Source organism: Motacilla alba, chromosome Z (assembly GCF_015832195.1).
Source record: "Motacilla alba alba isolate MOTALB_02 chromosome Z, Motacilla_alba_V1.0_pri, whole genome shotgun sequence".
Classification (NCBI taxonomy): domain Eukaryota; kingdom Metazoa; phylum Chordata; class Aves; order Passeriformes; family Motacillidae; genus Motacilla; species Motacilla alba.
In genome coordinates this window covers 49,263,774-49,395,439 of record NC_052046.1, presented here as the reverse complement: position 1 = coordinate 49,395,439, position 131,666 = coordinate 49,263,774, and the positions used below count along the sequence as shown (strand labels likewise).

The 131,666-nt window shown below is 39.5% G+C and overlaps 3 protein-coding genes and 1 long non-coding RNA gene across 6 annotated transcripts; 1 reads left to right on the top strand and 3 right to left on the bottom strand.

Moving 5' to 3' along the window:
• Positions 1–60,458: 60,458 nt before the first annotated feature.
• On the bottom strand, positions 60,459–122,389 carry SLC35D2 (solute carrier family 35 member D2). Of its 3 annotated transcripts, XR_005255105.1 has the most exons (13): positions 120,695–122,389; positions 117,925–117,958; positions 116,257–116,343; positions 113,392–113,459; positions 110,926–110,997; positions 108,889–108,957; positions 107,748–107,850; positions 105,748–105,840; positions 102,641–102,708; positions 101,831–101,909; positions 99,963–100,045; positions 64,143–64,553; positions 60,459–62,004 (listed from the first exon to the last, which is right to left on the bottom strand). XR_005255105.1 is itself a non-coding variant. In XM_038123248.1 (12 exons), exons 1-12 carry the CDS (start codon positions 120,835–120,837, stop codon positions 99,258–99,260), a joined length of 1,002 nt encoding a protein of 333 aa, XP_037979176.1. In that variant the 5' UTR covers positions 120,838–122,389; the 3' UTR covers positions 96,871–99,257. The 3 variants fall into 3 exon arrangements, 2 of the variants coding, with proteins under 2 accessions (XP_037979176.1, XP_037979177.1); XM_038123248.1 differs by lacking the exons at positions 60,459–62,004; positions 64,143–64,553 and adding an exon at positions 96,871–99,360; XM_038123249.1 differs by lacking the exons at positions 60,459–62,004; positions 64,143–64,553 and adding an exon at positions 99,381–99,871.
• On the bottom strand, positions 69,934–95,279 carry HSD17B3 (hydroxysteroid 17-beta dehydrogenase 3). Its single transcript, XM_038124177.1, is given in 11 exon segments — positions 69,934–75,282; positions 75,285–75,351; positions 75,668–75,720; positions 77,114–77,126; positions 77,406–77,487; positions 80,570–80,573; positions 81,358–81,438; positions 81,909–82,016; positions 87,622–87,683; positions 93,006–93,051; positions 95,123–95,279. Coding segments are annotated over 11 exon segments (771 nt in total). The 5' UTR covers positions 95,277–95,279; the 3' UTR covers positions 69,934–75,181.
• On the top strand, positions 117,970–126,936 carry LOC119695233. Its single transcript, XR_005255106.1, has 3 exons — positions 117,970–120,730; positions 122,396–122,473; positions 125,808–126,936. It is a non-coding gene; the product is annotated as an uncharacterized LOC119695233 (long non-coding RNA).
• On the bottom strand, positions 122,411–128,459 carry ZNF367 (zinc finger protein 367). Its single transcript, XM_038123246.1, has 5 exons — positions 128,073–128,459; positions 126,961–127,111; positions 125,177–125,296; positions 124,675–124,813; positions 122,411–124,076 (listed from the first exon to the last, which is right to left on the bottom strand). The coding sequence occupies exons 1-5, from the start codon at positions 128,430–128,432 to the stop codon at positions 123,836–123,838; spliced, it is 1,011 nt and encodes a 336-aa protein (XP_037979174.1). The 5' UTR covers positions 128,433–128,459; the 3' UTR covers positions 122,411–123,835.
• Positions 128,460–131,666: the final 3,207 nt, after the last annotated feature.

The window sequence follows — 131,666 nt, the reverse complement described above, 5'->3', positions numbered from 1 at the left end:
ACCAGTGGCAGAAGAGCCAAGAACAGGGGAGGGACCAGGGTATATAATTGGGGGAAGATAGGCGGGGTAAGGATACAAACTGTCCAGTGGGAGAGGGAGTCAGAGGAGGAATTGAAGAGGAGTGACATGAGTCACACCAATGGGGGAATAGAGTGGGAGTGGTCTCTCCAAGAGGGCAAATGGGGGAACGGGAAACACAGAACTTTCTAGAACTGGGGATGAACAGGAACTGATTGACAGTAGCACATTTACATTAACAAAGGAACGACGGGGAGTTGTGCCAGTTTCTCGCCCTAACTTTAACAATGGTGTCCTCTCATGGCATCCCACCTCTGTCCACCCCATGACGGTCTCCCACATCCCTGTTCTGTTTCTGATGCCTCAATCTGCACTATTTAGAAAAAACAGAACCTGTGTTCCTTGTAATGGACATTTCCTTTACATTATTATGTGCCCTAATCATTAGAGGTAGATAATATATATTTAATATACTTAATTATGTACTGTCTTTATATTGTATACTATACATACCTATGTATATATAAATTAGAATTATACAATATAATCAACTTCTAGCATACAGTTCAAGAAGTTATGACTATGAAATAATTAATTTATGCCTGAGGCCAAAGAAATATTAGGTATTTTATCTTAATATTTGACATACTGCTGTTTGAACCTTGGGAACATAGAAGAATTTAGTGGTTTAGAATTTCGTAGTTCTGTCAAATTGTAACTAGGTAATTTGCCATTTGAGAGTCTTCTATGTCAAACCTTAGGCAGATGAGAAACCAGTGAAAAAGGGTAACATCAGAAATAGCTGAATAATCTGTCTGATTCTTTGTAAACTGCACAGAAGAGAATGTGCAGTCTCTTACTTTGTTCTTAGACTGTGCAGTCTATTTTTAGTTTGGGCTAAACAGTGGCATTTCTCTTGAAACATTTCTGGATATATTAGGGAATTCTCTTTGTAAATTCCATTTCACTAGAAGAAATAGAAGCAGTAGGAAACCACTTAAAACTGAAAGTTGGACTTACTATTGCTTATGTAATGAAAAAGTTAAAATAAGAATTTATGACTTATTAAATAATCCTCTTTAGTAATGAGAAAAGCTGTTTATAGTGGGAGTTTGTTTTAATGTTTTCATTTACCCTTTGGTTCAAGCATTCTATGCATTAATGTTTATGAATGCCAGTGAAAGGAATCATCTGATGAATGACTGAAAAAGCCAAAGACATGGGCCTTGTTTGCATCTGGAGACCCTGATATCCAGTGTCAAGACTGCCACCCTTACCCTAAGAAAGGTAAAGGTCTAGGCCTTTTTGCAGAGTTTACTCTGCATGGTTACGTATTTAGGCTACGATGATAGGTTGAGCATGGTTACAGTTTTTCATCTCATACATGAAGTCTTTGCTTCTACCATCAGAAGAGACATTTGTAACCTGGCAGTCTGGTAGGTAGTAGGATGATATCTCTGAAAATAAGAAATCCTGATAAGAAAATTATTTAGGAAATTTTCGGGGGGTTTAAAAAATGGAACAAGACACTTTTAAGTTTACTTACCTCACCATCAAAATCTCAACATCTTAGAAGATAGTGTGTTTAAGATGAAGAGTGAGCAATAAAACCCTCTGTAATTGAGTTGCTATACTTTAAGCATGTCACTTTTTAAGCAAAAGTTTATGTTTTGTTGTTTTATTCCTTCAGGAATGAGAAGTGGGTATTCAAAACCTCTAGGAAGCCTCAGTGAATTTGCTCTTCCTGGCAGCAGAGAACTTTTATTTTTAGCCTTGAAAGATTACAGCATAACAGATTGAAGTCTGTGATCTGTGCCTGGCTTTATCTTTTGATTTTCAGGCAGTGAACTGGGAACTAACTAGAAGAGATTATAACTACCCAGTAGCTTGGTTTGGATGCACTGAGATGGTAGCCCACAGTGCAGCTGTGCTTCATAGCTGCAGAGGCTGCAGCTGATCTGTGAAGCAGCCTGGGATTTCTTCATCCTTGGCTTTGTGCTCAGAGGGCAAAAACTATAAATGTTAAAGGGAAAGAGATAAAGGTATCTCTTTAGAAATGTGGTGATCTGCAGAGAGGGAGGGTGATGTCTCTGTGAAAAGTTAGTATTGCTAAGCATACAGTAGAAGACCACCACATGATGCATGAGCAGTTATAATGGTGTCATTTTCTAGCTTCTGAGTGTTTTTATAACTTTATTATTTCTCGTGCAGTTCTGAAAAGGTGATTTTTGAAAACTTTCAAACAAAACTGTAAAGAGAATGATATTCCTTTACTCAGAAGTGATTGATTCCCATGTGGATCATTATGAAAATTTGGAATCACAGTTCCAATTACTTGACCAGTTGGAGTTGCTGATAGCACTGGATTACAGTCTCTTTTGTAGACTTAGCCAGTAAGGGGAAGAAAGGATGTAGTTGTTAGTAGATGTCACAGAAACTGGTTGAAAACAAAAAAGTGCTGTGAAATCTTGGTTCTATTCTACAGTTTACAGTGTTTGTGTGTTTAACACAATGGATCATTATGCCCTGCCTATGTTGCACCTGTCTCTGCTCTGCTTTCTATTTCTTTCTTGTTAGCCCAAGCTCTCTGCCCTGTTTCCAAGCTAATGAGCTTCCTCAGTGTCCTTCATGGCACCATCAATGAGTACTGATGGAACAACAGGCAGGATTTCTCAGCTCTCAGTTCTGGTGCCGCAGCAGCTTCTGGGGGCCAATACCATAAATTGCATGAAAAGACCCAAAATGCTCTATAAATCCTTTTGTAATTGTGGAGTCACTCAGTTCATCTGTGGGAAGGACATGCATTTAGTCTGGTGATGGAGGAAGTGTATGAGGCAAGGTAATAATCTATTTTAGTAGAATGTTCAGAAAATAATGTTCCTTCTCTCTAGGAGATTTGTATGGTGCGTGGGTAAACACAGTGTTTAGAATCTGGCCAAAATCTGGCATGTTTTCAGAAGACTGTTACTGGGCATGATTGCTTGCAGTATGGTAACCCCTCTTGCCACCCACAGTTATCTCTCCCCAAACATGCAAACAAAACAGATTCTCAGTGAAATGGCTATAGAAAAAACATGAAGGAAAGTGAGATTGATCCCCTTCTTTCCCCTCTACAGAACAGCTGTTTCAGTTGAAACTTACAAGAAAAAATTTAGCCTGATGGAGACATGCAGCAGGAAGAATTTCAACTTGAGCACTTAGTTTGACAAAGTTATGGACAACTGAATTAGGGTCCTGTAACAGAAAGTGTTTTGCAGACTTCATTGGTGGAAGTATCACCAATGTGTATGATATGAGTATGGCTGTACATTTGTATGCATAAGCAGATAGTATCAATAGCTCAGTTGTGTGATGGTACTACTGATCAGGTACAAGGCAATACAAGAGGCACAGGAGTCAGCCTGTAAGCACCTTTGCTTGTCCTATTTAAGCTTTGCAGGGGCAGTTCAATAGTGGTGCTACAATTGTTACGTACTCCTTACATGTTGAAGACAGTAAAGCTACTTCTTTTAGTCCAGCATAAAGGAAATATTTAAGGAGAGCTGAGCAGGAGTTTGTCTGCTGTCTCATTGTCTCATTTGGTGTCAGGCTGTGAAGAATTAAGCTTAGGAGAGGATATTGAAGCTGTGGAGTAACAGCTGTGGAAAAGTTTGCTCTTTGCCTCTTCTGTGTGCAGTTTGTTCCCAACAGCCATACAATATCGATCCTCTGCTTAGGAGAGGAAAGAGTGTTAGTTTTTATTATGCAATAAACTTATCTTCCTGCTTTACTTATTATTATAATTATAATGTAAAATAATATTTGAAACACTCAGTGATTTTAGCTTAACTAAACAAGTAGTGACAGAACCAACATTAGTCTCTAGGAAAATTGTGGGAAGGACTTCTCATCTCCCTGTGCAGTAAAAGTAGCTTTAATATGTTTGCATCAGCAGTTTCTCCTCTTGAAAGTATTTAGATGGCACAGGCTTTTTGCTATTTCTCTTTGGCATGGTATGCACATACTGTAGTAATCCATTTTTTTCATCAGTGTGTTACTAATAATGAGCCACCTAAGCTCTGAAAACCTCCCTCTGCTCTTAGCTGTAAAAGAATGCTTAAAGGATTTAGGGATGTCAGTCATCATCTGGTTTTTTAGCAGGGGTATGTGTATGTGTGCACAGGGACAAGGGGAAGAGAGCCCAAGCCAGAGTTCAGGAATTACACTGTGTGTGTGGTCTGAGGTTATTTCTCATTTCATGAAATGCACGCTTCATTCCTGGCTCAGACAAACTTGCACGTCACTGAATAAGTCCCTTATCCAGTTTCCAAAACACTGAAGAGATTTGAAAGGGCTCTGTGGGTGGACTGCTACTATCAGCAAAAGCAAATAAGCTAGCCTATTTAGTTAAGCATTTTTTAATACTTAAGCAGAATAACTGATAGCAACACTTGAACAGTGTTGGCCAGCCAAGGGAAGAGAAGGAAGGGAAAAAACCACAAGTTTAAGCAGTCATATATTAATTAACATTAAAGGCTGCATTATACTTCCTGCTATATGAAGGTGCTGTCTGATCAGTCCAGGAAGAACACTAGGGAATTATTAAATGAACTGCCTGTGCCTCTAACAATCCCCTGTGGTCTGCTGGTAACAGTTTATTCAGCATTTCACCTTCCTTTAATCAAAAGTGGTGTAAAATTATTATTGAAAGCCCCAGAACGATCAATCTAAAAAATCCTTGTATCAAGCTGGTTTACTGTCCAAAATACGTAAATGGCTCTACCCTGGAATACTACAAATGTCTAGCAACAAAGCATCATTGTAGCAAATTTTAGCTCTGTAATAAATCTCAGTATCCAAAATAAATGATGGTTCATTTCATGGCAGAAAGAAAATACAACAAACAACAAAATATTACTATTCATTCAATTTGAAATTGTTTGGCCAGAATGTGGTTGAGTACTCCAAATCCTGTTTTCAATCCAGTATTCAGTGATCAGAATATCTCTAATCTTGATACACTGACTCCAAACAAGCAGTGTAGCTAGCTCTGCAATTGCCAGATCCATGTATTTAAAGATTAACTTCATTATAGCTCTGAACTATAGCAAAAGCTCTGAAATCATAACAAAAAAATCTCTTTTAAAGTGACTCTCAGACAGAAATCTTGTGTCCTGGGAGATCAGGATCTATGAAAGCCTAGGCAGGGCAAAATGTGGTAACATAATTTGATGAAAGCATCTTGTGACAGATATGCAACAATGGTCTCCTTGCCCTGGGTAGCACGGCCTGTGTCCACACCTCTCAGAAATATAGCAGAGTGCATGGCTAGAGTCCTTTGCCCAAGGAGTGAGATTCTTGCTTCCTTGTGGCATGAGAGAGGAAATCATCAGGTTGTGGATAGGGGGTTTTGCTGAAACCTTTGCAACCCAGAATGCCACTTCAAATACTTCTCACCTCCCAGTACCAATGTTAAATAAGGAGCCAAGAGTCTCATGCTCTGAATAAACAGTTGAGAAATGAATGTTGTCAAGAGGCTGTTGAATCATAGGGAAGAGGCAAGAGGTATTTGATGGTTTTGTTTCCTTTGTAACATTAGCAATTCTTACTTGCCTAGTGTGAGCCAAAGACAGATGAATTGCCAAGTCATGTTGCATGTTGTCTTTTCAGGATGCATGGATGTAGAAAGAACTGTGTAGCTCTTGTCTGTGTTCACAGGCTACTGCCAGAGGTTGTCTCCATCACAACTTCAGTGTGGGAAAGATGGGGCAGGCTTACCCTTTCCTTTGATGGCATATTTGCCTCTGTGCCTCATTTCCCTCCCCACAGGGTAAGCGAAGCACAAGGAAGGCAAACTGCATGTGCAAAAACTCTGTGATGCACCCAGGTTGACATAGGTATTACCTGTGAAACTGTTCTTCCTTTCTTAGATTGTGTAAGGTGTGATCTGCCTGCTTGACAGATCTGATGAACAGTAGGCACTGGAGGGAGTTGTGACATGGACCACATTCAAGGATGAATGGCATGAAAATCCCTAAAGCATGTGCAGTTACTCTCTGGACAGGTTAGACAATATAGACCCTAAAAAGAAATTTTTTAGGGCATCCACAGTGAAGGTTAAGGGTAAACAAATCTGGACAGTGAAACAAGTTAGTGATGGGGAAAGGTGGCATTGGAAGAAATTTTTAGGGTGTACTAGGGATCTATCACAAAAGGTTCACAGAGATTTGAATAATAAAATACTAATTTACTACAAGTAATTTTATGTTTTCCCTGCCTTTGAATGACAGCAATTTATGCTGAATATTTTCACATTTTCACCAGCCCCAAAGCTGAAAATTGTTGTATTGTTGTTTATTTAGTCTGACTTGCTCTGGGCAAGGTTACTCTTTCATTCCTTTGTGCTTAAAGCACACCGGTCTGTCCAGCTGCTGAATATAGGGCTTTTCTCAGCAGTTGTCTGCATTAGCGTCTGGCTACCAAGACCAAGCTGTGCTGCCAGACTTCAACAACACTGTCCAGACAAGGCTTTCCCAGAGCTGGATGAACCTAGGAAATAAACCCACCAAACCCAAAACCAGATTAGAGAAATCTATGCCAATTTCAAATACCATACTTTAAAGAGCTTTGCTTGTGAAGCTAGGAATCAGAAAACCTCTCTCTCTCTGAAAAAGGGCTCTGAACCAACCCCTATTATAGGACCTGACGCTGAGTTCTTGGTGGTAAATGACCACATTACTCTTTGGGGCTTGTGGGTGTCAGAGAAAAGATGCATGTGAGAAAACTTGCCAGCTGAAAGCATGGATATGTTTTTAACACTGGAGGTAGTTTAGTAGCCTGAGCCTGTTTCTGATTAAAATAAGAGTCCTTCAGATGAATGGAATGTAAACCACATACCAATTATTGGAATCCCATAAAGGAAACTCCCTTTTCCGTCTGTCTATTCATCCATCCGCCCACCCACAAAAGTACCGTGTCTCAGAAATATCCCTCGGCAGAAATGATGGAAAAATTCAGTGCTTGTTTCCTTTTTCCTTACCTCCCAGGTGCTGGATGACAACTAAAGAGATGAAATTGCAGTGAAGCCACTTAAACAGTTATCAAAGAAATGGACCTGCTAATTAAAAGGATAGTATTTCCTGGCACAAGAGAAAACACACAAAGTCAAATCTTGAGGCTTTCCTCAAGCAAACTTCTGTGGGAATGTGACTGTGTGAGGGCTGCAGGAACAGGTCTTAGAGTAAGACCCGCTCTAAGTGAAAGCATTAGATCAGTGCACTCATCAGAACAAAGTACTAAGGCATGCATATACCTGTTTAATTTGGCAAATCTCTCGCTCCTTTGTGTCCCCATAGCACTTTTCATTAAGGCTTTTCCATGTAATTGACTGCAGTAATTAATGTTCCCATTACTTACTTCTGTGAGGCGGAAGGCATTTCTCCCAGGTCAGCTTTGCATTTTAAGTGTTACAGTATCTGTTTTACAGATGGTAAAACTAAGACAGAAAGTTCAGAAACAGCAAATCAGTGCTGGAGTATGTTAGAGTCCCATTCCCGTCTCTGACCACAATAAATACTACTTCTCCTAAGTATGCTCTAATCTCAAACCCACTGCTTAAATTAGATCTTCCCTATTTGAGTGAAGGCAATAGATCTGTTATCATGAGCACTCTCTAACATCCCTGACACCACATTAGGGAATCTAGATCTGTGGAAGAGGTAGTGCTATGAAATGCTTTTTCCATTGCTACTGTAATTGCAGGACAGTTCAGTCTCATTGCAAAAGGCAGCCCTTGGACAGCTGGAAGAAGTTTTAAATGTTAATAGTTTGAGCAAGATTTGGGTCTACAGTAGTATTATGGTCTAGTTCATGGTAATTGGTTTTTGATACTCTGCTGGCCTCTAGAGGGATAATTTATACAGGCTGAAGCAGTAACCAAGAGATTTTAAGCAATACTGCCTGCTCTTCAATCTTCTTGCCAGGTAGTTCTTTCATATTTGGCAAGGCCTTTAAGTAATGAGGCTTTGTAGCTCTTTGGAAACACTTTCTCTTTTAACCTCCATGATTTTTCTTCTCTCTGGGCAATACATATAAGGTATGTTTCCTCTGCTTGAATAAATAAGGGTAGAAGATCCTGGTAATAAACACCACTCAACCACTGAAGTGAGAAGCTCTGAGGAAAATGTGCCAAAGCCAAGTGAGAGAGAAAAATACAGAAAAGCCAAGACAGCATTTTGTGCATAAGATTTATCCATAATTTAAAAGCTCCTAAATGCTAGGAATTCTTCTCATGAATCCTGTCCTATTTACTGAAAATAATGACTGCATTGTAAAAAAAATAAGATCATGACTTTGAAATTCCCAAAAGCCAGTAGGTCTTCCTTGGCTTTTTCTGCTTCTTTACACTCTGTAAGGATTTTCTGTATTCTCCAGCTCATTCCCAGACTATATCTTCATGTTTTTCAGGATATGTGCATTAAATCTGAAACAAACATTAAACAGAAAAGGTGACAGTTTACTGCTGAGAGCAAATAATGGTCTGTAAGCAGTGACTGCTTTCAGGAAATGTTGTTAACATTACGCTCATATATTCTTTATGCTTAAAGTGTACCTCTCTGTAACTTCAGAGGATAATAGGCATCTTGGTGCATCTATGTGAAGGCCTGAGTTACTGTTTCAAAGTCATTTACACCCTTTATCCAACAGCATAGATCCTTCAGGTCCTCAGCTCTGTCCTGGCCCTTTGCCTTCAGTTGCTATGGGCACTCTCACCCAGCTGAAGTGTTTCTTGCCATCCTCAGGATGTTCCCATTACCAGCTTATTGGCAGTTGTCCACTTGGAGTGAGGTTGGCTTGCTGGACCCCAATGCAAAGAAATTTTTAACTCATCTGTGCCTAGTGATATTATAATTGAAGGATATATTTCTGCTAACTTCTCCTTTTCTCTTTCAAGTGACTATCATAAACTTTCAGCGTAGAACCTTGTCCAGAGATCATCCTGATGTCAAAAGCTATTTTAATGTTTAGGCTAACATAGGTGTTGACCAGTTTCCCTCACAAAGTCCTTTGCAACATTAAAACATGTGTGTCAAATATCACTGGCAGCAAAATGTTGAGTAACGTCTTGGTGGCCTTACTCTGGTAGGATACATATCTGTCATGGGATTTACTTCTTGCCATATTCTAATAAAATAGTGAAGGAAGCAAAATGCTGTAATAACCAAGATCTATGGCTGTAATCTACAACAAAACTAATTCTGCCTTCCAGTCTTGTGTGGAAAAACAAAGATTCTACACCAGTGTACCTGTTCTCTCTAGCAAGATTTCTACTAATTCCTTCCTGGAGTTGTTGCTCTGCAGCTATGTCATCAAAGTTCAACAAATTGAGTTAGTTATCATAGTTTACATATACTCTTCAATGTATACAGAAGCTAATATGTCAAAAGACTGCAGTGTACTGGAGTGACAGGTAAACATTTGGTGGAAAGTTGTAAAATTATCTGAGTAAGTACTGATGGTTGCTGTGTGCCACTTGAGAAGACAGTCAAGACTAGTTAGTCATTATAAATCTGATCTTCATATGGCTTTGTATTAAGTAAGAACTATTGTCAAAGTTTATGGTGAATCTGGGTAGTTCACATGTGCTGTTAGTAAAAATGTGTTTTCAAATGCAGAACAAAAGAAACAAAGGAAATTCTGGCTGTTTGATCCAATTAAGAATGTCAAGAGCTGTGTAGAGCTGCAGAGTTTCAACGTCTTGTACCCTTAGTTAGTGTGTGGTATATGAAAGAAGGCAACCATAAAACAGTGATTGGCTGAAGTGGCCCTAAAATGTATACTAGAAATTACTGGATTAGTGGCGATGGTAACTACAGGCAGGGAAGTGCAGCAGTGACATTTCATCTATGCAGCAAATAAATGGGGCCAAAGAGAAAGCACAAAGACCACATTCAGAAACTCTGTTCTTTGTTGTGGGAAACAGCCTCAAATGCAAATGCTTATTGGTTCAAACAAACCTTGAAGAAAATGCTGGAAATTTAAACATATTCAAAAAATACACAGATCTGTGTGAGCCTTTCAGAAATAAAATGCCAGGGTATTCTGGATTCATAAGATTACGGATAACAGCACAGAACTGGTTGAAAATGTTGCAATTCTCCAGCTGCTGTGTGACATAACAATAATCAACATGTTAAATGGGAATTAAAACAGAGCTTGACAGAACTTCCATGCTTCCTCCAGCTTCACAGCAAGACTGTGAAGGGTGACCTAAAGGGGTGAATATGCAAAAAATCTAGATGCTATGAGGAACTTAAACAGAAGAAATCCCTCACTTTCTCTTGGGTGTGCAGTGAAGTTCTCATGTAGTTGTAAGAAGCTGACACTAAAAGTCTGTCTTGTGAAGTACAGGAGTGTTGAGTTCTTTGGCAGAGAGTAGAAAAAGAATATTCATCTGATCTGCAGAAGTGCAGAATATCCAGGCAGCTTACAATGAAACCTGTATTATGTGTTGAATATTACCACCTTCCCTCACTCAAGCTTTGGTCTGAATGATTCATTATGCTCTTGAATTCATAGGCTGTAGCAGGCATGTAGTGTTAGTGAATATGGCCAAAGTGTCTGAGGACACAGAAAGAAGGAGCTTCAGTTTCATTTGTGTCAGTGTTGGATCAAAACTTCTGGGGAGTCCAAAACTGCTGAGAAGCCCATTGTAGGTTTATCCACATGAATTCAATTCATATCATGTGCGGGAAGGTCCTTCCATTCCTTTTATTTCAGTCTTCCATATTAGGAAAATGTCACAGTGCTTGACAGAGGAACTTAGCAGTTATTAACGGCTGCTGGGTAGGAAATTATTTTCTTGTATTGCAAATAACCAATTTTTAAACCTTGCTCTAGGATTACATGTGAAGGTCTTATGGGAATGACAGAAAAATGTGGTCATTTATGGTACCAGCTATTAGGATAGTAATTTCAAGCTGTCAGTCAAGTTGGTTGTTTGCCAGTGGAAGAAGGAAGTAGCAGTGATGATGAGGAACTGGCAACAATTATTTTGTGTCATAGTCTGATATGATGGGGTGAGATCTAATACAGTCCCACAATGTCTAAACAGCTATGGCAAAAGGATTGACTCATATTGGAACGACTACTTGTAGCATTCTTTAGTTGAAAGCAAGTTAGAGTAGTTAATTTTTTTTTTTTTCAGGTGGTTGTTGCAATGAATTGTGGGTCTTCTCTGCTTCAAGTAAATCAGGTTCTCGGGGAGCTGCTGAATCAGAACTCTCTGAAAGATGTAACCCAATACTCATATACAACTGGGAGCGAAAATACCCCTGTAACTTTTTAGTATCTTCTTATAGATTTGTAAGAGTTTAAAACCAGAAGGGACTACTAACTTCTTTCACAACCATTGAATTTAATTTGTTCTTAATTTGGTCATTAAGCATACTACAGTACAGGTATGTTAAACAACCTTCACTGTGCTTTACACAGTGTATAAATATATAGTATGTATGAAGATCAGCCAGAACAGTATGTTGTGACAGCAGTCTGCGGCTACAGGGTGGAGGTCTGCCGGCAAGCAACACCCTCAGTGGCTGGAGGGCACACACAAGGATAGCTGCCCCTGATCTCTGCTGAGATCGTCCCGGGTGGCAGTGATTGCAGTGGCGTGGGTGACGCTGCCGAGGCTCTGCACGACGAACTCGAACGTGCCTTAGTCTCCAAAGAAAGTTCATTTTCCCTAGTCTCCAAAGAAAGTTCATTTTCCCAAAGGGGGTCAGGAGCAAATGCAAAAGAAAAAGAGGTTCGGTGTGTGTTTTTAAAGAGGGGAGGGTACAAGGGATGGATACAACTCTTAACCAATGGGAGAATCTTCGGGGAAGATAATGTCGCATAACTTAACCAATCGGGAACACTCAGGGGCGGGAAGAAGCCTTTTAAACCAATAAGTCACTGAAACAGAGCTAACTGACAGGGGACTTCCTGGAACACAAGGGGAATGGTAACATTAATTGACAGGAGCAAGGGGCAGGGCGACCGGGATTGGCAGGGACATTTAAGGGAATGAGGGGAGGGACAAGGGGACTGACAGTGAGGGACAGACAAGTGGCGGGAAAATCTTGTGGTAAACAACTAATGGCTGAACCATTTGAAGGAACAGAGTGGGGTACATGGGAGAAACCATTGCAACCAATTAACATAAAACCTCTAGCTTTTATATTAAAACAGCAGCCGAACGTCAAACTACCACAGTATGTGCATAAATGGCCTTCAGATGTTCATTATAATCAGCAAATCTTAGTATTTGAAAGCCAACCAATATTTCCACATTATTGTGCTGAATCAAGAACACAAGATATGTGTAGAGCCATCCCATCAGTCATTTTTACTCATCAGTCTACAGTGTCAAAACCAAAAAAACTGACTTCCTGTAAACCAGTAAACTTTTAGCTGTTTTGTTTTTGGAAAACAGGAGTAGAGGAATCCATTGTATTTTCCAGACTCTGTACCTCTGCCTTGCTTGGGTTTGAAATTGCCAAATAGCATTTCCAATGGGAACTCTAACACAAAGTACACCTTTCATATCTGGATACTTTTTTCTCAGTGAGATTTTAGACATTTTTCAAGAAGGGGAAGAAACTTGTTGGACTATTAGGAGAAAACTGCTACTTTCAGTTTGCATTGGAGACTTTTTCTGGCTACCATCTGAGTGGGCCAGTTCAGCACACTGAATGCAATGCACAAGGGGCTGGAGTCATTCACAGAATACTTTGTTATCTGGAGGGGGTTTTTAACCCTTTGAGGAAACTGGAAGATGTTTACTGACTCAGGGAGAGTCAGATGATAAAATTATGTCACTGACAACTGAATTCTCTCTCTTAACACCTTTTATGTGCATCATCCTGTCAAGAATTTAGCAGCTTATTGCTTTCTGCAGAACTGCAGAGCACTCAAAAGTGCTGTGAAAGTCAATGGAAGGGTCATCTGGAAAATGTAAAATATCTGCTAATTAAAAAAAATTGGAAAAAAAATAAATATAGGAACCTCATTTTAGACACCCTCTTTAGACCCTGATCCTCTTGGACGTTAATCTGCTGTGCTTCAATTTCCATGTTATTATAGTGCTCCCTCACTTCAGAAGCTTGGTATAAATGCAGTTTGTGAAGTACTCAAGAATTATAATGAGAAGAAAACAGAGAGACATGCAAGAAACTCAGTGCTTATGTCTTCAAAGTTGTCTCTGAATTATGCAGAAGACACATGCTGAACACTGGGAATGGGACACAGTGATGACTAGCAGCCCTCGCTGTATCTTAAGGCACATACACAAGTGATCCCATGTTCTGGTATTCTTTATTTTAAAGAATTGAATCTGTGACTTCATTGTGGATTTTAGCCCTGTATGTGTGCACCACACGCACAAAATAATGTCTCCCTAACAGCTTTTCTTTTCATCATCCTTGTAATCCTAACTCTAATCTGAGTTTCCTAAAGTATTCTTTATATTTCTATACTTCTCTTTTACTAGAAAACTGCTTGTGGGTTTTTTTTACATCATGACATCTTTTGTGTCTAAATCAGAGGAACAAGTATTTGTTTGTCCACAACATACTCTCCCTCCCTCCAGAATAGAAAAGGAAATCTAGGTCATTGCATCCCATAGTATTATCCTGTCCTTACCTGCTCTGGTTCTCACTTCTGTGAGCCTTTATGGAAAAAGGCTTTTCACCTATAGGGTGGTTGAGCACTGGAACAGGCTCCCCAGAGAAGTGAGGTTACCAGCCTGACAGTGCTCAAGAAGAGCTTGGACAGTACTGTCATGCACATGATGTGACCCTTGGGGATGGTGCTCTGCAGGGCCAGGAGCTGGACTCAGTGATCCTTGTGGGTCCCTTCCAGTGCAGCTTATTCTGTGGTCCAGCTGACAATTATTTGGCATTTGCTTTGGTTCTACTTCCTTACTTCATGCACTATCCTTCTTTCTGAGGATGTCCTTTCTGGTGTTTCAGTGAAGAGATTTCTCTGATAATATTAGCATGCACAAAAATTGCCTCATACAAAGCATGGGGCAGTACATTCTTTTCCCAATCCAGTGTGACTTGCATTCTCTTTTTTTTTTTCATGTAGGTGGTACTTAAATTTGCCTTGTGTCTCACTTTAGGTATATAAAATACTACAGGTCTTTGTCTTATAGTAAAGAAAACCTCATAAAATTTTAATGGCTATATTTCAGTATATTTCTTGCTTCAAAGACACCATAATGACCTTATTGGAATTTCCCTTCTTGAAGATATATCTATCAAAATTTTCGTTACATATAATCATCATGGCAAAAGATAAGAGGTTGTCTAGATACAGTATGCATTTACAGTGACTGTAGGGACATGGCTGAAAGATCACACTTACCCAGGTAAGCCTCAGGGTGTGAGATCCTCTTCCAAACATCTCTTCATGAAACAAAGGAATTTTGCAGTGTGCTGCTCTCAAAGCCCAAGTCACTAGTCTACATAGAAAATAGATTAATTTGTAATGAAGCCAACAAATAGCTAGCTCACATATGTGCTATATTTGACATTCTATGCTTTGGTTTGTACCTGTTCTTTAATTAGTTAATAGAAACCAAATATGGTGTCCTTGGGTGAAACATTAGACCAGGGTACTGCTGGGCTCTTCAGGATTTGCAGCTTCCAGATATTTTACACAACTGTTCAAAACTGAGATGTTGAATGTATGGCTTTCATTTTGTTTTCCTACATTATGCTCTATTGCTCTTTTGTCTCCTTTCCTTTGTGTGGTATTTAAGATGGTTTAAGGTAAGGATGTATATTGGCAATCCATTTTTATTAGGGCTCTGGATCCAATCAGTGCTGCTAGTCATTGAATGAACTTCTCAATTTACTAGTTTTTTATAAGCTTCTTTACACTGTCTGAGTAGCTGTGTCTTTTTTTCACAAAAATATTTGACACTTGCTAGATTGAATGAAACTGAAATTTTAAAATTAATTTGTGAACTCTGCTAATGAAAAGAAGTAATGTGAAAAAATAAATCATTGCTTTGAAAAGACCTCTGTGTTGTGTCTTGTAAAAAAACCTTTAGATGTTCTTTAGTACAAACTCTATTCATTTTTATTTCTCTTCCTAATACCTAATAATGAAGCCTTCTATTTATGTGCCTCATCTTCAAAGTGCTTTGAAAACATTTGTTATCTGAACATCTGCAGGATGGGATGTCCATCTGCTATACAAAGTAATCTTAAATGAGTGCAGCACAACTTTACCACATGCCAGATTTTGGGAGGATGATTTTGCTTTAACCTTATCAACCATTTGCCCAAAGGTTTACAGCATATTTTAGACATTCTTGTCTGTAGATTCAAACATGCTATAGCAAAATAATATATCTCTCTATGACACAAAAATTGAATTTGTTTCTTTTGCGTCTGGAGTTTTCCAATATGTGCTACTTGGTTGCCTTAATTTCAGAATTCTGTGAAATTCTAATGCAACACAAATATGTTCCATTCCATCTGAGTTTATTTATCATATTCTTCCTTCACTATGACAAATTTGCATTTTTACTGTTGTTTTAATTTTTCCATCACACTCCAGTTTACAATAATTTATTGAGTTTTTTGTTGTGTGACCTGGTCAAATTCATGTCTTCTACAAGAGTCATACTTTGTCTTTATGGTGTTGAAGAGGAATTTCAAGCAAGATAAGTGAGCACAACTGGTTGACTTTGTTGTAAAATGCTCCCTCCCTGGACCAAGACTTCGGTGCCTACAGTTACGGTGGAAATGTTTAGTATCTAACAGGGCTACTCCCTGCTGCCATTGTGATTAGCCTGTGATTATCACCTCCCAGCCCCAGAGACAGAATGGTAACAGAGTTCTCCTCGATTCCCTGCCAACAGAGCTGGCTATAACCTTGCAGTGACTTTGGGTGATTTTCTGTGATTGGCAGCTAATAGGAGAATATTGTCAGGAAGCAAAGCAGCTCAAGAAGTCCATGGCCTTCTCCATAGCATCTCCCATAGATCCCTGTGCAACAGTGGAGCTCAGGAGAAGCCTTCTGTATCAATGAGATCACACTGCTAAAAAAAAAAAAAAAAAAAAAAATTAATTGAACTGGTAATCAAGTGAGCACTTGCTCTTGGACTTTGTATTCATTGGGATCTCATGTTAATCTTATATGGGTGTGAGTCTAGTTTGTTCAGGGAAACTAATAAAGAAAAAACCCTTCAAAACCTCAATTTTACACAGACTTTTCAAAAAAGAACATAATAATTCATCAAACTGAAATTTGGAGCTGAACTTTTATCTTCTGTCACTAAACAGTCATTTAGGACCTGTTTGCCCGGCTTGAACCTATTTAATTTTTCTTCTTTCACTCCAATACTTTGGTAGTTGAGATTGGGAAATGGCAGATGAATGTGTTTTATGGGAAAGTTTAAAGGAAGGGGTTAATGTACAGCATGTTATCAATCATGTCCTGTAAATATGATTACAGCATTTACACTGCTTCACGTCAAAAGCCAAATGTTTTGTGATGTCTCCACCATTGTAAACTTTAGGGAAACACCTTTTAATTGTAGTGATCCCTCTCTGAAACTGGATGCCTGCTGTCAGCAGTGAAAGCAGTAGCACTCTGATCTGAGAAAACTGGTAGTAGAGGGTGCAAATGCCAAGCTGTTGGTTGGTGCTGTGGCTGCCTAGGGAAGAACAGAGATTTGCCATCATCTGCTCCAGCTGCAGTGAGGAAGTTGGCATCTTTCCACCTGTGCTTGTAATGGAATCAATATGGGTGTCTTGCATCTGTAGAGCCATCTGTCTTTAACCACTGATCCCCATTATCCTAGTGGGGCTAACTTTGATTATTCTCCTTGGGTGTTTTGTTTACAGAACCTGATTTCATTGTACTAAAATTAATTTTTTTTTTTTTTTTTTTTTTTTTTTTTTTTTTTTTTTTTTTTTGTATCAGAACAGAGCAAAAGTAAGTTTTTTCACATTGTGCCTGGGGACAGAATGGATGTGAACAGAAAGACTGGCTCTGAATTTTTCACTTGTTATTGAGGTGAATTTAAGTGCAAGTATTTCTGGTTTACATTTTTATCTAGTGTCACTATCACCCATTGTGTGCACCTGGCCAGAAGTTTTCATGCAAGAAAAAGATCCTGCGGAGCATAGGGACTGAGCATGATTTATTTTTCCCTCATTAACCTACTCATCAACTCCCCTATCTAGGGTCCTGGGTAACGTAGTCCACATGGACTCTCCTTGGGATAAATGGTTCTAGATGGTTAATGCTTGTGCTGCAAGAGATTATTTGAAGAACGCCCTAGGCACAGGAACCTTACACAATACAATTGCTCTCCAAAGAGTGGGCTGTGGGCCCATGCTGTCTGCAGAGGCTATTTCTCAAAATGAGAGCCTCCAAGACCCTACATAGAAGGACTTGTGAGGATGGGGAGGTGGAACAAGGACATCCACTGGAAAAGAAGTTTAGCCTCTGGGTGCTGGGATCTGGGATGCAGAAACAATGGGAACAAAAAGGGTTGGTAACTAGGATTTCTGTTCTAAAGGAAATTCCAATGGTTTCAGACAAAGCTTATTCCAAAACAGAATAAAATGCTAGCATGTTCCCATTAAACAAAAGCCTGACAGGGTTTGATTACTGTGGTAGTATTTTAAAAATTGTTTCAATATTAGTGTTGTAGTTCTGTGGAACTTTGAAAATTAAATTAGCCTATATTATACATAATGTTCATAGTATGTTACAATTTAGCATTTTCTCTAGTAGATTACAGTGTTACATAAACTTTGTCACAGTCTGTGCAACTAAATCTTAAGCAAAGTGGAGAAAATAAGCTGTTTATTTCAAACGCTTCCTGAAGAATTTGTGGAAGCCAACTTATTCCTGTAAAGCTTTCTCATAATAACAAACTGGATATTTTTAACTCATCTAAGAGGACACATCACCAGTTACGCTACAGTTGTGACCTAATGGAAGCAGTTCCTTTGCCCCCATCTGTAGTAGGTCAAGAGCTGTTCCAACCACCTCATCCACCACTGTTGTGCTAAGTCTAGATATTCAAATCTATAGATCAGGATTTAGAATATTAGCAGGTTTTATATTAATTTCTTTCTTCAGTTTGCAAAACCAAAGTAATGACTTTCTGTGGTATTGCTGGCTGATCAGACATCTGCTTCAGCCCTTCATCGCCTCAGGGAGCAGGGGTCTTTTCTATTCTGCCTGTTCCTCTGTACAACCTGTATTAAACTTGTATGTAGTGCCAACATTGTCACAGGTAAAACAAAGCTATTGTAGCTGTTAAATTTTGAAAAATCTCTGGAATAGCAAATTTTGTTGTACAATTCACAATGAGAATTTCCTGTAAAGCATAGTTCTTTCTTGATTTGCTCTGGGGCACCTTGTTGCATCTCTTTGGGAACCAGCACACTTGAATCCAGCAATTAGAAAACTGTGCAAACTCATGGTTGTGGGGCCAGGATGCTTTGGCCTCCTGACTTTTAGCAAAGCAAATATTTTGCACTCCTAGCGGGCAATAGTGAGAGATCAATGTGTCTGTCCTAATCTTTGGTTAGAACTAAACAGAAAGGGCAGAGATGGGGATAAACAATTGAAATTGCTTTTAGCTTAGTCTCTGTAACAAATTAAGATAGTAAATGAGGACAACAGTGATTTTATCCACCACATGTTGATGAAGAAAAGGGAAGGTAGCCTGGATCTGCAATCGAAGCTCGTGTTTGTGCTGGTAATTGCAAACTTGATGTCTTTTTATAAAGGGGTATATGCTAAAAGTAGCTGTGATCTCGCACAAAAGGTCAAAAGATATCATTGAAATCTGTGCATCTGAAAAAGTTGTCCAATGTGTCTTTCTCCATAGAAGTAAACTCTGCATTTGTATGTATCCACCAACAAGCATAGAACCCTTTACATGCATATTCCAACCTGGAGCATTTTATCAGGTCAGCAGGAGCAATGACTGTGTCTTGCCATCACGAAGGGCAAGTGTCTCCCCTACTACAAGCACACCTGACCCACCATACAATCTGACAGCAGTGAACAGCTGTCCTCCTGGGAAGAATTTGGGGAGCTTTGACGTAGCTGACAGCCTATGAAATGCAATCCAACAGAAGAGGCAAAGATTTCTCTATTGACAAAATGTATCAATTGCTAGAGTGTTTTACACCATGTCTTACCATGTATCCTGCTCCATGTCTGTCCAGCACCGCTGAGACACATCAGACCACCAAGGGTCAGACTTTCTATCTCTCTCATCGCTCAACTACTCAATATATTGCCGATGACCAACAAAATGAGGCTAAAGCTGAGGTAGGGATAATGGCAGAAGAAACTTTTTCAAAAGGCTCAGAAACTTTAGCTGCTAGAAGATACAGAGGGCATTTTGTAGCTTGAGAATTCATCTAGATTTGTCACTGCTTCATTGTAGTCAGGAACAATGGCTGAAGTAAAGTATTATTCCAGTTCCTTGGATTATAGTGGGTTGTGTTTTTTTTGTTTAAACCCTCTTTTTGATTTTGTTTGACACCGTATGAGAAGTTCAGCTGCTCAAATATGGATGTCTAGAGTAATTTCATGTGCTATGGTGAACCATGCCTAACCATCAGCTGTGGTCTTTGAGGCCTACAGAGCTCCCACATGCACTTCATGAGGGTTTCAGGAGTCCAGAGTAGCCTCCTGCCTCAATGCAACTGCAGTTGGTGCTGCAGTTGGTCAATGTCTCCCATGAGGTACCTCAGTTACAACACTGCTACTGTGCTGTGGAGTAATAGCTCTGCCTTTTTACCAGTTCCAAGCTACTAAGAAAAGGAAATTGCACAGGGTGAAAAGACCAACAAAGACAAGTCATATAGTTCCTTGTGCTTTTAGCTGATATTTTGGGAAGAAATTACTTCAAAGCATTTCACATGAAGTTCGTTCAGCCTTGAGCTCCAAGTATTTATTGTTCACCTTTATGAGGTCCAGAGTGCTTAATCCCACTGCAAACTTTATCTGCTGCCTGACTGAAAGGCCCCTCTACTCCTCAGTGGAGAAGGGGCCCATGGAAGAAGGGGCCCGGAAGCCCTCTGCAGATCCGTTGAGGTCTACAGGGCTGTCCCAGCCTACAGCACACCCACACTGCCCAGCCCTGATCTTCTGCTAGCCAGAAATTGCCATGAATCAGATTTGGGAGGCTGCCACCAGCCAGGTTCCTGTGTAGCCAGATTTGTAGATATGCTGTTGACCCTCTCCATACTTCCTGTGAATCAGCTCTGCACCGTGGTCATGATTCCTCTCTGTGCTTGGCACAGGCTCTCCTGGTTGAGAAACAAAGCAAAACAAAGCAAAACCCTCTGCCGCCCCTGGCTGAGCTTTTTAACTTTGTTACTACACCAAAAGCTGTCACATGTAAATTCAGTGTCCTTCTGTAAGTCTACTTAGAAGAATAATCTATTAACCATCAAAACATAAACGGGTTTCAATCAAACTTTCAAAACTCTGCAAGAGAACTTATCAGTAAGCATGTAAATGAAGACCTCCAGAGAAGTATTTTGCCCTTCATTGGGAATTAAAACTCTCCTGCACCTGAAAGGAGACCTTTATTTCACATTCTTTCTCTAGTCCCTTTATACCCATTGCTTCAGACAGTGTTTACCCTTTTCTCACCATATCTGTCTTGAAACATTGTTCTCTGCCATAACTTCGGTTTTTCATGCCTGATTTAGACCTAAATTTTTTGGGACAGGAAAAATATCTGTATTTGTAAAATGCCCAGTAAATTTATGGTGCTCTATAATTTATGATTGTAAATGCAGGACATATTTCAGTTTGACATTCCAACTTGTGTTTTCAAAGCCATAAATAAAGTATTTATGAGCAAGATCTTAACATTTTATTTTTAACATGTTATACTTGAATGGTTAATTCAAGGATGGATAAATATTGAAGTTATGTGGACAGGACATAGTCCTTACTTTCTCCTTCTTCAGGCAATATTGAAGGGCCAATGCCCCCTTCATTGCCAGAAAAGGGATATTATACTCTGCTTATGAGGATGCAGTGTACTATGTGTCACGAGGAAAAGTCAGCAATGATGGCTCCAGTTAAAAATGGCTTTGGAAAGGACAAACAATGATCCCCTTTCAAAAGCACTTGTGAACTAAGCTGATATACAGAAATGTTATTTTGATATAGCAGAGTGAGTATGAATGTCCATTTCTTAAGAAAATATTTGAGTGCTGCTGTTGCTCTCTCATCCCATATGGTTGTGCTTTTCAGCATGGCTTGAACTTGAAGCATTTTCCATTTATAAAAAATAATCCCTTAACAAATTTTTTTTTCAAAAAATATTTAATGCTTTTTGTAATTCACATGTAAGTCTCTGCTTCTGATATTTTTCTAATCATTTAATCTCTTGTTCTCAGTTCCCTTGCCCCCTTCCTGTGTTCTATGTGCATTTTATATCCATTGCTCTGAAATCTTCCTAACTGGTTTGAGAGTGTGGAAAGGTTAGACTGCCTTGCTGTTGCTCCAGAGGATCTTGAGTTACCTGCTATCACAGTGTGTGAATTCTCATAGACCAGAGTTAATGTGCTCACTGACAGTTTCTTGCTGCTTTTGCATCTATGAGACTGTCCTAAGTGCAGTCCTGGGCTGAGGATGGACATTGAGGCTACGTATAACATAATTATGAGAAAGAAAGACCCCTTTAAGCATCGGAATGTGTTCATGCAAGGTTCTCTGCGCCACCTGGTGAGGTAGCTGAGGTTGGACGCTGGAAGCTCGGCTCACTCCTGCACCAACACTGGAAGCACAGCTGTAGACAGATCACCTTCTTCTGGAGGTGACATCCTGCAGGGCAGGTTAAACAGACACCCTTTCCAGCAGCCACGCAGATGGAGGCAAAAATGTGCTGAGCCTTCTGGAAAGACAGGTAGACTTTAAGTCTCACTGTCACAGCCATAGACTAGAATGTTTTTTTATTAAATGTCTTTTTTGAGCATCACATTATTTTAATCATAGTCATGAAAATAAAAGCAGTTTGTCTTTCCACATATGTAATCTATTACTGGCTGAACCATAAAGATGCATTCTCATTGTACATCTACTTCTCTGGTGAATTTTTATGAGGTAGATCAGAACATAACAATCTATTAATCTGTTTCCTGTTACTGAGAAAATTACATGGCCATGCTACATGGCTGATAAATGAATATATATTCTGAATTGGCCAATTTCTGCTGAGCAAGCGGTACATCCATGCTGTAATTAGTTACTAGATTCTGTTGTCCCCTGAACATCCTGTATGGATTATGTGTGGTGGTTTAATAAACCCAAATTAGTGCATCTGTAGCCTGTCACCATCCACTCTTAACCTTTGCATTCCATGTATGACCTTGAGAGATAGTGGCACTTGGAGTGTCACTCCAAGTGAGAAATGATAACATTTCTCCTTTACAGCACTTCAGCATAAAATGGCTGGCTAATGCAAATTACTGGGGGGTTTTGTTTGGAGTTTTGTTTTGGGTTAAATTTTGTTGTTGTTTTTTGTGTAAGGGGGCTGGTTTTTTGTTTGCTTGGGGTTTTGGTTGTTTTGGGTTTTTTTCCTTTTGTAAGTGCTTACTACATTGGTTAACACTGGTTAATTCGGTATTGTATGTGTATTAATACATCATCTTTTCACCTATAGCTTCTATTGCTCACTTGACAGAGGTAGGAGATGGCATTCAGTGCCCAGGTTGAAAGCCACCTTGAGAACAAGTGCTTAATATCAGCAAAAAAGACTCTATGTGATGTTTTTTTAGAATGATTAGTTAGGGAGTACTTCAGACTAATATTTCTGAGGACTAGGCAACAGCAGTGTAAGGAAAAAAATATGGGTTTTGCCAGTTCCGAAAATCAAATTATAATGGATCACACCTTGTAAGTTTGTGAAACTACCATGAATCACCAGTTTGAAATTATATGAAAATGAAAGTCACATTCTTTTTCTTTCTTTAAGATTTGTGGCTGCACCTCAGTTTTCAAAGTCTTCTTTAAGTAGTCTAGGCACAAATCATATGAGTTGATTAAGCAACTTAGCTTCTCAATGCTTTAAGAAAGAGGTTCCATACATGCTGAGGATCTGGATAAAATAATGCAACATTCAATAATGCAATCAACAACTCTAAAAAAATTAAAAAGCAAGCTTTAAAATACCTGAAAATACATCAGTAATCCAATTGATTTGATAAAAATCATGCAGTCTTCGCATAATTATCTTGAAAAAAGGACAAAGTTTCTGTTCTTACCAGTCTTTATGTTCCAGCACCTTCTGGAATCATTGGAACAATAGGAGATGGATTTCCCTCAACCTCACAACAGCTTTCAATAAAGTTTTCAACAAGGAAGATGAGAAGGCTAGAGCACAGCCAGGGAAGTTGCAGAATCTGAAGGAAATACAGGGCACTTAGAATAATTTCTGTGTATGTATTTTCTATTCTTATTCATCCTGCAACTGATTAACAGGTGTTGTTGAGCTAGGGAAGTGAGCTCTTGTTTCAAATCTGGGACCATTTAGAAGTTGCCCTTTCACCATGCTTTATTCAGAGGGAGAGTAAATGTTTGAAGGATTTAGTATTAATTTGCCTTCGAACACTAAGTACAAAATAAAGGCATGTGAAGTACATCTCCAGCTGAAAAACAATATCATTTGAGGCTGAAAATAAGTGTTAGCTAGATTTATAACAGTAAAGATTCAGAAACAATACATGGCTGAAAAATAAAATAATACAAAATAGATATGAATGTGAACATCCAGCATTCAATTCTGCATAATAAAGGTCCAGTGACAGGGTTTTTATCCTAGAAATTCCACTCTCACTGGTTAACAGCAGACTTCCGTGCGTACTTTAAGCTCCCAAATGGTTCCTTCAGCTTCCTTGGGACAAACCAGGTGTTCAAGTTTCTTCATTTGCTTGAGGACTTTTCTGAGTTTACACCAAGACAGGCTGTTTCCTGCCACTGTCAGACGGATTAAGACCCCACTGAACTTGTCTAAGCCCTGCTCACTCTGTAGATTACCAATATCTGCTTCTCACCTCTGCACAAGTTTTTTTGCTTGACTAGCTGGCAGGACAAATATTGGCCAGAGTGTTCAGACTGTTTCAGATGCAGCCCACACATATTCCAATCTCATCTAAGTGGACATTTTTTTTCTGGCCAGTTGTCATGAGAAGGCAGCTCATGAAATTCATGTTTTGCTCCTGGTCTTGAAATTTCTAAATTTCTGAAATCCAAATCACAGCAAACCTGTGATAAAATCCTGTGGGTATTATTAAAATTTCTGTAAGAGCTAGGGCTATTTAATCATGGTCTACAGACCACCAGAAGTTTCTTTAGCTTTCCAAACACCGTGGTCCAATATTATACTGGTATAGCTTCCTGCTAATCCTAATTTTGATCAGTGTTGGGAGCAGTGATTACATATACCTTCAAATCTGTTAAGAAAGTCTCAGAGTTGCTTCATAGTCAACAGAAATCAAAGGTATTTAGTGCCTTGATGTTGAGCATAGAAATGTGTGTGAGTGAAGACCTGCCCAACGTTGCCATCACTTTGGTCCCTGTAAATGCCTGTGCAGAGACACCAGGGCTATGTGAACACAGACCACAACTCTGTCCACAAAAGCTTTACAAAGAGCACTGGAAGAACCAAGAAGCGTAGGCAAAGTCATCAGGGACTCCCTCAACCCCACTTCCCTCCCTCTCTCTGTGATTCCTTACAGGCCTTCCAGGTATAACAGCAACCATAAAAAATTAGGCTTCTTAAATGAGAGGAAAGATCACAGACTTGGATTCTTTTTTGTGTTTGCTCAACAACAGACATCGTCTGGCTAAACATCACCATGCCATAACTTAGATCAAAAAGAGAGTTTTATTTGCTGTCCTCTCACATAAAGGCAGACTAAGAATGAGCTATTTATGTACCACTAAAGCTGAAGCAGTACAAAGATAATTTAATCTAACATCAGAAAAAAAATTTCCACTCTCGGGAAAGGCTTATTATAAATTTTCCTAGTTCAAAGTCCAGGAATCCAAATGTATTTCAGCAGCTAATAAAATTACTCTTTGGGGTTTTTAAAATTTTCAATTCATTGTGCTTATACATTCCAGGGATTAAAAGGACAAATGCATCAATGCTTTGAAAAAATGCTGTCTAAAATAGCATCATTCCACCTGAAAACAAATTGAGTGTAATATTACCAATACCTAGCTGTGATACAGTAGACACTAAGGTGGTTCATAAAGAAGTCAATATACAGGTGTGGCAATTGCAGCACAGTCTTGGTGAACGTCACCGAGCACAAACCAGCTTTAAGAGCGGCGGGGAAGTGTGCTCAGCAATGCACACAGTTACAAGACTAGTTTATGTGTGCAAATCTGCTTTGTTGCACAAAGAGATTAACAGAAAGCAACACCTTAGCATCTGGGTGTTGCTTTGTGACTGGGCTCCTAAGACTGGCAGTGATAGGCTAATGAAAAATACAAGATTAAATCCAAGTGTCCTGAGCCCATCATGTCCATCAGCATATAATCTGCACCCCTCTTCTCAGTAAATCCACTGATCATGTAGGGGAAAAGAGCACATGTTATTTACTTTGCAAGAAAAATGTGATTGAAGTTCTGAGATAACACGTGATCTTCTGGTGTGAAACTCTTGCTAAAATGGTAAATTAACTTTGCAGGCTAGGGATAGAAGAGGAAGAGGCATACTGAAACAGAGGAAGGCAGGACACCAAGGTACGCTTTCTGGAATTATGATCTAAAAACACCAGTGGTTCTAGAGCATGCCTAGAACCTAGGTGTACTGCTTGCTAAGCTGCCCAAAGTAGGAAGGTGACAATTTGTGGGATGCTGCTTGGATCAGAGGAGGGCCGGTGGTCCTTCATTTTTTGTTTATTTTTTGTGCGCCTTGTTTGAGATGTACAGATGGCATGGCTCAGGGATCTCAGTAGCTGCTGTGTGGAAGTGATGGGCAGTCTCCAATTTCTTTTTAACTGCTGTCTTGGTAGCGTGGCCTCTGTTTTCTACCTAATTCTGGTTTGCCCTTGGTTTTTACTCCTTCATTCATTCATGTTGAGCCAATGTAGGATATCTAGAGATAGGGACTCACCTCTCAGAAACTCTGTTTCACCTCAACACATGACTATTACTCTTGCAGTTGTTATTGCCTCCCCTTTTTGCTGTACTGAACAACAAATAATAAACACCAGGGAGTAGAAAGGGCCTTCTTACAGCTACATGTTTTGGTCACACTGTAATGAGATGAGCAGGAGAAATGTCTGATTACTGACCACACTTGCAGGTGTTATGCAGGAAGGTGTATGCTGTTGTTTCTCTTAGTGTTGCTACAGCTGTTGTTCCCCAACAGGGCTATGTTGCCAATTTTTTAGCGCCATCTGTTACACTGTAAAATATACATTAGTGTATATACAGACATAATTATACAGTTCCCACAGTTTGCCTTTCTTCCTGCCCCTCCTCAAACCCTGTGATACTTTACCTGGCTAAAGCTTGCTTCGTTGGTCCCCAGCTTTACAATAGCATTTGCAGAGGGCGGATTTCTGGTTGGCCTGGGGAGAAGCTGCCAGTCTTATGGTGGATAAACTGGTTGTGCTGCCCTCCGTCTGTGCCCACCCGCTGGACTTGAGCTCCAGTTCCTCCGCAAAGGGGAGATGAAACTGCTTAGGCGAAGGAGGACAATGAGCAGCACAGCTTTTATGTCTAGTTAACTTGTGAAATACAGCTGTGTGCAATGAACACTAAAGAAACACTGAGATTCAAAACTCAGCAGCGGCAATGCAAATGTAGCACAACTGGAGAACAAATCAAGAGGAAAACACATTACCAAGACTTCCTTCACACCCCAAATATTTTTTGTTGTTGTTGCTTAATTACATTGTGGTTTACAATTTTTTGCAGAGACCTATATTATGGAGTCTCAACATGGATTATTGTTAGCGTGAGAATAACAGCACTTTGTTAGTTACTAAGATTGGTTGCAGTAATGCTTCTTTTACTTGCTATTTTTTAAGACTTTTAGAGTTTTGCTACCTATTATGTTTTGGTTTTTTTGTATGAATAGCACCACATAAATATACCACAGCCAGCCTGGCAAGAGCTGTAATTTGCTAATTGAATGTAAAATCATATTCAAATTTATAGCAGTCTCCCTCCCTTTAGCTTGCCTCTGCATGCTCATTGGAATTTTGCTTTGACTGTGAACCAGAATTTGATGAAAAAATCTTCACTTCTCATGTTTGCATCCTGCAAATGTTATGTCTTAAATCCCTCTTTTTTTCCTCATGACTTCATGTGCTAGCAATTTGACTTAATGAGCAGCTACAATAAATGTACAGTATGGAAATATTGTTGTAAGTCAGCTAGAACATTCCCATGCTTAAACAAAGTGTTGCGTTGAAAGAGATGTAAAATATATAATTACACTGAAGCTTTGCACAAAATCCTTCTTCTTATTTCATTCTTACCCTTTTTTGGACAATGTGAGTAGTCCTTGTTTCTGCCTTTTTTTTGAACAATATTGCTGGGCTTTTAAGCATCAGAGCTTTGCTTTCCCTATCATCATCGTCATCTGTAGATGCTACTAAAATGAATAGGTTTCCTTGTGTATTTGTTTTATTTGAAGGTCTGCCAGATTCCTTATGTACTGAAGTTATTTTAAAAAGTCTCAGATATGCCCATTGGTAATTTTATCTGGGAATTTAATTTTCTAGAGGCATCAAACAAGCAGAGCCTAGAATTAAATCAATATAGTTACAAATATTAAAAAGTTGAACCTGCCTTCTTGTCTGCTTCAGTACCTTGCTGCTCTGTTTTTCTTGCCTACAAACACGCAAGTCATGGATGCAAGTGTACATTTTATGTATAAGGATTGATATTTGGTTTTTAATATGTTTTAGCTCCTTTGCAGGCCACATCTTTCAAAGATTAAGGAAATAAGTTAGTGTTGACTTATAAACTAAAAAGATTCAGTCTGTCTGGTTCCCAGCCTCCAGGCTGTGGAGAAGTGTGTGTGTGTTTGCTGCATTTCAGGGAGTACCTGAGTGTCATTTGCAGATCTCTACCTGAGGTTTGGTGAGCTGCCATACTTATGCTCTACATTGTCCACTGATCTGCTAGTGCTAGCAAGGATTTCTTTCCTGAACATGGGCTCTCTCTGTGTTTTCTCTCCTGCATCCTAGCCTTCTCTTTTGAGACACAGTGTAAGCCCTAGAAGTTTCCCTGGCTGTAGATGTAGATTTCAGGGGACTGAACATGGCATAGTCCTGCCTCATGAGCCATGAGACAAATGCATTTCAGAGCTCATGCTGTCAACAGCATTATCAAAATGGGAATACTTCCTGCTAACCCACATGTTTTGGTTTGTCAGGAAGACCTTTACATTATTTCTAATGGAAATTTAACGTTTTCTGCCTCAAACAGACATTTGGTTTTGGTTGAGACCTAATTTTTCCTCCAAGAAGGCTTTGATTAGAAGTCCTCTGAGATATCACTGCTCTGCTCCTCCACCTAGTTAGTTTTAGATGTTGCTCTTGAGGTTTATGCTAAACTACCTTTTTTTATCTCTGGGCTAAGGAGATTATTCTGCTTTCATCATTGTTTGCATCTTAGTATGCTTTAGGAAAATGTTTCCTTTGAGCATTAATGTTGCAGGGAGGCCTGGGCAGCCTACAGAAGGCAAGATGGGACACTTTGCATCAGTGACCAAAACCAGTTAAAAGGTCCTTGCTCTTGACACCCTAGTTCATTTTTTTAAAAATTGAGATAACAATTATTCTTGTAAAATGTCTGTTATGCCAAGGGATGAGAAAGGACTGACAATCCCACAGGAAACATTGGCAAGCCCCAGCGTGAACCCAGTCTGGCCTTCAACAAGGAATGCAGCATTGCACTGGGTCCTGGCTCACGAATACCTTTCCTGAGCAGACACACGTGCTTGAGGTCTCCTGCTTGCTTTACATGACTCGGCATCACAGACTCTCTCTCCTGAGCAGCTCCTGAGAATATTTTGAAAAACTTCTTCAAAACACTATTTTAAGCAGTTTGTAGCACCCGCACAATAATAGCACTATCACACTGTTTTACAAGGCCATAATTTTGTTCCCTCCCTGGCATAAACCAGGAGAACTTTATTCTGGTAGTTCCTCCACTTGGTGACTGGCTTACTGCCTTGTAAAACAGCACGATGGGACTATTACTGCTGGAGGAAGGGACAGGCATCAGGAGAGCCAATTGGTTGACACCTCTTTTTCATTTAGCATAATGTTTTTCTTCTTGGAAGTAACATATAAACCAAAATGTTTGCAACTGTAACACCTCATAACTTACTTTACCCCCACAATCCAATATCAATTTTAATGTAGCTTGCTTAATTTATAACCAACTCACCTATACTATTATTCATTGTTTATACACCACCGTAAACAAGGAGGATATGGCCACCACACACAGTGGGGGAGGACAAGGTGGCCGTGCCACCTGACTAGGAGCAGGAGTGTTTGCATCAGATGGAGCAGCGGCTGGCAGGAGGGTTGCGGCCCTCTGGCTTCCTGCAAGTCTGCGCTGGCTGGAAAGGCATGTTACATTTCATAACACTGGCAGTGTTTTTCTAATACCCTCATGGGTCCTTCTGAAAAATTTGTTCGCTTATACCTGCAAGACTTCTACATGATAGGGAAATACTACTGTCCCTGTTTGACAAACAAGCATTTGAGGCAGAGAGGGGCAAAGCAGCAACAGTACTGATTCTGTGTACCAGCCCTTTGCTGTCAGTTCTGCTTTGTCACCATCCCAGACAGCATAAAGGTTCCTCACCCAGTGATGTCCTACATGCCAGAGGGAACCCAGGATGCTGCAAGCAGCTCTGAGCATTAAAAAGAGTTTAGCTGTAGTGCCTGGGCAAGGCTGTGCTACCACTGCAGGACAAATATTTTCACAACACCTTTACTTCCTTTTAAACTAGATGTATTTTGTGATAAAATGCTTCTTAAAAAAAAAAAAAAAGAAATTGCTTTTAGGAACTCAGAGCTAGTGCTTCTCTGTGTGTAAAATTTCTCATTATTCTCTTCCTTTCGCTGTTTAACATATTCAGCTTAGACCAGTGAATTGTCAACCCAAAGCTGATCTGTGTGTAGGAAAAAGAACTCTCATCTGGAATAATGCCACCTAGGCTTAGTTCCTGGCTAATATGAGCCTGATTAGCTTTGTCTCCTCATAACAAATCAGACCCAGTATCTGTACAGGACATAAGGAACAGCACCATTGCCAAGAACAAATTTTTATAAACTCATCACTTGACAACTCTTTCCTTTTCCTTTTCCTTTTCCTTTTCCTTTTCCTTTTCCTTTTCCTTTTCCTTTTCCTTTTCCTTTTCCATCCCAGTAGGGTTTTCTTCAATCCAAAATCTGAGGGTGTCTGCCCAGCACAAAGGCAGGGTACTGCTTCCACTGCTCAGATAGTGGCAGTCTTTGTCGAGAGCTTTCCTACAAATCTAGATGGTGTGGAAATCCCCTGCAGATGTGAAGGTTGTTTAAGTTTCATTTTCTTCTTTCATGCATCCTCTGACACAAGGGACCTTTAGGGGATGGGTCAACATTACTTTAACACAAGGGCATACTCCAGCAGTACCTGGCTGGTGTGGGACCCAGAAGGCTACAGGGAGCAGTAACAAAACAAAAGGTCTGCAGCCTGATACAAACCTTGCTAAGACTTAATCAAAACAGCTTCTTTCTTTTCCCACCCTTAACCTGGCCTTGTACAGTTTAAAAAATGATACTTCTAAATGTCATACATCCTGATGAACAGTGTTTGCTCTTCTACTGTGCACATCTCCTTGCAAATTTGCCAAATTTCTTGCTAGCTGCACTTGCCCCCTAAACTACTCTCAAATTATTTCTTTCAATTCCACTGAGCTGCCTAAAAGTTGCCTTGAAGGCACATTCAGTCACACATGTGAAGGCCTGTCACGAGAGTGGGATTGATCTTGTCAGTTCTCTTTTTAGTATTTACATCTCCGGTTTGAGTTGCTCGTAAGTGTTATTGCACTGATCAGCGACTGCCTTTGAGACAGGCTCTGCCCTGCCAATCCCTGCTGTGCCCTGGTGATGCTCCCTTGCCTGATTTTGCTGTGGCAGGACATGTCTCACCTGCCTGCTGCAATTCCTGCTGTGGCAGAGTGGGGTGCGCTGTGTGAGCCACTGTGGTTCAAATCCCACTGTGTCCCTGCAAACCCAATTAAAGAGCTTATTGCAGTGAACACGAACAGCTGGACTGTGAATGGTGGTGGCTGAGAAGCAGGATAGATCATCCCGACCCATCTCAGCTGCAGGGGTAATAACCTGCAGATTGGAGCATTAACCAGAGCAGCTAATTCCCATATAGGCTTGAGGCAGATGCCTTTAAGGGACAGTGTGCCAATGTGCTTCCAGCAGACCAAGACAAGTGTATCAGAAAAAAAAACCATGTGCATTCAATCTTGAAACTGGCCTGGTAGCTGTACAGCAGTAATTTAAATCCTTTCCAAATCCCACCAGTCAGTTTCCCTATTAAATCTGACCCACTTGACATCTCTGCACTGTGACCCTGCTGAAGACATGCAAAATGTGATCCACTCTGTGGGCCTAGGGGTGGCAAGGCAGGGCTTCAGGCTCTGCTGTTCCCATCCTGTGGCAGCAGACTGAGAGTCTGGTGTGCTTCCGTGCAGTGAGTGTCCCACTGTCCCTGGGGTGCTGCCAGGCTCTGGCCACAGCAATGCCTGTCCCACCAGCTGCAGGGCAGCCAGAGGGGGCTTGTGGGAGGATTCTGGGTTGTGTTGTCAATGTCAATATTTTTACAAGAAAATTGAACTTTTTTATTTAAATTGTGGAATTCTTCTCTCTAAGGAAAGCATGGAAAAAATTACATGAGCTCACAGATTAAAATCTAAGTTTATTCAAATTTCAGATCACTTCTTTTGCTACTTTTTTTTTCTTTTCAGTTGAAGAAAACATTTTGTACTGAAGGGACAGTCTAGTTCCCGCTTGTTAATGTTCCCAGTGCACTGCGTGCATCTTGGCTGTATCTCAGAGAGACTCTTCAGAGTGCTGCTGACAGGATTTAAAGCTCACCAGTGCTGCTGGGCTGAGTTTAAAGCTTGGGCTTTACAGCCAGAAGCCGTGGGGGCTGTCTGTGTTTGCATGCATAGTTAATCAGACATCGATTAACATCCCTAGCACAACAAATCCCTGTGGATCACAATTTAATGGATCCGTTCTGGGTCACAAGCATAGTGCAGTCCACTTGAGCTCACAGAAAACTGGCTTCTGACAGTGAAGTGGGATTGTTTCTTGTCATATCATCAGCACTTCACAAGTTTCCTGATTTTGTAAACACATTTGAGAGAGGGACCTTTTATGTATCAGCCATTTTCTCTGCCATTCCCCCTCCATGATGCAAATGTTGTTAACAACTTTTTTCCTTTTCTTCAGAGCTTTCAGTTAAATCCACAACTGATCATTTTGTTGGCCCAGTGTTCCTAATCTGCAAGACTGCACACCTGGAGATTTTTACAGGAGTTTCATTTTAGTCTAATTCCCATGGGGTTTTGTACCCCTCTCTTAACAAAAATCAGAATAGCTTACATTCCTGCACCATGCTTTTCCTCCCAAAGGGCCCTAAAACCATTTACAAACTATAAAAGCTGCTTTTTCTCTAAACAAAAATCACTTTACCCATCAGTAAAGTGCAGCCACCTGGAGGGAAGGGAGAGTGGAGAGCAGCAGCTGCTTAAAAACTCCCAATATTGTTGCATTTTAAGCTGAAAAGTGGTAAGTACTAATATCCAGCTGAATGTATGGCTGGCATTTCAGAAAGTAGGATGTAGTTTTTTCAAACTGTAATTTGACCTAGAGAGCATACCCAACTCTTGCCCTAAGTACAAAGACACATTTAATTTTAGCATGCAGTCAAAAAAGCTGCTTTTGACTTATTATAAAGAAAACCAGGACCTCTGGCAAGAAATTATCTTAAAGTTATGCAGAAAGAAAGAAAAGAATGAAGTGGATAATGACCTCCCAAGCACAACTGTGTAGTATTATTTCATGAAGGACTATGTGCTGAGCAATCTCAGGCTGTTTCTTTTTTAAGTGTCAGATAATTGCAGCCCAGGGGATAGGCTGCAACAATGATCTAGATGGCGTGGAGAAAAATCATCTGTCTCATCATTGTCTGAATATACAAAAAATTACTGTAATAATGATGATGATGATGATGACGATGATGATGATGATGATGATGATAATAGCGGCAACAACAACAATAATAATAAAACCCAAGCAACAACCATTGATGATACAAATTAAACCAAGTTCATGTGAACATGCTTGAGGCTGCTTTTCTTTGTTTTCAGAGATTACTTTTTGATGACTCAGAAGTGCTGAGCTTTACTATGGCAGTTTGTGTACTTGGGAACATGTGCATGAAATGTACAGAAAAAACAGTGTGTCTGGAGTTATCATGTATATGTTACCCAGTTGCAGGTGATGTGCCAAGGGAGAAATCTATATGCATTTTAAAATTCTGTGACAAGAGTAAAGATTTTAAATGAGCACCCTACTGAAAAGGAGTTTCACAGAAGACATTTACAGCTACGGAGACCACAGATGTATGGCTGTCATAGCAAGAATAATTACTGCTTATTTAACAATCCTCATCTGGGCATTTCCCAGGGATCCTGAGGGACTACAAGAGAGACATATGTCTCTTACACCCATTAAAGTGATAAAAAGTCACCATTCCTCTTTTAATGGAAAACCTCAGATTTTTTAAAATCCTAAGACACTGCTGAAGGACGGACCAGGCAATTCCCAAAAGTTGCTGCCTTTGTTGAGCCTGGTGCTTGGACTGGCTCTAAAAGAAACATTACTGTCTGAGACTGTAGGCAACAAAGGACGTTACACCTCTTTGCTTAGTAATATTTTCTTTATTTTACTAAAACATAAAGGTGTTAAAGCACTGTCATCTAGAGAATGACAAAATAAACTGAAAGGACAAGGGAGGAGATGAAAAAGGACTGAAATGGCATATGGGCAAAAGGAAGAGACCTGACCCCAAAATGACAGAATGAACCTGAGTTATTCCCTCTGCATTTGTCCCAGAAATATCTGGACTCCATATATGACTCCTGTGTCCTGCCACAGATCAAACCTGCATCTTCCTCTACTGTCTTGTGTGCTATCCATTCAAAATGCCCATGTTAATACACTTTAACCAGAGTGCTCATTGCTGTTCTGGAGTGCTCTGGTTAGGGTTTGAAGAAAATTACACTCTTTTAACAGATAGAAGAGTTTAATGGGCAAAATAAAGCAGAATAAATTCATTTTGAATATCTAAACATATAGTATATTGCAGAAGTGAAAAGAATTTTAAAAATAGTAAGTTTGCTGTGTAGCTCATTTTTTGTTTTCTCATGCTGATGAAATCTGCACTGAAGTCTGAGTAGTGCCCTCATAGCAGAACCAATACCAATTCAGTGTTTTTCTTTTACTAGCATTAATTGAAGATAAATCTTTTTATTCCGTTTGCTTCCCATATGCGTTTCCATGTTAGAAGGTCATTCACGAAGTAGAAGTCATAATCGGGTTCACTTTATGGAAAGACAGATCATGTAATTCCTGCAAGGAGATCAACTGATATTTCATCCCTGAGAGATAAGAGTCCACAACAGAATGAAGATAACATCAGAGTCATTGAGGGAAAGAGTAACTGTACCTGAAAAAGACATGATGATCAAACCTGGAAAATATGTCTGTAAGAAACCTTAGAAGATCTTGATGTTTTTATCACTCTATCTTTTTAAGTACTGAAGTGACATAAAAGCAGGGGGAAATGATTATAGAATTTCATTTCCTTTACAGTATTTATTTGAAAGGCCATGGGTCAAGTAAAAATACAACAGAAATAACCCTCGTCAAATTTATTTGAAAAGTTTAAGTGCAAACAAAGCACAGGAAGCTTTGGAGACCCATTATTTTAAGTATGAAGTGAAAGTTTCTTATCCTACAAACATTTATACACCATCTGATTTGGGGAGTCTCCCATCAAGTTCAACAAGCCTAACAGATTGCATAATTTTAAGCACTGTTCAGTATTTAAAGAAATTGTTTTATCTCTATTCAGCTCTATTCAGTAGATCATAGTTTTTGTATACACAAAAAAGCTCATGCTTGGAGAAACCTGCGTAAAAGTTTTGTTAATTTCTATAATGGAGAATAATGAATTTGTACTTTGGACACCGGAGTGAAATGTGTGTATAAGGTGTACTCTATTATGAGGAGAATCACATTCTTGTATGGCAGGAATAAAAGTCTCATTCATTTCTTGTTAGCCTGCAGTTTTTGTGAACTAGGTAGAGAAAACATTTGGGCAGTTAATGTTCATATTATCAAAGCTGTTTTCTGAATGCATTTGAAAAATTACCTTCTGGCAACCATAAAACACTGATTAAATTACAGTATTAGCATAGATAATTCTGGCATAGATAAAGTATGGCAATGGACAGAGTTTGTAAATGTGCATCTCATTTTATAGCTTGGGGGTAAAAACAGCCAAAGTGATCTGGTTTCCTAGGAAGAGATCTCTGGCATCTGCCAATTACTTTTTCCTGCTAAATATGAAAGAGGGTTTGTGGATATGATAAAAAGCTTTGGCTTTGTTAGAAATCTTGCTCAAAGAATAATGATAAAAAGTATTTAACTTAAAATTTTGGTAAGTATTCATTGTGCAAGCATGTAATGTCTCCTGTGATAACTTTAATATGTCTCTGTGATTGTTCAGTGGGATGTACCAAATGAAAGGGATATTTAACAGGTCTGTTTTATTCATTGTATCTGCCTAATGATCTACCACACATGCATATCATTTGGATATGGGTGCATGGGCACGAAATAGACAGGCTTGGAGTAGGTACAGGACTATATTTTAGGCAAAATTGGAACTTCAGTTTGAAGGGGGTCTCAAGGTCAGCCTGAAATCACCTTTTCTGCTCTTGCAAGATTTCATATTGGCATGGTAGGCAAAACGCATTAGAGGACTGTTTTTTGTCAGCAATAATTAAAATTTCACTTGCTAGCTGTTGTGCTTTTTTCTGTTTGCTGCTTGTCTCCAAAATTTCAGAAATGAAGGTATCTTCTTGCTTGCATTTTTGCTCTATTCAGAAGAAGAAGCACTTCTAGGTTCCACATGTTCTCCAAACTTGTGGAGGAGTTCCTGCTCTGAGAAATCACCCAACTCTTTCACCTAATTCTCATGACAGAAATTATTTGTTGTGTTGAGTATGACCTTGGTTCTGTAGTAATGTGATGTGATTGCAATAATAGCAGTATGAAAGCTATAATAGCCTTTCATAAGACTCCTGCCTCTTCCTATTTTGTAACAAGAATGTAATTCCCTGTTACTGCAGGATAATCCAGAAAAGCTTCTGTTGCATTTTGTGGGACCTTTTGATGAAGATGTGTTCTCTTTTGTCTTTTCCCTGACAGAAATGCAGTGTGATTTCAAATTGAGGCCATCCCTCAAACCATTTAAAATGAACTGGATGAGCTACATGACATACAGTGCTGTATGGTACCTTTTTTTAAACCTGGAGGAAATAGCCAGCCTTTCCCGAAATAAAAGCTTTTCTCATAGTCGTCACAGGACTTTAAAAAGGTTTAAATCCTCATCAGAGCCACTTATGGCTGAGTAGTTCCTTTTTCATTCAGGTAAATGGCAGCTCTTAGGAAAGTGTAAGGCTTGAACTCTACTAGTTCTGTTTCTTTCATGTTAAATTCCAGGTAGTCACACTGATAAGGAATTGCCAGTATTCTATACAACAGGCCAGTTCCCATACTTATTTATAAGTTTTATCCCTCAGTGAACCATTTCCAGGCACACAAAAAGAAGGAGGAAGTTTTCTTTTTATTCTTCTGATCTCTAGCACATGAGCTCTGATTTAAATTTGATGATGCAGATTCAATAGTTACTGAATTTCCCTACCTCTTTTTATGTTATGGAACAAAAATGCTGTTTCTAGGGGAAATTGTTGCAGTTTATTCTTCTTCTTAGGAACCCAAATGTGTATTTTTCGTGCTTTATTGGTGCTTTGGATAATTTTAAGTAGATCTGTGTTTACAGAGTTCAGTGAAGTCTGCATCAGATTTTCCAGTGATTAGTGGAAAGGTATTGGGGCGAATTTGGCTACGATCATCGTCAACCAAACCCAGACCTCAGAACTGAATATGCAGACCTACAAAGATTGCTTGAATGCCAACATGGTTTCCGGGTGGTATTGAGTTGGCTTGGAGGCTTTTCTTGGATTCTACTTCTCTGCTGTTTGCAGCAGGAGAAAAGGGCCAAGCAAGATCTGTCCTTTAGCAGTTTGTGGGTATGGTTTTAATTCCTCAGGGCTGAGAACTGTAGCTGGCATTAGGTTTCTCTGAGTACAAGAAATCAGAATGTAACTGAAAGAGGAAAGGGATTAGAAGGATGGAAAAAAGGGAAGGGACAGAACCACAACTCTAAAACAGTTCCTACTGCGTGCAATTCAACCCATGCCTATTGTGTTTAGCTGCCTTTTCCCATGCACTTGTTTTTGATCTACAACATACGCGACAGTGGTAACTACTAAAACCTAGGGAACATTTGCAAGCTATCAAAGGAGGTGGAATCACTCAGGCAACTGGAAAGGGAAACTCTGTTATTTCTCAGGATATTTATAGAAGGGTACCCCCACTGCCATTTGTGCTTCAGGGAGGTCTTTCCCTTGATTACTGATAGTGTGTACTTTAGCCATGTGTGGTGTAGCAGACTGGGCTCAGCACTGTGAGCCACAGTTCCCCTTTCCCAGAGATTCCTTTGAACTTTGCAGCCCTATGCAATAAACTTATGTGTGGTGTTAGGCTGGCCCACCCAGAAGTGAGATACTTCTTGGAAGCTGTCTTGCACTTCCCTATGGCAAGCTACTGTGAAAATGCTATGGTAAGAGCTCTGTGTCAACACTGCTTCTCCCTACCATCCTTGCTCCAGCCTGCCCACTGAAGGCAGACCAGGACTATCCCAGCAGGAGCAGCACCTTTTGCTCAGCACTGTTTCTGGTTTGAGGTCTTTCATTACTGTCCCACTCTGTGTGGACTGCTGGAAAAGCAGGATGTTCACTGACAACATCACATTTGCCCAAAGCTATTGTTTCAACTTTTGTTTTTAATTGCAGCATTCTCAATAGCTGGCTTCTTTTCTGCTTTTTTGATTATGAAACAGGGCTATGTTCCATGTGTTTTGTTATTGATGGTGCTGTTCCAATCTCTAACCCATTCTCAAAACAACAGTTGGAAAATACTTTTTAGGTCTCTCTCCCCAATAACAGCTGGTGCATTTTCAAAGACTTTGGTTTAAGATGAGAGAAGGGAAGGGAGTATCAGAATGGCTAAGCAAGCCTGACAGCTCTCTTATCCAAACACACTGTCATTCCCATGATTGATGGATTCCTTGCCCAAACTCTGGAAGGCTTTCAAACACACTGTTCTGGGGTGGTGTGAGCTTCAGAGGGTCGTTCTGGCAGGTGTGACTAAACGCAAATTAAGTGTTAACTCCCCAAATAAATACTAACTCCGGGAAGATAACTAGTACAATTTTCACAACTCACTACCTTTGAGCAAAGCAAATTGTCTCAGAACTTAGAGATATTATTGAAAAATGCTGAGAATTCTACAGTTGATTAGGCACTGAGCATTACGTTTAAAAAGTTAATACTTCTGCCGACAAATGGATGTTTCACAACCAAAACTGTGAATATATGTTTTTAGTCAGTGGCTTTAAAAAATGACAAAAACAATAAAAATATGAAGAACCAACCAACCAAACAAACAAACAAAAAAACAAACAAAAAAAGGAAGTGCAACAACAACAAAACCCCAATAACAACAAAACCCCCAAACTAAAAAACAAACAGAAAAAACCCCAAAAACCACTACCAACCATTCCATTCTCCTCAAACCTCCCAACCGTCACCATATATTCAAAGTAAAGTTTTAGTCTGGTATCCAGAAAAGTGTCCCATTCACTCAAAACATGTTCAAGGACTAGCTTATCAGCAGGAAGAGGCTTGCAATAGAGCTGTCTTTTCACTGAGAATTAAAAAAGCCTACATTCAAATTCCTTTAAAGAATCCCAATCTGGAAGGGAAGAAGTTTTACATCCTTATATGTATTGTTCATATCCTTGTGATATGATAGGTTGATATATATGTAATATGTTGTTGATACAAGAAAAATATTTAATACACTATGAAGCTATACACAAATGTGACTCAATTTGACAATTTCAAATGCACTGTGTAAACAGGAAGGTCAAATAAATATGCACATCATTTAAATGGAACTCTCTGTTTTAATGTCCATATACTACAAAATTTTTCTAATGTTTTCTTCTACTGTGAGTTATGACTAAGCATGTCTATCAGCCTATAAATGACTTGCCCTGACAATGTTTCAATATCAAACAAAAGGACTTTGTCTTCCAGTAAATGAATTGCCACCTTTTTTCTTTTATAAATATTACTTTGCACATAGAACACCTTCCACCAAATTTCCAGGAGTGGGAAGAGTCTCCCTATGCCTTTGGGAGACTGGAATGTGTGAAGTGAGAATGAGAGAATGTGTTAGGTTCCCAGTGATGTAAAAGCTGGAGCCGATGTAAGGAATCAATTCCAGTTCATCCCTCTGCTAATGTATTGCTGTAACTATTAAACCTTACCCTCATCATATTTATAACAGTAAGTCAGTGGAGAGTTCCAGCACATGGATCTACCTTTCTGTGTTATCCCAGGGTTCTCCAGAGAACCAGAGATTCACAGTTTTTCTTTGGATTGGCATGCACAGGTTAAAAGATGACACTCTCGAAACTGTATAATGTTCATGTGTCTATACAGTTGATGAGGCTCTTGGTTTTGCCAGCAGGCAAATGGGTAGAAAGCAAAGACTCTATTCTGTCACTGTATGTATGAGCTTTGTGGCTGCCTCTGGATGAAATAATCCTGGAATTTGGCTTTATACTGGAAAATGCTGGAATTAATTTTGCTTTTACAATTGCTCTAAATATGGTCAGTGTTTCATCCTCTGTCACTGAAGGACAAGAGAAGCTTTCTGTCATGGATGCATCAGATTCGTCATGTGCAAAAATATTCCTCTTGGCGGGTATCCATAATCATTGATGCTGCTGTGTTGTTTTCTCTCTTTGCCAACTGCCTCTGATCCCTGTCCCTTTAAAAGTCCCAGCTAACTTGTCTCTGAGGCCCAAACTCCTGCACATGTCTAATACTGCATTTTAGCACTCTGCATCCCACTCAAATTGGGTCAGTTTGTATGTGCCTTCCAGTGTGCCTTTGCATATGAGTCACCCCTTGAAGGAGAATTTACCATTACACCCCTTAAACAGTATAAAGGCAACTAGATATTTCGTTTACAACTAGGTTCTGAATACTGGCCTTGAAGATTTCATTCTGGTTTTAATTTCTTGGATACTTTTGTTTTGAATTTATTGTCAGTGATTGAAAGCTTATACAGGGTGGGAAGGGGAAAGAGAGCAGATGAGTCACATTACATAGCTTGTGAAAGGCTGGAACAGAATGGCTGCTGCAGAACAATGCACATTTAGAAAGACACAGAGCCTGTGCTGGCAACTTTAGGCAGCTTTAAAGTAATGTGGATATAATACGTCCCCAGCATGAGGCTGCATAAGTCTGCCAAAGTACTGCAATGAGAAGTACTGCCAAACAGTAAGTGCAGAGAAGTTCCCAGTATCTCACAGAATAGAGAAGTTCTGGAAAGCCATCATAGAAGATGCTCTGTTATTGCAAGTACGGGTGGGGTAAGGCTGCTCCATTTATGTCAACAGTGCTGTTTCTTCAGTCCTTTTTCAGATAAGGGAGGTAAATCAGCCCTCTGCAGGTAATATTAGGCTATCGACTTGATGGCTATTGGCTATAAAAAGACTGGACTGACTGGATCCTAGAGTTGTCTACATTATAAGACTTACCTGACTGTAGCTGGACAGACCCAATCCCACCCAGAACAACTCAGCACTTCAAGGACATCTTCCAGTATTGCTTCACATACCACTTAATCTTCTTGAGCCTTTTTGTGGAGAGAACCTTTGATGCCAGCATAGCAAGTAGTATTTGTATTGCTTGATTGCTTGAGATCTTTGAGCTGTCCTTCCCATAGGTCTTCATGGACAGATATTCCAGTGTCAGATATTGAATGAGAAAAATATTTTACAGAACACACACAGACTCACAAATGCATACATGCATCTGCAGATATGTAAACAAAAAGTCAGAGTTTTGTTCTGAGTTTGGAAACAGGTATGTAAATGTGTAGGCACTTGGTTAATAAGGACTCATTTACTAGTCCTTTTTGCTGTCATTACCTGGGGTAGGTAGCACAGTGATAGTGCTACATGATGTCACATGGACCCAGTGTGAATCAAGGGTCACAAAAAGCAAGAGCAGACTCACACTGTGTGTCATACATGCAAAATTAATAAAACTGAAGAGCTGTTTCTTTTCACTTTACATACATGAGTATTGATTTCCTGCCAAATTATTTCCTTATGTGAAACATAATGCTTTCTGACACTGGAAATTGTTTGATCATGAATTACCATTCTAGAGTTCATCATGCTGTATTTTACGTGCTTGTTAATTTATCTTAAAGCTCTAATTATGTTATACTCCTAGTGTGTTTAAAAAAAAATAATAAAAAAGAACCACCAACCAAACAAAAACATCCAATCAAAACGAAACAAGAAAAATCACCCCCTGCTCCCCCCCCAAAAAAAACCCAAGCAGGAATGTGCAAATTCAATTGATTAGTTATTTTAAAAAAATCAATTTAGTGACAGCAGCACTGTCACTGACAGCAGTACTGTCACTGACAGCAGGATATTATTTTCTTAGGTGTTGAGAATTTGACTGCCAGATTGGACTGCTCTGAAGGTTGTTTTCAAATATTGGTTTTGATCTGTTGCAGAAAAACAAACCAAACTTACATGTGTTTCTAGTAATGTATTACTACAGTGATTACTTAAATTAGGCAAATATGGTACCTAAACTTGTTATGCAGTCCAAAGCTAAGATGAAGTCTACAGAAGATAATAGGGGTCAAGCCTCCATTAATTTCCTTCCGCACTCCATTTAATTTTCTTCATCAGTGTAGACCCTCAACATACTAGAACTTGAGTGGTTATTTTTCATAAAATGGGGTATTATTTTAGACATTTTATTCACCAAAGTGCACGAGGAAAGGCGACAAAACAAACAACAGTTTCTGAGGAGGAAATCCTACAGAGAATTGACCTTAGAAATAATGAAGTTAGGTGGAGAAACATTTGCAAACGTTCCCATAGTAGACCAAAATATCTGAGCCTCAAGGAGAGGTGTGAGAAGCAAAGGGGACACAGAGGAAGGAAAACACTTAAGCAAGAGAAACAGGCTGTTTGGGAGGTTGTTATTTTTAAATGGCCTCAGTACTATACTTTAAAGAACAATTTGATCTTTACACAGAGTGAGAAATTACCGTGAGAATAATTTCTTTTTCTCTTCTTACTTATTTACTTTAGTGAAAACACCTACCTTCTGCTCTATTTAGAAATGAATGTCTGGCCTGAGAAGCATGTAACAATGAATTTGTTCTTAAGCCTAGGCAGGGATTTTAATAGATGTTAATAATTTTTATGGCTTACTGTTGAGATCCCATACAAATAAAAGTGTTTCTATCACCTGTCATAATACCCTATATTGTTGTAATTTAAGATAAAAGTCCATTAGAGTGATTGGCTGACTCACTGCAAAGATTCAAAGGCTGTTTATCTCGATTAATTAAAGACCTGCAATTACACCGGTTTGACCTCGAGGACAGCAATTACACCACAAAAGCTCTCTACAGGAAACCAGACATTAGCCTTGGCTAATTAGCTTGACATTCACAAGCTGCCTGTATCAGAATGCAGATGGTTTGGCAACACCAGTATTCAAACAGCACCTACAAATGCTGCATGAACTGCCCCCAGAAAAACGACTGCCTGTCAATGATGGTTAAGAGCGAAATTATTTTCTTGATGGCTTTTATAATTTACATTTAGAAAAATCCTTTTTCCCAGAGACATTTTCCCATGGAGACAAATGGAAGAAGGGCATGGCAGCCTGGGAGATTGATTCAATTTATTTTGGGAAAAAGTAGAGGAGTCTGATTCTGTAACTTTTCCTGGTCCTCCTGACAGTGATTAGTCTTCTCATGCTTGTTGGCACATTCCTTCCCCTTGTCAAACCCTTGTCTTTAAGGTTTATATTTAGAATGCTGTAGGATCCCTGCATATGGTCCGAATACAGCAGCATATAAAGCAAAAAAATTGTCATTCAATTTACGCAAAATCTTGCATCATTTACGCACAAACTAAAATAGAGTTTTGGGTTGAATTTACAGTCCCAACTTCCATAGATGTTTCAATAAAGATTCTATTAGTCCTATAGAGATGTTTTAACACATGCTCACATGTAGTTCAAAATAAGCTGTGAGTTCACACTTTTTGAGAAAAGAGAATTTAGAATTATTTCTCTTCTTATGTCCTTCCCAAGTGACAGTCAAATTCTAACTTACGTTTCAATCTTTTTCTTCAACATAGCTTTCTACTGTGTGTTTTCAATATTATAGGTTTGGAGTCATAGTACAATGAAAGAAAAGATTCGTTATTTGCCAGTAGGGCAATATGTGATGGGCCTAGACACTGAAATGCCAAATTTCTTTGTATTTTGCCTAGGAACTACAGTATGAGGGTTTATCTGTTATGAATCAGTGTTTCAGCAAAGATCAAGCTGGGAATTTGGATAGTGGCCCAGTAATCCACATCAGACCAGATGCCTTGGCCCTTCTCTGAAGGCCTGACTATGAGAGATTCACTTGCTTCTCTCCATATTCAGTGTGTCTACCACAATATTGGGATGTCCACCTGGGGTGGCAATAGACCCTGCCAAATAGAGTTAACAGCAGCACAAAAGCTGGCACGAAGCAGACATATTCTTATTTTGTGTCTCAAAATTACACCATGGCAGGTAGCCTGGTGAGAAGCAAGATAATAGTTACATATAAATAAGAGAGATACAGCTGCTTTTTCTTTTTGATTGTTCATACTAAGAGTGTTTTAAGTAAGGTCAGAATATTTTACTACATCAAATGCAAATTTAAATAAAAAATGTCAAGATGTCATTTTGGTCTTCCTGCCACAGACTTTTTTTTTTTATAAAAACATCCTTTGCAAATAAATAAACAATCCAAAAGGAGGATGAATCAGAAAAATTGAGTTGTTGAAGTGCTAGGAAATGAGTATTCTTGTTGCTGCCAGCAAACATTTCCACCTGCTCTGAAGATTATAGTGATCAGCTTTCAATCAGCTAAACCACTTCTGCTGTGCCTTCTGGAATTTTCCATAAACTTAATAGAAGAAAGGACTAGATTATGAGACTTTTATGAGATGCATATGAAATGGAGAACAAGGAAGAAGAAACCCTCTCTGTGGACTTAAGTATGTTTGTAGTCCTTTCTTGTAACTAGCTTTTTATCCTCTGCAAGATGTGAGATGGATAAGGAATGTTGGAATTTATATTAACAAATGTTCTTTTTATAAGTTTATTTGTCATTCATTTATTTTCCAGTCTCAGCATAAGCAGTGTTTCATTGCTCAACTAATTGAGTAATATCTACATTTGTCAAGTGATGTTTGATTCTTCTTGAAAGTGAAAAAGGGGGGAAAAGCATATATAAAAGACATTTTTATTGCAGTGCAAAATATCAACTAGCCCTGTGGAACCATATGCTAATCAAAGATTTGTCGATATGTAGGGAATAATTTTACAGTTAGAATGAATGGTCTTCTTTTCATCATTTCCAACTTCTACTCTTGCCCCAGATTTGCCCCTCTATGACATTGAGAAACCTTTAGAAATGTCATTAAATTGTCCATTATTTTTACACATTCACAGCATATCTCAAATTTGATGCTTTTGCAGACCCAGAATCTGCAGAAGCACATTTACATTGTTCCATGTCAAGCTGTGGAAATGCAGTCGAGAATCTGGTCCTTGTCTTGGGCCACATCAGTTTTCTGCTGAAATAATTCATCATCACTGAACATGGTTCTGATGGTGTTGCACTGTCAGCACTATCAGAGCTATCTGGTGTAAACCTTCTTCAGGTTTGTGTCATGATGTTCAAACTAATTTTCTGGTATAGCACATACCAATTTCAAAGAAAGAGTAATGATTGTAAAATGGTTAAATTTTGATGAAAGCCTGACCTGTACACAATTCCTCTCAACCTCCCCTTTTGGGGGGATAGGAGGGAAAAGATAGAGTAGGCCCTCAAATGCCAAGTGGTGCATTCCTCCTAGCATGATGCATTTCAGGAAAGTGAAGGCGCAACAGAAGCTGTGGAGCCTCAAGGCTACAAAGAACAATCTTGTATGGATTCCTGATTTTAGAGGTAGGACTACCACCTCTCAGACTTCTTTCAGTTGGCCTTCAAATCACATGGTTCATGACATATCCAGAATCACGAGTGACACCATTGCAAACAGGCAGATGCCTATTTAGTGCATGGTGCCAAAAATACACAGCTCAGAAATTATGAATTACAGTGTGTGCCAACACTAAAAATGAACATAGTCATAAAGGTGCCTTTTCCAGTTTCTGTGTTTTGTTCCATGCTGTGAAATTTCACAGGACTGAGCACAATTCAAACTGTTTGTAAGGCCTAAGGGACTGTACTACAATGAAGTGAGAAAAAGATACACATCTACTTTCCTATCTGTGCAGGCATGTCTGTTTTCTAGATGTTTCAGCCTATGAAAAAGAGGAGGAAAAAGAAGCTGTTGTTTTGCAAACCCCTTCAGTCCTTAATCTCAAGAATCTTTGCCAAAAAGTCTATCAAATACAGTGGTGGGGCATGGGGAGCTTAGGAATGGGAAAGTTGTATATAGCTATTTTTCCCTCATGAAACATACTAAATCTCAACAAAGAGCCACTGAAGCCAAACCACTGACCCTGAGTGTGCCTCCCAAGTCAGCCTTTGGAAAGGTAGCTTGTTATGCATATGGGATAAAAAACTATATCCTGGGAAAACACAGAATGTAAATATTTAAAGTAAAAGAAACTCAATGAAACAAATGCCTTGTGTTCATATTTCCATGGACCAGTGCCATGTATCTCTCAGCCTGTTACCCAGCTAATGTGTACTGTACCAAATGTTTTATAAACTAGTAGATTACTCTCCTCCATGGTTGTGAAAAATATTGATGTATTTGTTCTGGACTTCCTTTTCCTGCCTTTGTTGTTAATTTATGCGTTTCTCACATCCCTCTGACAATTTCTGTCTGCCTGTTTACATGTTTTAGATTTCTGATGGAATGTATACATTGCTCTTACCACCACTCAGGATCTGTTACCCATTATCCCTAGGAACAAAAAATGTCTCTCAGCCATTTTTAGTGGACATTTGAGAACACACGCCAGGAGTATCTCAGGTGTCTTTTATGTTCCTATCATGTTCCTTGATACCTGCTCAGAGCATCTGCTCTCTCCAAGGAGAAAAGACTGTCATGTCTCAACCTCTGTTCAAATCTCTTGAAAGGTCTTAATCTAAATTATTTGAATGACAGAGAATGAAACCCACAGACTCCTAGTTCTAGCTTAGCCTTTCTCACAGCTATATTATACTTCACTTTGTGACATTGGATAGTGAATCATGAGGTCAGAAGCCAGTTAGGGAGCTGTATTTTTGCACATTGTGATTTTGCACATCTCTGTGTAGCAGACACACCTCTACTCAGCATGAGAAGCTCAGTCCTCGAAGATATAACCAGCAATGCCACCCATTTTCCCTCATTGCAGGTCTCTGATCAAGGCCTAGAGAGATTGGTATGAAGCAAAAGTATTCTTCTGTATTGTTTCATCTTTCCTGGGAAAGTTATCAGAAAATAGCAAGCACAGACAGAAATAAAGACTGAAAAGAACAACAGGCTCATCAAACAACACAAATTTTTGGATCTGGGAATGTGCATGGAAGGGAGTTGGTCAAGAGCAGTCACTTCCATCCCCAAGTGAACCTGCTCACACATTTCTTATGCAGTTGCATGAGTACAGCACTTAGATGGATGCTCAATCACTTTCACTCACAGATATGGCTGGACACCTCATGATGGAACAGAGTCCCAGCTAGTCCATGGGATGCATTCCTTAACCCTGGGAAAACAATGAAGCTGTTGCTTCAAACCATAGCAGCAATCTTTTTCAGTGTAAGACCATGGGCAAGAGCTCATATCATATGTGAGGACAAGCAATGAGCTGTGTCTAACTATTCTGGAAATGTATTCATTTACTTGAAAAGAAAAGCGCTGGCTCAGTTTACACTTCATAAATGGTTGGTTATCACATTACCTAGGCTGAAAAAGTCTGCATCTCTTTCTGGGAACCAAAGCAATGGGAAAAATGTCAAAAATTTAATGTTTCAAGTACAAAAACAAAGTCAAAACCTTCTCACAGATTGTGGTTGGGAAGGATATTAACTGGTGGTGCTCCACTACTTGTAAGTGCTTAGTACCAAACTTCTGTTAACTTCAATGACATGACTGTTTCCTGTGGGAATTGGACTTTTGAATTTAATTTTTTTTTTTTTTTTGAGGGGTTGGCCTATATTTCTTGTAGCTTTTGGTTTGGGTATTCTTGCTGCTGCCTACCAGAAATGACTGGGAATATTTCTGCAACTTTAGTAAAAATCAAAAGTTGAAAATGACTGACAAGTCTCAGTGATATGTCAGGGCCTAGTTCCCACTGCTTTCCAGAGCAAACAGCAGTCCACATGCCTCTGTTGATTTTTTATGCTCAGCCTATGCTGTTGCTTTTTATTAGATAGATGAGAATCATGGAGGAAACCGGAAACCATCCTGTTCAAACAACATCAAGTTCAAAGGCCAGTGCCATCTAAATTAGGCTTTCCTTTCTTCTGTTTTCCTTTGATCCCATTTTGTGTGCCTTCTGTCATTAAAAATGACAGCAGCATAGATCCTTTTTTGGAGAGAAGTCTGCATGTAAGACCAACTCTTACTCTGCACTCCAAAGTGGTGAAAAAAATCTTGGTGGTCACTGAATGCAGCAGTTTTACAGCAGATTCATCATCATAGCATTTAACAGGACAAGGTTTCCATTCAGGGTGACATCATTCTTCTAAATAATCTACTTTTTCTGTCCATCACGGATGGGACACAAGTGGGTACAAATCATTACAAAAGACATCTGTACCTGATTTTGTGAAAGCATTTGCAATGGTGTAGTTGGTGATGCACTGGCATGGATTGTTGGTGGGGTGGCGGTGGAAATTCCCAGCCCTGAAGGGTTTTAAAAATGAGTTTGTCTAAGGCCAGTGAGGAATAACATAATTTTGTGAATTATGTGGGTCTTACCAGCCATCTCTTCTTATTAGTGAGCTTTTCAGAAATAAGCCAAGTGGTCTGTGCAAGTATGCAAGGAAGGACCCCGGACCTTTGAGGAAGAATGAGCAATCTTTAATCACCAGGCAGTAAATCCTGCCAGCGTCATGCCATCTTCCAGCATCTTCAGAGCCCAGCTCCCAGTGCTGCTGGAGCAGACACAGAAGCAAGACTGCTGCAGTTTGTGCAGAGGGCCCAGGGATCTGCCCCCTGCACGGCCCACGTGTGTCCACAGCACTGCTGCTGGAGTTCTCACTGGGTCCAGACCCAGCAATGTCCCTGTCTTAACAGTAATGCATGTATTTTGTGCACTTAAGGAACAAAAATGTCTAGACAGTGCCCACAGCTTCCTAACATCCTCCTCTCATGTTGGGTCTGGACTCACTCCTAAGAGGAAGAGTGTGTGGAGACTGCAGGTTCCTATCTCAGTCCAAGCACGCGTACACAAACATGTTCAAAGGAAGTTTGCAGCTGGACTATTAGACTAACCCTGACTCCAAGCCTATGGCATTGGGTCCCTGGGTGAGAAAATTGCTTAGCGGTTGCAAGTGGAGTGTGTTTATGTGGTAGGAAGGGACTCATTGTGTGCTTCTGCACAGAAGTACAGGCTATGTCCTGAGAACACAAATGTTGCCATCTTCTTTATAAAACAGCCCCAGGAATGTAAAAGTTGTTCAAAAAGTAGATAGGCAATATCTGGTTGAAGTGCTGTCCAGAGGAATGGCAGGTGTTTGTTCTTATGGAATCTCTTCATGTCTCAGGGCGTCTGGACTATTTAAAGGAATCATTTGTATGTGAGGGGGTAAAGAAGGGTCAGGGCCACATTGTTCTTTACTCTCTTTGTTTGTTAGAACAAAGGAAGGAGTCAAATTTGAATTCACAGTGGAGGGACAGCCAAACTTCGTGCTTGGGTACCTGTTTGCATTTGTAACTAGCATAGTTTTAATTAAGTTAAAATGGACTCACAAGCGTATTTTCAGTGCTGGTTTGTTTTTCTCTGAAACTTTGTTTCAGGGACAGGAGGGAAAGACAGTCCTTTTGTGTGTGCATGTGACAATTTAAGCACAGTTACTTAGCACTCCAATCTTCTCTGTGTGTATGATGCAAATCACAAAAAGACAATTTGCAGAGTATTACTGTAGTTCTCATAGTAGCCATAATTTGGCCTTAATTTTTCACAAGAAATTGTAGAAGGGGGAAATAAGATAGTTACAATGTCAGCTCAGTTTGGGGTTTAGCTAATTTAAAATGTGTGATTCCTATGAACAATTGCTCCAAATGGTCACTGAGCCTAAATTACGTGTTATCTCATTTGTATTCAGCTTTCAACTGCAACTTCTCGTATAAACTGCTGATGTGAACAAAGCATTTTACAGTCTATGTATTTCTGGGTCAATCTGTATCAAGTCAGTTCGCTGATAAACACACAGAACAGACTTTCTGCCTTGTTCTTTGCTACCAGTCTGTTGCTTACAAGGCCAAGAGATACATGCAGCACATTTGACTTCAATCTGGGACATGCACAATAAGCTCATTTCCATTGTAAAGTCATTTTCCAAAGCAGAGCTGAACCTGATAAAAAACCCCCAAACATATAGTTACTGAAAAAGAAAGAGGAGGAGGGCTATGCAGCATCACAGTACTTGTACTGCTCTGAAGTGTTTGCAACAAAAGCCAAGGCTCACACAGCGGGTCAAAGAGGCGAGGTCTGGAGCCATTGTCCTGCTTGTCACTACAGCTGCAGGACCTGGCCTGTGGGAAGGGGCAATGTCTTCTGCCCCTTGTTGAGTCTCCAAATCAGGTGGAGAAGAGATGTCCCCATACTTAATCAGGAGAGAAAGTCCCTTGTGCCATGAATGCAAGGGCCAAGAGCAGGGATTGTGAGCATTTGCCATTTCTACAGTAAGGACCTGGCCTCTGGGAGCAGCAGTGTCTTCCTACTCTGAAGGGGCTGAGGAATGGGTGGGAACAACCAGCTGTATCCTGCTACTCCCAGGCTCACCATCTGCAGAAGTAAAAAAAAAAAAAGTCTGGAAAATATGTCGAATCCAGTAATCTGTAATCATAGTTGTGGAAGCGTGACTACTGCAGCCATTATGATTTTGAAGGCTTTAAAATGCTGTGGGCCATATTATTTGGTATGTTTCACTATTTACACTCCTTTAATTATGCCAGTAGTGGCTTAATCTACCACCTAGTGATGCTTTCTTACATGACAGAATCTGACCACTAAGATTTTCTTTGTGCCTTATATTAGAGCTTTGAAGTTCTGAATTAAATGAACTCTTTTTTTCTAGTGAATCTCTCTTGGTTGTTTTTTGTTTGTTTTTGTTTTGTTTGCTTATTTCAGTCCAAGTGAATGTAACTGAAAAATTAAACTTTGCTTCACTTGGAGAAAAGAAGGCAGGAGAAATGAGATCTCATGTAACTCCTTTATTTCTCTATGAAAGCAAGGCAATATTTATTCCTATGATTTCAAAGCTTGCCTAAAATTTGAAGAAATTTTTGTCAAATAAAGAATGTTCTTTAGTCTCCAAATAGAATATGCAGCTATAATTTTTCAAAGTTGAAGGCAGGCCCCCACAAACTGCTAAATGTGATGCTATCAAGCACTATGACTCTGCTGTCACTTTCTTGTTTACTCACAGTGTGCCCTAAATTTGACATTAGACAACTTTCTTTTATATTGCCTATTTGTAGAAGTGAAAACCACCTCCTTGGTGACAAGACCTCCTGTTGAGGACTGTGTGAAAATAAAGAGATTGAATGGAAGACTAGAAATGAATCTTGCTTCTAAGGGCTAGGGTTGGGGGGTGAAGTTTTTTTGAATTTCATATGAGTTTCAGATGCAAACTGATGGAGTTCATGTGGTGGCAAGCACTGCTGAATCAGAGAAACTCAAATATAAAAATATCCCTTTAAGTTTTGGATCTTTGTCCTTGTGGGAACAGGAGACAAAAGTAGTATGATGAAACACAGTGTGATTTGCTGTGGGTTCAGATAGATTTCCAGTAACCTGTCTGTGCTCAGTGGTCCCCTTCTTGACAAATTTCAGAGGCTGAGACCACCCAGCTTGTGGGCGTGGCTCTGTTGCCCCACTTGTCTGGAGAAGTGCTAATAACTGTGAAAAATGTCTTTTTAGATTATTTATGAACAAGTGTATTGAGAGACTAGGGAAATCAATGATGATCACCACATGACTCACTCTCTGTGACTAACTCAAGATTTATGACATTTTTACAGAACGAAACACTTCTGAAATCCAGTTTTACTAAGCACCCTACAAAAAACGTTCAGTTTAGCCATTCTGCATTTGCAGGGTGCTTCTGGTGCTGGGGTTCTTCTATGCCTTAACTCTTAATGTGATTGATATCACCACTCCAGTCTGAAAATAGGTACAGGTGTTTGTAGGGGAAAGCAGAACCATTAGAGCAAATTCTTAGGATCTGTCACCATTCTGTACATCTCACTTAATTAACTCTTTTTTTGCAAGCAGTTTCTCCAGAAGCAATATTTCAGTGACAAATCCTGTTCCCAGGTAGCATATCGGCACAATTACTAATGTGTGAAAAAATTCTTTAATTTATTCAATTGCTTGCATTTGGTAGAGCAGCCCTAGAGAGGCAGTGCAGAAGAGGCAGTGCAGAAGAAAATCATGCAGAGATTGATTTCAAAGAGAAGTTACTAGAATTATTCTGATTTGACCTGGGCTTTTTCTCGTTGACTGCCTATGGAATTAAGGGTGGAAGGTCAGATTATTTAATGAAGTTTCCACATTTGGCTACTGTGAATACCCTAGAAAAGAAGAAGAAGAAAAACTGCATGCTGCCTCAGCCAATTTGGAAAGTTCCTATTAACCCTAAAGATAATCTGTATTGTAAACGGACATCTGTTTTCCCTGTTGTAGCTTAACATCAAGATTGAAAAAAGGGGCAGTGGAGATGCAGTAAAACAAAAATTAAGCTTGTTTGCAATCATGCTTGAGCATCTTTGACAAAACAGAGGCAGATTCATGATCTTGCATCTCCCTTCTACATCACATACATTTTGTAGCCTAGGAAGGAGGCAAGCTGACAATGGGACTTCAAAAATTATCATTTTAGTTTTGCAGGAGCTGACCGCTGACTTGGAAGTTGAAAGGTACATTTGAAAGAAACAAGGAAAACCAAAGTATCCTGTGATAGCCACTTCCCTGAAACTTTTCTGATAGAGAAAGGAAAGATGGTTTTGAAATCACCTCCATCATGGATTTCCATTGAAAGGCTGAGTGCTGACAGGATGTTGGGGCCTCTAATGACACCATTTGGTCACTGATTATTTGTAGGTTGGTGCTTAGTGGGTGGCATCAAGCTCTTTGTGAACTTTTTCATCTTCTTGTTTCTTTTGGCAGTTTTCTTCTTTTTTTTCTTTTCTTCTTTCTTTTTTTTTCTCCTGTCCCCTGGAGTGGCCGGGAAAGGGTGGTGGTGGGAGGACACAGCATTCACAGCTAGCATGAGACACAAGCCAGTTTATTTACTTAAACAACAAACATCCAGCATGCCAGGAGAGCAGTGACAGAGGGCAGTTCCTGAGTGGGATGAGACAGTATGTCTTCTAAAGCGCCCACCCACGTTGCCTGAAAGGGTTTAGCAGTGCTGACTCCGTGTGAGGAAATAACAGCTTGTGTGTTCAGAAACGTCACAGGCAACCCAGCAATGTGTGTGATGTGAGGATCTCACAAGCTGTCTGAAAATGACCAGAGGCAAAACTCTGCTTATTTTCTCTTTATTTCCTTCACAGCTCTGCATACCCCTCCCCCGGCCCTCCTTTTGGGGCTGTCATTCTTCTCATCATCCCGTATGCAGCTGGCATTAAGCAGCACAGCACATTCTCCATCAGATGGACAGAGAAGGGGGTTATATAAACAAACAGAACAACAAGAACATTTCTAGGAGCAACATCAAACCTGACCTTTTGTTTTATGGCAAAAAGTAACGAAGATGTTCTTGGGAAAACAGCTTAGCTGAGAGAGAAAAAACACGAACCCTTGAACTGTTGTGCGTGTGAGAGGCTGACCAAGCAGTGATTTGCTTTCTTACCAGAGCTCTGAACTCTGCTGGACTATAAAAATGTACATGGTTGCTGTCATTCTGTAAAGCTTGGTAACCTCAGAACTCAGCTGAAATGAAGCAAAACAAACCTTTTGCTATCTGTTGTTTTTTCTAGCAGTCCTGGAGTTGTATTTTTGCTGACAACTCCTAAGCATGGCAATATGTGACATCAGTGCTCTGTGATCTCTGCTGCTCTCCTGCTGCTTTTCCAGATTGAGGCAAAGGTGTTGACTTTGACCTACAAACTTTGATGGCTTTGGACTTTCCTACTAGATTTTCTCCCTCTGAAAGCTGTGGCTAACAGAGGGGCCCAAAATGTTGTGTTTAAAAGAGAGCTATGAGACAGGTTTCTTTTTGAGGATGCCTTGTAGATGGCATAAATTCTTCCATAAGCACTCCAAAATATTCCCATGTGAAAAGTTTGCATCAGAGCAAGTAATTTCCTCTGGCTCTTGTCAAAAGTCTAACGTACCCTTGAAAGACTACCAGAGAATCCCAATATTTCATCCTTGATCTTCTAAATGCCAGCTCAGAAACTCTGTTATAGGATTTTTTTATGTACTTGGACACTGGTAATGCAGTCCCACTTTCTTTCAGTTCTGATGGCATTGAGAAGTTCCTTACTTAGTTAAAGGCAATAAATTAATTTAATCTCAATTCAGGTGCTTAAAATTTTATTTTAACACTTATTATCTAATTAATGAGTACTTATCATTTAATACTTCTGCATCTAGGCTTCAGTTAATATGAACTATTTGACTGGACTTCATCAGCAGTCAGTGGTGAGGATTTTTTTAGCTATCTAGACAGTGAGATTAGAGGACTCATGCTTTAGAACTTCCCTTCCTCTTCACTGATTAGAGAAAGTCAGTGAATACTCATATGCATCTGAAACTCAGTTACCTAAACACACTTAAATAGGTAAATGTCAGATGTGGTCACATCAAAACTGGTTTTTTTTTAATTCCCTTTTTACTAAAATTACAACTCTGTAATGCATATTCCTTCCCAAACTGTTTATGACTTCTTACTAGCACTGAGTTCTTTTCATCCACAACTCTTAGGCTGGGATCAACAACAATGGTTAGCTCTACCTACATGGCATCTAGATAGCTTTCTGGATTTGGACTTTACTATCCTAAATTACAGTTTATCTCATGCACTCTTGCCTGGCTATCCTTAGCATTATACAAAATCATATGCAGACATCCCCTTCTAAAAAATGAAATCTCATCCTCAAAATATACACAGAAGCAGCACCCATTTGCGCTCCACCTTTTTAGGGGACTGGTGAAATCATGTTCTAAAGCAGTCTAAGAGTACACTTCACCTGACTTCACTGAGAAGGGCACTTCTCTCCCCGCTTTTCCCACAAAACACTGTAGCAAGCTGGTAAATACTTGGTACATCTGCAACAAGCTTCACAGATAATTCATGCAACACTCACAGTTTAATGGTGGAAGAATGATGCATTTGGCCAGATTTCTGTGCCTATGCAAACCTGCAGTTGTGGACCTCTGTCCTTACATGTGAGAATGACAGCTCTGAATAAATTAGATTAAATTATTTAAATAAATAGGAAAGCTTATCTCTAGAACTAAGCACAGACAGAGCTGATTTTCTGTACTCTGATGATGCCATCAAATCACATAAGCATATGATAATTTGTGAAACCACATGGTGCCTATCACATCCACAGAAGTCTCTGGCTGAATGAAACTGGTCAAAAAAGTACTCTGCATCTTCTATCTAGCTCTTCTAGAAGACAACTTGAAATTGTCCTTCCTTTCCATGTGGACAATAAAAGATAGCTTGTCTCTTCTGGTAAAACTGAGGTTTATTAGCAGACAGAATCTCACTTGACCATGTCACTGAACACCATTTCATAGATTGTTACCTGTGCTAGAGCTCATAGCTCATGCCTGGTTTTTACCATTAATAAACTTTCCTGCTCTGCAGTCTCCATGCTGATCATATGCATAACAAAACTGTCTGCCTAAGATGTGTAACCCTGCATTCCTCCCTACACACACCCCTATGTATTGAGAGATGCAATCTCAACTAATAGACAATTTTGAGTATGTACTTCTTCTGTTGCTGTTTGCTGTGTGTGGATACAGTCTCACACAGCATCACTGAAGCACCAAGCTATTGCTAAATGCAGTTGGAAAAAAGGGGCAAGAGCATTTAAAAACATTGCTATATTGTTTGGAGTCTCTGAAAACATTTGCCCTGCCATTACACCATGCAGACAGTCATATGCTTAATGGTCATGCTTGAATGCTTGATGGTTATGCTTGAACTTGGACTACAGTAAATGTGTGCTTCAGTGTTTTGTTAATAAACTGTAGCACAGCCAATCCCTGGTGCAATTTTAATTGGAGAATCACACTGTCCCTTAAAAACAAAGAAGGAGAGGTTAGTCCAGGTTTTTAAACAGACCGTTCTACTGTACTGTACTGCTCCCAAGGGAGAAGAAATAGTCCCATAATGACCAACACTGAACAATTACCTTTGGTTATATGTTTTAATTAGCAAATTATGGCTCACTTCAAAGTGACCAGTAGGAATTGTTTTTGCTCACAAGCCTCAAGTGAACAGCAAACCTCTAACCTCATGCCATCAGTGGCACAAGATTTTGTCATGCCAAGAGTGTCGACCCTTCATCAATACCTGTCCTCCAGGAGGAAAGAGGTAGAAAGCCTGTGTGAGTTAGTGGGCATGGGTGTTTGGTCAAAGGTTGTACTTGATGATCTTGGAGGATTTTTCCAACCATGGAAAAGATTCTGTAGTTCTGACACTCAGAATTTGTTTACAGTTCATTAAACGTCTGCCTTCTGCCCACACCAGCCAGGAGGGACAGAGCTTTATGGAAAATGTTTTGTGAACTAGCATTTGTCTCCAAAGTTTCTCTGAGCTTTTTGGTACAACTCCACAGTGGACCTCTGTGTTTCATCTCAGTTTGTGAGTTAATATTTTACCTAAATATTATTATCAGCCCAAATTACCTAAACCACAAGACTTGTTTTGGAGCTTGCATGGAAAATCTTGACTTCAAAACAGTAGAGTAGATACAGACATAAAGGATGAACAGCTCCCCCATATAGTAAGGATACTCCTAATACCTTAATCCTAAAATATATAGAAGAAAATGAAGCAACAGCATAGTAATATATACAAACTGTCACTCAAGCATGTGAATATATGAATGTAATTATGACCTGTCAGCTCTCATTCTGAATATTTTAGTGTGCTGGCAAGTCTGCTGAAATCTTTGTGGAATGCAGATACATTCCAGTCATCCAAGTAGCTCCAGGACAGTCCAAGAGCTGTGATTTCAAACAAATTCATGCAGTCCTTGAGTTTTAGAACTGAAGGATGTGTCTGACATCTGGATAACCTGAAATTTGTGTATGAAAAAGCTGACTCATCTGAGATTACCAGAATCCTGTATTTGGACTATCTGTATTATGGATTTACAGTGTTATCAAATTCAGACTCTTGAAGTCAGAGATACAATCCACTCATACCAATGAGTGGATTGTATCTGCCAGAAGAGAAAGAGGCAGTTTTCTGCTGAGAGATGTATTGATTTTGTGTCCAGATTGCAAGTTTTAGGCAGACACTGGCTGTCATTGGCTTCACTACAATTTTCAGACCAATAATTACACATATGACAATTCTCCAAACAGGGAGCCACAATATTGTAAGTGATGCAGGATTTTTTTCCCAGGGAATTATTACATCGAAGGAATAAATAAATTGTAATAATATAGTCCCATAACCTAAAAAACATTAAATCTAAATAGTCTAGAAATAAGTGCAGTTGGAGAGAGAGGGGAGCTGTGTTTTATTAGTTTGGAGTTAGTTTTCATAATGTTTCCTTTGTAAAAGTGAGCTGGAATTCATGTTGAACATGCTGAGTAGTTTTAGCCATACAGAGAAAAGTAAAAGTTTTAATTGACATCCTAAATAAAAAATTGAGAAGTTTGTTTTGACATTTTGAAGTTACATGCTGTTTAGAAAAGTATCCATCCTTATTTTACAAGACAGAAAAATCTCTGAATGAAACATTGCATTGTAGGTTAAGCAAAATGCCTTGTACATTCTCTCCAACAACTGTTTTACAACTTCCTGGTTTGTCTGTGGTTGAAAATGCAACTGATCCTCCATGTAAAGTTTAGAGAGATGCAGTTTTTAAATGAAATCTGAAATTTGTTCTCAGGGACACAGCCTTCCACAGCACTGCAGCAGTGATGAATGCAAGACACAGCAGGATGACAGTGATCATCCGACTGCATTGTTGGCAAGAGACAAGAGCCTGTGGTACCAAATCCAGAGCAGATGCCCTTTCAATTGGAGAAAGCAAGGCAACTGATGAACTTGGGCTACATGAAGAGTAAGTATGTTCAGTCTCCATTGTATTTCTAATTTATTGACCTGTAGATAAGGTGAACGGAATTAGGACTAAAGGAATTTATATTATTCTTATTTTCTGGTGAAACAAATACAAGAAATTCATTAGACTGTGTTTTGATTTGTCATAGTGTTCATGAGATAAATAAATATCACTGACATTAATCACCACTTGGGACTGCAAAACACTCGTCTGATTCTGGAAGCTCATATAGTCCTCTTTTATATTGCTAATTTATTGCAAAACCATTTACAGGTTTAATAAGTTGGACTTCTGTCTACATCTCTGTTAAAAATACTGTAATAGGCAATGCCTCCCCCGCCAACTGCTTTAAAAAAATTATCTCTTATGTGTCCTGTCTAATAGACACAATCACAGCCTATGATTGTGACAAAGCCTGTGAAAAATGTGACAAAATTGTACACAAGAAAGACCCACCACAACAGAGCATATTGAACAGCTGCCAAACCTGTAGAAGTCACACTGCACTGGCTGTTCGAGCGTCTGATCTTATTGAAGCCAAGATGATTTGGAACAGCTTAGAGAGGAACTATTGACTGAAGAGACCTTTATATGGAAAACCATTGTTCAGTTAAATTTTATGACTTCACAGCTATTAAACTAGAGAAATTTTAACAGAGAAAATTCCCTTCGAGGTTTCTTTATGAAGTGAGTATGCTGAGTTCCCCATTTCTTCACACATTAGGCTCTGTTCTTAGAAGCTCTCTCAATTTCATCTACTGGAAAAAACAAAAAGCGTGGCCTTGGTTTAGCCGTAGAAGTCCCTCATCATGAATGAACTTCATCTATCTAGAAAGAGGAGCAAGAATTGTCAGCAATTCTACTGTTAATGTTGTGATGGATTTTAGAGAAGCCTGCTGGAGGTGACCAGAGTTTCTCCTTTGGCTAATAATTACATTATCAGCAATGCCCTCCCTAGTGGCCACAACATTTACCATCAAGAAGTTTCCCTTTACTTAACTGTCATTCAATAACAGCATAGAAGGAGCAGCTAATGACTACCATGTCACCTAAAGTCTTGTCCTGCATGGCACTCAGTTGTTCAGAGGTGAAGGATCTTTCACCAGGAGCGAAAAAGGGGAGAAGATATGGCCTATCAAAACACAGTGTCACACATGTGCATGTGTTCTCATGACTCACCCCTCTGCTGAAGAAAGGTTACAATCTGTGGCAGGGCTTTCTTCAGTGGCTTGCTCCCAGGGGACAATCCAGCAGTTAAAGCTGCACAATACCACATGCATAGTAGCATTCATGCAGTTTTTCTGTTGCAGCCACACTCGACCTGGAGTATGGGGATAGAGGCAGATGATACCTCCAGAGGCAGATATGGAGGGAGAAGCAGATACCAAAATATATAGACTTCAAAAGTACCCTTATATGACATTCCAAAGTCATATTAAAATCCACTGTAATCCTCCTTGCCAGACCATCAATCATGGTCTTTATTACCTATTCTTGTAAACCTGGAGAATCATGTTTCATTTCTTGCTATATTTTAAATGTCATTTCTAAAATGCTGATAATATGTCAGGACCCACCCAGGACACCATGTCATGAGAAACTACTGTGTAATATTTTATTATACCTTCAAAATATATCTTAATTGAGAACAAGGCTATTATGCTTCTACAAGCATAAGTGTATTCTGAACTGCCATATTCCAGTGTCACTTATTGTTCTTAGTGCTGTCTTTTCCTGATACTAGAGGCCTTGGCCTGATTATATGTCCTTTATGCTTCACTATGTTCCTTTGGTTTCTTCTCTGACTCAAGGAAATGTCATAATAATTAGAGCAAGTCAAGTTCAATGCAGAGGACTTGAGTGAACCCAACAAAGTGAAGACTCTTCAAAATATTTTAATGTCCTAAAGCTTCACACTTTGTAAACTGTGTCATTGTAGGATTTAGTCTTCCCATTTTTTCCAGACTTGATAGCAAAAGCTATCAAAAGAAAAAAGATGCATCTTGAAAGGCAACAATTGCTCCCTATGTGGTAGTGCACTCCCACAAGTACAAATTTATGTCAGCGCACCACACAGACTGCTGGAGATAGGGGGAGCGCAGCTAGAAACACACCTTGAGATAAATGCCATTTATCTGTTTTGAAGATAAATGTCATTATTCTGTTTTGAAGCGCCATGCAGAGTCTTGTCTTGACATTGTCTTGACAAGATTGCACTCCTTTTTTTTTTTTTCTTTTTTTTTTTAGATCATACATGTATTTAGAGTAACACCATAGAAAATATATGAAAAAGCCATGAACTTATTTCCTTTTCCTGGCATTTGAAGTTCTGTGCTCTACAGCAAAGTGGAAATCTCAGAGCAATCCACCTGCAATGCCCTGGCATTGTGCTATGTGGGGAAACTCCCTAACACTGCCATGTGGGGAGCACTGGCAGCTACAGAATCTTTCCTGCACACTTGCACAAGATCTGCAGTTGCAGCTCATGTCAGTCTGAATTTTGAATTCTGGTACTGCCACAGTTATTGTGCTTGGTGTGTCTAAAAGGAAAAAGGCATTTCCTTGGGGGACAGCAGCACAGTGCCACATGCTTCGAGCAGACAGCTTAGGGCTGCTGCAGTGTCCTCTCACTTTTGTGAACGGGGAGAACCTGCTTTATTTGGATCATTTATGACTTCATTCTTCCCAGAATTTAAGACACTTTGTTTGTGTTGTAACAGCCTTTAAAAGGGAGTATGAGTTTTACAACTTAACAGTGTGCTGGAAACATTAATGGTGCCACAAACATGAGAGACGTACATTGTCCCTGCAGCTTATTATGAAATCAAAGGTACTATTACAGCAGCAGTGAATATATGACTTCCAAAGATTAGCAGCCCAGTTCACTCTTCAGTGTTGTTGTCTAGGGGCTCAATACGTATTTGATGAGCATATATTGTATCCAGCAATATTTTTTTAATCTGACTAAAATAATTGTCACAATTCTAAAACCTTGCAGACCAATACTGAACTTTTAAAATAAGTGATGGGAGAAAGGCAAATGTAGAAGAATTGCAGCACCACTATGTCCAGGTGCATGAAAATATTTATTACTTTAAACCAGCTGAAAATACTAGTGAATATGCAAGTTGTGCACTTGAATAATACTGTGTCTACTTGGTAATAAAAACCAAAGAGCATTATAAATGACCCGATAGCCACAGAGCATTTGTGTCATGCATGTGTATCTGTGTGGAGAGATACAACATATGTTTCACACATCCTTTATTTACACGAACGCTAAAATCTCCAGTACCCCCAGGAGAGGAAAAGGACTAATATGGCCCTGCGAGTGCTTGGGTCTATCCCAGTGTAACTCTGACCTCCAAGCTTAGGTGTAGCTTTCCCTACATCAATGCTACACAGGGTGCTGCTGGAACATTAGGAAGTCACTCCAGCAGGGTGAAGGCAGCTTACCACCACCTAGAGGAACTCTGCTTGCCTCCTGAATGATATTGCCATATTCAACACAGAAAGTAGCTTCTGAAGGTGAAATTAGCTGAATTCCTCTTTTGTGTACACAGGCTGTGCTTCTTTGGCCAGGTAGTGGGCTAGATAACTTGATGATTGGTGGAACTAGGGGCAACGCCTCATCCCTGGAGGAGCTGACCTGATGTGCCACCTCACATCAAATTACATGGCACACTTTCACATTGCTCAAGGCCAGGTTCAACAGCACAGCTTTTGAGTACCAGGGACAAAGAGCAGTCCTGTAAGAAAGAGGATGAGTGATGCTCCACGCAGTTGCTGTTCCCAGAGAGAGGCAGGCAGCCATGCCCAGATCAGAAGGGAAGAATCTCAAATCCTTTAACTCTGCACTGCTTTGCTGGGGAGGTAATAAACATCCTACAACAGAAATTAAGATTTCATGAGAAGATGGTTGATGAAGAAAAATGAGAAGTCAAATACATGTGGAGGAACAGCTTTAAGGCAGGAAACAGCCATCTCCAGCACAGACATGGATGCACTAGCTGGTTGTGCTACAGCTTAAAATAGGGTGTGAAAATGCACTGAATAAGCAATTGTCACTTTCTTGCTGTGTCTGTGAGCATTTCCAACATATCAGACATATCAGAGAGTGCTGTGTGGTCCTTCTCTTGTGGAAAAGGTAGAAAATTACTCCACATTTAAATGGGATTTAGCATATACCCACTGCTGGAATTACATGGCACCTGGGGAGCCAGAGGCTGTCTCTATAGAGTTGTTAAGAAGCTGTTAAGAAAAGAGAACCTGTTGCTGACATTAAGCAGGAGTTTGCAACTAGATCAGAGAATATATAAAAGTATTATATCTAAAAATTAAAATTTTAAAAATACATTGATTTTCATTTTTACTGTGAAGCCTGTTACATGACAGAAGGTAAAAAAAAGTGAGATGGCTGTGTGTCCTCAAAATCTCCAAAAACAATGTCTGAAATTTTCAAACAAGAAACAAGTATCTGTGATTGTTGCTTACAAGCATATGAATGTTGTGTTGATGTAGCTGTGATACAAGGTACAAAGATAAAAGTAGACAGTGTTTGTGAGGAGAGGCAAGTATTTTTATTGCATTAGAACCTGAAGGAGGGCATATGTGTCTGTTAGATTTCCTCTTTTATCCAAGTGTGGCACTCAATCTAACAAAGGACTATCTTTCCTGACAAATCTCTTATTAAAACAAGCCATTTACTTTCCTTTTGCCAGACTTGCTTATATTTACAAAAAAAAAAATTTAAAAAGTTGTTTGTGTGCAACATCAATACTCTCTCAACAGGCAGGGGGGAGGGAGGGCATCAAGGAGAGAGGATATTCTTCTGCTGTAACATCTTTTTCTCCTAACAAACCATCACAAGTCATTTACTAGCAATAGATTTTTCTGGACTGAAACTGCTAGAAACAAACTAAAACAATAGGTTCAGAGTACAGCATGTTGTTCATGTGCTTGCCATATGCCTATGTTGTGAGCACAGCCAGACCTACTCAGTTATTCAATATTGAACGAATATTATTCAACTTTTACTGAAATTCTCTGTGATTTCATCAGTAAAACTGGTTTCTGTAATCCAGAGGGGATCAGTGACACATTTTAGTAATAGAGGCAACTCTGAAAATTAAGGTGATTATCAATGTATGGGCCACCCACTCTCTGCTATTCATTGGAATCTGCCAAACAGAACAGGAAGACAAACTGGCATCTACTGTGTATCAGCAGCAGAGATATTTTGTTACTTTATTTATTGATCTATTTATTGATTTATGATGTGGGTGGAGCTTTGGGAGAAGAAAGCTGCCTTTTAAAGCCTGGATCTATAAAATCAGCATGTGTAGATAGTTAGACAATGTTCTGCAAGCATTTGTCTCAGACACCAAGAGCTTCTGCTGGTTTGGTTTTTCTTTTGGTACAGAATTAATCCTTAAACATTCTTGTTTTCAAAACTATTCCTGTGCTGAAGAGAAGGGCAGACTGTGCTTTGCTTACCCATTCTGAGCAACTCACATTGGGTGCAAGTGGTTAAGTGTGATATAACATCTTCAGAAGCTTTTAGTCATTGCAGTGTGGAGAACTTCCTTACAAAAAATTCTCAAGCTTTAATTAAAACTGTGGGCTGTGGGCTGTACTACATTATCTTTCAGGAAAACAGCCCCAGAAGACTGATTGAAAGAAAGAAATTTAAAACTCAGGTGCAGCAGGGGCCACATAACCCCCAGCTCATTCCCATTACATGACTGAAATCATATTTACTTCACACTCCAAAATTATAGAGAAGCAGAGAGAAAAAATGGGATTGGTGTTGGTTTTGCTCTCTGATGGGCAGGGCACACATTTCAAGCCAGGTAGCAGCAAGGAGTTTTAGGACCTTTAGGAATAAGAGTGAGCTGCTAGACCAACTCCACAAGCCTGGAGACTTGTGGAGAAGCATTAGGACAGGCAGAATTGGACACAATGGAAAGGTTTATAGATTTTCATTGCTTTTATAGCACAGAAGCCAAAACAAAACTACTTACCAGTTGCTGCTTTCTCAATTTCCCCTCTACAGAAACTCCTTCCACTTGACTTTGGGCATTAGACATTTGCCTCACAAGCTGACTTCCATCTTCATGCCTCCTAGACATTTTTTTGCTCTCCTAGGTCTTTGTTCTAGTTCTTCAACTGCGACACATTCCTAGTCTTTCAGTCTGCAGCTGTCATCCTTTGGTTGTCTCACTGGAGGTTATGTCCAGAGCCCACACCTCGCAGACATTTCTTCAAGCTTCTTTTGCCACCAGGGCCACTTCTCCTGTAAATCTCTCATCCCTTTCCCTAGACAGCTCATCTCTAGGTTTCTTTCTTCTCCACTTCCTAGCATGCACACCTTTGTTCATCAAAAGGCTTTCTTTCCAAGTGACCCAGATATTCTGCCTCTGTAAAATACAGTACTGAAGAGAGAAACAAGGTAAAGAATGGCCCTTGAATAAAGTCACAAAGTATTCAACTCTTGCTAGCAAAACTGGTTTCATTAATTTTCATCTTAAAGGGGCCTTAGTTTTCACAGATATTGGTCCCATCTAAGGAACAAAACAAATTAAAGAAGTCAAGAAACAATTTCACTGCATGACCTATCTAGCTACCAGAAATCAGTGAAAGAATCAGACATACACCAAGCTGCAGCAAGCCCTGGAGGAGCCCACTGAGATAAGCTACTTCAGTTGTTTAAGCTGAGTTGGGTTCTCCACTCTAAAATATCAGGGAATCAATATTTATTTGTTTAAAATAGATATGCATTCAGATGACTTGAAATAGCTGAAGTTACAGGTTGTAGTTGTCTCAAAACTTTCACATAGGCTCAGAACTTCATTTACATTTTGAGAAAGTCAGCTCTGGACTCTACAATTCAAGGAGATTTAGATTTAAGAATTCTTCAAAATGGTGCTGTGAAGTCTGTGTGTGACTGCCTGGCTGTGCTGTTGAGGGTGTCATGAAGCCTGTCTCCATGGCCTTTGTGGTTCCTAACCATGCCCAAAAAGCCTCCAGGCAACTTGCAGCTGCCAGTCTGCCTGAGAACTCCACTGTCTGGCTGCCAGTGCTTAAATTCAGTTCCTTTTACAGTCTTCTTTTTTATCTCCCACTCTCGCATGCACACTCAAGTCCCTCTGTCACTGCGTGTGAGGGAGAATACCATTCTGATGATATCTGAAATATTTCCATCCTGTTTGAAGTGAAATGTTTACTATAATCTTAAATCATTAGTGGTGCTCAACACAGGCTGGAAAGTAGCGGGTGGAGTGGATTAGAAAGAAGATGCAGGTGAAAACCCAAGCTGGAATAAAAAGGGGGCATAAATACCCAGTTATACTTTCTCACTAAGCCTTATTTTTCAAAGCTGAGATAAAACCAAAGGCAGACAAACTATGAAATCTGAGTGACAGATTAAAGCAGCCTTACATGCTGTAAACATTACACAAATACAACAATCTGTGTGAGTAACAAAAAGGGCAATATAAAACCTTTGATCAGCGAGAAGATATATAACATTATTTTGTATTCTTCAAAGGCAAAAAGATGTTTTATTTACCTAATGTCACTTATATAATTGTTTGCCCTACCAGAGCAAGATCCAGAAGTATTTCTGCTTGTGTGCAGCACAGTGAAAGATAAGAACCCATAAAGCAGTCAGATGATCTGACTCCCAGCCATATGTTAGCCTGTGGGTAGGAACGGAACAACACAGGGGATTTAGACCAAACTCTGCAAGCAGAGCAGACATAAACCAGAACCAGGTGTGCCCCATGGGCTGATCTCCTGTAGTGTTGATCCTTCTTCAATACCGTGTTGACATCAGTGAGCTTTTGGTGTGAGCATGCCCAGTCAGGTGTTTCGGAAGTTATTAATGTGGATGGCATGCTGTTGAGAGGTGTACAGAAGGCAGGACTTTCTGCTGGATTGTCAGACCTTCCAGCTAAGAGTGGAGCTGAAACATGCTGTGGTCTGTGTATGGCTGAGGCAGAACAGAGATCACTGATGCCTTTATCTGGGTTTCACTGTGCTCTGTATCAAGAAAAACTCCCTTGAAATCAGCATTTAATTTTTCTTTCCTTTCTCCTTTAAAAAAACCCGTGCAAACAAAAACTCCTCACTATATATCTTGGAGAGAGCAGCTGAATGAGTGTACGAAGCCTACAATGCCATTAGAAGAAAAAAAAAGGGAATAAAATAGCAGCCAAATTTGCCAGGGTTTCATTTTGTGGTCATAGTGCCCCCCAGAGGTATCTGCTCAGATAGCTGCATGGCTCCCTCTAATTTTGAAGTTTTATTTAAACAGCAGTGTATACAAAGCCTAAAAGTCTAATTTGTTCTCTCACCCCTGAGTTGTTCTGCTTTTTGTACAATTTGGTGTGCTCCTAGCAACACACCACTGCTGTTCTCCATGCACAAGCTAGAATCGCACTGCTGACTCTGTTTTGGTTAAACACTCTCATAGCATGTCTCAAGGGTGAGGCCAGCTCTTGGTTTCCTGCTTTCTAGGAGACAGTTTCAGGTGTCAGGCAGTGCTTCAGTTTTCCAGTATGATATAAGAAGCATCGTTCCTTATGTCAGCAGCACAAAGACATCTCCCTCAACCTGCTCACTTCCCTGCAGAGCACATCCTTGCTGTGCCTGTTCCAGGAGTGAGGCCAATCTACACCTCACTCCCAGGCACTGGCTCAGCCATCCTACATAAGCATTTAATATCTGATATTTTGATCTATTTTGATCTCTTAGTTTCAATAATATCACTCCAATATTCAGTAAGAAGTGTCAATTAGTCTGATTAACTCAGTCGGGTCGCTTCCCTGCAAGAAATTTGTGCTGCATAAAAAAAACCCTATTAGGACTGAGCGTAGACAGATTACAATACTGTACTTTTCCTTGAAACACAATATCTGGTATCAGCAGAAGGTGTCTTGTTTCCTGCAGGTTCATTCTGTCTCAGCAGGAATTGAGCTGAGGTCACTGGAAGCCTTTCTGCTTACTTTCCGTGCTGACAGATCAGTACTTTCTGAAGCACACTTGTAGAAGTTAGCCTACCCTGGACAGGAAGGTACAAGCAGCTATAATCATAATATAGGCTGCATCCATTTTCTTCCAGAAGTCATTTAGGCTGTACAGTCTGTAGGGAAAGAGCTATGATTTCCAGTACTCACAGTATTATCATTTTCTAAGCCATTAAACAGCAGTAATACTAACCAGCCTCCCTATGTCTGCAACAAGTCTTCCAAAAAGGTGGCTTCACATCTTAGAATCTTTGACTTTGGATAAATGCTCTTGTCTCCATGGAGAGACACTTTGATCCAGAAGTCTTAATAATCACAGAGCCCCTATTGAGCCCTGTACCTGCATCAGTCCTTAGCCTAGATCACTCCCCTTCTATTGCTCCAGGCCAGGTACTGGGGCCAGCCATCTCCCCCTCTCTCCTGCACCCCAAATAGGCTTTAATCTACATCAAAATTGTTCCTTTTGACTTCTTCTCTTCCTTTGCCAAATATTTCTGCACAAATACATTTTTGTCATTGTTTCTTCACACTATTTACTTCTATAGCAAATTTTAGGTGAATGTTTATTTGAAGATGGTGAAAAGAACTTTTGATCTCAATTCAATTTTCATTGACCTCTTCAGTGAAGATATTTCCCCAGCACAGACTCACACTACGCTCACAAGCATAGCAAAGCCAGTTTCAACAAAGTCTCTTGTTGTATTGAAACAGACCTTTAGCATTTTGAACAGTAGCAACAATTGTTTTGCCACACAGATTTTCCAAAAGGTTCCCTGGGAATAACCAATGTATTTTTAATTTGTTCCTAGGGAGTAACAATCCTCACTGCCTGGATACCTTGAGGCAGTGCAAAATGCAACAGGTCATCCTCCACTGGATTTTATACTCTCCCCTAGAGCTAGCAAAGCTATCAAAATGTGATTTCATTGTGTAAAGCTGTGTTTGACCTTGCTCCCCACTCACTCACTCCTGAACCATTCAACTCGGAAGTTTGCAGAGTAGCTGAGGAAAGAGAAGGGGAGAGAAGAATGTGATAACCCTCTTGGGCCAGCTTCCTTTTTTGTGTTTTACTTCACCAAGTAAGTAGCCAGGAACACTAACCAGCATTTTTTTTTTTCATATACCTTTCTTTTTGGCAGCAACAACAACAACAAAAACTTACAACCAGTCAACTCCCTAAAAAACTCTCAAAACCAAACCAAACTAAAAAAAAAACCCAAACCAAATAAAAAAACCAAAAAACAAAAACCAAAAAAACCCCAAAAAACAGACAAAAAAAAACCCCACCAAAAAACCCCAATCAAACCCACTAAAATCAAAACCCCAAATCATTGTGGAGAGGAGAGAACTGTTTTACAAGTGGTCTCCTTTTTGGTGTGACTGCCTCAGGTTGTTTTTTTTTTTTACAAATGCCCAGATTCAGCTAGATTTGAAACATTGGAAAAGTTTAGATAGCTTTAGTTCAAAATATGTTTTATATAACATTTCAGTCACTATTGATTTTAATAATTTCTGAAAGGTTAAAATACACCAAAATCAATGTAGGGGACTTAAGTCAGAAGTGTATTTTGCTATCTCTCTCCCAGTTCTCTCAAGTAAGCTGGACAGCAATTTCAATGTCACACAGACTGTTCTAAAATGTGTAAGTATGGATGCTGGTATCCAGCTTTAATATCCAAGACTGAAAATGGGGTTTAGAAAGTTCTCATTGTCCTACAGTTGTCTCAGGAGATGCTAGAGGCTGTCAAGGGGCAGTTTACACCAGATGTCTGCCCTGCTTCTGCTGCAGCTGCCAACAGTGACTGATGGTGTGTCTCATTTTGGAAAACTCTAGGTTGTAATGCTGAACTCTGCCTTCACCTTCAGAAACCCATATGCACCACGATATATGCTACTGTGGCTTAAAGACCATGCAGAAGGTCTGCAAGTGGGCTCTTAGTCAAGAAGGCTCTTTAAAAAGAAAGGGGGCAGGAGGAAAGACAACTGTCCCTTTATACACGTTATGATCAATTTGGGATTCTTGAAATGTCATAATGCTGGAAAGACCAAAGGACAGAGCAGAATAGTCAAGTGACTGTTTGAAGACTCCCTGTCTTTATTCTGTGTTTTAGGAGGACTGACGTTTCTGAAGTGCATACTGCAGTCACCGTCAAGGCCAATCCCATCAGCTGCTCCCTCAGCAAAGCACTCCCCACTCGTACAGCTCTTTCATGCAGCTACCACATACTGGGATATCATAAATAAATTTTTCAGGCAAGTTGCCATATCAAATTCTTTCTCTTGTGGGTGGTCCTTGAGAAAAGTAGAACTCTGTCTGTATTACCAGTCTTGATAACAGACTGTTTACAACATTAGGATTCAATGGTTTAGATTTTTTCCCTTGCTGTAAATTACTTGTCTAGACAGACTTGAAGCTCCAACCTTCGTGAAAGTAAGGCTTTGACTCAACTGCTGATGTAATTCACTGATTGAATATAATGTATTTTTAAAAGCAATCCTGCACTGCATAGTTCCTCTTTTCCTTAATCTAGTAGTCTTGAGCTAACTGGAGAGATTTTTTTCCTCGAGTGATTTTCTGCTTTGCCTGAGCATGTGACTAGTGTAATAACTAAAATCTGTGTGAGTTGAAGTTCAGATCCCACAGCTGTAAATTGTTTTAGCTTTACTCCAAAAATAGTGATTTTGGGGGAAAAGCACAATTAAACCAACAGGAAAATAGTCAAAAGTAAAAAACAAAAAACAAACAAAAAACCCCCAACAAAACAACAACAAAACAAAAGCAAAACAACAACAAAAAACCCCACCAAAAACCAAAACCCAAAAGCAAGAAACCAAACCAAACAAACAAAAGCCCCCTACAGCCCCAGAAAACCAAAAAAACAACCAATAAAACCCCCTCACTCAACTCTATACTGGCCTGCACACTATGCATTCTAAACCCCTAGTGAACACTTGCACTTTTCTACCTGAAAGGAGCCTCAAGGACAAAAAGGTCTGACTTTCTCAAATTTTTTTTTTTTTGTGGCTCTTATTGAAGACCAGCTTCAGAGTAACTCAGGCCACCAACACTATGGCAACACACATATGAGACTATGCACATGCATGCTCACAGGGGAAAGCTGGGGAATGTAACAGTGTGAATGTGTGAAAGAAGGAGAGATTCTTTAAATATTTTGCTTTGTGCACTACACTGTATTTCTGACCCAATTTCTTTTTTCCACAGGTCCAGTGCTCTTCCTTGTATCTCTTCTCTATTCTTTCATTGCTCAGAAAAACAGTCTAGGTTTCCTGAAGGTGCCCATGGCAGAGGTGTTGGAGTAGATGATCTTTGAAGTTTTTTCCCAATGTAAACCATCCTGTAATTCCCTGATGCAGGGACCCTGGGAAAAGGAGATATAACTCTCCATTAAGGCATGGATGGCAGCTTTTCATCAAACTCCCCAGTTTGGTGGAGTCAAGATTTAAGTACATAAGCCCAGCAAAGTTTGGCTCTAGGTGGATAGCTATTATTTTTGTTACTTAAGGCATTTGGCTTTCTGAGCTGTGAGTCTCCTTAGAAGTCATAGGAGAATGAGGCTGAGGAGAGGGGAACAGTAGTTGTCATGAGAGGATCCTCCTTCCTCCAGGTGGCTTGGGGCAGGGGCTTCAGCTCTCCCCACTTCTTCCCACTCCGTAAACAGGGATACTACTGAATCCTTCCATGGTGAGCCACTGCTCCAGTGTGCGGTTTTGCGGTTATTGGCAATGTTTCATCACAAAAGAGGAAATTGCTGGTCTGCTCCTTCACCTTCTCCCTAGGTAGGGAGTACTGGGAAGAACTGCCCTTTTTCCCTTCTGTTTCCATTTCCCCATCAACCAGGTCCAAGAGCAAGGACAGATAACGTAACTTAGAGCAAGAGCAGATAATATAACTTTTGAGTTCTTCAGCACTCAGAGAGAACACATGGTGTACAAAATGAAGAGGAAGGTACCATTGCTTCTCCTCCAAGCTTACACACTGGTGGCTGATCCACTCACTAACTTCTCTGAGAAGTCAAAGGAAAAGAAACCTCTTCTTGCAGACTTAGGTTAATTTATCATTAGAGACAGCTCTTCTAATTTCTCATTAGAAGATTGGAAGTCAGCAAGATCCAGCCTAATATTCTGCAAATAGAAAAACAAAATTATAGAATCTTAGAATATTCTGAGTTGGACAGGACTGATGAGGATTATCGAGTCCAGCTCCTGGCCCTACTCAGGACACCCCATGAATCACACCCTCGGCCTGAGCTGAGAAGTCAAACAAGGATGCTCTACCGACTGACCATGCAAGCGCAACAAGTAACAGTATCCTTATGTTCATCAAGAGAAACAAATCAACACTAAGCTGATTGCTCAGCTCTCTACTCAACAGCCTGCAAGACTCACACAGAATGCGCAACTATTAACCGATGTGAGACAAGAAACATGGAATTGTCATTTGTCACAGATGACAGGACTTCAAACCTTGGAAACCAAGTCTCTTACTCACTAACCCATGCCTGTACCAATGGTACTTCTGTGTTACTGGAGTCCCTGTAACATTTGTTAACATTTTTTTAAGATAAACATTTGTTTCCAGTCACAAAACATTGTCATTGTAGGAAGGATGAAAGTATACTCTTTAATATGAGTTAGGTAACTGGTGTGAAAGTCAGAGAGAAAATAAAGGAATTTGTAGCTATATTGTTGGGATCGTGACTCGCTGCAGGCATGGGAGTCCTCAGGTTTGTTGCTGCTGTGACTGAATCCCTAAGTGATCCCCGCTGACTCGAGCAGAGCAGGAGCAATCACTGCTCCGTAGGAGTTGCTTCACCCTGCAGGGACTACCAACACATGCAAATCAAACATGGAGAGAGCTGCCTGGGGACAAGGCCTCAGAATGTGCTTGGAGCGGATGAACTGGGAAAGACACATGTACTGCATCCATGCTGTATCTGAGGATGTATTGACTGAGCATATACACACATAGAGAAATAGGCACTTCTAATGACAAACACAAACCCCACTCTTGGGCCTCCTATTCAATGTACGCTTTCCCCAGGAACTTCAACAGCTTTTGGTGTACATGCAATATGTAACATATCTTGTATTCTGTACTTATTTGCTGCACAGCTGCACAAATATAACACTTTGAAGAAAACAGCTTAATCACTTGAAAACATAGTCTTTATGGAGTGCTGAACAAACTGTTTTTATTCCTTGCTTTTCAAACCATCAATGCTGAAATGTCCAACATAGATGTCTCATTCTTATTTCCAGATGTTTTCTGCATTGGGTTATAATATTCAAGTAGTAGTTTTATTTCCAATTCTGAAAAGTACATGAAAGTACATAAGTGCATCAGCACTTTCACTGAATTAAATGACAGAACCAACTGATAGGAGCCCATGTGAGTAAAGTGATTTTTTACAACTGTTTGCAGATCTGGGCCAAACCTGATTATACTGCAGTAAAACACATATCATTTTGTGTGTTGCAATTTTCATTATTTCAGTTCAGATATCTCAGCTCAATCCTTAGTGTTATACATAGATGTCATTTACTTCAGTGCAGCAGACAGGAATTTCTGGAGCCAGCAGGATGCATTTTGTGATTTCTCTTCCATCTACATGGCAAAGATTACAGAGACTGTCCATCACATTTGGCAAAAAAATCTCATTTATTAATAGAATCCTTGCTATCTTCATACAAGTGTTTTACAAACACTTTCTGAAATGCACAATTAAATTAACATGCAAAATTAAAAGACACGGGAAAATTACTGATTTTTAATGAACAGAAATGCATCTGATTAAATAGCAGAAACAAACATAGCCCAGGATAAAATAGTTGGAAAGAACTTCAAGAGGTCAGGTAGTTTAGCTGCCTGACCACTTCAGGGCCATCTAGCAGTTAAAGCCCAATATGAATAGCATTGTCCAGATGCACTGACAGGCACAGGACATCAACCACCTTCCTGGGAAGCCTGTGACAGTGTTACACCATTCTCTCAGTAGGGAGGTGCTTCCTAATGTCCAGAGCAGAGAGAAGAGATCAGATCCTCCCTCTCCAAGTCCCCTCCCCAGGGAGATGTACCGAGCAATGAGGTCACCCCTGAGCCGCCTTCTCTCCAGATCAGACAAACCCAGAGCCCTCAGCCGCTCCTCACAGGATGTGCCTTCCAGCCCTTCCACCAGCTCTGTTATCCTCCTCTGGACCATTCCAGGGCCTTCCCACCCTTCTCAGACTCTGGGGCCCAGCACTGCACACAGGACTCAGGGTGAGGCCGCACCAGGGCTGATTCCAGCAGGATGATCCCAATCACAGCTGGTGATGCTGTGTCTGCTGCACCCCGGGATGGGGTTTGCCCTCCTGGCTGCCTGGGCACACACTGCTGGCTCACCCTGAGCTGCTGCTGACCAGCACCCCCAGATCCCTTTTGCAGTGCTGCTCTACACACACTCCTCTCCCAGCTTACACTTGTGCCCAGCTTTACTGCATCCCAGGGGCAGAATCTGGATTTGTTCCTGTTTAATTTCATGCCACTGATAATTACCCAGTGCTCCAATCTATTTCTGATCCCTCTGCAAGGTCTGTTGTCTCTGAAGTGAGTCAATAGCATCTCCTAGTTTAGTGTTGTCAACAAATGGCCCATTCAAGTCCTGCATCCAGATCATTGATAAACTTGTTGACCAGAACTGGTCCTACAGTGAATTCCTGAGGAACACCACTGGTGATTGCTCACTGGGCTGATGTAGCCCCACACACTGAAACCCCTGAAGTAATGACATTCAGCCAGTTCTTCATCCAGTACATTGTGTACCTGATCATCACAACAGCTTGTCCAGAAGAACACTTTGAGAGACATCACCAAAAATCTTACCAAAATCTTATTAAATATTACTAAAATCAAGAAAAGCCTTACCCACCACCTTCCCTTCATCCACTAGGCAAGTAACACTATTCTAGATGAGTATCAAATTAATTAGGCAGGACTTTCCTTTTATGATCCCACAATGACTATGCCTGGTGATTGCATTGTCCTTGAAATACCTTTTAATAGCACCCAGTTTGACTTGACAGGCATCCAGTCAAAACACTTGTCCTCTAGATTCATTCAGCAGTGTAGAATTACTGTGCATCCTTTTCCTATGTTGCTGCCTCTTACATCCCATATCGGATATTGCAGAGCTGTTCACAGGCTCTGGAAAGAAATACATTTTTTTTATCATTGCAGGCTTCCCAAAGCCCAGCATGTACTTTATATTCTGAGATTTATTTTTATCTTCTTGCAAATTTCCTTTTCCAATGAAACCAAAGACACAAAACACTCACTGAAAGCATGAAAATACCCTGTGAACAAGATGGAAATAAAGCAAATTATTGTTTTATTAATAAATATCAAATAAGCATAATTATTGGTGACCTTTAAGATCATGTTAAAATGATAATATAAATTTCTAAGAGCCTATTTAAGGCCCACAAAAGCCTTTACTTCAGGCTTTCAGAAGCTACATTTCTCTTAGAGGAAAATGTTAATTCCTCTACTTTCAGCAAATCTGTTGCCTTTCTTATACTTGCATTTAATGCTCATCATTAACAGCTGCTGTGTATAAATATTTACTCTATTCTGTTAGCATGATATCTAAGGAAATGATGTCTTTGTGACAGTACATTCTGGTTTTATGTCCTTCCTCTCCCCCTAATAACTTTTGAAATTGCTGGCCAATTTTTCTGAAGGAGTAGAGGTCTTGGAAAATTCCTTAGCAAGGTCATGAAAACAGGCAGCTGGAGAGAGAATAAAGACTAATCAGACATGAAACTGAGCTTAGCTCAAGGCTCATAAGCAGAGAAAACCATACTGTGCTGTTACCACTATGCTTTACTTGTGTATTCCTCTCTTCATATTTTACTGGTGCCATATTAGCATTAACAACCCACTGTCTCTTTCTTGTTCCATGTCCAAGGTCTGAGAAAAAGTGAAAAGAATGGGCTGAGTCCAGACAGACTTGGGTGGAGTCTTTGGAAGACATTTACACACAACAAAATTCAATCAAAATTTCATGGGTGAGACATCCAAAAATCTTATTTCCAAAGGTGACATACTACAGTGATTCACTAACAAACTCTTCTGTGTCTTTGTAATAACACCAGGTTTTTGGTACATTGTCATTGGAGCAGAAACACCATAAGGAATCACTATCTAAAATTATATTAAAAAATAATAACAATGGAAAAATAATAATAACAGCGTGATGCCTTATATGAGGCACTCTGAAGAATCCCATAGCATCTGACATATTTTAACTGATATTTGCAATGGATTAGGGCACTATATGGAATCAGTGATAGTACTACGGTGACATAAGAAAAAGAGCTGCATATATAGAGGGGAGACAGAACTTTTGCAGTCACCCAGCAGCTTACTAAGGACAGCTACACAATACAGATTTAGACATTTCAAATATTCTTGAAGAATTTGCTAAAATGAAGGCTAATGTGGCAAGATGCAGCAACACCTGTATGATAATTACCTTTGCCTTTTACTCTGCTTGTAGTGGTTGTAGAAGTGCTTATAAAAGCCTAGATAGAGTATAACCAAACCAAACAAAACAAAATTAGCATAGGAAACTCAGTGCTTTTACTATGCTCAGAAATAAGTGTGAACATGTCCTTAACACAAAAGGTCTAATGTTGTACAATCTAAGGTCCACGCCAGTGGTGGAAAACACAGAAATGAAGTTTTCAAGATACAGTTTCTGCTGATGCACCCAGGTAAGGCTAACTCTTTCTCTGCACCAGAAAAGATGGAATCTTGCACTGTCCGGAGCTGGACATGCAACAAGTATTACTGCAGACTGCACTGGAAGCTTTGACACTTTTATGAAAAGGTATAGATACACACCTCCTAGTCCCACTTATTCTAGCTATTGCTTCATGTGGCTCTCTGCTCTGGATGATCCCTACCGTGCCAGTCAGACACTTGCACTTGTTGTTTCTTTTGCAATGAAAAGCGGAGCAAAATTAAACTCAGGCCTTCAGTATTTGTGTAGAAGCATAACATACAGACAAATGTTTCAAAGTATTTCTGAATTTGAAGGAAAGTTTTAGCTTCCATCTTTTAGAGTTATTTAAGTTTTTCTCCACACCATGAAGAGTATGCATATACTAACTTTATGCAAATGTTGAGTTTCTTCCAAGAGAGATTTTAGGAGTTGGATCTTTGAGAAATAGTCAGAAACTTGATGTTGAACTGCTCCTCTGTAATGAAAAATATGAAAGTCCTAGTAAATAAAAAAAAAAAAAGACTGTTTTTTAAAACCAACATTTGATAGTCTTAAAATTGTAACACCAACACTGTCATGATATTGCATGATATAATGCTGACAAGTAAAATAATTTCCCTCCAGGGGATTAAAAAAAAAGTTACAAACAAACTAACAAAACCAAAACCAAGCCAAAACAAAAGAAACCCCAAACTTAAGATACCTGAGAATGAAAAAAGACAAGGAGACAACATAATCCTACTAATGTACCATATCACTTGGAAATAATGTTAAGTAAACATTTTTAAGGATCTAAAATTGTCTGGTTAGAATGAAGTTCTAATTTTGAGAAATGAGGGATTTATATAAAAGGAGAAAAAGGAAATAGAAAACTATACTTTCTTACCAAGAATAGCTCTTTTTTTTTTTTTTTTTTGGCAATCTAAACTTTAGCTACGTTCAAGAAAATATCATTAGAATTTTTCCTTTGAAGGAAACCTGAGCTGATCAAGTTACTTTTGTATTTTCACTCAAAATCATTCATTCCTCACTTTGCAAGTTCATGGATTCAAATTCAGAGCAAAAATTTAAGGTGAAATCTATGAAGTTAGGCAACTCACCAGTCAGCTACCAGAAATTTTATTCTTGGTTCCATAAGCAAAACCTCACGCTTTTGTGCATCTACAGTTTTAAGTAAACTAGATAAATGAGCCTAGTATAATTCATCACTTCCCAGAATGAAGACAAATTGTGAGTATTGGTATAATACTATTTCATCAAAGGCAAAATCATTCCAAGGATCAGACATACCCTGAGCTGATTTCATTTACATAGTTTCACTGATTCTTGGTTGTCAGGTAGTGCTAATTTACATTACTTCATTATTTTAATGGAGCAACACTCTTTATATACTGATCATTTGTTATACTGATACAATGCTTTGATTAACAATTAATGGGGATTTCTTCATGAAGAAAGATGAAAGATTTACATTAGTAGCTGAGTACATTGCATATAATCGACAAGGAAAAGTTCTTGAACCAGAGGACAGATTCAGAATTAGGACTTTCTGACTGAAATTTAATTTAAACAGTTACATTCTGTTTACACTTTACAGGATTATAGTAAAAGGCTGCATGAGCAGAAAACATTTTTTCCCCAGAAGGCAGAGGTGTCCTATTATACTGTCAAGTGTGCCTTCAAAAGACCCCCTTTTTACAACTTAGTTTGGTCTAAACTAGACAGGAATAATGACATAAGTGAAAATTAAATGCCTGCCACAATCAGAACCATGGGAATGATGTACATGCAATTGTACATCTAACAGAGAAAAAAGTCTGTCATCAGAGGAAAGTTTTTATTCTCCTAAGTAAATGGCAGATCCCCTTTGCTCTTTATTGTTTTTCCTGCTCCATGGATCTGTTGGTTTAGCTTTCCCATTCCCAACTCCCTGTACACATCACTAAAATCCAATGCATTTAGCAACAACAATGAAAACCAAAACAAAACAAAATTAAAATTGAATAATAAGAAATTTTTTCCCAAAACTAAAAGCATGTACTGCCCTCTAAAATGCAGTACTTAACCATGTTTTCTAGAAAATACACCCAAAGAGCCTAACTTCTAGTTTAAGGACCCCATGTCTAAAATACCTGCAGTACTAAAAAGAGGATAGAGATCATTAATCACAGAGATGAATTAATATCTCTGATTAGTAATGTGGGTATTTCCAGAGCTTGAAAAGCATTATTCCAAGCCAAACTACCACTCTTAGAAGAATGGATAATATATTCAAATGCTGTTTCTTGCTTGATTAGGCCCATCACATCCTATTCTATTTCTGCCACACATTTTTAACTGGGGACAGACACATATTTTGTTTTCTGCTCTGTTCTATAATTGACTGACAGTTTGTGGGAGTTCCTACACATATAATCATACAGCACTAACAGAAGTAGAAGATATCTTACTGATTGATAGACTGTGAAATCCAGAAGTTAATGAAAAAGCCTAACTACCACTAAAGGCATTGAAGGTAGAAGCTTAACAGAGTTCAAAGTTACAGAAAAAAATACCTTGCTTGCATCTGTTTCAAAATAATTTTTGTCAACTATAAGACAAGTATTTTAAGAATTCATTCCATTCCCCATCTTCTTGACAGCATTTTTGAACTGATTTTATTTTAATAACAAGTTTTTTCACTTGATCAAGCCATATATATACAGCTCAAATAGCTAAAATATGACACATTCAAAATTTTGGAAAATATTTTAGAAATGCTTGTGGCCTGAAAATCATCTGAGTTGTCAAAAAATTCCAAAGGTTAGCCTTCTAAGCAGTGAGAGTCTTATGTTTATCCAAAGCTTTTCAGCAGTTTCTGAATTTCATCATTCTTCAACATGGAATCATAACTGCAAGGAAAAAGTCAACTCCATGTTCTTTTTGCATTTTCACTTCTGCCTGTAGCTAGATTAGAAATTGCAGAAAATCAGGAAAATATATAAATTTTCTGCTTCCAGAAAGAGCTTTAGGATCTTTTTTAGTGCTAATTATTTTATTATTTTTTCATTCTTATTTTAGCAATAGACTTAATCATGAATCTGATTTTGAAAGTGAAATTAAATGCTTTTTTTTTTCAGGTAAGAAATCAGCTTTTCTTTGTGCTTTTGAATGGTATTATTGATAGAAAGCCTAAGTACCAAGAAGAAGTCATACTTACACTATGAATTGTGTCAGGACAGCAAGGTGACCTGACTTGTAAAGGGCAGTAGAGAAAAGTAGTGCAAATTATTGACACAGTTAAATTGAATACTTGTTATTTCCTATTTTTTTTTTCAATAGTGTCATTGTGCTCAAGAGGATAGTAGGAGCAGTGTGGGGTTGACAAAGTCTGACAACACAGGTCAGTCACATCAGCTTGGATGAAGAGGAATTTCCAAATAAACATGGGAAAAGGTCCTTCTTTTGCAGTGCTGAAAATCCCACTGAATCTGTGGGAGCCAGGATACCCAGACCTCAGGCATTACACTGCGAGAAATGGCGATCAAGATCTAGCAGGAATCCAGACAGGGAGGGGAAAGGAAAATCCAAAAAGATTTAAAGAGTATTTGGACTTAACCATGAGAAATGCTGGTTAGGAGAATACTTTCTTCTCTGTAATTTGGAGGAAAGTGGAACCTTCTGTATCCAGACCAAGAGGGTACAGAATGGCGCATATATATATATATATATATATATATATATATATATATATATATATATATATCAGATATATATAGATATATAGATATATAGATATATCAGATATTTCTGTTCTTTTGACACAGAAATAGAATATATCCTAGGAGCAGAAATGTCATGAAGCTACTTACAGAATTGCTTCCATTGACTGGTATTACATGATTTATTATCTTAGGTCATTAGGCAACATTACAAATTTGGGATGTAAATTTTGAAAGCCAGAGAAGGACAAACATCTGCTGTTAATTTTCATGTCATTTTTAGAAAGACATGAAAGGCATGAAAGCCAAGGTTGAGATCTTCTGCTCATGTTCATGTTAACATGCTGCTTGCAAACAGCAGAGCAATACAAATCTTAATCAGAGTTGAAAAGCATGAAATACTAAATGTTCTTGGAGGGGAAAGAGCCAACCAAAATTAGCACCAAGGGGTAACAATACAGAATTAGGAGACAGTTCCTGGAGTTTCTGTCCTGCATTGATACAAAAACTTGTTCAAAAGAGAATTGTGACAAAAAACACAAGTACAATGCTAAAATTCAAACTGCAGATTTGCCTGTCTTGAAAACTTTAATTCTGAAGCAAATCTCCCTGCATATCAAAACAAAAATTCTCTGTGAAATGTTTTAGCTGTTTCAGCTGTAGTGCAAGGATGTGTTTCTGAGAAATTGTGTTAAAAACACAACTGAGAAATTGTGTTAAAAATTTTCCAGTCAGTTCTGATCAAAATATTTCACAGGTAATAGAAACAGGTGGGTTCCTTAAATTAACACTGACATTTCTGCTGAAAATCACTGTCTGCTGATGAGTTAAATGATAATACACAGAAAAGCTAGTTGGTCACTCTAATGAGGGACTGATTTTTTTCTGATGAAATACATTACAGCCCCAGTACAGATGGGAAAGTGTCACATACCTACCTGGAACAGAAATATTGAAGGTGACAAGGTCCAGCAGGAAGCAACAAAATAGTAAATTCATCCTTAAGTGAGAGTTTGAGGGAAGCAGACTGCCTGAGATGCTCTGATTTGGAGGAGAAGATGACATAAAAACTGAATGCATCCTGAGAGAGGTGCTAGGAAGACGCACACTGAGAAATTCCGGCCTTTTCATTGCAAGTGATATAGAAGTAAATAACAATAAGGCAATTGAGAATTTGATCACATCCTTAATCCTGTCATTAAATTCAAGCACTGTAAATTAATTCCCCCACAAAGCAAACAACATTTAAATGAGGTTCCTTTTTTCTTTCTTTTTCTTTCTTTTTTTCCTTTTCTTTTTTTTTTTTTTTAATTTGGTTTGTTTGCTTGTTTGTTTCCACATACTTAAGCAATGTGTCCCAAAGAAACTAAGTTTTAATAATGCTAACAAGAACCCCATATTTTCAGTTGTGGCTGTGAATGGACTGGACCCCATTACACTACAAGCCAGCAGGGAGTCCGGGGGTCTGCTAATCCCTGTTACAACCAGGTCAGCTGTACTCTCCCCTCTTTCACTGGATGCTTCCTGCAGTTTAGCTGAAAACTACCATTCTTCTTCTCTTTCAAGCTCTTCCAAGCATTAAACCTAAATCAAAATATGCTTCAGGCCCAGTTCATTTCCAACCCAATTGAACAGTTAATACTTGATTCTAGCAGGGGCAAAATCTGTGCCTTGTTCCATGAATTACCATTCCTCATTGTTATATTTGAAGATGAAATATACAGAATAATCCTAATTCTTCTATGTTTGGCCCATTAAGGAAACAATGTGGAAGAGGATTATAAAGAATTCCAACATTGCTAGCTAGTCAGGGAAAATACAATGTTAAGAATCAAATCTAGACAAAGTGCATAGTTCATCCAGTTAAACAAAGTGTTTCTCTTCAAGACCCAGGAGATTGTGAGCTGCGTGTGAAGAGAAACACTATTTGACATCATCTTTTTTTCATTGAAGTCACTGATAACTGATGAGTGCTGTCTCTGGGGCACAGAAAAACAGACTGTTGCTAAAACTGTTTGTGTATTGTTGCTGTTGTTTCATTTCTTTCACTATTAACAGGATGACTTTCTTTAAAAATATTAAAAACCTTCCAAACCCCCATCTTTTCACTGTTGCTTCATGAGTCATACCAGATAATGAGCCACCGACTTCATTATGTATACTTGGTTTTAAGCATTGGCTAACAAGTTGCAACAACTCATCATTTATACAATGGTCTGTTAAATACACTACAGCCATAAATACTTGTCAATTAACAGACCTTAATGACTGACCCAGAACACCAATATCCAAGTCCTTCAGATCTTTTTCAATGTTCTCCTACGCTGAATTTTTAGTGAAATCAGCTTATATAACCTTTTGATCTGTGGCCAGCTCTGTAACTAAAGAAAAACCCAAAACCAAAGACCAACCAGCCAAGAAAACCTGCTCACATCCACTGAGACAGAGGGGAAGCTGTAATAAGTAATGAAAGAAACAACCAGATGTCTTGCTAAGTAATGTCCATTGTACATCAAGCAATTGTTTCAACCTTCTTACTCTAAGAAATAATACAACACAAGCATAACACTCCCACTCTACCCAGCTGTTTTCAGGAAAATGGCCTGGCAAATATAGGAAGAATTCAATCAATGGAAATCAATGGAATTTTTCTAACAAGAACTAAACAACCTTAGGTCTTGTAAGAAGACCTTTAGTCCTTCAGTAAGGTAAAACAAAACAAATTCAGAAATAAGACACACAGGACTTCTTCCCCTTGCTATCATAATATTTACACATGAACACTGTCAGCATATGTTAGACAAATGAATGTGGATGTCAGATCCCCTACACAAGCACAGCTTTGCAGAACAGTTTGAAAGAATTTTGATGGATAAGATAAGCATTTTAACAAGTGGAACTTATCTTTTTACACAAGAGGAGGGGTAAACAAGAATGGATGAGATGCAGCATTTTCTGTACTGTTTTTAAAAAATTCCTTGCCTATTTTAACATTTGCATTCTCATAGTCTGAAGCATTCTTGGGATTTTGCAGCACCAAAAGGCATTTTAGGGAGGCTATAGCTTAAATTTTACAAGGTCAATTAGAAGGGAAAGGGAAATGTGTGTGATTTTTCCAATGTCATTTCTATGCAGGAGAGGAGCCCAGCTGTACGTTGCCATTTTTTTCAGCAGTTGATTTATTGCTGTTCATATTTTCAATGCAGTTTCAAGAGGAAAAGAAGTAGAAACTCTTATTTACTCATTTTTAAAGGCATGGCTCTCCTTTAAAATGGCCCAATAAGGTCTCCTCTAACTAGATGTTCACATTGTAAATTTTTGCTACTAAACCCGCTTTCAAGTTTTATGGGCAACCTGAAATCCAGATGAAGTTTGCTGAAAAAGTGACAGGCAAGCTTGGAAATGTCAATAGAATATCAGATTGCAGGCTCTCTGCAAGTGGTAGGAATTCAGGTGCACACTCATGGCAAAAAATGCACATGGCTTTTGGCAAAATGTTTCTTGCTGGTTTGTATTCTGATTTTATCATACAGAAGACAGAGCACTGCCTTGAATAGGAATCAGACTTGCTGAATTATTACCTAGAAATTTTGTCTCATCCATTGGTGCTCATTCACTAAGAAGAGTCCTTGTGCCAGCTCCTGTGGGAGAGCAAGGATGCAGAAAGCTGGCTTTGGGTCCAGCAGGCCAATTTGCAACAAATCAGTACCTCTGTTGGAGTGGAGAATGAGATAAAATCGTTCCTTTCCAGTTGTTCCTCTTTGCCCCTCAAAGCTCTTTGCAAACTGCAAGTTATGACCACCTGACACTACTCAAGTAATGAAGTTGAGGAAACAGCAAGCACACTGACTGCAGATCTGAAATGTAGGTTGCATCTTGTGTGCAGTTTTAGAGGACATCTGTCTCCATGACAGAAGAAAGGAGGAAGGACTGCCCTTTTTCTTGCCCTCTTTCTAAGCTGCGGTTCTGTGTATGAAAGGGACAAAACATCCTTTGAACTTTCAACCTATAAAAGCAACTCTAGTGGCAAATGACCCCGTCATGGTCCCAGGCTGGGCGAATGGTGAAACTATAAATAAAAGGACATTGTGAGTGTAAACGCAGTGAGTGGGAAAGAACAGAGCAACAGCTGGAGCAGACACCTACAGTGACCTTCTGTTTGAAGAGGTCTATAAACAAAATGAGATGGTCTTAAAAAGTATAGTGATGTTGTGGCCATCCTTCTCGTGGGCAATCAGAAGGGCAGCCAAAACTAGAGCAACATAAAAATGAGGATCAAAAAAGCCATTTGGACTTTCTCTGCAGCTCCTTGTCTGTACAGAATTGTATGGCTGCAACCAGCACTGTCAGCCAACAAACAAGTACTCCAGATGGCTTTTTTCCATCTCTTATAAGAATAAACCAATATATTAAAAAACAATAAAACTCTCATGCTGACAAATGAATTACCCAGGGATAGCTCTTCAGAAAACTATAGCAATTCTGCAAAGGAGAGTGCCAAAACCAAATTTCCAATGTTTCTTATGTCTCTCCCTCTCTATGACAGATTTATGACAGTCTTTGAAGATACAAGCCATTACATCTCTGTTTAAAAGTCCTAAGTGTCCTAGAAGTAAAAAGCCTAGCTTTTCAAACACCAGGACAGGTTATTGTCTTTTTTCTTTTTTCTTTTTTTAAATTTTTATTTTATTTTATTTTATTTTAAATAATGGAATAAAAAGTAATTTAAGGAAAATTAAAAGTGGAACCAAGTTGGTTAATTCAATGTGTTGTTATAAGATGTATTGCTATGACTTTTACATTTAACTCCTTCTGACCTTAGGCCACTTGGGAATCTGCTGTCAGATAGGATAATGTGCTGCTTTTTGAAATTTACCAAAAAGATAATAAATCAGAATGAAGCATGAAGTTGTTGAGGATATACAGCATTTCAGAATCACTCCCCTCCTATTTAGATAGTTTAGAGAGTTATGAAGATGTTCTGAAAAATCAGTGTAGCAAAATGAATGCCCAAGTGGCACAAGAACTGATCTTGAAAGGCCTTCTTGAAGTACTAAAGCAACATTTGAATATAAAGAGAGAAGCACTAAATCTTAGATGGTGTTTACATTCAGTGGAACTTTACAGATAGGAGAGTAAATTGAGGAGTTTACCTTAAGGGACCAGCAAGACACAACAGACATTTTTAAATGTCCTTTTAGGATGCAGAGAGGCTGTGCAAAATGAGTTGTTTTATGCTAGTCAGCGAACTCACTATATTACCCGCTATTTCTTGGAGCAGGCAGGACAAGAGGCAGAGGACACAGGAGAGCAGATTGGAAACTCAGCCTATAGCAGAGACAACAGCTGAATGGATTAGCATCTTCACAGGTCTTTGTGGGAGTAAGGTATATTTTGTCCTGGGCTGTGTGGGTTCCTTTTTTATTTACTACTTAATTCTATATTAGCAGACATAATTTCTGCATAGTTTCCTGCATCACCAAATCCAAATTCATTAACTGTGTGCTCTGCTAATCTAAAGTACTACAGCTGTATTTTGATTGTTTCTGAGGATGACACACATTATTTTCCATTTTAAAAATACTTGTTTCTACCAAAAACCCACAAAAACCACAAAAACAAACAAATAAAAAACCAACCAAACAAAAAAACCCCACAAACCAACCCCAAAACAACTAATCAGAACAAATAAATAATGAAAATCCCTACCAAATCCTATGAAGCCCAACCACAACTTGTGCTGAGGAATTTTGTATCTTGCAGAAGTGGCTTTTTTTGTTTGTTTGTTTATTTGGTTTTAAGAACAGTATGGTACAGATCCTGAATATATAAATGGATCCTAAGGTCGTATTTTGCAAACAGGACCTAGCTCTGCCTGTACAGCTTGCTCAGGAAATAAGAGCAGAATAAATGAAACAGGACTGCAGTTAGTAGCATTCCATAATTTCTAATCCCCTGGTATTGTGGTTTGATCAATGTTTCACAACTACAGTACTCAATGTGTTAAATGAACAGTATACCTGTGCTAGTGATTCTGTCTGCCCTCTGTAACACCTACTTTTGTATTTTTTTTAATCTCATTTTAAAAAAGCTTTCCAGTCTGAATGAATGGAAATCTGGTTTTCAATTCCAGTGTGTCTTTGGAGAAATGTTTTTCTTACTGTGGATTTCTGCTGGCTCCAACTCTGACTGCTGTTCTCAGGCACACCTGTGGGCCACAGAACTCTGAAAGGCAAACATTGAGATGTCTGTAATTACCCACAGTTTAGACTCTTTTAATTTATAGCACTCAGTATCCAAACAGATGTGGCAGTATAATTGGGCAAATAATACAATCAGTTTGAAAATGGAGCGAGTCTTTTCAATATAATGTCCAATGGACTGCAAAAAAGTATTGTGTAGATATTTTTAAAAAAAAGGAAACAAGAGTAATGTGTCCAGAGCTCCCTGCGGGTTTTAGTGCCTTCACATCAGATACTTTATGTTTTTCATTGCTGTATTTTTCCCTCTTTCCTTTTGTTTGTGCCATCTACTTTTTATTAAGATACTAATTTCCAACCTGACGCAATAAATAACAGATGACTCACTCTAGACTTCAGCTAAAACCTGCTGAAAACAATTGAAATACCACACTGGGATTTGCCACCTACTTCAGCAAGCTGTGGGAAAGGCTATGACCACAACCAGGTGGAACAGTGTCTAAACCTCATCAGTGTAACCTGACTTCTGGAGTCACACAACACACCTCCCCACACCTTGGATTACATGGATAACATTGCTGCCGTCAGTGAATCTTGGAGCTGTCACTGAACAATTAAAAAGCCATGGGTGTGTGCAGAAGGTGTAGAGTGTTTGCAGGGCAGGCAAGTCCTTCATTGCATGCTTCTACACGGTGCAGTGCAGTATGGCCTCAGTCAAGAAGGTGTCCAGTGGGTGGCCTTGTACTCAGTTGTAGTGCAGAGGAATTTACAGCTTTCATCATCAGATACCCCTTTATTTCCAAGGGAAAACAAGCCTATCTAGCCCCACAAAAAAAAAAAAAAAAAAAAAAAAAAAGAAAAAAGAAAAAAAAGAGAGGCATGTTGGATAGAAAATTTCTGGGTCCATTCTTTGATTTTGGTAGCTGCAGGTTGAAAATTTGCGGACTTTTTCACCCGAGTCTGCACCATCCCCGACAGATGTGCTGCTCTCTTACGTAAGTACCCTGGACCTGATACTCTGTTGGACTCAGCTGCTAAGCCTTCTTAAAGGCAAGTCTTTCCAACTTGTACAGATGTAGTCTTGGGTTGACACATACTTTTAAACATGTAAATCAAGGAATCTGCTGGATAGAAGCCATGTATAGAAAAAGAGACAGTGCAAAGAATGATTTTCATTCTAGCAATCTGTAAAGTTAATGGAGGATAAAAACTCATTTGACTCCTAAATAAATTTTAACTGTCAATCTTAAAGTATTTATACAAGACATTCACCAGGATTAATGGTTAATTTCCTTTGAAGAAAAGAAAGGGAACAGTAATTCTAAAGGCACTCTATTTAACTGTTTCATCAAGAGCCAAATGTAATTTGAAAGCTTTAAAAAACCAACCAACCAACCAACCCACCAACCAACCAACCAAAAAACAAACCTGGTACTTTTATTTTGTTTTTAGTCCTCCTCTACTCTATTCCAAGAAGTACTTTAAAGGTAACCTATTTATCTGTATTTACAGATTTTAAGGGCAGATAAAGGCAGTAAAGAGCACACATTCACTTTTTTTTTTTTTAGCCCATTACACTCTTTGAAAGAAAGCATATATTTTTAGAGTGATCCATTTCTAGAAGAGCTCAAGGGACAGAGTAATATAAAATGGTTTTTAGTATTGGAGAAATACTTGGAAGTACAGCTGAAGCAATATCCAGCACCCTGCGGTGCTAGATAACAAGGGAAAAGACTTGCAGATCCCTGTAAAGCCAGCCTGGTAAATGGGAGGATAATTTTGAGACAAATGCTTACCAAATTCAGCTTTTCAAAAGTTCGCCTTATCATCACTATAGTTAATCCACTTCTTCCCAGGTACAAGAGAGGAATATAAAATTGTTAGGAAACAATAAGGCGACAAGAATCTTCCCATTTTTTACAGTTTTGCAAAAATAGCGATAATGAATTTTGAAATAGTTTTCATTCACCTGTCATTTGCCTGATGGATAAACAAGAGATGTTAAAACCAGGCCACAAAAGTAATCAGTCTTCTGACTTCCAGAATATTTCCTTCACTGTTTAATTTTGGACCCTCACAAGAAAAATATACTGGACAACAATCAAATCCCAATAATATGAAAAAATAAAAAAAAACTTCAAATGAATGAAAGTCTTCAGGAAATGAAAATCACATTAAATTTCTCATAAACACTTTTTTTTTTTTTGGGGGGGGGGGTGGTTTGGGAGCCTAATCATGTTGCTGGCTTTCCAGTCATTTTACAGCATTGCCTTCCATCATCATATTTTTTTCCTGAGGAAGTACATTAAGCCTATTGAATTGATGGCCCAACAGCTAGAAGATATTTGCACTTTATTAATTTTTATTGAATATAAATTAGATGTGTTTCATGTTCGATGGATAAATTTAGACTGGGTTTTTTTTCTTACTTTTTAATTAAATACACATTTAAAAGAAATAAATACCAAAAAATCTAAGGAAAAAAGGTGATTTATACATATAAATACCCAAAATAGAGTCACAAAAATGTACATCCACAAAGATGTTGGCAATAGCTGGAATTCTATAGCTGCAAACACTATTTAACATAATGATCTATTTATGGTTGGTTTGGTGTTATCATGTGCAGAACAAGTGCAGAACAAATATACAATGGTTTTCCCCTGATTTTCTGAGGTCCCCCATTCCCATCAGATTTTTGTGCAAAGTCAGAGTAATGATCATGGCCCCAGTTTTTGAAATGAAGTTATTAACAATGTCATTTGATAGAAAACCTCCTCCTAAAATCTTAACTATAAAAGGATTCTTACTGCTAAGGTTGCACTTAAGTATTTCACCTAAAAGCACTTATTTAGGTGCAACCTTATAAAAGTGTTACCCATCAGGTGAGAGGAACCTGTCTTGTTGCTGTGCACCAGACTAATCAGAAGTCAAGGCAAAGGAAGTCTCTAGTCTCTTTTGATTAGTCTCTGATGAGTCTCTTTTGCTTCCTCACCCACCCAGAAAATGTGTATCCTTTCAAGAAACAGGTTTTGTAGGACACTGTAATTACCATGAGATACAAACAGACCCTCAAACAAACAAAAATAATTGTGCTTAAAATTCCCTGTCCACCTGCAGGAAAGGTTAAACCTGGCTTAATATTTCAAATGATGGTAACTTTTAGTGTTGATGTCTTTAGCACAAAGAATTTTCCTAATGTTCAAAGTCTTTGACGTTAAAAAATGGTGTTTCCCTTCACATTAAAGAATAAGCACTGGCTCCCAGCCAGTGTGTAATGGGAAGCTGCATATGTTAGGAAATCCTGACTCCCAGTGGCTAAGGACTAAAATGCTTCTGAGACTCAGTCTGCCTAAATGTAAGATGATTATTAACAACTCCTGCCATAAAGAATCATGACAACTAAGCATTTAGAAATAGGGCTAATGATAAAGAAAATTCAGGCAGAATCAGCAGTCTGGGATCTCAAAAATGCATTATTAAAAAGTTCAGACCTACATTAAATTAGTATTACGTCCCTCTGCATTTTCTAGCATGTTTTTACAGCCCAGTCTGAATCAATTTTTTAAACAATAAAGCTCCATGAAAGGTAAAATAAGTTTTAAATTCAAACCATGACTGCTACTGCATGTGACTGCTACATTTACCTTTCCAAATTCACTATATTCTACATGGGTCATTAGATATAATAATTTTAAATCCTTACTAATGCTTTGTGGAATCTGTAGTTGCCTACAGTAATCTTCAACTTCTGGAGAAGAGACTCTTGTCTAGGACTGTACTGATATGATCCATGTTTCATCTTTTGTCTTTCTTTAACTGGATTCAGAACTGTAGGGTCCCTACAAATCAAAAATTCATTCATTCTGATTCAAATATTTCAACCCTGGTTTTGATCCAGCAGATCAGAACTGAGATGACAGAGCAGGATGATCTAGCAATTTTTCTGCTAGCTCTGCATGCTCTGTGCAATGCAAGGAGAATAACAGTATTTCCAGGAATAAATCCAAGATCAAGTGGAGAAAATAGAATAATTTGCAACCAGGGCAGGAAAACTCAGATCATATTTAACAGGTATTGCACTGCTGGTAATACTACACAGAATTTCAGGACAAGAAACAAACATTTAAGATTCGAGGGCCTGTAAAATTAGGAAATGAATGAATATTTAATGAATGAGGTCTGTCTCAAAATGGTCTGCTGAAACACTGATTGAACACAAGCACTGGCCTGACTTATAAGAGTGATGAACTATTAACAGTAACAAGAATGGTGACCACATTGTGACCAAAACACACCCTGCTTATGCCCTAACATTACATGAGAAGTGTGAAGAGCCCAAACCATAAACCTCAGAATATGCCATGGCCTTGTCCATAAACCCAGTATATCTGAGGTGCTACATCAGTAACAGATGATAAAGCCCATCTGTAGTTACTATACCACAAAAGCAGAACAACCAATTCTACATCAGTACTTGAAATGCTAATCCTTGAGTAGAGAGGTGACAGACTAGCAGAAGACTCACAGATTACTTACTTTTGTTTCTTCTTGGAAGTCTGGTGAGTTTAAATCCTATCAGCCCAAGAAGTCATGGACCAAATGTAACAGAAGCCTGGCTTTTCAAGTACATACAGCAAACTAGATCCAAAATTCCAGCACTCTGACATCACAGCAGTCAGTTAAAAGGTCAGGGTCTTCATCTTCAAGAAGGTCAGTCATTCAAAACAAGTCATCTACTCAAAATACATGTAGAGCCTTCAGGGAAGCCAGGATATTCATTCAGAAGAGGATAAACTTGAGTTCCACATCTGCTTGCCTCTCAATACAAGCTTGTGAAACAAAAGGTCTGTGTCCTGGCATCAACAAAGTAGTGTTCTGAGACCTCACAGATGGCAGGTTCTTCATACAGCCACAGGCAGCTTTTGAGCTTAAGAGACTTTGCATAGTGCTGTATCTAGGCATAAACCTTGGAAACAAGAGTACGGAACCTGTAGATACTGTAATCTCTCTCTGGATCTCAGCCTGCTGAGTTTTATCCAATGAATCACCTACTGGGATCTCTACATAAAACTAAACATAAGAAACCACATTCCACTAGCCTTCCAAAACACAAAACTAGCTCTCCTTAGAATCCTGTAGCATATGCTACCAAGTGTGGAGTCCTTAAATTAGTTGTGGCTCATTATCAGCCCATGCCTCAGCTCAGGACATCAGAAAGAAATTCATCACTTGACATCAGAACTCATACTCTAGAAGACTGTGCCCATCAAACAAGGCTTGCCTTCACATCAGCACATAACACCAGAGGAACCTACACCAGAAGCATATCAGAGAATTTTGTATCCTGACATCAGAGTAGTAAGACAGCAGTGCTGAGCCAGAGCCTCTGAAGGCACACAAATATTAAAACAGCAGGATCAGATTTGTTTATCTACAAGCCACACAAAAGTGTGTGCTTCTACTTCAGCCAGCAAGATGATGTGCCAAACTATGAGCTCATGTGGTGTGGGCTTGGGATCTATCCCACAGAGCAGTAGCTGAGCACAGCTTCAATCAAAGGGACCACCTGCAGAGGATGGTACATCTCAGCATGGAGAAAGATGACTTTCAGTCATTCCACAAATGCCAAAAATAATGAACAAATGTTCCACAAAATCTATCCAGCTCTAGCCAAGTTTAAAAAAAAAAAAAAAAGGACAGCAGTGGATTTACTCTTTCTTATGGAATAATGCAGCCTTTCTTATGGAATAATTCACATGTTATAGCTGGCCATTTAATGGGATTTACTCTTGCATAACCCATACAGCACAAACAAAGCAGAACAATGACAGAGGCTGCAATCTAGAAATTCACTGGCTCTTGCAGCCTTCACATGGATAAAATTCCACCAGGTGCTTACACAGACAATTAGTTTAGCTACATAAACAGAGGACTTCACCCAGAGACATGATAAAATTGTTTAGGCATTTTTGATGCCTGCTTTCCCTGTATTGATCCCATCTCATTCCCCCTGACATATGTATTCATCAGATCCTTCCCATTTACTTATTAATACTGCAGCTCAGTGAGCAGACGGGAGACAGCACTTCTCCTTCTCTCCCATGGGGTTTTTTTTCACAACCATGCCATATGTTAAACTCTAATACCTGGTATTTGTCTTTGAATGTTCTACATTCAATGTTCTTTCAAAAGTAGTTATTGTATTGCCATTCCCAGCAATGGCAGTCATAAGGTAACTAGGTGTTTAAACAATGCATAGTGAAATGACTAGTGCAAAAATCTTGTAAATCAATTTAATTTTTTTTCTTTTCCTGTGTAAATTATTTTATTATCTATGAGCAGAAGGCATCACATCTAAACTCTTGCATGTTACAGGGTGTTCTTTGCCACCCAGTCGCCTCAGTCCTGAAGGCAGCAACTCTTGATTCATTGCAGTTTAGCTTCTAGAAAGGGAGGCAGTTTAGAAAGAAGACACCAAGGAGAAAATGTACTGCTCAGTCACAATCAATAATAGCAAGGCTGGTACAACACAATACAAGGGCAGCCTGCCCTCAGTGCTGACTACCATGGGTTAATGGAAGGTACTGCTGAAGTGACTTTACACAGCAGTGGCTACAGGGACAGCACAGAGATCCCCTTCCTCCTGCAGTCTCCTAGAGTTCCTGATTCTGAACTAAACCATTAGGATTTCTTATATTTTCTATAACTTGTAGTTTATATTAATTTATACAAGTTTCTCCCTTACTGTTTTTTTTCAGATAAAACTTTCAAGATGTGCTTGCAGGTGTAAAAGCTACAGAATTACATTTTGTGTGTTAATATTGGACCACCCCATTGCAGATTAGCTGTGAAATTGGGAGAAAAGGGACAATTTAGGAGACTTCCTTCTCTGGACAGACAATAGGCCCTCTTTTGAATCACTCATTTTAGTTCCCTGGTTTGATGAGACCACTGAGGCCCAAATTACTTTCCTCTGAAATGCACCACTGGTTTCCTTCCAGAATCTGATTAAAGCTATTCTGGTTATACAGGAGAGAAAGATTAGGGCCATGTTTGTCACAGTAGCTTGGAATTCTAGAATAATTTTTATTAATTTGAAGATAATGATGGAGGGATAGCAATTGTCATTTTGTTAAGGTAAAATGAAAGGCAGGTAATCTATTTTACCTGAAGGAATATGCTTTTCCAATCCCATCTCCTGTTCCTGTGACCACTGGAGAAAGCAAAAAGGATATGGATTACATTTGGATCTCCGGTTTAGTTTCTTCTCTCTGAATTGTTTAATCTTCATTATCTGCATTTCCTGAATGATACAACCTAAATGTCTTCACTGAAGAATAGAACCAGTCTTCTAATTTTTTTTCCTTGTGACCTATGCATCTCTTAGTTCATTTAGTACTTTCTGTTGTTAAAGCAAATCTCTCCCCAAGGTAGCCCATGTGGTACAGAAGGTAGCTATTAATCTCATTTTCAGTGCTGTCCACAAATAACAAGTCAATTGCTGAAGAGCTGGTAGAATTTTCTTCCATGTATATATTTTCACAAGTTCTGTTTTGCAAGCTTTGAATTTATATGCTGGCAGCAGGATGGTAGGAGATAAAAACTACCTGAAACTGATACAACAATTTCTCACACAAGATTTCTGTCTGTAAGGAAAGATCACATCAAACTTCCCACCCCATATATAATGCTCTTCCTTCAGAGTTGTACTACTCAGTTTACTTTTGGATTTATTCTTAATGTGAAAATAAACAAATCCTGGCATTTGTAAAGTACCCTGAATTTTAAACACTATGCATATAAATACAAAAGAGGAACTATAAAAATAAAAATTCTTAACACCTTAGAAATACTGAAGAAATAATGTAGCAAAGCACCAAAGCAGTTCCAAAGTAAACCTGGTAAGTTTTAGAGCAAATGAAAAACTAGTCAGTATAAAAAAATGTGGATTAAGGACTTCTGTGTTGACAGAGACACAGAAAGCAAAGTGGTTTTGAATGGTTAGGTGTTGCCAACAGAAGAACAATTACTCTCTCATTTCACAGGGAAATGAGATCCCAGTGAAGAAGTGGTGGGTATTAAGTTTCCTAACAGACCTGTAGATGAAAAGTGAACAGTCTGTTGAAAGAACAATCTTCCACATGCCAACTTTAATTTTCATGATTTTTAGAATCTCATGTGCCACATGACAACACAAATTATCTGAGCCTTACGAATTTTACTGGGGCCAGAAGACTTTGTTTAAAAAACACAGCATAAAGGTCCATTGAAAGAAACAAGTCTTCCAACCTTAAGTGGAAAGAAAGATTTTACACAGAAAGTTCCACATGCTGTTCCTCATCTCATACACAGAAGGGAGGTCTTGGCCTCACTTAAATCAAAATAAGACCTATGCACTGCCTTAGAAGTGTGTGGTATTTAGGCAGGTCTTCTACAGGAATGGATTTAATTTATTAATCCACTAGGAGATGTGGTAATAGTTAATTATATATTGAATTGATGTATTTTATATTTGTAATAATTTTATATATTTAGTCCCATCAAGTCTAATGCAGGAAAAAGGAATCAAACACAAGTCTACTGTTCAGGTAATTTCTTAATAACAAGCTGCCATCATCAACATCGGCAGCTCAGGAACGGCAGCACCTGTGCTCTTCCCTGCTTTATACTGATCATCTAACAAGCATAAGAAACACATGAATGATCAATAGGAAGAAGCAGGTGCTTGTTAAACTCTGTGTTATTCTACAAGAATGCATACTATCTTCAAAAACACTGCCAACTTGCAGCCTTTGAAGACTTTAGACTAAAGTAAATTTAGTTCATTAATGGCGTCATAAAGGATAGGTCAGCAATTTGGAAGAGAATACACTGGAGTAACATCAACAGGAACAAGAAAAGTTGCTTTGAAAACTGGAGAACATATGCTAGACATAAACTATCAGCTTCGCATACCAGAAAACTGAGGATCTGCGCAATGCTACTAAAACAAAAGCATTTGCAGCAGAGAGAAAACAGCAGAAGTAGCAACAGGGAGAGAATTCACATCTACACACCAGGGTGTGAGCTGTTACCAGTCTGACCAGTTTTCTAGTCTCCCCAAGTACACAAAACCTTCAGGTTCATAAACCCAAAGCTTTGGGAGAAAAGAAAAAGGAACCAAGCAAACCATACATATAAGAAACTGTGTTTCATTCTGAAGGAACAGGGTAAAGAAATGCAAGAAAAACCATTCCTGATTCCACCATCCAATTACAAGCAGAAAGTAAAGCAGTTTCCTTTACCTGCCCGTTCTCCTATTGACCGAAAGAAAACCTAAGGCAAAGAATTTCAGATATATGGAAAAAGGTCTCTCATAAATCTGATGCATTTTATCAGAGTACAGAAACAGATCAGACCCCCAACAAGACTGAGTAGCTGATGCTGGAACACTTCCATGGTGAGAGAAGGTAGTGAGCTTGTATGAATCGGACACTCTCTAGATGGAAAATGCCTCTTTCCAGCACACTGTTAGTCTCTGAGCCTTGGCAGAGAAGTGAGAGGATGAATCAAGTCACATGATTTCATTTTTCAGGAAATGTCGAGGCTTTAGATTAGAATAACATCACTACATTACACCTACATTTGTAAACTATTGAGAAAATCCAAACTAAACAATGATTTCTGATGTTGTTTCAGGAGAAAGGTTTCACTCCTTTTCTGGAAACTACACAAACCCAAAAAACTAATTTTATTGTCATTGTTTACCATTCATAGAGACTGAGATGGATCTAAATCAAACCTCTAAAAAAGAATACCCCAAACAGAGATCAACACTACTTGTTACAGTAAAGAGTTAAATTGTGGCCCAGACATTTCCAGGACAAATTCACACTGAAACCAGAAAAAAGATTTATCATGTTATGTTACTGACATCTTCAGACAGAAACCCACAATTGAGCAGATGCTTTACATGACAAGGTCTGAATCACAAGGAAGGTAACACTAGCTTATCTGTAACAAGAAGATAAAAAATCATTACTGTCTTAGCTCAACATCAAACCAGTTTCCTCACTAAAGCTGTCTTAATTTTCTTCTCATGGTTCACCTTATAAATAAGTCAGGCCAAACAAATAAAAAAGGTTTGAATATTACATTTACAAAAGTATTTACAATCAATGACTAATAACCCAAAAATTTACTCACTGTTGAAGGAATACTTTAACTTTGAAGAGGTATCACTGTTTTCTACATGTAAAAAATAATGCTCAATACCTCTTTTAAATTAATGCCCCCAAAATTTAAAAGAATCCCTTCTATTTGATGATGGAATCAAAACAGTATCTTCCACAGATGTCAGTCTTCTATTCTGGACTTCCATGTTCCGTTTCCATTTTCTTTTCCTGTGGTTGGTAATAAGTCTCAGATAGGTCTACAGAGCGTCATGGGCCCAATATAAGTATATTAGGCCAAGATAATGAGAAGAAAATTAATAAATCCTTAAGAATGTGAAGAATTCTTCAGTCTAAGTGTTTTTTTCCTGAGGTAAGTTTTTTTTTTTTTGCCTCTCTGATTTCCACAGGAATCACTGCAAGAAATTTACACAGTAAATGGGTAGAAAGTCCCTTGGGTGACCACATTTTCTGCCTTAATCTCACTTCACTACAGTGAGGTCACTGCTAAAATATCCCCACAAAATTTAGAGCATGAACAGATCAATGCACAGGACAATATTTTTTTTCTGGTCCAGTAATGATTTTTCTTTGTATGTTTCCTTGTAAATATACCCTGACACCTGTAATGGTATGAATGTCATATTTAAAACCTTAAGTTCATTAATATGGAATCTGTAGAAAAGTTAGCAGCTGTATCTGAAAAAATCTGGTTTAAGTTTCTATCTTATTAACTGAAAGACACAATTATTGATGTTCTGGATGAAACAGCCATGCAATTTCCTAAATTCTAACATGATAGTTGTGCCTGGTCAAGACAGAATTTTAATCAGCAAATTTACTGAAATCAACAGTATCTCAGATATAGAGGAAAACAAAAAGTGACTGAAGCTGAGTTTCTTTGTGAAAGTATGCAAGCAATTGCAAGTACTTCTAGATAGTACCTATTTCTTGTTACTCCTAGATTTATTTTTTAAATGATTCTGAGTAACGCTGTCATAAAGACTGTGATTATCAGGTCTGTATTTCAGGTGAGAAATCTAAGTCTGAAGCACTTAAAAAACATTCTATGGACAAGAAATTAAATAAAAACACTTCACTATGGTACAGAATCAGCTAAAGAAACTACTTGAAGTACACTAGAGGAGTTAATCCTATAAAAAGCAAATACTAGTGTTGTTCACGTGCTTGGGAAAATTGAATGTGCCCATCCACAAAAAAAAAGTAACCCAAACAAAACACCTGTTAAAACTGTAATCTGTATCACTTTATTTATAAAAGGTAGAGCAAAATATTAATTATATGCAAATATTAAGTGTTCCTTTGTGGGAACTACATCTTATTTAGCAGGTGTCTTTGTGTGTTCTTCAGTATTGCAATGAAATAGCACTCTTACTAATTTTCATAATAAATGAAAACTTTCCAGTACCTTGTCTCATGGAAGAGAGTTAAGATTCAGTAAATGAAATTGTGGAGGTTGAGAGGTTCTGAAGGAAGAGAAGACTTATAAAAGAATACACTCATAAATATTGAAGGTTTTTAACCACAAAAGAAATTTTTAAAAACAGAAGATCATGGAAAAGTATTTGCAGCAATGCCTTCCCTCCACAGGTCTTCAGCAGATAGAAAATGAAGTCACATTCTTCGCCAGCTGTGAGAAAATTGATAGCTCAGATTTCTCTTCTCACTTTGACCTTGTTTTTAAATGCCATTTCTAGTATCTGCAGTCACTGCTTCTCTAGCCATTCAAATCCATGCAGGCAGTCACTCCCTGAAGCTTCTAGTGTGAGTTACCCACATGTTTCTTAGATCTAATTCAGACTGGTCGACTGGTCATTGATGTTCTACACAAACAGTAATGTTTTCTGATTTTCTGTATTTTCAGATTAGCTGTATTTTAATTGACGTGATCAAACAAGCCATTAGAACACCCTGGTTCCATGTCAAAGTCTTTCAAAATCTTCTTTTGATTTGATTATTTTCAAAAATTTTGGCTCATGCTTGCAGGGAATTGAGAACTTCAACAAGATTAATTTTTCTGCTGTCTTCCAACACTTCAATGTGCCTATCACATTTTCAAAGGTTAACAGTTTGTCCTCAGAGAAACAGGAAAGAAGGAAATACAGATGCAGGTGTTATTGAAATATAAATATGGGTATTATTGTCCCAGATGATCACATCAGTCTGGGCCTCTTAACCACTGTACCAGCTGAGCCTACTGTAGTCATCCCCAGGCTTATTAGGATTCCTTGCTTAGAACTGAAAACATAAACTAGTACCAGATAAGCTTTTACTGTATATATAAGACACAACAGGACACTAGCCATTTCTCCTTATTTAAACACAAGTCATTCTTCCCCATATCTTTGTTTCCCTCCCCTACTGTGCTTGTACATAACAGCGCCACTTCTCTGCAGCAAGGTGGTTACAGATAAAAGGTGAGAGGAGGAGAATGTGAAAGAAAATATAAAGAAAAATGTACTGCAACAAAAATAGATTTGTTGGTACTGGCTCACAGACACATACACACACATACACACACAAAATCTTCAAATATTAAAAAATCCCCTGTCATTTCCCTACTCTCCTTGATCTGCTGCAAAGTTATAAGGGTTCATTTATAACAACAGTGACAATTTCTGCAGAACACCATAGTATGCTTGAGGATGAGAAAAACACACAGAAAGAATGCCTACACAATGTACACACATGGACATAGCCTGAATTTTTTAGTTGACATTTACACAGGGAACAATCTGGGGGCAAATATCCTCTTTGCCCCATAAGTTCTATATCACTTACCCAGGAGCACCTGAATGTGTGAAATCTGAACCACTAGGATGCTTCATCTCCTCACTGATATCTAGGTTTGCATATGGCATAAGGCAATGGTGAATCAAGCCTCATGATCTTTGCAGGCAATTTTGCCTCAAGAAATTACAGGCAGTCACTGAAATGAAACTCAAAGATCTTGTTGAAATAGCACCTAAGTACAGGTAAATGCAGAAATTTACAACTTGAGATTTGCTCATAGCATTCCTTCCTATAAAATGGCTTTCAGATTAAGAAGAAAAAGCTAAAATCAAACTAGTTTGTATGTAAAAAAAATTGTGCGCAAGAATATTTCTGAGCCAGTGAATTGTGTGCATGTCTGTGACAACTGAGGTAGATTTTTTTTGTTGTTCCAACAATGTTCCAGCATATACATTTTTAAGGTCTTGGCAATGCTAAACAAACTTGTCTCTTCAGTCTCTGGCAGGCATTTTGTCTAAGTCTTAGACACTGGAAGTGCATTCTCTTCATCCCCAGGTTGTGCAGGCTTGCTGTTTCCTCTTAATGTTAAAAATGAGTATCTCAGTCCTCCTGCCATACTAAACAAAAGAGAATGAACAGTGGTGTCAAAGATGTTACAGATGTCATTTCATAGATATGTACCTTTCTCTCTGACGAGCTCAAGAGCACCAGCTATCATGAACTAGGAGTGCCTGAGAGCTATGTAACCCATCTGAGAAACCAGCCCCAAGCAGACAAAGATCAGTTACCAGTTGCCCACAGATTCATACACACAGGTTATCATCTAAGCACAGAAAGTAGCCATTCACAAGTTAGAACTTATATTCAATGGGCACAACTCATTCAGTCAGTGTTCTCACTTCCCACACCACACCTGACTTTTACTTGGACGCCTCACAGCTCAGAACTGCTGCTTATAAAGAATAAAAAATTCCACACAGTAAAACTGCAGACATATTTCCACAATTAGGCTGTACCACAGCAATATTTAATGTCTGAAAACAGACATGAAAAGACATAACTAACCGTAATGACCTTTACATCCTGAGGCAGTGCTTTGTCAGGCCAGTAGTTTCAAAACTGCATCACCTGAATGAGTCCAATCAAACGAAATATAAAACTAGAACTCACTGAGAAATTTTCAGCTTTAATAAATAAAGGCTATTCAAGTTTCACTTACCAAATATTTAGCCCTACAAAGTTTAACATGGAGAATATGTAATCTCCACCAATCAACATTCCGATGTAAGCAATGGATATATTCTGAAAGGAAACAAAAGTCATGCATTTATTTAAGTCAGATTTCATCTCCATGAATACAAACGATATCAACTAATTCACTTCTCTAAGGAAATAGCTATACTGTGTTGCTGACCACTCTAAAATCAGCCTTTAAACTAATTTCATGGATGTCAGCCTTATGGATAATGTAGCAATGAAAAGAATAATAAAATCAGTATGTTTTCTAAATGTATTCAATGGACAGTAACTTTCTAGAGAGAAAAAAAAAGCTATTCGATATTAGGCAAAATGGACCTAAGGTCACCTTTTGAAATTTATTTCTATATTATCTTTGGAATTCCAATCTCATTTCTTAAAAGTGGGTTTTGGGTTATCCAGCATAAAAAGGATGCCTTAAAGTTACAGTAAAAGTTCTTAATTATTACCTTAAGAGGGTTAACTGCTTACTTTTCCAACTAAATGTGCTCTGAAATCACCTGGTACAGGTTCAAGACAGGCATAGCCTAAAGTTAAAAATTCTACCTCTCACCCACCTGCATCAAGTTTTGGAAAAATAGACCCCTAAATACAGAAGGAAAAATGTAGAAGTGTGTGATCATTTTACCAAAACTTTGTTGCTTTCAATTGTTTTAGGAGCTAGTCTGCATAATGACATGTGTTTCTACAAGTCTCTAATGGAAACCACTGCATCATAACCTGCTTCTCAACTTTAAAGCTGTTCAAAGTGTGTAAAAGACTATTACAGCTAAGAAAATATAAATAGTCTTGCCCTGACTTAACGGTTTGATGCAGACATATAAAATTTAAAAGAATGCTTTCAGGGCCACAGAATGAAAACTACTAGATTAATCTTGCAGCTTTCAAAAAAGAAAAAGGATGTAGAAAGAGAAGTACTGCCCTCCTTTTGCAGATTTTGTTATGATGAATGTATTGTTTTCCTTAGTCATGGAAGGGAGCGCTTTCAGTACTGTTATTCCTGTTAAGCTAGGTTGAATTCTGAAAGTCTGTCACCCACAGCTGCATAAGTTTTGTCTTTTCTAAAGCTCTTTCAGATTTATAATTCTGTGTTTTTCTCCAAACTGGCCTACAAAAAAGTGCATGGGCAGTCAGGGATGTTCCTAGACATGCTGTCCTCATCAATACAAAGCAAGATGCACAGTTTTAAATTCAACTGAGTTAAAGAAAACAGCTTGTAAGGACACCAGGTTCAATTTTTAAGACATGTATGTTTTGGTGTTGATCAAATTGACAAGAATTTGTACAAACCAAAATTAAATAGTCCATTCAGCTAGAACACAAGTTATCACACAGAGGCTGAGGCACTTAACCATAAAGCACACTCCGTACTTCAGCTTAGTCATTATTCTATATCTATAAAAGCCCTATGTATCAGCTGCAAAGAAAATTAGTTTAGGCCAAAGTAAAAGTTAGTCCCCATCAGTTCACCTGGATTTGCATCAGGGCATCCTAACTAACACACAATAGCCTAATAAACAACAGAGGCACAGGATACTATCTGATGAAATGTGGCTAAATGTACACCTCTTAATTAAAATTGTTCCAGTTTCTCTTGTAGAAGAAATAAAAATAGATCAATACTAACAGTGTTTTCTGGAGCATACCTGACTTTGAAGGCAAGAGAACAGGGTCACTTTGTGGTGTGACCTTGTTTGGCACAAGCAGTGTCTCAGTATTAGCCCTCATTTTGAGTTTCCATCCCAAAGCAGAATCAAATTTGCTGCTGAGCCAGTGCTCTTTCCTGTCTATTTGAGCATTTTTATTTCCCTCTTCTGGTCCACAACTCACCTTGATGGCACCAACTACTGTAGTTGTGAGTGCAGAATTGTAATGACTGCACAGGACAGTAGAATACATCAAGAGAAACCTAAACAAAGGAGAAAATTTTATAAATTCCTCCCAGGGAGCTAAGAAGTTTAACATTACTTCAAGATATTCAACATTATCTGGATGAGTATTTTTCTGGAATCTATAATCCCACCTGTTTCAAACCATTGTAAAAGAATTTCTGTGAATCTCTCATTTAAGTTAATGATGTGCACATATAGAATATTCAAAATTTATGTTAAAATATGCTACTTGAGCTCTAGTAGAGTCAATCCTTTTCTCTGTGCTGTTTATATGTCAGTATTTGAAGTTAGTTTGACCCCTTGGTTATGACGTGGAAGAGAAGAACAGGATGCAATTCCTTCTTCCTTTGACTCTGCAGTTTCAACAGGAACTAAGCATTGTTTCATTACTTTTAAGTCTCCCACACTTTTCCAGCTGCTTTAAAGAACAAACACACTGAAACAGTTCCTGTACTTAAGGACTTATGTGCTATTAACTGCAAAGAAGTTAGATGATTGGAGGAGACAGACAGAAGAGACAGTACAGAAAATACAAAGCTAAATGTCATGGTGTTCAGCACTGTACTGTGAGGTCAAAAATTCAGATAGCACTGAACAATTATTTACACCATTAGAAATAATTAAGAGTCAAGACATAACCCTATTTTCTCTGAACTTTAATGTACCTTATTAGTGAGTCCTACATTTGAGATTTGCAATTTGAAACACTGAAATGAAAACAACCTGCTTTATTCCCCAGTGTCCTTACCCCAACAAGCAGGAAAGAATAAATTGAAAGACAAATACAAAATTTGTCCAGTGCTGGAAATGTGTTGCCTATTAAAAAGAGAGAAAGAGAGAGAATTATGTGCTATATAATCAACTGTAAACACATATAAAATGTACTTAATATGAAAATATGTAAATTTCCAAAATACATTTAATTTATACCAAAATTATGAACCATTTATATTACTTCTAGAAACAGTTTAATGCATCTAACTTGACAGACAGCAGGATGACCTAGACCTGATACCTAGACAAGTACTTGTAGAGCAGTGCAGATACACAAGCGCACACTGTAAGCAATGAACATGAACGCAATACAGAAAATTGTGTTTTGCTATTTACTGACAGATACTAACACTGTGAATAATGACACATAATAGTGTTGATGTGAGATGGACAGAAATGGCAAATACATAAATAATTTCCTCTAAATCTCTTCCACACCACAGATGCATTCATGAACAGCTTTCAGGGCCCAAGTCTGTGTTTTTGAGCATTACTAAGGTCTCCTGTAATGAAGATCAATGAAAAGGCGCAAGCGCTTTGAAGCATCCTCTCTAGTGAAGTGCAGCAAACACAAAGTGCCACACAGCCACCAAGAAACATGTCACAGATTCTCTTCCATCTCTAGCAACTCCTGGATATGCCTCATTTTAATCTAGTTAGTTTACACTTGCTACATAAACAACAAATTCAGCTAACTCTGAACACATCCCTGAGAAACGGAATAAAAGCCGTTAGTCCATGCTAACAGCCAGCTGAGCCTCCATCATATGAGGTAATAGGTAAAAAGGATCTTGAGCAGCTCTGCCCTGCCAGAATTTTGCTGGTGTGCAACAAGCTGCCAAGTATAACAGAGAGCCATTTTGGGGCTTCCTTCCTCTTGTATTGCATCATGCTTTCCTTTCCTCACAGTGAGCCAGCTGGTGGAGGAGAAATTAGTAACTCGGACATTCACTTACAAACTGTCATCTCTCCAAGATTACAGAACTATCTAGAGGAGTAGAAGCAGGTCCCAATGTCCTAAGGCGACATTATGATGCTTGTATCCCCAGTTCTGTTCTGTTTATGCTGTCTTCAAGACTGACTCTGAAGAATGAAGTTTTGTTTTGTTATCAGCCTGCTCACTCTCCCAGAGTCAGCAGGACACAGAGATGGGGCAGTACATAGTGCTGCTTTTTTTTTTTTTTTTTTGCTTGCTTTCACTTTGCTCTTGCTCCTGCTTTGCTCTTGCTTCTGCTTTTGCTTGTTAGTTAGTTTAGCTAGGCAGTCCAGTTTTTCCCTGCACTGTTTTTCTTTCCCTTTTCTTGGAACCATTTGAGCCTGCTCCAGACTGGGACCTGGGAAACACTGAGAATATGCACTTTGTGGCCTGCAGCAGCCATTCCCAGCACCAGAGGGACTGATAACAGAGTGACCACTCCCAGGAGAGACCTTCTGAATTTGTCATCTTTTTCAGAGCAGTGAAAGAGTATTGTCATCCAGTATTGCTCATTTTGTGTGCTGGGGGATGCTTAGCCTGTTAAATGAACAGGTTTTTTCCACTTCTCTCTGAGAAATCCTTCCCAAACTGGTTGCAGGGAGGGACCATGTGGGTTTGCTTTCTGGAGGGGCCCCTTTTGGAGATTTTCTCCCAGATTTGCTCTAGAACACCCTATCACATAGATGTGGTACTGATGCTTTGACTTCACAGCAGAAGAGGTATGTTGTGATAGGTCAAGGCAAGAAGCTCTGCCAGGGTAAAAATTGGTCTGAAAATCTGCTAAGTACAATGGTTATCTACAATCATTTGCTGACTTACCATCAGTATTTTTCCATTTTCTCTGTTTGCTCTGTAATTTGATTTCTGTATGTCACACTGACACTAGTTATCTGCATCATTTAATAGGACTTCTATTTTTAAGTGACCAAACCAATGTCATGTACAGCAAGCACAATGTATTTCTCTAATAGATATTTACTCTCTTCAGGTAATTGAACATTAAGATGTTTACAGAAAATCAGCCAGTAGGCAGAACACCTTATTTTGCCATGTAGTAAACCTAGGAACAAGGTAAACTTCTCTGACCAGGTCTACCAAAATATCTCCAACTCTGTGTTCGGGAAAAGCAGTTGAAATCTTACAGCTATAAAAACTTGGGTTCTTTTTCCAAGATAGGCAGCAGCTGCATTTTCCTAAACTGGCACAAGGTCATGCTGGACTGATGACATAAAGAAATTTCACATTCACTGCAGACCTAATTCCAGCACTTTCAGGGAATCGTAATTTTTGTGCTTAAAGCAGAATTCTAAGAACACAGTGACAAAATCATGTGAGTTCAGGGCACAAAAATATATAACAAAGAACATTGCAATGATTTATTATACCCTCCAAAGAATTTTCTGTTGCAAATGTAAAACATTTCTAAAAAGGAATATGAATGACCAGACTCATTTAACTACTACAAAAAAGGCAACTCAGCAAGTCTGTGAGGGAGCCAGGAAAACCTTCTGGTCTGTAAGTATCTGGATATCTGGACATACTCTCTACAAATACTGTATTAGGATTATCTAATATTTTATTTATTTTATTTATTTATTTTATTTATTATTTATTTATTATTTATTTATTTATTATTATAATTAATTATAATTAATTATCTAGGATTATCTAGGGGAGAGTCTTGCTCTCATCCTATGAGAATGCACAATGTAGGTTACTAAACAGAAATCCACCCTGGACAACAGAATGAGAGAAAGACTGGAAATTGTCTGTATAGTTGCAATCTTGTTTTAGAGCATGTGGCAAATCACAAAGTGCAGCTGGATTCTCAACCTTTTGTTCTAGCTGGGTGCCCCTGAACATACCTTAGTTCCTAGACTAAGATTCAAATAAGGACTATCACACAAATTTAACTTCTACTTAAATGAATAATCACAAGTTCTTATCTGTGAAGGACAAGTCTAACTCACACTCTTCAATCACTAACCACTAACATAGAGGGTGGATTACCTCTTCAAAAATAAACAAAAAGCCCCTTTCACACCCCAAATGAAATCTGAACAAAACAACATTATCAGTCTGAGATATGCAATATTGCTACTTACCTGCTGAAAGTCTCCAGTAGAAAAACTAATAATAACTGTTGGAATCACCATGAAACAAGCATTATAAAACAGGACACCATATTTTCCCAACTCCTGTGAAAAACGAAACATGGTGTTTGGCATTAAAAGACACTTGGAAGCAAAATACTACATATTACTCTGGTAATTCTTCTGACATTATTGTCAGTGAGTAAACAGATAGAATACATCTCAATTTAAAATACAAACTTGTAATCCTTGTATTCAGTGTTTCATACTAAGCTGAAATTCCACTTCACTCACTCTCTGCTCTCAGCACACACTAGGAACTTTCGAAAGCACTGGTCCAGAACGCTTTGTGTTGACTTCACATAAGTCTCTGCCTGGCCAAGGAATCACCTAGTCCTTCTACTACAAATCAACCACAAAAACATATAACAGGAAAATTAATTAAGTTTGACTCATAGCTAGAGCTCTGTAATCACTGGTAATTTATGTAACTTTATGCAACTTAAGGGTTGCCATATAACCTGTGGGTTAACTTGCTTGGCACAAAGGCAGGAAATTAGAAGAATGAAAAAATAGCATTCCCTTCCTCCAGATTCAGCAATGCTGCTTAGAAAATCTCTGCAGCCTATCTCTTCTCCTGTATTTTGCAAAAATTGTGAGGCTGTTAAGTGCTGCTCATAAATAAAAATGCAGTCTAGAATCAACTAAGATGTCTAAGATGACTAAAAGACATATATTTCTGCTGTACAGAGTGAACCACAGAAGTCAGAAACCAAACCTCTATCCAAGACTGCTCTTTGCTATGGCTTAGTATGTTTCATGGCACTGCATTTGAAGAGCAGCCTGCCTAACATTTATGTAAGTAATGTGTATCGAGATACACCTTATACCTTGTCACACTTGCCTTTGCTGAAGATTTGCTTTTAGATAACTGAAAAAGACTACAGTTACTGTGGTTATGAATTAGGCTGGACAGTTCTCTGTTTATTTTACATGAACCTCGCATAACGCGTGTTTCTAGTCAAAAAGTCATTATCCTTATATAAATATATATCAAATTTAGATGTAAACTGTTTGCTTATGGTTTGCTTTTTTATTTTTTTAATACCTACAAACTCTGCTTATAAGCCTTGGGAGAAAGAAAATACACTGTTTGCTTACCAAAGCCTGGCCAGAGATAGAAATAACAACTTTTTCTAGGCTGTTCTCTATTAAGAATGCATATATCAACTGGAATGTGAAAGTAAATTAAGTTATTTATGAGTTCATGATGGCAAGTACATAAAAGTCATATAATAAGCAGGTATCCTAGGGTGACTAGTGTCCTGGGGTGACTTTATGATGCTGAATTTTATCCCCATTTGTCTGTTTAGCCTAGAAATAAGTTTTATGCCTTTAAAACTAGATCCAAGAGTGAAGAGGGGGAAAAGGAGAGGAGGTGGAATATCTGAGGTGGCTGTATTCAAGAACATAGAGATAAGAGCTTCAGCTCTCTCTCTCAGTGTGTGTTGTCTGCAGCACGGACAGTGGGAGAGAGCTCTCCTTTGCTTTTAGTTAGCTTTTTTAGCTAACTGAGGCAGAGAAGTTCCCTGAACTGTAGTTTTTATTTTTCTTGGAATTATTCAAACCTGCTCTGGACTGAAAACCCAGAAAAATGTCAGGAGCTCACACCTGTGGCCCACCAGGGCCCAGGACACAGCATTTTCTAGCATCAGAGTGACTGATAAGAGACTGAGTAAGCCAAGCTACACTCCATGACAATGACTCTCTCTCTCTCTGAGAACAAGGCAAGGTTCCAATGCTGAATATTATTCTTTTTTTTTTTTTTTCATGTTTGTGAGTACTTTGTTAAATAAATAGTTTTTTCCACTTTTCTCCAAGGAAGTTTGTCTCCTGACCAGGTAGGGAGAAGGCCCACTTGAATTTGCTTTCTAGAGGGACCCCTCCCTAAATTTTCCCTAAACCAAGACAGTAGCTCGCTGCTAAATTCAATCCAATCACCCCACAGTTACCTTTGGATCAATTTTCTGCTTTGTATAAACTCCATTTGCTGCTGTGAAGATATCATTTAGCAACACAAAGATGTAGCCCTCCAGATTGAAAGACAGATCAGACCTGGGAAAGAAAGAAATACTATATTGTAAATAAGCAAAAAATATGCAATGCATTGCATTACGTTGTTTACCAAGACGAATATCGTGAATGAGGATATGCAAATCCCATGAACTCCAGTCAGTCACAGGTTTTGCTTCAAGCCTTCTTTGTAAGTCACAGTATTTTAAATTTCTTCAGTCACAGGACCATCACAAACAAGACATCAGAGTTACTAATACTCAGTGTGAAAGTGGCAGGAAATGTTCAGCTTTCATTCAGAGAAAAATTCCACCCATCTCAACCCTGACAACCAGTCCAATTATAACTGAATTTACTTACCTATTTCTTTTACTACAGAAAGCAGCTAGGGAATAAAATCCAACTGGTTTGAATGTTTTTCAGACATATGGTTATCCTTTCTGTTTTGACTAGCTACCTCATCAATACAGGGTAATTAATTTGATAGGACATGGCTCTATCTCTGTCACATTACATGGAAATTATTTACCCTTGTTCATAGCAAAGCCAGGAAACAAACAAACAAAACATTAACATTCCAGATAGGTAAAGGAATGTTCAAACAGAAAGCAGAGGACAACAACATATGGGTGCTTTCTAAGCATTATCTTACAATGGAAAAAAAAAAAAAAAAAGGTAGTATTTTTATGATTAAAAAATTATACAATATGTATCTCCATATTTGACAACCAAAATATCATTGTTTCTATCCAGAACAAGAATATACTTTTCCAAGATTATTAAAATACACTGATACAATGAAATAAATACAACATTCTTCACATAGTTTTCACTTATGATCCTGCAAACATGGAAAACTTAGAGGTGGAAAAAGACACCCAAAGATCGTCAGCAGGAATTAGATTTTATCCTTTGTATAACTGCACCTCCCACTGATGTCACTAGAGAGATTTTCCAAATCAAAACTTGATCCAGAGTAACTTATCTCCATTTAGATTTACTCAGAATTAAACAAGGAAAAAGTCCTCCTGCTGTCCCTCCCCTCATAACATGGCTTTGTATGAGAAATTAAAACCTTACCCAGCGGCTATGAAAGCCCCAAGAATGATGGCAAATACGCTGACTATAATATTCAGTGGGTACCGTTTCCTGTAGGCAAAAATTCAAACAGTTCACATTTTCATTATTTGAAGTGGAGATTAAATGGCTGTCTGCCTGAAAAGTTTCAAAGCAATTTACAATCACAGAACATTTAACAGGAGGGCAAAGTCTTGACAACCTTACAGAAACAACATGATTGCCCATGTGCCATGCTGTCAGACCTTGGCCCTGAGAAGAGAGATTGAAAAAGCACTCTGAGCACTCTCTTACTAGACAATCATAAAAGTAAACATTAAAGGTTCAAAGTAACAGCACTGAACCAAGCAGATTTAATGTGTATTGATATTCATAATAGACATATTTCAGTGTCTACCAGCAGTCCAATAAAGGAAAATCACTGTACATCTCTCATGCAGTTTTTCATACTACCTTTGTTGAGGAAGATGCCATACAGCACACTGTCTGGATCATTTTCAAATAGATACTTATTTTGAACTCAAACTGAAACTTTTTCCTTGAAAGGGAAAACATGGTGCTTATGACATTCTTCACTACCACATCAGTGCTGCCACAGAGCAGTAAAAAGAATACTGTAAACCTATAAAAAGGTTTTTATATCTGCACTACTTTATTTGGAAATATCTCAAGCACTCATTTTTGCATTGTACTACAACATGCCTTCCAAATATTCCCCTAGTCTTTATTCTGTCAAGATAGACTGAGAGAGAACATCCTCAAAACAAAATGCACAATTCTCTTGAAGAAATACTCTTGGAGAAATCCTGCATGTAGAGGAGCACATCTGTGGACCACTGTCCTAAGAATAAAGTGCTGAGCAGACTCTAGATAAATTAGGCTTTGGTCATAATGACTCTCAAGAGTAACAATCCAAACCTCGATTGTTTCAAAAATCCTGACATAAGCCTGCACAGACTCTCTTGAGTCCTTTAATTTTCAGTCCTCAGGAAATCCACTGTGTCAGTCTGCACCAAGACTGCATTCTCCTCCTAAGCTTTCCACTGGATAGGATGTTGTTTGCACTCACAGACCACATTGCTGTTCCCCAGCTGAGCATTTATGTACATCTCACTGACTCACATTTTTTTTTCACTTGCTTGTGGGAGTCTTCAGGCCAACAGAAGACAGCAAGTTTTGCTTTCCCTGGGAAAAGTTAAAACCACGAAAGAATTCCAGAGCATCTCCAAATATAAATCACATTGATCAATTAACTGCTGCTTCAGCCAAAAGCAGAAGACAGTTTACTTGGGGGCTTTTTGCTTTTTGCATTTTTAGCTTTCCCCTGATTATCACTCTCATGCTTCCTGGGTTCAGCTTCAGCAGGCTGGTTTTCTCCTTGTGAGTTCATCTTGTGAGTCTATCATCAGCCATGTGAATAGAACTGTGAAGTTCTGCACAAAGTATGATGTATTTTTACTCCTGTTCCTCCAACTCAGTACTACTGAAATTAGAGATCCTGAGCAGCTAGCATATCCTTCTTAATTTCTCATGAAAAATAACATATGTGTCTGTAAGTAAGAAATTCTCTGATCTAAGAACTCATAGATACCTTCATTAAACTCGTATGTTTTCAGGCTTGACCCAGACAGTTACTCTACATAAGCAGACTGCCACGCTATCAGGACTCTTCGCAGACACAAGGAATCTGTCTGTTTGAAGTAGTTCACAGTTTAGGAGCCTCCAAGACAGGACCCAAACATAACCACTGAAAGTGACTGAGTTGTGTCTGCTGACCTGAAACCCATGTAACAATCTAGAGAATGAGATATGAAAATGGAGGCAAGTTGATTTTCTCCCTCTCTTCACTAAAATGTATGTATCTATACCTTCAAAAAAGCTACATAAATCACTTCCTTTGCTTATCTCTATTTGTAAGTAAAAATCACTTTCAATTTTCTGATGACACAAGTAATCCATTTGCTATGATCTAAAATAAAGGAATCTTAAATGAAAAAAAAAAAAAAAAACACAACCCCAAAAACAAACAAAAAGGATCACCCAAGTATGATGATTTCCAGCAGTAAAGTAAGTGGAATGGTAAACTTCCTGAGTACTGTAAACATCGGCAAACTGTCAAAAAAAAAAAAAATCCAAGCATAGTATCAGATTAATAGCATTCTTATAGTCTAACTCTTATTTTTTTAACCCAGGGGATGGAACAATTAGTCCAGGAATACAAAACCAAAACAAATAGCACATAATTTAGTACATATATAAGAATGTCAGTCTGACATGCACATTACACAAGCAAATCATTGAAAGATAGTAAGCTTTGCCAGTTAGGAAATCAGTGCAAATGGCTACTTTGAAGGTCACTCTGCGTTATTGAAATGGACTATAGTAAGTATTTTTACCTAGCATAACCCTTATGAAATAATTCTTTCTGCAAAATTCATAGGTATCATTAAATAAAAAGTATTTCTATTGAAACTCAAGAGGAGAAACAATAAACTTTTCTCTGAAAACATGTAACAGAAATAAAATACAAAGAAAACATGCATAGTAAACAAGCTCTACTTTGAAAAAGTAAAATAAATCCATGACCAAAAAATTAGAGGAAATATAAGAAACATGAAAGGTGGGGCCACAGCTGCAACTACAAAACAAACTTCTATTTTTAGCAAGATATTATTGATCTTCATGAAGTAATGCAGTTGGAAACCTTTCTGGGTGAGGAAACACTTGCATCTGACACTAAATGTGACAGCATGGCCATATGGACCAATTAATCCCCTGCTAAAGATAACTATTAATATTAACAATTGCATTAGTAAATCATACAATTCCTAACACAAAGTTTAAAACTTTACAAAAGATATTTTGAATTTATGCATGGGATCATCTCCACCTTCCAGACAACCTAAACAAGGTGGAGAATTCAATGATGTAAAGAAGTATCATATGTTTTACCAAAATGCAATGTAACAGAATATTAATAGTAGGAACACTGCAGGCATTTTAAAGCTTCTGTTATAAAAATTAGTTAAAACTAGTAAATCTAAAAGAGATATATCAGCCACAGGAGAGGGAGAAGATGCATTTACATACCCTACTAAGCATTTAAATTTACAGTCAGAGAAAATGGAAAGAAAAAGCCAACTTTTACACTTTGAAACTTCTTTCATATTCACAATAACTAAAGTGCTACTAGGCACAGTACTGCCTAAGTCTTAGTGTCTGTTTCAGTGGAACAGCTTGTGAACACATTCAACAAAGAGTTGCAGAATCAGGAATCTAGTGTTCATAGCTAGAGAACATTAATTCTATAAATAAAAAGAAATGCAAACAAATCAAAAGTAATACACTGGGAGACCTCATCACTGTCTACAACTCCCTGCAAGGAGGGTGCAGTGAAGTGAGGGCAGGTTTCTTCTACTGTGCCTGCAGTGAGAGCACCAAAACAAATGGCCTTCAGCTGAGACAGGGGAGATTCAGAGTAGATATTAGAAAAAAATTGTCACTGTTAGGGTGATCAGGCATTATAGTGGGTTGCCCAGGGAGGTGGTGGAGTCACCATCCCTGAGGGCGTTTGGATCTGGCACTGGGTGATAAGATTAGTGGTCCAGGGTTACAGTGGTAGTGCTGTGTTCACAGTTGCACTGGATGATCTTAAAGGTCTTTTCCAACCTTGATGACTCTATGATTCTGTGGTTCTATTTTCTTTCCTAGCATCTGTGTCATAGTTACAAAATGCACACAAACCTGCAAAATTCTGTTTTGGTTTAGCTTAGTACCAAACCCTCAGGAGCCTGCAATGACATAAAAAACAACCACAATGGTGTATCCTGCTGTATCCTCCAGCTGTATCCTTCAGTCCTGGTGCAGCCATCACACTTCTGTGCTCGTCCTCCACAGAAAATATAGTCATTTATTCTATCTGTATTACTTATACCTTTTTAGCACTAGCATGGAAGCAACTCTCATGGGTCTAAGCTTACAGGCACATGGGAGTCAAGGCACCCTTCAGCAGTGCTCCCTGACAAGCTGCTTTTCAAACTCAGCAGGACTAGGCCACCACCACCACCCCATTACACAGCAGTGTTTTCATCTCTTGGTGATTCCTAAATATCTGCCATGACATCATGGTACAAACATTTTTCTTATGCTTCTTCCTTCAGAAACACCTTACAGTTTTCCAGCTCTCTGGTTAAGACACCCAGGAAAAGCTGGATGCTGGGGTATGAGGCAAAAGTGTAAGCACTTTCATGGTCACATAGGAGTACTCTGATTTTATGTCAGTACAGGACTGGCTAAGCTCCCTTTAAAGGAAGCAGACAACTTGCAAACTGATCAAATGTTTGTGTAAAAATTTCATAACAGTACCAGGGGTTTAGACAAACAGGCAGACAGACACCACATGGATTTAAGACTACAGACAATGCTCTTCTTTAGTGTTTCTTTTATACCCCGTAAGAGAAAAGGGTAAAATCCAAACAGTCTACTTATAACTTCTACTTACTGTACCTGAGTTTGCTGGTACTTGATAATCCACTTAAGTGGTTTCCAACATAAATCAGAGGCAGAGGAAATAACTGTGATAAAATTAAAAGCACAACTCAGATTATTTGGTTTAGAAGTACTGTTGAGGAACTTTACTTGATAGAATTTGATACCTGTCATATCACATGTACTTTCATGAAGAAAGAGGGTTTTTTAAACAGGAAAAAAAGGTAACTATGCTGCAAGCTCATCTGCAGCTCCTATTTATGTGACTGGTCATGACCACAGCTTCACTGAGTCATTAGAAGATCTGCAATTTACCACTAATGAGACTTAGAATCCATTTAGAGTAAATGTTAATCCCTTTTATTCTAATTACTATAATCCTCAGATTAATATCAATTTTAATATTTAATTTTAGATATAAAGGTTAATAATAGCAGCAGTATCTAAATAAGCAAGTGAAGAGGTGGAATAAAAAAATTAATAAACTGTAAGTATGTTGTACTCCTCTACGTATTCCACATATATTAATACAGCTGGAAGCTGCAACATTTTAGATTAACCCAGAAAAATTTGCTATGTAAGATACTAGAAAGGAAAGGCAAGTAATTATGAGTAAATTAAATTTTGCTTCTAGCAAAGAGACTGACTTGCACAGAAATTTATGGTCCATAACACAATATAGAGAAATAATAATGGAACTTATGAGCCTTAAGAAAATGTACAAGAATACATGAATCCGTACAATTATCAGCTGCAATTCAAAGCCATTAATTTTCCTGTTACAGAAAAATTACAGTATCACAGAATGGATAAGGTTGGAATTTGCAGAAGATTTAAACTAACTAAAGTAATCAAGGGGGACAAAGACAGTACATTTGGTCCCATTCACTATCAGTCAAGAAGGGCTGAAACGGCAGAAAGACAGGACAGATCCTCTATCCTAATGTGTCATAGTTGCTCTTGTTTCTACACAGGGACACTTTGGAGGACACTAAAGTCAAAGGCTATGCATTTTTAAACTTTGTCTGCTGGAAAAGCATACAGAGGAGTAGGGTGTATTTATTCTATGTTAAAAATGCTGTGTTTCTTTCACAGCAAGAGAGAAAAAAAGTGAAGCAGAAGTTAACTGATAGTCAACTAAAGTTAACTTTTAAGTGAAAGTCACAGTAAAAGTAAACAGGAGTATAAAGAAAGCAGGAGTATGAGTAACAATAAATATTCAGCCTGTTGGCATAAGTTTGCAAAAATTTTGTAAAGCACTGTCTCATCTGCAGACTTTTATTTAGAACATTTAGGTTCATTTAGTTTACAGGCTGAAAACAGAGCAGATATTATCTTTCCTCTGAAAGACAAAATTACAACATCCACCATAACAGCAGAGATCAGTGAATCATTAACTTAAAAGGGGTCAGGAACTTCAAAGTTTTGTCACTAAAATAAGCATTTCCTACTTTAAAACCCTAGCTGAATGCACTGAAGACATAAACCAGTTGAGGAGAGAAAAGTAATGATTATCTTAGTGTCAAAGCAGAAGTTGACAAAAGGATAAGGAGTTGGCTTAAAGGGTTCCTTAAAACATAGAAAAATCAACAATGAGCAATCCAGCTGATTCACTATGACTAGTCAAATCCAACACCACAAACAGTATACAGGTCCTGGAAGATAAAATGTTGACTGCTCCCAGCCTATCCAGCAAAGTCTTCCAAACAAGAGATATTATTAGGATAAAGAAAATACATGCTGTATTTTTTAATGCCTTTGTATATAAGTTAAAGCGAAGACATCAGCAGAGAGGGAGCATAGCAGGACTTGTGGGGGATGGAGGGAAGAAACTTCTCAAGATCTCAATAAGTTGTTTATGCATGGAACTCAAAGCTACCCACTGGGAAACCTTCTTTCTTACTCTGGAATAATAAAGAAGGATTGTCCATTTATGAATGATACCATAGATTTTCCTCCAAGACTAGTACATGTAGAAATGCCAATGATTTCAACATGCATTAAGAATGAACATATCTGTGAGACATCCATTGTAAACCTCACACTGATTCTGCAGTAAAGATGTGGGCCTGAAAAGCTATTCTATCTGATCCCTGCAGCAGGGCTGGGAATATTCCTTGTGTCCTGGAGCAAACACAACTGATAACCTGCAACAAGACATAAACACACAGGCTAATGCATCAAAGAAACATTCCAGCAACATTGCATAGATGCAAAAATCTTTGAGGATCATTGCTGTAGTCATTTCATGTCCTAGTTCCCAAATTGAGGTAAGAGGAGGTCCTCTCACATTTGTTCAGTCCTGCCTCTTTAGATCATATACATTTAAGGTCTGTATAATACAGCTAGTCGCCACCTACAGCATTTTCAGTGGGCATTATTTTAGCCCCTCCTATGGAACATAAATCTTATACTGGGAGTCAGCTATTGTTCTGGTTTCTCATCTATCACATTATTATTCTACCATTTTTTCTACTATCACATGCTCCATTCATATTTCCAAGCAGCCTTTCTCTCTTCATGCTGTGTTCAAAAGTCTTCCACAAACACCTATCTCCCACTGATCCCACAGAGAGCTATATCCAGAAAAACCTTTCAGGAATGTGGAAGATTTCATCCTGCTGTAAAAAGGTAAAGCACCTTTACCATGTGCTGCATAACTAAATGGCACCAGATTTCTCTGCAAACAGAGTTTATATCTATAGCCCAAACTGGAATATTACAGAGAAATAAAAATTATCAAATAAATTTTTAAATGAAACAATGATGCAAAGAATCTCATTTGAAAAAGAAATGCAAATGTTTTTCTTGTCCCCATAAGAAAGAATACTACTATAAGAAGTAACTCTTTCCTATTAACACCACAACATAAGTGATCCTTACCTTCACAGGTATACTTTTGTCAAAATCAGGGAAGTGAACAATCTTATTTAGTTTTGACACATACAAGATAAGTATAGTGGCTGCCATCTAAACAAAAAGAAAAAATCAGAAGTCATGCAAGAGCAAAATTGTAATGTATGAATGAAAAAAATGCTTCAAAGACAAAATCTTTATATGAATTTAGCAAATGCTAGGTTTTATGTATTTCTTTAAAAGAACAGCACAGAATTAAATTAACAAATTGAAATAATTTTGCTCTTATTGAAACAATTTTGCCAGCTATTTATTTAAAAGCAAAATGCACACATATACTTTACCATCCTGAATAAAATTAGTGGCATTCTGTGAAACAACACATGTTGAGAAGGAGTTGAGAAAAAAAAATAGGACACAATCCCAGATAAACCATGAAATTTTTACTCAGAGAATTGTTTAGTCTGCAGAACCACTCCCAAAACTTTTTTTTGGTAATGCAAGATGGAGGCTGGGCATTGATCAGTCTGTTGACAACATGAGGAAGAAATAGTAAAGATGCAGACAGAATGAAGAATATCTGAGCAATCATACATCATCAGTGTTAATGCTGCCCCAAGGAGTCAAAACAAAGGGTCAAATTTTCCTAATACAAAAATACGGCATCAACTATCTAGAGGATGAAGTGGAGTCATCTTCTGCAGACTAAAATATTATCATATGTACTTTATATAGTGTTCAGGAAAATCTTGGAAGGATCTGTCAACAAAAAAAATGGAAATGCCGTTGTCTTTGATTCTGCAAAGACTATTTGTCTTTTTTCTGCAAAGAAAAAAGTCACATCAAGACACGAATTATTGCCACTTTTTCAAGTCTTTCATTGAAACATGGTCTATGGTTCCTTGAGCAGTCTGGGTATGTAAAACTTTCTATCACGTCCCAAAGTCTTTAGAAGATATTTTACTCTCTCTAGCACCTAACAGCAGAGATGTCAGACTTGTGGTACCCTGTTTTCAATATTTCCTCACTACCCCCTGCCCCTCGGCAGAAAGCAAATTCCCTATAAAATCTATTTGCCTAAACAATACTTGCTTCAAGGCTCAATCTTTATCAGTGATCCCTCTGCAGTGATCCATTCTTCTTTAGGGACCCAGTCCACAGCATTTGAACTTTGGTTTTATCATGATGCCTCCTACCAACAAACATTTCTGCTGCCATACTGAAACTTACCCATGGGCAAATAAACCAAGAAAGAGTAAAAATTTTGCACTGGTCCTACTGGAAAACTGCTGGGAAATGGGGAGAAATTTATGAGGAAACACATGGTTTGGCTACAAACAGGGGCAATATCTGTGCGTGTAGTCCACAAAGGCTCAAGGACCCTCACAGAATGTATGCATTTGCTATTACAAAGCTGGACTGTTTTGAAGGCCAGATTCCTTAATTACTGAACTTACAAGGATAAATAAATAGCATTCCAGTCTCTTCTATTACTCTTTCTGGGCAATAATTTTGACTCAAGCTCAAAGTTGCCTGTTTTCAATTAAACAAATTACAGTTCCTTAAAGTGTATCTAATCCAGAAGACAAGAAGTTCACTGCAACTGTGATTTTGCACCCTAAAATCTACCTCTATTATCATTAGTTTAACTTAAAAATAATGAATACTTTTAGTATGTTTTACTTGTGAACATACCTGTCCAATTCCAAGAAACATTGGTGATGGAAAGCTGAAAAGCATGAACAGATATTTAGTACTGAGGAATGGAAATAAATAATTAGGAAAAATAAAAAAAAGTTAAAGTTTAAAACCAAAGTCGACAATTAAACATGAGGATGACTGGCCTGTGTTTAAGAAGAGTTCAGTACTACACTTATTGTAGTAGAAATATTTTATTTCTGCATCCCAAATGATACAGCCCATGTACACTTGATCAGTTCTGAACTGCTAGTTGTTTGGGGAATTCTCATAAGTGAAGGTAACACACTTAGAGAACTCTTAATACATTGTTTCTTGAGTAGCTTCACATATACATTTTGAATCCTGAGATGAGATAGGAACCAAAACATCTTGCACTTGCTCTAACATGGAAGCTTATCTCTACAATCCGAACATACTAGCAATATGTTTTTGTCAAGTTCTTAGGTCAATCTTGTAGAAACATCTATTGTCTACTAAACCAGCTACATTCCTACTATAACTCTTCAGTTGGCTTTAGCTGAAAGCATGGATAGAATCACAGAATGGTTTAGGTTGGAAGGGACCTTAAAGATCATCTAGCTCCAAACCCTCTGCCATGGGCAGGGACACCTTCCACTACTCCAGGTTGCTCAAAGCCCTGTCCAGACTGGTCTTGATGACTGGTCACCTCTAGGGATGGGGAGTCCACAACCTCTTTGGACAACTTACCCCAGTGCCTCACCACCCTCAATCTTCCTAATATCAATCTAGCCTACTCTCTTTCAGCTTAAGTCCACTTCCCTTTGTCCTATCACTACATGGCCTTCTTAAAAGTCCGTCTTGAGCTCTTCCCTTTACATACTGGAAAGCCACAATAATGTCTTCCTGGAATCTCTTCCAGGCTGAACAACCCTGTCTCTCTCAGCCTGTCTTCACAGGACAGGTGCTGCCATCCCGTGATCAGAGCCACTGTGATTAGTGGCCTCCTCTGGACTAGTTCCAACAGGTCCATGTATTTAAGCTGGGGAGCCCGAGACCTGGATGCATTATTACAGGTGGGGTCTCACCAGAGCAGGGGCACAGAATCCCCTTCCTTGACCTGCTGGTCTCACCTCTTCTGATGCAGCCCAGGTGGCTGAGTTTCTGAGCTGCAAACACATGATGCTGGTTCATATTCAGCTTTTTAAAAAACCACAAACATGCCCAAGTCCTTCTCCCCAGGGCTAGTCTCGACCCATTCTCCACGCAGACTATATTTGTGCCTAGGATTGCCTCAATCCAGGTGCAGGACCTTGTACTTGGCCTTGTTGAACTTCATGACGTTTGCAGAAGCTGCTGTTCTCCTACTTAGTGTGATGAGAAACATACATCTAATATTAGCATAATTGGGATGGGACCAAAGCATTGGCAAAAGAAACAAACACGCTGATTCACAGCAAAAAGGCCATAAGAGCATTACAGTCCTAACACAGAGTTAGGAGCAATTGCTAGCAAAAGAGGTCAGGGAAACAGAAGTATTTGGGGCAGGAAAAATATAAGAAATAACAGGACTCCCATTTATAATCATGTGACACTTAAACTGCCTTTTGTTTCGTGTTTATAGCTCCCCCATATAAAGATGGAGAGTTTGCCTATCTGTACTACACAGATTTCTTCAGACATTTGTGATTTTCAGAGACTTAAATGTTTCCAGCAATACTGTAAGGTCTCAATACAAAACTTAGGCTTCCTGACAGACATACTGTACTCGATTATCTCACACAGATGTGCTAGATGTATGCCAGAGACTTTCAGGGAGCTGCACTCCATAGGATAAAAACCACTATAAAATAAAATCTCAACTTGCATCATGTACAATTTATGAGACATTAAATACAGCTGCTATATGTTCAAATAGCACTGAATGTTAGAAAATGACAGCAAGTGTAGCTTTTAAACTTTCTTTTCATTTGGTTTTTCTTTTTCTTATTTTGATTCAAGATGAGCTAAACCACAATAAAAACAGAGCAAAGATTTTAAGTAAAACACGTTAATGGTGACAAAAATGGCAGTCACAGAACAATCATAGAGTCATAGAATATCCTGAGTCAGACGGGACCTACAAGTGTGACTGAAGTCCAACAAGTATACAAATCTAGATGGGAAAAGTATGACTTTGAGATGAACGCCCAAGTTCCTATTTCCCTCAGCTGCAAGACTAAGAGTAAAATGCAAAGCGTAAGAGGTGTGAAGTTAATGCTGTTGCTTTGCATAATGGTAGAAGATGCTAATCATCACCAGGATTCTATATGGGAATTAATGCCATCAAGTCAAGGACGAAATCTCAGTGTATTTATGATCAAGCCATTTTACACCGTTCACTTTTTTTTTCTGGCTACCTCAGAAAAGAAAGCTGCTGGAGGGAAGAGAGTGTTCTGCAGAAACATTTAGAGGATACGCTGTTTCCCTCACGGGTGTCTGAGATTGCGATCCTCTGGGAATAGCGAAAAGACTCGGAGGAAAAGACGGGTGTTGTTGGAACTGCGCCTGCCGTCGGGCGGAGCTGCAGAACTGATACATACTGGGCACGAGTGGGGTCTCAAATTGGAGAAACCGACCCTGCATCCAGCACATTACCCACCAGCTGGTTGCGCGGGATCCGAGCTGCACGGACGCCCGAGGGTCACGCCAAAGGGAAGGGAAACAGGAGCGGGAAGGCTTCTCCGCCGGGCAGGGACCGGCATCGCCCGGCACCGGCTGTACCGGCACCCGCCGTGGGGGCCGCCCGCTCTGCCCCAGCGCTCACCTGTAGGCGCTAAGGAGCGCCTTGTTGACCAGCACGGTGAGGAAAGAGCACGTCCCGTAGAAGAGCGCCGAGAGCACCCTGGGCAGTGCCGGGGACGCGGCGGCGGTGTCCGCCTCCTCCCCCGCGGCCTGCCCGGCGCTCATGGCGGCGGCGAGCGGCGGCGAGCAGGGCCGCACCGCGGGCTTGCACCAGGGTGGCCGTGGGGACGCCGCTCCTCCTCCTTCTCCCCGGCCCGTCCCCAGACGGCGGCGGCGGCAGCCCCGGGGCCCGGGCGCGGCGGCCCCGCGGGCGGATCTGCAGCGGCGCCGCGCCTCGCCTCGTCTGCCGGGGGTGCCGCCGCCGCCAGGGCCGCCAGAGCGGCCTGCGGGGCGGGCACCGCGCGGGGCGCCCGGCGTGCCGAGGCCGCTGCAGCCCGGTCCCCAGAGCGCCCGGCCGTGCTGGTAAACCGGGCCTGTGGCAAAGCGGGGCCTCTGGGGCTCGCCCGCGGAAGGGAGAGGGGCGAACCCCGCGGGGACAGACGGCAGGGACACGGCTGCAGCCAGCCCTTGGCACACCCAGAGCTCGGCCTGGGCTTCGCGCGGAGGGACGGATTCTCACAAGTTCCTGAAACTGTAAAAAACAATTTGCCTCGGGTGGTTTAACTCGTGTCAAATTTCAAGGGACGGGGAAAATAACCACCTTAAACCTTCTCTGCAACAAGTGGGGCTGTCAGAAACGAGGAAGAGGCTGAGTATTTAATAATTACCAAGCAGCACACATTAAACCTGAAAATTAAATCAAGTTTTTATTCAAAGCGTCTATTAGAATGACAGCACATCAACTCTTCTGCTTTCAACTCATGCCAAACTACAACTTAAATCTTTCAAAGCACCAAACAATTTCTTGTATGTTATCACTTAATAAAACAAAAAGCAGTCTTCCACATCCCATCTTAGCTTTTTTTAACTTGGTATTTTACCCTAAACTTGTCATGATCCAAAACTGCATCAGCTGTCTGAATTTTGTCTATGGCAAAGTACAATCCAGTGCACTTGTCATACTTCAAAGACCTGAGGAAATATTCTGGCTGACTGAAAAAAGAAATTTAAAAACCTCAAACCCAACAACAACAACAAAAAAACCTCACCAAAAAATCCACAACCAATCCTGATGAAGTAATATTCCAGTCTGCAAGTGGCTGGTAATTACAGTCTTCTGCCCTGTGAAACACTACTTGGGAGCAATTTTGAGTTATGATTCAGAATTACAAGAGATGTATGTTCAGGGCTCATTTTGGGATCAGACTATTCACATGAAGCCAGATGAACAGTCAGAAGCACTTAATATTTTTTAGAAACCCAAAACCTACATACTTGAATAACTTACCAGTTTTATGTAGGCAAAGAAGCCTTGTATGACTAGTGTTTCCTATTTTTTTCAGAAGCTGAAGCAAAAGTTAAACCGTATCACTGGTGCAAAATTATTTACAATCAATGAAAGACATTTTCTTCTTTTAAATTATTCAATTACTTTTTAGTTAAGTGCATCAACACAGAATTTAAACAAACTGGGTTAATGAGATTTTCAACCACAAAAGGTTATCAGAGAACATACTTCAAAGCTGCAGTTTCTGATGTAAAACTACTCTACTTTTCTGGAACAGCTGTATGCATCTGGTCAGCCTACATCAAGTGATTGACAAAATGTTTTCTTCCTTTTCAGTTCAAGTGAGGGAAAGAAGCTTCCCTTCTCATCTGAATTTCCTGACTTCACATGAGAGGAAGAAGTTAAAGCAAGCAGGTCAGTAAATACACATTATTAATATCCCCTTAAGCAGTAGCTTAACAACAACAACAACCAACAACAAAACCACACACAAAAAGTCCAATCTGAAAACAAAGTTTTGTTAGCATATTAGGATCTCTGGCTGCCTTCAAAGCAAAATATGGTAAAAGATCACCATGAGACAATACTATTGAAAGTACATAACATTCACAAAGTGACAAGATACCCTGTTAAACATTTTATATCAGCATCTGACTACTAGGCAGCATTCTGCAACTTCATTTATTTGGGAAATATATGAAATCACACTTGTAACTTGTTAACACACTTGTAACTACCTTTGGAAGCGTATTTTCTAATTGTATAGTGAATACTTTTCTGCAGTGTTTACTTTATAGCTGTGCTATGGTTAGTGAACAAAAAAATTGGCATATTATGCTGGAGTAAAGCAGTAAGGTGGCTTTATGCACGGTAAGTATGGAGGCTTCTATTTGCTAATCATAATAAAAGCAATACTTTAAAACTTAGTGTTTGCTAATAGAAGACCTAGAATAGTTTACTACAAATTCATACCACCCTGTAAATAACCCCTTTATTAACAAAATCAAGTGCCAAATCACTACAGGGCCCAAAAACCTGAAAAAATATTATCAGTTCTTTACCTTTTTCTAGACTTTGCAAGACTAATCATTTTCAGATAAAACAATGTGCAAAACTTCCCAACTACACATGTTAGGAATAACAAGTGCTACCAAGAGATTCTGCTGAAATCAAATAAAAAAATTTGAAACAGCAAAGTCAAGCCTCATACCTTGGGCAGTCACAGTGAAGATATTCCCTGCATGAAGCATTTTCTTTCCCTGTACAAGTTGAGATAACTAACCTCTGCCCCTCTCCTTGGAGATGCTAGGTAAAGATATACTGACATAAGAAAAACATGGTTTAGTTGCTGTTTAACAATATCCCCAGACTCATCACTTTGCTAGATAGCCAGATAAATACTTTTTTGTCAGCCTTCTTTGGCCGCATGTACCATCCTGCTAATCGCAAACACTTTGTTCAGAAAGTGTTTCCTGTGAAATCTGCTCCAGATAAATGAGTTAACCTTGCAAAATCTAGCTTCCCATGACACATAAATTTGTCAACCCTGCCTTATGCAGTCCCATATTTACAAAATACTTAGAAATTTTACATCTGTCTTCTACCCTATCAAAAGTGCAATTCTCTCACCCCATGTTATGGGGCAACAACATTCTTCATAAATTCTACAGAATAGCAGCCTATTATAAGCAAATAAGGTGCTTAGCTTATGCTTGGGATCTAACTGGTTAAGTAACACCAGAAAGTACATTTTTTATGGGCAGAGACTGCTCCTATCTACTGTCGCAGGGGTGCCACAGCTAAGTTTGCCAGCTCAATGAGTGCCAGCGCGCCATGCATGCGTTCACGCTGCTCCTGGAGGCGACGGTGACGGGCAGCTGAATGAGCGCTGTTTTTCTCTTCATCATCCTCTTCATCAGACTGAAGATACTCCATTGGGTCCTGCTGTTCCTGATCTGTTTTCTGGATTGCTTTGGTCTTCAAAGCAGGAGCACGCTGCTCTCTAGTCTCCCAGTACCTATAACATCAAAAGTGAGGAATACTTGCAAAATACATACAACTGACTCACACACCAACAATGCAAAATGGGCAAAAACCTCCCAAGTACTAGCTTGCATCCAAGTGGGCATTGCACTTGGCTTTATCTTTCAGCCCTTATACGGTAGTATTTAAGCTATCAGAAACCTTCTTTATTCAGTATTTTAAATGTAAAGTGCCCAAGTGAGCATCTGTGACAGATTTTTTGTCTCCATGGTGTTCTCAGCGGGCATTTCTTCCTAGGCATACAACACCCCTCATACAAATGCAAACTCAGCAAAACTGTAGCACTAGCTAATAAAGTATTAGCAGGTGGTGATCAAGCAAAAAAAAAAAAAAAAGTATGTAAGCAGCGAGCAAACACAAAACAAAGCAAAACTGTAAGAAAGAAGTCTCATAAGGAACTTTGTCATGACCAAGAGTTCATAATTCTTCACGGAGAGGCAGGGTAGTGCTGATGAGTACTGGAAGAACATCTAGTTTTGCTTTCTTGGAATTTAACTATCCCAAAGAATGAATGCTGTGTCAGACTACTCTTTAAAGTATTTTGAGAAAGATGATACCATGAGACAACTTACTTCGCTAGCCACTCAGCCACAGCTTTATTGTCAGCCGTCTCCTTCTTACTCAGCCTGTCCGTGAGCTCTTCCCTCTTCAGTCTGGCATAGGGATGTTTGGGACAATGCCGGTTTGCATGTGTAAATCTGCTTAAACAGCCTTAAAAAACCAGAGTGACCATGAAGAACATGTTACAGAAAGCAGCCAACCAAACTAAGTGTAGCATCTGTGGGATGGAAATGCCACTGAATCCACCCTTCCCCGTTCACAAGCCCTAGGTTTTGTTGAAAACCAAAGGCTCGAACTTCGTAACATGCCCCATTATTTATACATTAGTATCCACTGGCAGACAATGTATGCAATCCTTAGATACATACTTGCAGAATGAGGCAGATTCTGCACTCTTGCTTCCCTAAAAGTTCCACCGAATTCAAACTCCAAAGCTTTTGCCACGTGAACACACAAACATTTCCAATATTAGTCTGACCCCAGAAAGCTGCAAATCGTTCTCTGCTGACTTACCATTCTCTGAGCAGACAAAAGGCTTCTCTCCTGTGTGGAGACGCTGGTGAGTTTTGAGCTGCCCACTCTGTACAAAGGCTTTCCCACAATCTGGGTAGTCGCACAGATAAGGCCTTTCACCTAAAAGTAGTAACAGAAGAGATTTATGAAAGATGACTATAAGTGTCATAGTACCCAGTGGTGGTCCCTGGCTTGAACCTGGCACAAGCAAGCTCTCCTTTTACCCACTCAGAAACTTGCACCTACTTAAAAAATCCTAATGTACTTAGAAGTGCATGCTTTATGCAACTGAACAATAAATATACTTATTTCCAAAGAGAAAAAAATTGTACTTTTCCTTGTCATATTTTCTGATTTAAGACTCTTAGCTAGCACTCTCTAAGTTTTGTGAAACTGCGCAGATGTAGAGCAAGAAATATGGACAAGTAATTTGACAAGTAATGTAATTCAGGTTGTAACCAGAAAAATTTTATCTTTATCATAGCCTGAACTAGGGTAAAATACCTGAGGTCATCATTACTACAAGGTTATAGAAATATCTCATTAGGAGAAATATCTCATGTTTAAGAAAAGTTATAATGATGGAGGCTGCATGAGAAACTTACTCCAGATTTAAATTTTCTTAAATCAGTCATCAAGAAAGAGTTCTCCATGCAAACTGTAACCAGAAGAACAAAGGTAGCAGGTGTCTCCTTCCTCAAGTGGATCTGACTGCACCCAATACACAAAGGTATGCCATGCCACCACCCTCAGGAAGGCAACAAAATGAGGGTGAGTCTGGCTCACTAATTCAGAGGAATGACAGGATAAGCTCTACTCAGTTAAGTAGTTTTTACAAGTTCAACACGTTGTAGGACAGAGTGAAATAACACATTTTGACCAAAACATGAGGAATGCTGCTGTTTAATATCATTATCTAGGTTAGTCATAGTGACCTGAGTCAGAAGGAGATGGTGAGAGCCAAGGCTTTTGTGGGATTTTGTTTGGTTGGTTTGCAGGCAGTGCTGGTGGTTGTGTCTGTATTGTGAGCTACATTTGTTCATGTTTTATGGCAAACACGGTGTTCTGTTGAAGAAATAAAATGTATTTGCTTGTTTTAAAAAAAAACCAAACAGCATCTTCAGTTTAAGCTCAGCTGAGTATTGAGTGAGTTCATCATACATTTAAACTTAACTGCAAATCACACTCTAAATACAGTTCAGTAAGTTAGCATGATCTCCTCCACCCCAGAAAATTAATTTTACGTGGTGGGAAAAAACAACTGGGTGGTGATTTTAAGCATGTGGACTCTTCTCTTAAACTTTAAGCACACTTTCTAGGATGTGACAATCCTGAAGTTGCCAGCCACTTTTAAAGTTACTGAAACCTCTTACAGCAAAACTTCAATTGTGATGTGAAAAATCAGAAAAGAGAAAACAAATCACAAAGAAGAGGCAATCAGGATACAAAGTGCTACCAAGCTCAAGTACAGAGCACCAAGCCCAAGACTAGTTCTCTTTTTTACAAAGTGAGTCTGTGACATCGACAGATAAAATGTTTGCACAATTTGACTATACTATTATAGCCCAAATTACTGCTACACTTCCCCATGACAAATATGGTTACAAAGACTTTGACTGACTAACAAGTACTCGGAGCAAAGTATGATTAATCTAGCAGTTACAATAAAATCATAACAGGTCAAGTTCTTTGGGGTTCCTTTATGTTTGTTTGGGGGCGCTTAACTCCTTTATTCTGCTTCCTAAGTGGGTCTCCCCAGCCATTCACACTTTCCTTTTACTCACCGGTGTGAGTTCGTTTATGGGCTTGCAGTGACTTCTCTCGTGGAAAGACCCTGTTGCAAATATTGCAGCGTATCCTGCTGGAAGAGTGCTCTCCTTCACTGATCAGGTCTCGGACGGTGTCTGCTCTTGGACGGCCACGTCTTATTCCATCCTGGGTGTAAATAACAAGGCAACTAAACTCAGGCACTTCCTCCCCTCTGCAGTTTGGCCAACTGGCACAGCATCCCCTGGAGCAATGGCATGACCAAGGATGGTGCTGTGACAGCACAGAGCCACACCAGACTGTGCCCAGCCCATTCCTAACAGCCCGGTGCTGGAGGGGAGATGACAGGCACCACCATGTGCTCAGGAGCACAGGCAGAAACTGACAACAGGATCACAGAATGCCTCAGGTTGAAAGAGACCAAAGTGTGTCATCTGCTCCAACCTCCCTGCTCAAACAGTCATCCTAGAGCACATGGCACAGGATTTTGTTTAGGCAGTGCTTGAGTACCTCCAGGGACAGAGACTCAAAAACCTCTCTGGGCAACCTGTGCCATGCTCGGTCACCAACACATAAAGAAATTCCTCCTCATATTGAGGTGGAACTTCCTGTGTATCAGTTTTTGCCTACTGCCTTTTTTTCCTACAACTTGTCACAAGCACATCCTAGCTCCATCCTCTTGGCACCTTGTAAGATACTCATATCCATTAATAAAGTCAACTCAGTCGTCTCTTCTTGAGGCTGAACAGGTCCAGCTCCCTCAGCCTTTCCTCATAAAATAAATGCTCGGGTCACTGAATAATCTTGGTTGTCCTACCCTGGACCCTCTCCAGGAGCTCCATGTCTCTCTTGTACTGAGGAGCCCAAAATGGGACAAAGCGCTCCAGATAGAGAGGACAGAGAGGTTAGAAAGAGTTTTTTTCGATGGCGAGGGCGCTTTTTTCAGGTTTATTTTTTAAAGGAGAGAGGACGGGCAGCCACCCCGTCCCCCGCTCTTCCCCGCGGCGCGCGCGCCGTTGCCGGAAGTGACTTCACTTTAAATGCCCGGGCGGAAGCGCGGGAGGGGCGCGCGCCGCGGAGTCACCCTGTAAGCGCGCGGCCCGCCCGCCCCCGCGCGCCGCGCACTCACCTTCAGGTGCCGGTGCCGCCCGCCGCTCCCGGGGCTCCCTGCCTTTTCCTCGTCCCCGCCGGGGACTCTGCCCGCTCCCCCGCGGGGCGGCGGGAGGGCTGACGGGCCGGCGGTGCTGTCGCCGCCGCCGGGGCTGAGGGTCACGTTGTGCGCGTTCTCGCCCCAGCGCCAGGGGTAGACCATGAAGTCGCTGAAGCCGGGGCTGGTGGGGACGGGCGGGACGGGCATCGGCTCCTCGGCCCCGCTCACCCCCGAGGAGGGCTTGATCGGGGTGGTTTTGATAACGGAGACCAGGACGCGCTTCGGGGAGTCCTGGCAAAAAATCACCGGGGGGGGACCCGGCGGGAGCCGCTCCGCCATCGCCGAACCCTCGCGGGCAGCGGCGAAGGGAGCGCGGAAAGAGAGGGAAAGGAGGGCGCTCCGCGGCGGCACGGCCCCGCAGTCCGCGCCCGTGCTCCGAAATGGGTCGTGCGGCTGCACGGAGGTCCCGCGGCCGTCGCCACCTGTCGCCGCCCGGGCTCGCCTCAGCCGCTCATCAGTGAGGACGGCGGTTCCCTATGGTCTCGGTGGTTTGCCCTCCGCACCCCTCCGCCTCCGCGGCCACCCCCGAGCGGATCCGCCAAGTCAGCGGCGGCCCCCGGCCATGGCAGCGGCCGGAGCGAAGCAGTCACAGCGTTCCCGCACCTTTCCGAAGCGAAGCCGGCCCCGCTGGCAGCCCCGGTCCCGGCGATGCCCGAGGAGGAGCCGCCGCCACCGCCGCCGCAATACCTCCGCGCTCGAGCCCGGGCCGAGCCCCAGGTTTTCCCGCGTTACGTTTCGCGCCCGAGCGCAGCCAATCACCCGGCCCGGCGCGAGTGTCACGGGGAGTCTGTTCCCGCCGGCCAACCGCTGGGCGGGAAAGTCGGCGGCCGCGCCTATAGGGGCGGGGCCTGAGGGCGAGGCCGTGCGGCTGCTGCCATTCTATTGGGCAGAAGCAGGGCTCACGGCCCCGCCGGAGGTGTTGATTGGCCCGCCGAGGCGGGGGCGGGGGGAGGCGGGGTGGAGCGCCCGGGCAGGTTTGGCGCGCTGCGGCTGTGGGCGGGCTGCGCGGGCCAATCCCGTGGCTGCGCAGCGGAGTTGGCGCGCCCGGCGGCTTAAAGGGGTCGCCTGGCAGTGGGACATCGGGTCGTGGCTTTCCTTTCCTGAGGCTGGGGAGATTCTTTCCTTTCCCCTGCTGGAGCCCTGCCCTCAGCGGCAGACAGACCTGTGAGCGAATTTAGGGGTTGGGAGGGTACCCCAGTGAGCTGCCGCCGCCTCCGCGGGGATCGTAGGGCGGGCGGGGTCGGGCCGGCGCGGCCGTTATGGCGCTGGCGGGGCCGCCCGGGGAGACGCCCCGTCTAGCAGCGGTGGCAATGGGGTACTCGTAGCTGTACAGCTACACGCACCGGTCTCGGGACTGTGAGAAGTGTGCAGAAGACGTTGTCACGGCCCTCGACTCGGGAATTTTAGGAGGTTCTTAAGGCAGGTGGTATTTCAAGAGGATGGTGCCAGACTGTTCACTGGTACCCAGCGACAGGACGAGGAGCAGTCCTATAAGAGGCTTCACCTCAACATGAGTAACAGCTTCTTTACGTTGAGTGTGGTAAAGAACTAAAACATAAGAAGTTTCCTCCCAACATGAGGTTGCTCCAGTCTGAGAACATAACTTGCATTTATTACATTAGTAGCTAAATTTTGAGGCCAGGAGCACAGAGAAGCCACGGAGCTGTAAAAATGGTTAGGCTTTTTTCCCCAGGTCTATTGTTCACAGTTCGTATGCTGCTGACTGCTGCCTTGTAAGAGTGTTGGCAAACATCGTGACTGACAGGAACAGGAAAGTGCAGGGAAGAGCAGGTTTGCAGCATATGTAATTACTACTAAGTAATACCCTTTTGGATAATGAGAAAAGCCTACTAGTTCTTCCAACACAGAAGCTGTAATACGGGGCTGCAACATTCCTTCTCCATCCTGAGATCAGCAGCCCTTTCATTCTGAATTATAGTTGAGTTTGCTTCAACTGCTCTTTTAAACTAACTAAAAATCCTCAAATGTTTGCTTAGGCAAATTCTTGTCTATTGTTATGCTATCCCAGCTTCCCAAAGTCAGTGTTACATGTTGAAGTCCTACCATTACTATGCCAGGTCAGGCCTTCCTTACCAGGCCCAAAAAAAAAAAGCTGCAGATTGTAACATTTGTTTCCAAAATGAGCAAATAGTTTCCACATGCTTGGATCTGACCCCCTTAAAAACCTTTGGCCCTGAAAATAGCCCATGGTAAATACTTCTGTTAATATAATGATGTTGTAGAGCAATAGTAATACAGAGACACACGTTAAAATCTAGTTCAAAAATTTAAAAAGGAAAAAAATGGTTCCTGTTAAAATAATTGCGTCCCAAAACCAAACTGCAAATATGCTTTATAAATTTTCAAAACTACATGCCTAATGCTTCAGGTTGTACATGTATCTGCTAAATAACTCCAGTGATGGATGGAATTAACATTGTGAGCTGGTATACAGGGCTGTAGATATTGGGAATGGTGCAGTGCATTGTGAGCAACTGAATATCTCCATATTTAACCTATGCTGCCCCAAGGTACACATTATGTTTTGTGATGGCTTTCAAGGGCCTGGCAGCGGATTATCTTCTTTATGTGGATCTTGTAAATTTTTCTAATGCCAAGTAATAGAATTTTATTAATAGAGGCAGCACAAGAGAAGGAAGAAGTTAATTGGTGCCACATCTGATATTTTAACTGTTCTGAACAATAGTATTTCATGTTGTAATAGCCATAACCAAAGAGAAGTGAACTTTTTCTCCAGATCCTGCCACTGTAAGAGAAAATGGGCATATAGAATGCACCTGGCCTAGAGGGCTTAAAATACACTGCTTTTCAGTACACAGTCACAGGTATTGTGATGTATTATTAAAATAGTTAATGTAACATGTAAAACCTGTTCTAAAGTAGTCATCTGAACTGCAGTGTCTTAGCAATATAAAACATGTTTCCTTTTCATACTATTTTGATGCTATGCTACTAGCTTAATGTGTGTTGTGGTTTGACCATGGCTAGATTCCAAAGCCTCTATAACTTCCCTCTGCAGCTGGACAGAGGAAAGAAATTTTAACAAAAAGTTCAGGGATTGAGATAAGGACTGGGAGAGATGACTCACCAAATACCATCATGGGCAAAACAGGCTCAACTTAGAGATATGAAGTGAATTTATTACTGACAAAATCAGAGCAGGATAATGAGAAGTAAAATAACCCTTAAGAACAGCTTCCTGCCACCCCTCCTTCCTTCCAGCTCTGCCTCCTACCCTAGCAGCGCAGGGAGACAGGGAATGGGGGCTATGGCCAACACATCACCCCAGGCTTCTCCTGCTGCTCAGGGAGGGGAGGTGTTTCCCTGCTGCACTGTGGGGTCCCACCCACGGGAAACAGTTCTCCATGAGTTTCTCCAGCGTGCGTCCATCTCACGAGCAGCAGCTCTCAGTGAACTGCTGCAATGTGAGTCCCTCCCATGGACACATAGTCCTCCCAAAACTGCTGCAGCTAGGTCCATCTTTTACAGGGT

Bases quoted from the DNA above. Each gene is read 5' to 3' on its own strand.
- SLC35D2 (XM_038123248.1), bottom strand. From the start codon at position 120,837: ATGAGCGCCGGGCAGGCCGCGGGGGAGGAGGCGGACACCGCCGCCGCG. The intron at 117,959-120,694 runs GTGAGCGCTGGG...CATGCTTTTCAG, and splicing joins GCGCTCCTTAGCGCCTACAG to CTTTCCATCACCAATGTTTC. The intron at 102,709-105,747 runs GTAAGTAGCAAT...TCTTTTTAATAG, and splicing joins CTACTGGAGACTTTCAGCAG to GCAACACATTTCCAGCACTG.
- ZNF367 (XM_038123246.1), bottom strand. From the start codon at position 128,432: ATGGCGGAGCGGCTCCCGCCGGGTCCCCCCCCGGTGATTTTTTGCCAG. The intron at 127,112-128,072 runs GTGAGTGCGCGG...ATTTACACCCAG, and splicing joins GGCGGCACCGGCACCTGAAG to GATGGAATAAGACGTGGCCG. The intron at 124,814-125,176 runs GTAAGTCAGCAG...TGGTTTTTTAAG, and splicing joins TTTTGTCTGCTCAGAGAATG to GCTGTTTAAGCAGATTTACA.